The sequence below is a fragment of the Oxyura jamaicensis genome, chromosome 19 (assembly GCF_011077185.1).
Source record: "Oxyura jamaicensis isolate SHBP4307 breed ruddy duck chromosome 19, BPBGC_Ojam_1.0, whole genome shotgun sequence".
NCBI lineage: Eukaryota > Metazoa > Chordata > Aves > Anseriformes > Anatidae > Oxyura > Oxyura jamaicensis.
Window position 1 is genome coordinate 8,261,508 of NC_048911.1, and position 138,792 is coordinate 8,400,299.

General features: G+C 46.1%; 7 protein-coding genes and 1 long non-coding RNA gene across 14 annotated transcripts in view; 7 read left to right on the forward strand and 1 right to left on the reverse strand.

The window, feature by feature from the left end:
- Positions 1–4,106, forward strand: part of SMG8 (SMG8 nonsense mediated mRNA decay factor) — a 7,463-nt gene extending 3,357 nt beyond the window's left edge. Inside the window, exons 4-5 of the mRNA XM_035343263.1 lie at positions 309–1,184; positions 2,873–4,106. Coding sequence (XP_035199154.1) covers positions 309–1,184; positions 2,873–3,070 — 1,074 coding nt within the window. The 3' untranslated portion in view covers positions 3,071–4,106. The remainder of the gene's footprint in view (positions 1–308; positions 1,185–2,872) is intronic.
- A 441-nt stretch (positions 4,107–4,547) lies between these two features.
- Positions 4,548–22,469, forward strand: GDPD1 (glycerophosphodiester phosphodiesterase domain containing 1). The gene is made up of 10 exons (XM_035342842.1): positions 4,548–4,774; positions 8,850–8,892; positions 13,025–13,160; positions 13,817–13,862; positions 15,053–15,171; positions 15,798–15,887; positions 16,946–17,079; positions 18,210–18,269; positions 18,886–18,937; positions 19,538–22,469. The coding sequence occupies exons 1-10, from the start codon at positions 4,639–4,641 to the stop codon at positions 19,658–19,660; spliced, it is 939 nt and encodes a 312-aa protein (XP_035198733.1). The 5' UTR covers positions 4,548–4,638; the 3' UTR covers positions 19,661–22,469.
- Positions 22,470–27,590: 5,121 nt separating this feature from the next.
- On the forward strand, positions 27,591–57,322 carry YPEL2 (yippee like 2). Its single transcript, XM_035342843.1, has 5 exons — positions 27,591–27,711; positions 38,331–38,643; positions 51,820–51,863; positions 52,633–52,741; positions 53,968–57,322. Exons 2-5 carry the CDS (start codon positions 38,527–38,529, stop codon positions 54,055–54,057), a joined length of 360 nt encoding a protein of 119 aa, XP_035198734.1. The 5' UTR covers positions 27,591–27,711; positions 38,331–38,526; the 3' UTR covers positions 54,058–57,322.
- Positions 57,323–65,676: 8,354 nt separating this feature from the next.
- On the forward strand, positions 65,677–73,352 carry LOC118176423. Its single transcript, XR_004755410.1, has 4 exons — positions 65,677–65,965; positions 66,039–66,235; positions 66,645–68,911; positions 70,326–73,352. It is a non-coding gene; the product is annotated as an uncharacterized LOC118176423 (long non-coding RNA).
- A 1,357-nt stretch (positions 73,353–74,709) lies between these two features.
- On the forward strand, positions 74,710–89,153 carry DHX40 (DEAH-box helicase 40). Of its 2 annotated transcripts, none has more exons than XM_035343256.1 (17): positions 74,710–74,903; positions 75,088–75,233; positions 75,711–75,830; positions 77,268–77,498; positions 77,692–77,758; positions 78,267–78,398; positions 79,820–79,919; positions 80,374–80,460; positions 80,996–81,178; positions 81,714–81,794; positions 82,484–82,641; positions 84,455–84,569; positions 84,859–84,967; positions 85,287–85,381; positions 85,917–85,986; positions 86,293–86,521; positions 88,192–89,153. In XM_035343256.1, the coding sequence occupies exons 1-17, from the start codon at positions 74,765–74,767 to the stop codon at positions 88,326–88,328; spliced, it is 2,199 nt and encodes a 732-aa protein (XP_035199147.1). In that variant the 5' UTR covers positions 74,710–74,764; the 3' UTR covers positions 88,329–89,153. The 2 variants fall into 2 exon arrangements, with proteins under 2 accessions (XP_035199147.1, XP_035199146.1); XM_035343255.1 differs by having other exon boundaries at positions 74,711–74,903; positions 88,189–89,153.
- Positions 89,154–90,208: 1,055 nt separating this feature from the next.
- Positions 90,209–121,196, forward strand: CLTC (clathrin heavy chain). Of its 2 annotated transcripts, XM_035342900.1 has the most exons (33): positions 90,209–90,475; positions 97,394–97,601; positions 99,472–99,740; positions 100,081–100,242; positions 101,024–101,137; positions 101,534–101,707; positions 102,476–102,673; positions 103,357–103,557; positions 103,834–103,986; positions 104,262–104,384; positions 104,636–104,773; positions 105,126–105,290; positions 105,407–105,587; positions 106,241–106,404; positions 107,762–107,887; positions 108,467–108,609; positions 109,001–109,235; positions 109,582–109,704; positions 109,790–109,935; positions 110,103–110,286; positions 110,531–110,723; positions 111,175–111,332; positions 111,535–111,699; positions 111,790–111,897; positions 112,022–112,189; positions 112,340–112,489; positions 112,751–112,882; positions 113,048–113,158; positions 113,860–114,030; positions 114,325–114,546; positions 115,644–115,664; positions 118,617–118,692; positions 119,792–121,196. In XM_035342900.1, the coding sequence occupies exons 1-33, from the start codon at positions 90,434–90,436 to the stop codon at positions 119,914–119,916; spliced, it is 5,049 nt and encodes a 1,682-aa protein (XP_035198791.1). In that variant the 5' UTR covers positions 90,209–90,433; the 3' UTR covers positions 119,917–121,196. The 2 variants fall into 2 exon arrangements, with proteins under 2 accessions (XP_035198791.1, XP_035198792.1); XM_035342901.1 differs by lacking the exon at positions 115,644–115,664 and having other exon boundaries at positions 90,210–90,475.
- A 1,293-nt stretch (positions 121,197–122,489) lies between these two features.
- On the reverse strand, positions 122,490–123,446 carry PTRH2 (peptidyl-tRNA hydrolase 2). The gene is made up of 2 exons (XM_035343158.1): positions 123,314–123,446; positions 122,490–123,227 (listed from the first exon to the last, which is right to left on the reverse strand). Exon 2 carries the CDS (start codon positions 123,154–123,156, stop codon positions 122,638–122,640), a length of 519 nt encoding a protein of 172 aa, XP_035199049.1. The 5' UTR covers positions 123,157–123,227; positions 123,314–123,446; the 3' UTR covers positions 122,490–122,637.
- VMP1 (vacuole membrane protein 1) overlaps positions 123,410–138,792 on the forward strand; it is a 64,315-nt gene continuing 48,932 nt past the window's right edge. The window contains exons 1-5 of one of the 5 annotated variants that reach the window (XM_035343150.1): positions 123,410–123,544; positions 130,377–130,479; positions 132,503–132,638; positions 134,958–135,048; positions 137,217–137,327. In XM_035343150.1, the coding sequence (XP_035199041.1) occupies positions 130,404–130,479; positions 132,503–132,638; positions 134,958–135,048; positions 137,217–137,327 (414 nt within the window). In that variant the 5' untranslated portion in view covers positions 123,410–123,544; positions 130,377–130,403. Of the gene's footprint in view, positions 123,545–126,650; positions 126,764–130,376; positions 130,480–132,495; positions 132,698–134,957; positions 135,049–137,216; positions 137,328–138,792 lie in introns of those variants that run through there. The other 4 variants (XM_035343152.1, XM_035343154.1, XM_035343151.1 and 1 more) reach the window with 4 other exon arrangements.

Sequence of the window (138,792 nt, forward strand, 5' to 3'; positions counted from 1 at the left end):
TCTTCACTTTATCAAGTTGTAAAAGTTGCCTGGGGAAGAGATTCTTGGGAGCAGGAATTCTTTGCGTGATGGGCTGCGTGGGCAATTTCAGTCTGCACCACTCTGTGCTGACAGGAGCATCTTCATGTGTTCACATGAATTTGAAGCCCATTGTGCATGGGCTGTACTCCCACTGCCCCTTTGATTCTCACATAGCACACGCCTCTTGAACCCTAATTGTACTTGCTGAATACAGTGACTCTGAACTTGCTTGTGCCAGGGACAAATTAGAAAGTTAATTTTCTTTTTCTGCATTTTCTTTTTCATAGCTTCTGGAAGAAAAATGCTGTGGGAAACTGGAGCACATCAATTTTCCTGTGTTTCAGCCAAGCACACCTGACCCGGCACCTGCAAGGGACGAGTCCTCGCCTGCCCCTCCGGAAGGCGAGATTGAGAAACTAAAAGAAAAAGAACCTCAGACTCAGGGAGAAAGCACAGGTCTGAGCTTGGCCCTCAGCCTGGGTCAGTCAACGGGCAGCTTGGGCACTTACCCACCTGACGCCCAGGGTGGAGGGGACAATGCCGAAAGTCACGGGCAGAGTGGGGACTCCAAAAGTGAGAAAAGGCCGAGCCTGGTAGATCGTCAGGCGTCCACTGTCGAGTACCTCCCTGGGATGCTCCATTCTAATTGCCCCAAGGGCCTCTTGCCCAAATTTTCCAGTTGGTCACTGGTGAAGCTGGGGCCTGCTAAGGCTTATAACTTCCACACGGGCCTGGACCAACAAGGCTTTATCCCGGGAACAAACTATTTAATGCCTTGGGACATTGTCATCAGGACAAGAACTGAAGATGAAGGAGATCTAGATACCAATTCTTGGCCTGCACCTAACAAGGCCATTCCTGCAAAGAGAAGCGCAGTTGTGATGGGAAGAGGGAGAAGGAGAGATGACATCGCTCGAGCGTTCGTAGGATTTGAATATGAAGATGCACGTGGTAGGAGGTTCATGTGTTCAGGGCCCGATAAGGTCATGAAAGTGATGGGCGGGGGGCCAAAGGAATCCGCCATCAAAGCCCTCAATTCTGACATGCCGCTCTACATCCTGTCGTCGACTCAGGGACGAGGGCTCAAGCCACATTACGCTCAGTTCATGAGACTCTTTGTGGTGGTTCCGGATGCTCCACTGCAAATAACATTGACGCCTCAGGTAAGAACTGACATTGACTGCAGGACTGGAAGGCACAAAGGTGATAGGCAAAGGGTGTCAGCGGGGTGCTACAAGGAACTCTTTCCAACCCAGAACAACTGCAGTCAAGTTCTCCAAAGCGGTAGTTGCAAAAAGCACCCAAAGTATCTGTTTTGTAAACAGGTATTTTTTAAACTTCAAGATTGGCTCATGCCAGCTTTACCCTTCATATAAAGTTAGGTTTTTTTTTTAATGTTTTATCAAGAGTGAACTAATCACATTTTCTTAGATTGGAAAAAAAGGTAACCCCAGAATATGCACTGTAATAATTTCTTTCTTAAAAAAGATGACCAGTGAACAAGGACTGTGGAAGAATTAAATTAATAATTTTAAAAGTCAGTGACTCATTGCTGAGATTTGTTATTATTATTTGTTACATTTGAATTTAGGAGGTGAAAATGTGTTGCTTTTTTTTTTTTCTTCACTAAGTTGGAGGCTTTTTTCCTGATTTCAAATGTGTGTTAAAGAAATGGAGAAAAACCTCTATTTACACTTTTTTTTAAGGCTGTAACATATGGGCAGGTGTATCATCCTTCAGTTACTGCTGTATGAAATAGCGTGTGCATAGGTGGTCATGATTTGTTAGAATATGGCAAGAAATCATACCGGTGCTCATTGCATGGCATTGTCACTGAGTAAGAGCCAGTACCAAATGCGTTCCATATGAACGGTGGGAGGGGAAGCGAATTTGGAACATCTTGTAGCCCTTCTAGCTGTTCGAGAAGTGCTACAAGATCCTTAATACTGAATCACAAAGCAATGGAATTGGCTTCTTTTATGGGAAACCTTCAACTACTCAGATATGAACCTGTTTCAGAAGTCAAAGGAAGAATACTGACTGAAATGTGACTCCCAACACCCAAATTCCACCAGTATTATAAAAGCATGCAATTTAGTTCAGCAGTTAGGTAATTTTGTTCTTGTCCTCCTGCCTCACTCATCTCTGAGGTTTTTTGTGTGAAAACTGTCAGCCATCTGACTCTGCGGGGAGCATTTCAATTTATCTTTTTAGAGGAGAGTGGGATGAAGTGGAAGAAAATTAATGCCATTAGCAATCTATCATGTTATTGTTTGGAACTGAGGCAAGAAGGTTTTGTTTATGCTGATACTTCTTTTCCCGTTCCCAGGTTACATCTATATCACACCTTATGACTCCTAAGGGTGCGTTTACTTGGAAAATCTGTTAGGCTATGCATTGTAGGTTCCACGCGTCAGTTGCTCATGTGCATAAGGCTTTCTCAATCTTCTAATATGAATTATGCATGACCTATATAAGATGTTGCTGAAATCCTTCAGCACATGGGTTTAGTTAACAGTTCAGGCACATCTGTGCTACAGTACTGGCAATCCCCTGATAGCGCGGTGTTTAGTGCATCGGAGGGGCATGGCTTGTGTTTGTGTTGAGGTCTTACCAATGACAGCCACATCTGCAGCCTTAAATTCAGCATCTTGTCAATGGTAGAAGTGGAATCTTGTGGATTGCTCATGGTAGTGGCATAGCAGTGTCCTGGGATGTGCTCAAGTGGGTAAGATCTTGACTATAGATAGGCAAGATGTAAAGACTTAACAGACTTCCTTGGATTCATTTGGCTCTTAAGTTTTTATTCTGATGATGTTTGATTATCTACCCATTTCCTTTTTGTTTTCAGGTTCAGCCAGGGCCACCACCTTGCCCTGTATTTTACCCTGAGAAACAGGAAATAACCCTTCCAGCTGATGGACTCTGGGTACTTAGATTTCCTTATGCGTACGTGACAGAACGTGGACCCTGCTTCCCTCCAAAAGAAAGCCAGCAATTAATGAGTTACAAAGTCCTTCGAGGAATACTGAAAGCAATTACACAGTAAGAATTGTTCTGGTAGATTGATTTTAGTTTAAAAAGACTGGCTTCAACCCCAATTATGGTTTTTGATTCGTGTTTGTTACCTAACAGTTATCACTGTGATCTAGTGAAGCCCACTGTATTTCACTGGAACACATTTTGGAAATAGTCAGATATCAAAGTGGAAAAGTGAATCCAAGAAAAAAATGTAAGTCCTCTGTTGATTCAATTTTTGTATGTAAAAAATAAAAGCTGGTTATCATACTGAGCCTATATTATTACATGTTCTGATGATAATGCTTTTCCCCATCGTGTCGTTCTACACAGTTATTTAGGAATACTTAAAAATGACCATTGCCTGAAATCAAGACTTTCCTGTATTATATTGAGACGATGGGCAAAATCTCTTTTTCTAAGCAAGCTATTTCTCTGTAAAGAATTGATGCTCTTAATGTGTTGATGTGAGAAATTGTTCACCTTTGGTCTTGTTTAAAAAAAATATTACAGTTCTGAATTTGTATTACTAGCATAGCCAGAAACTGCTTGTTTCTGTACCAAGTTAAAATATTTTACTGAATTTGTATTCATAGATCAGATTTTGTTAAAAAGCTGACCTAAATTCCTACTTTGGAAGGACATATCTCTTTGGAAACTAAACCTGCTGGTAAATTTGTGAAAACTAAAGCACTGAAGTTTGTTCAATATAAGCACCTGCAGCTTAAGTTGTCAGTAGAGCTTGACTTGTGATTAAACTGACTTTGGGTTGCTGAAAGGAAGCTTTTGGCCTAGCGTGAATCTCAAATTATGGGAGTTCTGGTAATTACGTGACTATCCTAAAAATGCGTGACATGATGCTTAACTTGGCAGAGCTTTGCAAATGTCTGTGATGAGAAATTAGTCGTGGAAAGTCAACTCCTAACTTTTTGTCGAGGTAACATGTATTATTGCTAGGCGACCATATCCTGAGACCTAATTTAATTTCCAGAATATTTGTCTTTAATTAGAGTGCACGCAAAACTTAATTTGCCAGCTTGTAATAATAATTGTACCACCTGACCGGACTCAAGACCTGGTTTCTGCTTGCTGTAAGTCATCGCTGGTGCATGGAAAACACTTCCCTCTGCCTGCCAAGAAGACAGTACCCCCTCTAACCATCCTTAACGAGTTAAATTTGCCACTTTGCCAAGAGCTCGGTGCTCCAGCACGGTCAATAAAATAAAAAGCACTACAGAAAACGAGAGTGTGAGGAGGGAGCGAAGTGGGCGACGTCTGTCAGCCGTTACAAACCGCTCGTGAGGGCGCCGGGGGGGGTGGGGGCAAAATCACCTCAGGGACCAGACTGAGCCCCTCGGGGCGGCAGCCGCGGGCCGAGCCCCTCAGGGCCGGCCGGGGAAGGGCGGGCACGGCCGGGGACCCCCGCGCCTGCGCACGGGGCCCGCTGCCGGCCCGGGGGCGGAGGGCGGGCGGTGCGGCTGCGCGGCCGCAGCGGCAGCCGTTCCCCAGCCGTTCCTTCACCTCAGCACCGCCGCCTCTGCCTCGTCAGTTGCCGGCTCCGGGCAGCGAAGCGGGTTCTCTGCCGGCGAACAGCGCAGGATGTCGGCCACGCTGTACCTGCTGTCCACGCTGGGGGGTTACGTCCTCACCTCAGCGCTTCTCCTCAAGTGCCCGGGGCTGCTTCACCGGCCCAAGCGGCAGCGGTTCCGCTGCCGGCACATCTCCCACCGCGGCGGTGAGTGAGGGAAGGGGAGCGGGGCCCTGCCGGGGGGAGGCTGCGGCCGCTGAGGGGCTCCCCTCGGCCCCCTCACGCCCGCCTCGGGCTCCCTTTCAACCTCCCTGCGGTAGCCTAATTTTAGGTGCCACCTGCTGACCGGTGCTCGATTTCAAAGCCGAATTCATCACCCAACTCAAAACGCGTCGGCCGAAATCAGCTCGTTTGGCGTCGGTCTTGATGGTTTTCGTCTCAGAAGGGGGTATTCTTTCCTCCTAGTAATTCTGCATTAACGGTATCTTTGTTCCTAGCGAGATACTGCCCGCTGCTTAGCTCAGGTACGAAACGTCTGCCGTCCTGCCTCTGCCTGCCCAGCTGCTTTGCTCTCTGGTTTCAGAAGAAATGCTGCCCTTGCTCTGCTTGCTGTTGGAGACAGCTCCTGGTTCAGTGCTGTGGTAAATCTGAGCCCATTTTGTGAATCTTGGCCCCTCCGTGTGCCTTCCTCCAAGGCCTGGTGGGCAGGCTGGTCGCTTCTCTATAAAATAGCTAAAAGGTGCTTCTGAAGTTTCTTCTACCTCCTTTAAGTATTGGGAAGAAAAAATGGAGCAAATGGCATCTTCCTGTTCTGTGCTGGTGAGGATCAGCTCTGAGCTGTTCCCTGCTGCCCCTTTCAGCTCATGGAAATACTGTCAATCGATTTTCTAGATTTTCTAGTAAGCGTTTTGCTCTGAACTGTGTGGAAGATGTGACGGGTGCTGAGCTTAAATGTTTCTAGTGCCAGTTAATGCAGTGTTTGATCACAGGTCTAGTCAATTGTCCTTATGCCTTGAATTATTCAAACACAAAAATTAGAGCTGATCTTTGAGCTTTTACTACTCGGATTTCTTTCAGTTGGTTTATGAGACGGATTAACCTTTGTTATAGCTCACAGTCTTATGTATAGCATAAATGCACCTTTTGGTTTGGAATATGCGTATTAGCTGTTACTTACCAGGGCTTTTCATTCCATAAAGGTTCTTAACTTTGATTGTTACCTGCTTGTTAATTTGCAAGCCGTTTCAAAGTTGTGGATGACTTTGTAGGAACTTGGTGTGACCTTAATCTTCTTTTGTGCTCACTTCTTTGCAATGACCTTAGTTAAGATATACAGCCCTAAGCCTCAAATGCAAGCGTTTAGGCCAGTTGCACTAAGCACCATTAGAACAGTAGAAAAGCCTTACTTAAAGGGAGGATTATTATTCATTAGGCATTCAGAGACAAAGTCCGAGGTCTTCAAATTGCTTCTGTCTGCAGGTATAGGGAGAAGTACGCCCAGGGTAGAAGTGCATTCCTTAAACAACTCAGCAGCCTTTTGCTCACTGGGTACTATGAGGCTGAAGATCACTTACGTTTCACCCTCTGTAGTGTTTATCTTGTAACTTAAATTCCTGTGGGACTTAGGTGCTCATCAGGCTTTAGTCATGCTGTAGCTTCAGATGCAGTGTCAGGTTTCCTATTGCATTACTCCAGTGAAGTTAGGAGCTCGAGGTAACACTTAATTTGTTTGTCATGGTCCTCCCTGAGATAAAGCTTTGCACGTGAAGCTTTGTAAGTCTGTGGGGCTTGGTTTTCCTTCTCTTTTCATGCAGGAATTTTCTTATCTCAGGTTATAGCTGTTCTGTGGAAGTATCCCTGAATTATTTCTTTACTTCTGCATAGTTTTAGAATTGCTCATGTCTGAGAATTATAACGATATATTGATACTCTGCTAGAGTCCTCTGTCAACGCCAGCTGCGTGGATTGCCGAGCCTTTGACCTGGGGTAGCATTCTCAGACATAAGTGTGTATATCCAGCCCGTCTGAGCTTTTTACAGAATCAAAAAATAGTTGAGATTGGAAGGGATCTCTGGAGATCGTCGTGTCTTGATATCCTTGTTGAAAGCAAGGCCACCTACAGCAGGCCTATCAGGACCCTGTTTTGGGGACATCCAAGGATGGAGACTCTATAGCCTCTCTGGGCATCCTGCTCCAGTGTTTGATCACTCTTATAATTAAAAAAAAGGTGTGTTTTTGGTGTGTTTTTTTCTTATGTTTAAACTGAATTTCCAGGATTTCAACTTGTTCCCACTGCCTCTCGTCCTTTCAGCATGCAACACTGAGTAGTCTGGCTCAGCTCAGGCGTCTTTACTCCCTCCCATCAGGTATTTATTTATACATGGTGATAAGATCTCCCCTGAGCTCCTCCAGGCTAAATAATCCAGTGCTCTCAGCCAAGAATCTCTCTGATTCTTGTATGCAAGAATCTCTCATCCCTTAGTTTTTGCAGCCTTTCTCTGGACTCGCTCCAGTAGATCCATGCCTTTCTTGTACTGGGGAGCCCAGAGCTGGACGCAGTGCTCCAGCCATGGTCTCATTCTTCCTAGTGGTGGTCACTGCTTGCGCTGCGGGGGGACACACCAGAAACTTTAAGGGTCATTTTTTTGAGCCAGTGGTTGCCTGATTCCTACGTGTCTCACAGTGGTGCTTTCAAAGCTTGCTTGTTGTAGTTCCCTTTCCTGAATGTGGCTTGTGAAACCCATGTTGCTGATTTGCAGCTCCCATTTCAGCTCATCTCTAAACTTTTTTCCTCTTTTCCCCAGAACTCAAGTCAGGCTTTTTGTTACCAGCAGCTTTGACTCACCACATCTACCTCCCTAACACGCAACTTGTTACAGCAGTCATTTAAAGTTTTAATTTTGTAAATTTCTGCCCAGAAATGTTAGGGTAATGCCTTGATCACTTTTTTCTCCCCCTTTCTTTGCAGTTCAGGATGTATGGCCTGTATTGTCACAACCAACAAGTTACCTAAAACTTTAGTTATAAGTTAGCTGCAATAAAAAATAATCATTCAGGTCTTACACAGGTTTTTCCTGTCTGTTAGGCAATCATCGGAAGTATTTGATGAGATTCTCGTGCTCTTTTATTCGTAGGTTGCTTCTGCCACTCAGCCATTTCCTAATTCTGCAATCAAACTTCATAAAGCATTGGTGAATGTCTGATCACAGAAGTTGCTGTGGATTTACCGTCTTGGTTAAGGTTAAACCATGGAGGTTTTGTCATTTTGATTCGAAGTCAGTTAATCCTTTGTAAGCTTACCAGTGCAAGCTAACCTGATAAAAACAATATTAAATTGCCAGTTGTGTGTGCACAGAATTGCGTTACTTTAAATAGCTAAACACAGCGTTAGATAAGTGTGTAATGGTGAAGCCTTGTTAATAGGCAAGGCCTTATTGGAGTTTCTGTAATTGTTGTTTACAAAGCCTGGCATTCGTCACTGCAAAGGGTAGTTGGATATCCTCATCGTTCCGTGTATCTTCCTGAAGTTGTTTTGCGTTTCGGTTTAGAGTATTGCATGTTTTCCAAGGCGGGAAGAAGACACAACCTTTTCCAGTCCCTCACCAGGCTGATTTTTCAAAAATGTTTATGTAGAGAATGATGGCTTCTGGGTTGCAGAGTTTATTCCTGCCTGAGAGAAGAAATAATTTGCTTGTCTTTTATTTTCTTCGCCGGAGTTGATGTGTTTCATTCCTGGTGTATGAGACCTCTCTTTGCCAGCAGCATCAATCTCTACTGACACAACTGTACCATTTCAGGAGGCCTCTTTGTCACCTCTCTGACTGTCAACTGGGTTACGTGTTTAGGGAACAGCAGCTTCAGAGCCTTCTCCCCCCAGCCCTTGTCACCTTCCCTCTTACTCCTCTCAGTAGCTCTGAAGTAGCCCTTATGCATAGTGCCCTTACTGTGCCCACGGAGCATGTTGTCTTAGCCAAATTACAGTGCCTCTAAGGAAAAACAGGACACCCAAATGCTGGGAAAATAAACACTTTGATTTGCATATTCAAAGTGTTACACAAAGCAAAGATAACTACTTATTGTTTTACCTTGACAAAGTCCTTTCTCTTGGGTCTCTCCAGTGGGTCAGCAGCAGCTGGGTTTTCTGACTCTAGCTTCATACTCGTTCCCCCAAATATTTCTTCAAAATATGGACATCTTTAATCCACTAATTTTGTATTTATTTCCTCTGGGATTGAGGGAAGGCAAAGGATTTAGTTCATATTCTATTTTTTGTTATTTTTAGGTGCTGGAGAGAATCTGGAGAACACGATGGCAGCCTTTCACCAGTGAGTACAAATGAAACCAACAATGTCTGCTCCTTGGTGTCATCGTGTCATTAATGAGTGAAGTAATCACAAAAAGACAGGGCTTCCATCAGTTGTTTGGGTTACAGTGTCCTATTTCTAAAAGTCGTCTCTCCTTCGAATGACTTATATGGATTGCTAAACATTACTCCAATTTAAACACGAAGACATTGGGAAACCAGAGACTGTGATTTATACGTGGTAATGTGGCAGACTGGGGTTTGCAAATAAAACTCTTGAGGCCACCTCCTCCTCTTGCTAATCAAACACGGAACAATATTGCTTCCGTGTTTAATGGAGATTGCATCTGTTAATTTGTCATTATAAAGCTATTTTTCTAACTAATGTCGTACGCTTTTTTTCCCCTAGATAAATTGCTGTTTCTCAAAAGGTCTTTCAGATCACGGTCTATTCCAGTGTGCTAATTAGCATACGAGGCTGGATTTCAGGTGGTCTGATGACCTTGCTGACTGCTGTTATGGCTGCAAGCACATCTCTTAGATTCCCCACAGATTCATGGTATTCAGCTCCCTCCTCTGTAAAGAAGGTTAATCACTTGTCTTCTGGGAGTATTGTGACTGCAGTCTTAATGTTAACAAACTTTTAATACACCATCCGTAAAGTTATTAAAATTGTTTATGTTTTTTCACCTCATACACATACTTCATTTGCACAGTGTGTGAAAGCCTCTTATCTAGGGCTTTAAAATTGAGTTGGTACTGGAAAGCCTTTTAAGCCTCCAGCATTTAAGAAGCAATAAATTCTATCAGTGTTCTCAAAAAACATTTGAAAGAGCAGCATATCTAAAATTCCGGCTGCCAAAGAGTAGTGACCGAATTGTGTGCTACTCTTTGTTCTTTTTTTTGTTGTTTTGTTTGTGTGTTTGTTTTTTTTTTTTTAATTTTCTTTTGTGCTAAGTAGCCTCATCAGTTTGCACACTTCCTCGCAGGCTGAGTAATGCCAGCTTTCCCGACCAAACAGGGCTATTGAAAGTGCTGCGGTATTTTCTATCTCCATGGAAGCTTAGCACAGCTTTCTGTTCTATGCCTGCTGGCCTGCCTCTTTTCAGCTCTCCTACTACACTTTCCAGAAAGTGTTTATTTTTTAACCATCTCTTAATTTTGATTTAGTATCGTACTGGCTTTATACGCAGAGGGCTCTTAAGAAGAAAAGTTGTAGCACAACTTATTTTTATTTCATTCTCAGAGGTAGGCTGTAGTACTGACAGTAAGGACTGCACTAGGAGTCAGGCTTTGCGATAATTACAGGTGTTTGTTTCTCTTCTGATCATTTTAATTATTTTACAGCCATGGTGTAACAAATGCATTGAGGTCCACTTTTTAAACGGATCACAACTGCCAGTAGCAAAGTCCAGTTACTTGTTTTGAGATTGTTGTGGCTGAATGATAAAGGCATATTCCGCAGAAAGCAGAGTCAGCAATTACCTTGCATTAGACAATTGAGAGAGTTCTGGCTTCCCTGCGAAGGGCTGAAGGCTTTGTCATCTCACCGTCTCACTGCCATCTCCGCTAGTGAGCTAGCAAAAGGAATTGGGTAGAAAACTGGTGATCCACGTGATGAAAAATCATCTGGATTGGCTCAGATGGCTGGTATAAACCAACTCATAACCCATCACATTTTGTGTGAAGCCAAGTAGGGTGTGCCTGCACGAGTTGTTTCTGCAGGTTCGGGCAGGCAGGCATATTTGACCATTGATGTAGTGGAATCCAAGAGAGAATGCTTGTCTGGAATATATGACCTGCCCCCCTGGGTCTGTAGTAACCGAACTATTAGCAAGTAGGTAGCTTTATGTATGCTATTTGCACTGAAGGGATTGTAGAATATTTAATATTGCTGCATGATGACAAAGAAATGATTCTAGTAGGTAAACAAAGTGTTTGGGGGGGGGATGTAGGGGAGAAAATCTTTTTTGGTAACTTCCAGTTTTATGTCAGCATAACTTAACAAATATTCTGAAAATATTGTTAGCTCTTTGTACCCAAATCAGTATTTTTTGTTTGCCTGGTAGATAAAACATCTGTAGATTTCTTGGGTTGTAATCATTTTATGCTGTACTTAAATGCTTCTGCAGTGGTTTTAGGTTGTAGAATAATTCTTTGTAAACTAAAGGAGCCATCTGTAGAGTCTTAAAGGATTTGGAGATGTAGCATAAAAGATGTTTTAATATTTTGTTTACAAGTTTAATTGTCCCTAGTGCAAATGTAGTTTAGCATTGTCTTGACAGGAAGCTGCTAAGTAAACTCTCCAGATATTTTTCTTATCTTACTGTATTTACATTTATGATCATACTGGGCTTAGAGAGAGAGTTTTAAACACTCCAGTTACAGCAATAAATGTATGTCGTTAACTTCGTATTTATAAACTCAGTACATTGTGCTACTTTGGGCCTTGCCTAAGGCATTATTTTCGGAGGTAAGGCGTTTCTTAAGTATTTCCTGGTATTTCCATTGTCTGAAGACAGTTGGAGTTAAACGAGCAAAGACCTCTACCATCTGAATTTGCAGCTATGAGTCTGCTTTACAACTGGAGTTCTGGTGCGGTTGGATCAGAACACATTTCACTCCAGATGTTCTCCAGACTGAACCTTCTCTGCAGCACTGTGGGTCTTTTAGGTTAGTACAGAACTGCAGAACAAACTGATCTGTAGCTGGAAAAACTCAGCACTTTAAGGAAGCTTCTTAGCAGCAGGCTACTGGTAAGAGCCTGGCAAATTCTCAAATTCATTAACAAGGCAAGTAGTTTTTCTCCCTTATCCGTTCCGCATCAGTCCTGAACTTTTTAAGCATTAATATTTCTAATAAACGTTGATGGTTAAATGGTAATACATGGTGCTGCATGGGGGTGTCTTCTACAAACTTGGCACATCTCCTGCAGCATAGTTGGAGATGCTTTTCATCAGGAGGAAGGGTTGCACAGAAGGGGCTGCCTAATAGGATTTTTATTTTCCTCCTAATTAGTGGCACCGGAAAGCAGTTAACAAAGTGCTTTAATTTGACAATCCCCCTCCTGAACATTATCCCAGCTGGACCAGAAATTGTGTTAAACAATTGTGGGGGGGATGTTCTTCTTTTTTTTTTTTTTCTTCCTGCATTTGTAAATGTTTATGGCACGCTTGTACTTCTGCAGTCAATAAAGACTTTTTCTTAAGGAAAAGGCTGCTGCTGCAGTCACCTGGTACTCACAGATACTAAGGATTTGTTCAGAAAGAGCAGCCCTGTGTTTTGAAGTGTTCAAAATTCGGGCAGAGACGTTCAGCCCTCTGCTAGAATGATACCTTCTGAGAGTACCTTTCTAATGAAATGAGCGATTTGCTTCTCATTAGAGGAAAGCTTATTTTTTTTTCCTCTTGGGAGGTTTATTGTACTTTTTTCTTCGGTATTACTATCGCTTTCTGCTTGCTCTGCCCCTTCTCCTATTAGTTAAGCTTCTATAGGGTGAAGTTGGGATTGGATTAGGACTTTAGAAAGTGGATTTGAACATGACTAGCTAATTCAGCAGCATTTATTTGAAAAATATAAGTGGCTGTTTAAAAAAAAAAATCATTAAACATCAAATTATTTTTAAAATACATAGTTTTGCTAGCTGAAAAAGCCCAAAACCTGAACATCCTATTGGTAATTTACTGAGCCTTCCATTCCTGACTAAGAGGAAGTAAAAAAGGCGTTCCTATCCTTGTCATGTTGTTTATGCTTACTACAGAATTGCTTTTTTAACAAGCCCTTGTGTCTTCTAGTGATAAATGTGCTGATACTGATGAGCATCACGCTCAAAATTCTGTAACAATGCTGTAGAAGTAGGTGTCTCAGTATTGAGGTGGTAGGCTGCAACAGACAGAAATGTCGTTCCATTTCTGTGGAAGGCAGAGCCAAGGCTCCCAAGCCCAAATCCTGTCTCTGATTCATAGTACTTTGTTTATTCTTGCATCAGCTTTCTGCTGCAACAGAATTATTTGTTTCTTGCTTGGCAGTAAGGCTGTGAGGATGCGTTGCATCATAAAGCATCTAAAGCACTTTGTGTTGAATAACACGTATCTGTTACGCTTGGACCTGTATGAAATGCACGTGTGGTTCAAGGCAGACTTCTCTGCTTCCAGTGCAGTTAATATAGGAACAGACATGTTGGAGCTGGATTGTCACCTGACAAAGGATGAGCAAGTGGTTGTGTCCCATGATGAGAACCTGAAGAGATCAACAGGAGTCGATGTCAATATATCCGACCTCAAATACTCCGTAAGTTGAAGAAAAAGTGTTTAGAACTGTGTTTGTAGAATGGCTGGGGCAGGCAGGAAGGGGGTGTGTGCTTAGTATCCAAAACCTAAGGAAAAGATTCATCTTGTCTGCCTAAAAAACATGAACCTGGCTCCCCATGTAGTCAGGGGATAAAAAACAGGCACACTTCTAGAGGCTGATTAACTCCATCCAAATGCAGTGTGGATGAATGGATTTCTGGAGGCGGGCCTGTTTTGCCATACTGGTGACAAAGGAAGCTTAGTCAATGAGCTCCTTCTCCTGTGACTGGCTTTTTAATGGGCAAAGCTGGCAGAGGAATCCTACCTGCACCGAGAGTTTTAAAAGCCTGTTTTGCAGAGCTGTCTTTCCATCTGATATGTAAGTGGAGTTCTCAGAACTTTCAGATGGGTATCTGGAAACATTTTGCCTTATTCAGCTGCAGGGAACACTAGTCCAAGAATGCCAAATAATTCAACTATGAATGAACATTACACTTGCAAAAACACTTTTTAGGCGAGAGATAAAAAGAATTAGTTTTGTCTTTACAGGTAAATTACATCCCTTATGAATGACATTTTCTTGGTCTTTTTCAAGAAAAGTCATGATTATATCCTTGCATTTAAATTAGTCTTCTTTTTTTCCTCTTTATTTTTCAGGAGCTTCCACCATATCTCTGCAAGTTGGATGTCACATTTCAGAAAGGTAAGGTTTTTTTTTTACTGTTTGAGTTCACAATTACAGTAACTAAATATACATATGACAATTCCTTATTTTGGCAAAGGGAGTAGAAAAGTGTGTATTTATATCTATCAGTATCTGGATAAGAGAAATGTTAAGTATCTAGATAAGAGAAGTGTCAAAATATAATGGTAGCTTTAGAAATTAAAATACGTACTTTTTTATACCAGTTGACAGTGACTAAATCTAAGATGTAAGATATCTTTTTCCAAGTAAACATCTCAGTTGTTTGCTTGTCTGCGTCTTGCAGCTGCCTTCTAGTTCCCCTGTGACCTCTTCAGAGGGTGGTGATTAAAAATCTGTTGTTCCAAAAACAGAGAAGGCAAAGGCAATTTCTTTACAATTCAAATGCCGTTGTGCTGGTTCACTCTGAGCTTGAATAAGAGATGTCAGATGAAACAGATATTTTCAGGAGGGTGAATTAAGAGTATAGTAGTTACTGGACGTATGACTTAAAGATCAGTATAAATATTGCTAAAAGGGAGGAAAACCTTGAAAAAGATCAACCTGTTTTCTTATGAAAACTGTGGTTCTTGGGACTGTAATGTGAATAAAGTGTGCAAAAAAAGTTTTAAAATTGTAAAATATTTAAAATGTACCAAGTTGAGCTCCACAATATGTTATTTTCACACCTGTACATCTTTTGTTTATCTACAGCAATACATAGAGCCACAAGTAGTTTTAAGCACTAACGTTTTGGTATTTTGCCATCTGTTCCCTTCACATAGTGTGCTTCTCCAGTGAGTTTTCCTAGAAGGAAAAATTATTCTAATTTGTTCTCATTTCATATTAATCTCATTGCATTTGGTGTGTGGTAACTGAGCCCGTGTTGGCTAGATCAGGATTTTAATAATGCCTGCACTTCTGCTGTTGCAAAATAACAACTGAATTTCATATAGTTCGACCCTAAATGTGAAAATAGCTCAGTGCATTTCTCGTACGGAAGTGAGCTTGTCATAACTAACTACAGCTATCCAAGTGAAGTTGGTGGATTTTTTTTGGCTATTTTTTTATTATTATTATTTCCAAAATGTGCTAATTCTAGGAACCATGTTATTTTTAACTTTTAAGACGACAAGTGCTTTGACATCTCAGCTTTTATCTACAGTATATTATAAAAGGTCACAGCTGTGACAACTGTCTTGTTTCCCCAGAATGTCACTGTGAGGGAAAAGATAACCGTATTCCTCTCCTGAAAGAGGTGTTTGAGGCATTTCCACAAACTCCTGTCAACATTGACATCAAAGTGAACAACAATGTGTTGATCAAAAAGGTACATGAAAAGATGCACTTAAATGGGACAATGTCATGTGATGTTGAAATGCCAAAAGAAAAGAGTTTTTTGGAGTTGATAGCAGTCTGAGCCACTCAGGTCTGTGTTCTTGGGGAGCTTCCTCCTTCACGTGTTAGATTTTGCACCCCATCTGAAGTAATGCAGAAGACAGAGATCTAGTGCAGGATGTCTAGTGAACAGCTCTTTCTTTGCTGACCTTTTATCTCAACATAAAACTACTGAAGAGATGCCAAACTGCTAGAAACACCTTTGCTGTGTACTTCATATGAAGGGTCTTCTTGTGGACCGTTGCCTATAAATGCAGCATAAAATCGTGGTGCAATTGTAAAGGCCAGCGTTTCTGATGCAAGAGGAAATCTGCTTTCCGTGAGATACTATTTTGGCATCCAGTTTTTCTTGTAGGTGTAGTGATACTTCCTTTTATCTCTTGTCCTGAACGCAAAGTAGAATAATTATTTTAAAATGGGAGATTGTGTAGAAGAATTATCTTTTCTAAAATGACTCAAATACTTGAAAATTAGCAAGTAGAGATGCAGTTAAGTTATTCCGCACATAATATTCAATGAATACGTCAGGTTTCTTTTTGTTGTTGTTCTGTGTTGCAGGTTTCAGAGCTGGTGAGTCAGTATAAACGAGAGCATTTGACGGTATGGGGGAATGTCAATTACGAGGTTGTATCAAAGTGTCTTAAGGAGGTAAGAATGGATCCAGCTAAGCTTTGTTCTTGCCTGCTTGTTACAGTGTGATGTGTACAGAAAAGCACCCTGTAAATCAGGATTGAGTGGGTTACGCCAGACTTTTAGTTATGATCAGTTTTGCACTTAATTTATTGTAACAGTGTAATAAGCAGAATAGGGTAAAGCACAATTAAGTCATATACTCTGCAATAAAACATTTAAGGAATAAAGCTTAATCACATTTTATATTTGTTCTGTAATATATGGGATCTTAACATTTTTATGCCAGGACCTCCTAGTGCCAGTATTGCACATTGTTCATCTGCTATCAAAGGAATTTTAGAAGGATTGCTTATTATGTAGTTCTTTTTATGAAAGTAGTGGATGTGGACATCAGTTGCCACACATATATATATAGGTTTGAAGCTGTTTTACAGCTATACATTCTATTCCTTTTTGTGCTATGAAACTGTACAATTTAGAATTAAATTAAAATTATGCTTAGTCCATAGGAGTTATGCAGGTGATTAAAATCAATGTAGTTAAGACTACAGATACTGTACTGATTTATCTGTGCTCTGAAGCAGGACAACGCTTTGCTACCTGAACAACAATTGTATTTGTTCGTTAGCGCTCAAATGTTTTGATTCATAAACCAGCTTACTTTAAAATTTGTTGTGGAGCAAGCTGATGTAATACCAAACTGTAGCAAGTTCTGTATCAAAGCACAGCTTGGTCTTTTTGGTAATATGAGTCAGAGCTAAAATGCTGCGTGGTATTGTGCAGTCTGAATGTCAGGTAACAGAAGCAGTGCTGGAACTACTGAGACTTCACCTTTTCAGGTTATGGTTGCCCCTTCAAATTGTGTAAAATTTGGGTTACAAGTTACCAGAAGGAGCAATTTAATATCAGTGGCATGTATATCGTAGGCAATTGGGTGTTTTTTAAGTGCAAATTTAGGCAATTTTTAGGTGCAAGCACTAAAATTTAAAGAAGCATAGATGAATAAATTCAATTGCAACAAATTCAACAGTCTGCCAAGATAAGTTAAAAACTTTCTCTCCTGGTTCCTGCAGAATGCTGATATTCCCATCATCTTCTGTTTGCAACGTGTCCTCCTGCTTCTTGGCCTGTTCTACACTGGTCTGCTGCCATTCATTCCTTTCAAGGAAGAATTCTTGGAAATTCCTATGCCTTCCATCATCCTCAAGTGAGTTTGAGTTGGTTGGTGGGTGCCGCACTGAAATGATAGAGAATCTAGTGCATGATAGTGCCAGCCTGAGCACTGATTGAGTCACTGGCCTCAGGCTGAATAAAGAGTGAAATAAAATGTTTCTAAGGGAAATGCACTGCACAAATAGGTAGGTAGATAGTGATCTAGTACGTTCTGAAGGAGCTGTGTCAGAATTTGTGATAAGGGATTAAAGTTCTCTTCAAAATATTGATTTTTTTAATGGAATCTGGAGAAATATGAGTCCTAGCCATGAGTTTTCATTTCATGAAAAAATAAAGGGGTATTAAGGCCTATTTGAGTAACTGGCTTAAGTTATGATTCCACTCTTCTCAGTGATAGTTTGACCACATCACATTAAAAGTTTTTCAGTGATGCCTCTCTTTCAGAGGTAGAATTCGGTCAGTCCACTTTTGTCCTTTAGGTGGAAGGGGAGACTATAAAGTGTATGCTTGTCATCTTGACAGTGTCTGTCTCAAAAGATTAGTGTATTGTTTTGTTAGTTTAGGTACTTTTGTGTATTCATAAGTGAAAGTTATGCAAATTTTCTGCTCCTCTATGTTTAACTTGTTTCTAGCCAGCTCGCGGTTACTCTATGGATAGATAGTGTGGGATGTCTGTGTATATCTGTTTCCTATTGACAGCATTTTCTGTAAATACCACTTTCAGGTGGGACAGCAGTTCCCTTCACAGCACAGCTTGTGCTGATGCCATCTAAACAGTAATTTGTTGCAGTGCTGTACAAATAACTAATTTTTGCACCTTTCTTCCTCTTTCTTAGATGTGGAAACTGAGAACAAATTAGTGTGATTAAGGCCAAGAGGCAAGTCAGTAATAGGGTGGATATGAGACTTCACGTGCTTTTTGTTTCTTGTACCTTACTGAACGTGCTGCTCAATATCTGTCTCTGCTGCTGCTTTTAAATGTAGCACATTTCTCTGGTGTAACCCAATTCCAAGTTACTGTCCTGGAGTCATAGGGCAATTACTGCTCTAGCTTGAGAAACTACAAGACTAATTCTTTATTTATTTATTTAATTATTTATTTTGCAGAAACATCCAAACATTTTAATCTGTGCTCTGGTAATTTTTTTTCTTCTTCCTCAACAGGCTGAAAGAACCACAGAAGATGTCAAGAAGCCAGAAATTTATTATCTGGCTAGCTGACACGTAAGATTTTAATCTTACTAAATTTTTAATCATGTTTTGTTTATACATCGACAGTTGGCTTAAGCAACTAAGAGTAATTTATTGCTCCAACTACTTGATAGGTTGTGATATTTTTTTTTCAGTTTCTTCTAACATTTTTGTCAGTGCAGCATAAATCATATTCAAATCTTTCATTGATGTTCCTGTATGCTTATTTATTCATACATTGAAACATACTGAGGTACAGTTACAGTGGGGAATATTCCAGTTTGACCTAAAATAGTTCTTGATTGCTCTGTTTAGTTTCTGTTGTTTAGTAGTTCTTCTTCTGGTGTGAAGGATAAATTCTTCTGAAAGCAAAGGGATTGATTCATTGGCCATCCTACGAGGGTATCTGTACAAGGGAGGAGGTGCCCGCTGAATTTGTTTTTCAGGACAGTTGATACAAATATCTGTAGCTAATGCAAATTTCTGGATATGCTCGTTAGGCAGCCTTGAGTTGTTTAAACTACGTTTCTATAGTTTAAATCCCTTTGTTGTAGAAACCATTAAATCGAAGTGCTCTGTGGAAAAAAGTGTTACAGAACGTCAACGGATGTTGAAAACTTTCTTGAACAAATTTTTCTCCTTTTTGCAGACTGCTAATGAGGAAAGCTCTTTTTGACCACCTCACTGCTCGGGGCATTCAGGTATAGTGTGGCAAAACTAAAGGAAATCTGCTTTTGATCTAATGAGAATTTGAACCAGCCAGATATGGCCTTGAGATGGGTTCATGTTGTCTGCCAGAATTAATTTGCCTATGTAGTTCATTTAAAATAAATGTATTTCTCAGTTTTCTGTTACCAAAACACTTAGTAGCATCCAATTGGAAGAATATTTTACAAAAACCTACCTAGATTTTCAAAACTGGAACTTGCCAATTTTTAGATTTGTTTATGAGGTGTAGGCAGTATGTGTTCCAAAATACAAGTCTGTTCTGTTACTAGCATTGCAAGTTTCTTTTTGGTTCCTAAACAATAGCTTCTGCTGTTACATTTGCAGTTCTGTAGTTTCGAAGGAAGAATTATAGGTTTGGAAGAAGTTTTAAAAAATTTAAATCCCTTTAAGACTTTTTTAGTCTTAAAAAATTGCACTCTAATCATTTGCACTCTAATTTGCATTGCACTCTAATCATTTTATATATACGTGGCATCATCTCTATCATACATAAAACAATTTAGGTCAACTGTCACCTTTTTTTTTCTTGAGTATTTTCTGTAATTTTTTTTCTATTCTCTTCCGTATTGCAGGTGTATATTTGGGTACTGAATGAAGAACAAGAATACAAGAGGGCGTTTGATCTTGGAGCAACTGGAGTCATGACAGACTATCCAACAAAGCTCAAGGAGTTTTTACACAATTATCCAGCGTAAGGAAAGAAAAACAAGGAAGACCTTGCAGAATAGATTCAGCCAAGGAATGTCATCAGAATAATTGAGCAACGTACGCAAATCATTTTGTCTGAAAGATATAACTGGGTGATCCTTGACCTTGTTGTCAGGTTGCTACATAATGTAAAGGTTGTCTATTTATTTTAAAACTTTAATTGCATAGTTTACGTTTGTAAATAGATCATTTAGCAAAGGTGCACTTCACTAATAGTTACGGTTAAGAAGAAAGTTGCTGGATAGGATACCTGTAGATAATAAGTGTTATTTTACCTGTCACACTGTCACGAGTGTTCCTAAGCAGATGTAAAGACTTGTCAATTACTCCAGTTACATTCTAGTGTGCAGAAACTAAAGAACTCTTGAAAGTGTACCCTTGTGTATATATTGCTTGTGTTGCTTTTAATTTTCAGATAACTTGTAGGGAAAAAAAATGCACAGGAGAAATAGACGGCAGGATCTGTGGATGGCCAGTTAGTTTAACCTGTCAAGTGTAGTCAGTAAAGACAGTCACTTGCTCAGTGTAGATTTACTTAGCTGTTCTTACTGATAAGAACATTGAGCTCGAGTTGTGGCTGTATTTAGACCACTTTTTGATGTGATGGTAATACTGTGACTTACCGGTCAAGGTCTAGGTACAGAATTTAAGCCAGCTTCTGGGTTTAACGCTGAGTTCCAGTGCAAGGCTCTAGGATGGCCCCTGGTTCTGACCTGCCTGTCAGGCTGCCATGGCATGGTAGCAGCTCGCTTCTCAGAAAGGAGAATTACACTAAATATAGATTACACGTACTTTGAAATAGTCTTTTCACAGAGGAAGCCAATGTTTTAGAAGTCTTTTGCACTTTAATAGTTTTAACATCTGTTGGCTTGATGAATGGGAAGTTGTTTTCAGGGTGAGGGACCAAAGACGACTTTGTTTGGTCAGGAGTTTTAGGAACAACGTAAGGTTTGTTTTAAATGAATTCACCCAAATCAGATTCATGTATGTACTGCTACAGGAGCAGGTGTCAGTCTAGGATGTGTGTAAATTTTAGTCCTTTCTCTCCACAAAAGTACATTCAATGTTCCTGAAGTTTATGGGCATGGATGCAGGAGTAACTTTAGCAGCAGAAGCCAGGAATCCCCAGGTATTATGGAATGGGGATGGATAGGAATGTATTTCTGGAAGCTGAACGCTGTTCTGTCACTGTGAACAGATGCTATGTGTGTGTCAAACAGATTTGAGCCTGCAATGCCTGTGTGTTTTGGTGTTATGTTAGTGTTAGGGTTTTTCGGAAAGAATTTACCTATTTTAGCTTAATTAATCACAATGATGTATTCACAAAGCTCAGTCATTTAATCATCAGATACTGCTGGAACAAAACTATTGTTTAGTGATATCATATACTTCTTAGACAAACTTCACTTTAAAAGGATCTAATTTAATAATAAATATGATAGCCAGAAACAAGAGTATATTTACTGCAAGATATACTCCTTATTATAAATTTTTTTAAGTAATTATTATTTTTTCCCATGCTAGTTCAGATTTGGAAGGGCTCTTGTCTCACTTCAGGGAGACAAGACTCCAACCTATACCTGTAATCGTGGAGCATCTTTGCTATTTCATTATGCCTGTCTGTGCTGGAATGTCAAGTCCATCTGGATGGATAATCACATTTGTGTGATGTCCGTTTAAGGAAAGGGAAATTCCTTCCTATATTTTTTTTCTACTCATTTTTTTTGCTATCAAATTTCCAATGCACACACCTTCATAAAGATGCAAATATAACTCTGGTTTCAGAGAACGCTACCAAATAGCGCTTAGATGTTAAAACTTCTTTTAGGATAGGAAAAGCTGAATCTTAAAGTGCCACTCTTGAGTTCTGGACTTGATGTCTCAAGGGACGCATGATGATTTAGTTTCTCTCTCAAGTTTTCCTCATCACTGCCTAAGTAAACTATTTTGCTTTATCCTATATTGAATGACAGAACAGTTATTAAAATATGGATTTAATTTTATTATTTCATTATAATCTTCTGCCTATTTCACTCTAGCAGTGGTGTTGGAAATTTCTGCCGTCAAAGATGCTCAACACGTTCTTCAACCACTAGTCTTCCTACGTCCGATGTAGCTTTTGACTACACGTGACCTCTCTGATAAATCTACTACTTAATATCTGAAATTTGAGTAAGTTCCAGCTATGTGGGAGGGAGGGGCACAGTGCTGGAAAACTGCCAAATTTATTCAGTCACCCGTTTGAATTCCAGTACAAGAGCTAAAATCTGATCTTTTGAGACAAATAATGTAAGGATGAAGCCATGAATCTGAGCACCCGTTCACAGGGTTTGGGCCATGGTAACTGTCCATAACAAAACAATACGGAATTGAGGGAACCGTAGAATGTTTATTCTATCAAATCATTGTTTTGAATGTTCTAGAACATGCTGTGTGATTTTTTTTTTTTTTTTATTAAACCCTTTGTACAGAAAAGCACTTGTTGATCTTGCACAGCTGTCCAGGAGGATGTTCAGTTAATCCCTCTCTCCAAGGAGAGAGTTTTTTTTTTCTTCAGGTAATTTTATCTCTAAGTATTGTTTAACACTTACTGTGTTCTCAATCCTGTTGCAGAATACTGTATGTACGAAGGATGATGCATGTATTCCATGCACTTTTAATTTGCAGAAAATGCTGTGGACCTCTCTAGCTCAAAATCTATGAAGTGATTTTTTTTCTTTTCTTGTAAAGAAAGATTGATGCTCTTGAAATGTGACACGTTCAAACATCTTTGCTCATAAAAGATCTAAAACTAAATACTACTTTCTTGTGACTTCTTTGCCTGAAATGATCATTTCTGAGGTTACTGTTTATGGTGTTGTAAATTTCAAAGTTTTGATGGTGGTCTCTTATGTGGATATGGTTGCTCAAAAGATGGGGACATCTTAAATGTGCTAAAATTTCTAGAATTTTTTGGCAATTATGTTGGTTTCCTCAAAGTAATTATAGCATCTGCAGCTAAATGAAACCTGCAGGGGATTTAAACATGCCTTTGCCATGAGCAAATGAGCTCTTAGGTAAAATTTTTGAAGTCGATTCCTATTTGATTTATCTTTGGTTCATTTTAAAACAGAAAGTAGTAGATAAGCTTGATCAGAAGTAGTCTGTATGTGGTGCTAGAGAACATCGTAGAGAATTTGCTTGTTCAATACTGCAGTGTGTGCTGTTGCTTCCAAACAAAGGTGTGCCTGCAGAAGAGGCATGGCATGCTTCAAAGAGCACAGCCTGTCTGTGCATTTGCAAATTCATATAGTCAAAATGGAAGATCAGAGAAGAGCAGGGAAGTGTACACATTATATACTAAACTCTTGAAGCTGTACTATATGTTTTTCATTTTGAAGTAGACAGGTCTTGTGTAATACTGGTAGAGGAAGATAAAAAGGTGTTCTCTAGTACCTTAACTGTAACTGAATGCCAAAGCTGGCACAGCAGGAGAGCTGACACTCTGCATATGTTTTTGCCATCAGCATTTCTACATTTAAAGATTCTGCCCGCTTGTCTAGGACTGTAGCAGCTTAACTTAAAAATAGGGTCTGTGTTTCTGCGTGGACGAGAACAGCAAGTTAAAATGAGCCAATAAATGCTTATTTTAAGAATGCTTTGAGAATTATTATATATGCTAGTGGTTCGGGTAGCCATGCTGAATAGTAGCTGTGTAAGTGTGAGAGCGTTGGCCTGTGCTTTGCACTGCAGTGTGAAAGTGGTTGTCTGCAGCAGAGCTGCTTTTTAGAAGTCATGGTCCTTAATTCCTGAGCATAGCATTGCATGCCTAAATAAATACCGGCTTTTATGGTTGGGAGACAGGTCGTTTCCTTTTTTTAGGTATATTGTTTGGTGTTCAGCTGACTTAATGATTGGTGGCCCAGTTCTGGCTGTACTGCAAGATTGTACATGTGCGTTTATAACTCCATATTTTAAATGAATGGGGAAATGCAAAGGTTGTTTCCTGTGCGTGTAAAATCCAGTACCAGAGCAACTGGACTGAGGCTGAACTGAGAGCCTTTATTGTAGAAGGGCTTGACCTGCATTTTTCAGTTGGTTAAACATCACTGTTTTCTCTTTGGTCTCTGTTGAAATGGTAAATATCTGGTAATTCAGACTTAATTTTTAAAATGACCTTGCTGTGGCCCTTAAAGTGTTCTGAAATCCCCTTTTGTAATGCTTTGGGATGCTTTTGTTCTAGTGAACTGTGTCCCTCACAGTGAGTCATCTCCATGCTCCCTTCTACAGAAGTCTTATGCAAAAAATTGTGATCAACAGATTATGGAGTATAAAAGGCCTTTGACAGATGACAGGTACCTGCTTCTGAACTGGCAGCAGCAAACCAGGAGCGTTTTGAATAAGCTCATGCTACCAGATAACCATTTGTGGCAAGTCTCTGTGTATTGTCCTTTGTTAGGTGATGGTCTGCCATAAATACAGCACTTGGATACCAACGGGCTTTTTCTCATGATAAGCAGGTTAATGTTTCCGCCTGTTCTAGAGGTAAAACTCCAGCCTTCCTACTGGATTGCCATTAAATTACATTTAATACTAGGTTTTAAGGTCAAGTGTAATTTTAAAGCCTTGAGGCTTCGTATTAGCTAAAAGAGGTGAAGTAGGGTTTTTGTGTGCACCAGTATTTAGTAACTTTTTGAAGATTTTGGTAGCTGGTGACATTTCCCCAATTGATCTGGGCAGTAGTTTATTTCTAGGCAAACTGCCTAAATGCTTAGGAAACCAGAACTGGAAAACGTGAATGAGTCTTCACATCCATCCAGCTGTATGTATGTCTTTCAGCATGAAAACATCAGTCAGTGATCCCTCCAGACAGTGCAGCCTGTGAGAAGTCTGCAGTACAGGCACTTGGGCCTCCAACAGTGTATCTACCAGATCTCAACCCTGTTTATCTAAAATGAGAAGGCTCGAGGTGCGGCTGCTTTTTGGTATTTTTCAGGTTATACTTCATCCGTGAGCAAGACCATTGTGGTGTCAGCAGAAATCTGGGATCTGCGTTTGCCCCGCAGTTTCCTGCCTGTGTGGGTAACGGTTGTGAGAAATGCGCTACCAAAAGCGTTTAGAAAGCAGGAAAAATAAATAATTGAAACCCCCACAGAAGCCGCAGGTCCCTGTCGGGCCGCTGGAGGCCGCCGCAGCCCAGCTCTGGGGCCGGCCGGGCTGCACGCTGCGTTGCAGTGGTCTTGCTGCAAGGTGCAGGGGGGGGTTTTGTGGGCAGCAGGACGAGCCGTCAGCAGGCTGGGGGTACTGAGGGCTCTGCAGCTCCGCTGTCAGGTGTCTTGGCGATTTTGGAGGGCAAGAAGAGCTTGAAATACCTGCGGTTTGGTTGTGGGACTGAAAATAGTAATGCTGCAAGCAAGGGAGGAAAATACCGCTGTTGATAAAGAAAGCATCTTTCATTTAAAGTACCTGAAGACGTTGTTTTGTGATATCATTAAAAAGTTTGACATATCCCCATTTTATAAATAAAGCAAAGGCAATATCAGGTGAAGTATCTTTATTACAAGGCCAGTAACATCAGTAAATAAAACTGGTAAGCACTGAGCAGCTGAGATTGTTAATGGATTTTAAGTACTACTAATTCTATTACAGCACTAAAAATATTGAGATACCATGAGTGATTTGATACTTTCTCCCCTCACAATATTGCAGCGATAGTCAAATAGCAAAAGTTAACCCCAGTCGGTGATGCTTTGGCTCAGCCCCAGGCAGCTCCTAGTCTAAATTACATTAAAAGCTGAAACTGATGTCAGACCCAGAGCGGGGAAACGCTAGCTGTCTTGTTCAAGTTTCAAAAACAGGATGTTTGCAAATAGATAAATGAAAAATCCTGCTCAGCTGTTCAGCTGAAACACGAGCTGTCAAATAGGTTAGATCCAAAATTCAGAGTTTTAAAATGAATAAATTTTCCAAAAGCTTAGCCCAGTGGAAGTATTCATGATGTTTATCAAGCTGTGCTTGCAGAGCTTGCAACCAAATTCTGTAATGCAGAATCAATTGTGAAAATGTGACTTGCAGGTTCAATGAAAAAGTAATTAGCACCTAACTAGCATTTTATTTTTTCAAGCAGAAGAAAACGCTGCTAATGAAGTAGTCACTCCTAAAAAGATTCCAGTTTTCTAAAGGATTTTCATAAAGAATAGCACATTTTTAAAAAAACAATTTTGGCTTTCATATATAGCTTTTTTCCCATGATTTCAAAGCTGTGTGATTCCCCAGATTTCCATAGTGGTACTCAACTTATATCAATGTAATTCCAATTAACCACCATCCTAAAGCAAGTTTGTTTTTTATATATACAAAACTTTCTATTGTAATCATCTCAATATTCTTGTGAATAACATGCATTTTTATTAACAAACAAAACTCTTCTGTGCAACTCACCTCCAGGTTAAAGAACAAAACAAAGAACCTTACACAGCAGCCTCACGTTCATGTTGTGTAAACTTATTTTGCCGATAGTTTTGACTTCAGATATCTGAGGTTACTTTTGAGGAGTCTTGGTGATGTAAAGCTCAAGCAAACTTTTCACCACTTCCTGCACATGAACTTGTCTAGATCTTGTAAATATGGCTTCATCTAGTTCTGCGGGTCTGAAAATCTGGTGTGTTGGCTCTGGTTGCTGGCCTGAAGAGGAAGGAGGTTATCTAAGAAAAGAAGAAGCTTAAAGTAAGCCTACAAAGTAGGCTCTTGTTGCTCTGGTAGCAGACTAAAGATAACATGACAATTTCCTTCTTCATTTGAGTCTATTTCGATGCTAGCAACCACCATGGTGCTCAAGTCTTCATTAAGAGGATATTTAAATGGTGCTTGGCAGTGCCACCAGCTTACAGGAACAAATGCCATGTTGTGTTTAAAATCGGGTTTATACAGTCTGGCACGCAGTTTAGTAATGTGATCTGAGAGGTGTGTTTTGCTTGTGTGAAAGGAAACTATGCTGATATTGCAAGGTAGAAAGTTATCTTTCTACACATGGCATGCTTTATTTTATTACAAATAATAGAAATATTGTGTTGTATTATGCGGTAATGTTCTTAGTGTACGTTGGTGTCCATGCATTTATTGTACAGAACAGACTACCTCTTGCAGTTACCAGTTTCCAAATACAGTAGAATTTGCTTGAGATATTCATATGAATATTTTAAAAGGCAGTAGAATACTAGAGCAAGAATAATCCCAAATGTGTTTGAGCTAGGATGTGTAACTTCTATCCCTTTCACTGACAAAAGGACAGATATAAGGCATAATTAAAACTGTATTTTATACGATGACAAATTGTTGTCACCAACACTTAGGAAAGCAGCTGTATGGCACGCCATTTATGAACCAAAACTCCAGGAAAAAAAAAAAGAAAAAAAAGCAAGAAGCCTTCAACTCATTTTGTGTGCTCCTCATCTCTCAGTTAACGTGCTCTGAGGTAATCACACCTAATTTCGCCCTTGCCCTTTCTCGTTTGGCTGCGTGCAGGTGCGTACGGACCAAATCTACATCTAAATTCGGAAACATGGGGCCTGAAGGTGACAAAATTCTCGGTAACGTCAGGGGGGGCGCTAATGGCGGCGACCTCTCCCCTCAGGGCCGCCCTCCCTCACAGGCGGGAGCGGCCCCTTTAAGAGGCAGCGGCCTCTGTTTGTTGTCCCCCCCGCCGCGCTCCACGCCGGCAGCGCCAGGGCCGCTCCCATTGGCTGCCGCCGCCCCAGCTGCTGCCTGCGCGAGGCCGACGGCGGGCGGGGCGGGGGGACCAGCGGTGAGCTCAGGGAGGGAGGAGGAGGCGGGTTCTCCCCTCCGCTTCCGCCTTGTGATTGGCGGCGGGAAAATGGGCTGCGGCCGGCGGCGCCCAACCGCCGGCTTGTTGCTATGTGCCAGCGGGCGGCGATTGGCCGGCGGCGGTGCCAATCGGCGGGGAGGAGCGCTTATAAAGCGGCGGTGGGAGGGCGCTGCGGGGCTGCCTGGGGCGCGTCGGCGGCCGCGCTGGGGCTGCGCTGGGGCCGCGCTGCGGCGAGTGAGTGCGGCGGGGCCGGGGGCGCGCGGCGGGGCCGGGCTGCGCCACGGCTGCTTCACCTCACGCACACGTCCGGGGGCTGCTACCCCAGGGGGGGCCGAACCGGGCTGGGAGGGCGGCAGCGGCCTTTGTGTGAGGCGGGGGGGGGGGGGGAAAAGGTCCGGGGGGGGGGGGGGGGGGGGCCCCCGCGCAGGGGGGGGGGGGGAGGAGGAGGAGGAGGGGAAGAGGAAGGCAAGAGGACGGCCGGCGCTTGGTAGCCCGGCAGCCCCTGAGCTCCGTGCGTGAGGCTCGGGGCTGCGGGTCCGGGTCCCCCCCCAACACAGACCGGGCCTTGGGTCCCCTCCGAGGCGCCCTCAGGTGCGGGGACCCCGGGTCTCGTCCTCCCCTACAGGCGCTTGGTTTGTGACAGAAAAACCCGGCGAGCTCGGCGTGAGTGAAGCAGCCAGCCTTCTGGTTACGGCTTTAATGCTGATTTTTGCTGCTGAGGGAACTGGGATGGTTCCAAAATCGCAGCTCGAACCACGCAGGGAAAGCAGCTGGACCCCCCCCACCCGCTGCGATTTGCTGAGGTGAATCTGCCCCGGGCCGTGGCTTCTGTCTTCAGGCACAGAAAGGGGAAGGCCGCCGAGCTGGGGCTGGCAGCGGGTGGGACACAGCACCTGCCCGCCTGGCGCTGCCGTCCTCGGGGCCTGCTCCGTGCTCCAGATAAGGATTTTCTGCTAATGCCTTCGCTGTTATTTAAGGCTCGTGCTGGGCAGCGCAGGGAGGCCTCTGCCGAGCCAGGCGGTCGGAAACGGGCAGGTACCGAGGGCTGCGGGAGAGGATCCTGCCTGGAGACAATGTGTTCTGTGACTTCATGCTTCCAGAGCGCTCCCGTTTGTTTTGTTTAAGACCTCATCGTACCGAGCTCCACGCCTCTGGTTTCTTTTAAATGTTTGCTGTGTAATGGTCACGGTTGAATGGAGAACTAAGACGTTTTCCTTTTCTCACTGGATCCCTATTTCTTGTCTCTTGCTGAAAAGAAAAATGAGCTTTTGGTGCTTTGAAGGTAAAATCGGGAATGCTGTAGGAGGGACAAAGATAGTTCTTTTATCTGCTGCTTCTTCATTCTATTATTATTATTTTTTTAATTTTAACCTTTTCCTGCAGGTCTCTTTCATGGTGCCAGGGTCTGGAAGTAGGTGGCAAAGCTGTGTCGGTCATTGGGCTGCCTTGTGTCCTCTGGATCCACAGGCTTTGAATAAGTGATTTCCTTTCTTCACTGTTTGGTGTGGGTAGTTGAGTCAGGGTTGCACTGAGGAAGGCAGCATCACTACCTGTAAATCCACATTCCCTCAAAGGCTCCTTGACTCATGGCTGAATACCTGTTGCTGAGAGAGAATTTAATTAAGGAACTGGTCACTCTGGTGCCGATCCTGGCTAGCAGTTCAGAAGGTGGGAGCTCCTTGATCTGGTGTGGTACTACCGTACGAGCGTTGCAGGGATTGCAGAGGAGTAAAAAAACATTTACTTGTTGGTCTTGCATCACGGTCTTGCCTTTGACTGTGTGCTTAGAAACCTCTTTAAGGTCAGTAAAGCTAGGCTTTCACTGGGCTTTGATGGTTAGCTGGGAAATCGTCATCTGTTTGAACTGAAGAGGTCAGCTCTGAAGTGCTAGAGCAGTGGGATTTGGGAGAGATCACCAAGTGGCGTTTGGAGAACGGGGGAGTTCGGTTCCCTTAGCTGCTTTGAAGCTAATCAGTGAGGCTCAAGGCAGGATTGTGAAGCAGAATGTATTTATTGCTTTGAAACCATTGCAAAATATATAGCTTCCTTTCTTTTCTGTGAGTTGGTCCTTTGGTTTGTTCCCTCTTTTCTGAGCTTGTTAAAGCTGAGGCCTTTTCTCCTAGATCTAATCACAGTAACGAAAGCCTAAGGATAGATTTCCTTTTCCTTCCAGAAACCAAGACAAATCCATAGACGAGATCGACCTCTATGAGTCATGCGAGGATTTTTCATTTCCTTAGAGCACATCTTCCTCTGGTAAATCAGCACGTCTGCTGCTGCTGCGATGCCAGTTGAGCAGCCGGACCTCTTTTTCCCCAAACAAAGACTTTTTGTAGGTCGGCCTCTTTGGGAAGGGGGCGAAATGCAGGTCTCTGTGTGGGCTGCGGGGCCTGAGTCTCGCTCCCTGTTGCCCCCATCACTCCCAGCTCTAATTCTCACTGGACGAAGCTCAGCATCCCTCCTCTGCTGTGCCTTCCTTGCCCTTTGGATCCGTGCTTGTCCGGGCACGGCCCGCATGGTGGCCTTACGGTTCAGGAGCCAAATGCTTCTGCCTTCTGGTTTTTGCCACCCTCTGCTCGCCCACCACATGTGCCAGACCTGCCCGAGAGCGCTGCCGCTCGCTGGGGCGGGATGTGTCGTGCCCAGAAGCGTCGCCAGACTGGCCAAGCCACTTAAGGCTGCAGGAAATAACGTAATTAATAAGACTTAGTTCCCCCACATCTCGTACCCGACAATCTCCAGTCACTTGACAGTGCTAATTAAAGCTAATCACGCTCCTCTGTTTTCAGTAAATAGCTATTATCCTCACTTCACTCTTGCTTGAACAAATGATAGTGCCGTGCAGCGTGAGTCAGTGGAAGTTGTGGGAATGCAACCCCTAAGAGCCGCCTTCCGGTGCCTCCACGCAGGCTTACACCAGCCAGAGATCACCGCTTCTGCACCTGTTCCAGCCTTGTTCCGGTGTGTTACGAGGTGGGATGTTCTGCCGAGGCCCAAAAATATACAGCTTTTCGCCTCTTACCACAGCTGTGACTTGTACAGAACCGAGAACTGAGCTCCCCAGGTCAAGCAAAGGCTATTAACAGTTGTAAAAGCAGAGGATGCTTTGAATTTGCCCTTCAGAGAAGGTTTTGATCCACGGAGGGGGAAGGCAGAGCGGTGTCAGAGCTGCACTCTCGCTTCTCCTGTTTCACGTTGGCAGCCACTTTGTTATGAGGAGAAAAATGTAGCGTGGTATGACCTAGGGATTGCACAGCTCAGCCACAGAGCTCTGGAAGATTTGAATTTCACTGATGAAGTATTACTAAAGGATGGCTCAAGCAATATATTATTAAAAAGAGATTGTCCAGCCTCGCCAAAAAAAAAAGAGTTAATTATTAACTATAAAAAAAAAATTAATGAGAATCCCAGGAACTCCCAGCTCAAGCATTCATCAGTAGGCACGGAGCTGCGAGAGGCGAGTCAGCTCGCATACCTTGGCAGTAACGTGCAGGCTAGTGAGGATATCCAGGAGGAACTAACGACAAAAACTGGTAGGCTAACAGCTGACTTGACCATCTTAAACTCGATTCGGTTACGAAGCATCTGTCATGTGAGCGCTGGAGCTGTAAATCTTCACCTGACTTTTCTCCCGTGGCGCTAGGGCTCCTATGCCTTCAATGGAAATGCGAGCTAGAAGGACGGTGGCTGAACTGCCACGGAAAGTATGCACCTCGTTAATAAAGTAGCTGCTGTGTGAAAAGTGGTTCTGAAGGAGGGTGGTCAGAATTTGTGTTATCCTTTGCGTTAGTCAGAAGAAGAGATGCAGATATTAGAGTCGAAAATGGTCCTTGTCTCGCCCCTACCACTCTGGGCAGCGTGAGGTTCTGTAGCAGATGCTCTGGGAAGGACCCTCCGCGCAGGTGGGTTTTGTGAGCAGGTGAACACGTGCAGGATTGGACACGGGGAGCTGGCAGACAGTAAGCTGTGACGGGCAGCTGTGGCAGATCTTCGTCTCCACGGCATGACTTTGAATTTGGAGAGGTTCTCGTTCAGCGGTCGCACAGGGTTCCCTTGGTAGCGAGGCTTTACCAGGGAAACAGACGGCTCGCCCAACGCAGCGAGTTACCTGAATCCTGGTTGTACCTACACGCGCCAAAAAGGAAGGTAACGGAGCAACGTAAGGAGCACGAAAGAAAAGTATTCGTGTAAGAGGGTTTGATAGCCAGACTGCTCTGAATAAAACAACTGAGGAAGAGAAGTTGGGAAGCTAAGTGCTCCCATTTTGGTCAGTTGGGTGGGCAGAGCTTTTCCTCGATGTCTTCAGTAGAGGCTGGTCCTAGAATGAGGCTGGGAGGGGTCTTCCGTTTTGTAGAATGCTGGATGTGCATCGGTTTGGTGTCGTTTAATATCCTGAGCACGTAACGTGTTGGCAGGAAGGTGGGTACTGACCAGAGAGCTGCATCTTGCTGCGTGTGAGCCCTTCTCTCATCTCCCTCTGGTGCATCGTGTGTTTCGCCAGTGCAAATGGACTGTTAGCCCTCCATGTGGGACGCTGGCATCAGCCCTCTTGAAACGGAAGAAATGGAGCCGTTGGTGTTTTAAATTAGTTCAGCTTGCAGTTTCTGTTTATTTGTGGCACGAGTGGGATTTGCTGGTAGGAGCACAAGGGCGTGCTGGCTTGTCTCAATCCTGTTCGGGCCAATCGTGCTGCTCGCCTGCACGATTCCTCCTGCCCTCCGGCGCATCCCCCGGTCACCTGCCGGAGCCGGTGCTGGAGCCAGCCGTGCTGGAGCGTGGCCGCAAAGCAAAGGTGGGCAGCTTGCAGCCATGGAGCCTCCAGCACCGCCTGTTCTCGGCAGCACAGCCTCTTCTGCATTGCAAGGATGCTGCTGCCAGGCAACTCGCGGGCGAGTGGGACGAGGATTTGAGCAGAGGTGGCAGTCGTCCTTCTGGCACAGGCAGAGCTCCCGGTGCCTTCGGAGGCAGGCCCGGAATCGGTAACGGATTCTGAAAGCTGAAAGGTGATGTCTGTGCTAGCAGCCCTGCGTCTTTTGAGATGAGATTGTAAAGGGAAGCATTTTCTGGAAGCTTTCCAGAATGATTTCCCTCCCTTGCCTCCCGTTGTGGTGTCGGTAGCGCGTTGGACTGGGTTGTTTTGAGCAGCATGCTTTGTTCTGTGCTGCAGGGAGAGATGAGTTAGCATTTCTGACGCTCGATGGGCCTGAATGGCTGAGTTTAGCCCTAGGTATGTAAATAAATTCAGAAAGTTCTTGTGGTCCTCAGGTCTCTGCAGCCCACAGCTGGGAAAGAAACATCTCTGCAGGGTCTTCAGTGATGTACCCAGCCTGTTCCTGTGATTTCCAGTCAGTTGTGAGCTGTGGCTCAATACGGGGAAGCTTTTGCTCTGACTGCAGGCATCCTCTGCGCTTGCTTGTGATGCCACAGTTGCACCTGGGAGCCTGAAAATGCACTGGTGTGGATGTTGCCTATATAAAAAAAAAAATCTGTTTAATTTTATTTAATCTCCAAACTGACAGAAGGTAAATCAACTGCATAAAGAACAATTAAAATATATTTTTTCAGAAATTTGTTCATCCATAACTTCTTAAACCCAGCGTTAGCGTGTACAGTGACAAAGCTAGACCGAGTGGGGGGATTAACCTGAGGTGAGCCTTGAAGCTCTGCTGTTTGTTCCTCCGATTAACACAGCGGCAGTGACATTTTTAGTATCGATAGCTACCCAGCAGAATAATAACCGATGTTTTTCCTGACAAGCTGCCTATGGTATGTGGAAGCCCGGCAGGTGCAGCGTGGCTGGCGCCGTGCCTGGCCCTGATTCACTATGGCCAGATAGGCTTTAATTGCTGTTTTCTGACTCTTTTTGATGCCCTCTAGTGGTTACCTGGCTCTTGTCTGCATTATGTTCTGGTGTCTCTTTGCAGCCACCCATCCAGCTCCTTTTTCCCAGAACCACAAAGTGCCTCCTGGAGGTGGCAGCCGCTGTCTCCAGGGTGCGGATGGGAGAGCGAAGGTCTGCGGAAACGAAGTGGCTTGCTAGGAGGTTCTCAGCTGAAGGTGGTTTAAGTGAGAACCTCGCTCCATGCAGTATTTTTAGTGCAGTTCTGCACATGAATCTGTTGAAAGTAAAAGTAAATGCAGGCCATCATTTCTCTCTTTTCCTTTCTCCATGGGCTTGCAAGGTTTGGAGAATGAGCTGAAGGAACGCAGGCATTAGGGCAGGACACTCAAGGCTCTTGTAGCAGTAATGACTTCTCTTGATCATGCTGATACCTCTCACCAAGAGCATTTCAGATACTGAAGAGGTAGAGGTATGTGGCTTACACCCATCTGCTCCTTAGACTTCTTTCTTGGCTTTCCCTCGTGTCCTGTGGTTAAATTCACAACGATCATCCTTTCTTTCAGGGATACGACCTTTCACAAATACCCTACCCTGCCGCCTTCAGATTTGGCTTTGTCTTTCCAAAGCTGTTGCAGCCCTGTGCCGAGGTGAGACCCTCCCAAAGCACCCCACGCCAGGATCCTCGCTGCAGCCCCGCATCACCCACGTGCGGAGGCTCCCGGCTGTGCCAGGTGTCCCCCAGGGTCAGCATCTGGCCTTGTGCCACCAGCTCTCATTTCCCAGGGAAGATCAGCAGAACTGGGTGTTAAACCCAAGCTCCTCTTTTAGTGCATTGTTTTAGAGATGTCTTCCACTTCCAAACTGCAGCGCGTTATGTTAAGGTGGCTCCCATGTCAAGAAAACCCCGATCAGTGTGCTTACCTCAAACGTTTCGTTTAAACCGTGCTAAGACCCTGGAGCAGCGCTGGCTGCCGAAGTTTGTGACCTTGTGGAAACAAAGAACTCTCCCAGCTTGATTCCCGTTGCGGTGTAATTACACCGAGCATAACTACACCTCTGGTTCTTCCCACGTTAAATAGGAGGCACACCGAAGGAGGAAGGTTGGGCTTCCAGATGGTTTGCTACAGAACTACTCCAGGCAGCTCTCCCTAGCATTTGCTGCTAAGCATTTAACAAACTAAAGGCTCTTATCTTAAAAAGCAAATAATCCATAAAACTAACCCTCAAACCCAACAAACCTGCTGTTTGTCCTCCCTGAACGAGCAGGAGCGTTTACCTCTGAGCTGCATTGCGCATGGGTTGGTTGCAGAATTGGACTTCACGTGGAAGAGTCCTTGTTCTCCGCTCCTGCGGCGTGTGGGCCTGTACAAACAGCAGCCTTCCGTAGCCGGTGTTCAGCACAGGCTTTGCCTTTCTCCTCTGGTGTTTTATGAATTACTAAAGAACTTAATGTGAAAAGCGGCTGCTGGACAGGTGAAGGGGGAAAACTGAACTAAAAAGCTGTCTGAACAGCAAAATGTCATGTTTTTTTCTTCCTCGAGGTGTATCTGACTTGGCAGGACTCGGCAGGGCAGCAGCGTGTGCAGGCAGTGCGTTCAGCTGATCTTCTCACCGATTGCCGCAGCAGAGGAAGCTGATAAGCTTTTCCCTAGAATCCACTCCTTTTGTCTAAACCAGTTTTCTGATTTCTTGCAAATTAATTAATCTGTACACATTTCCGTTGCATTGACTCGATTGCGTCCATTCCAGAGATAAACTTCTCCTGAACTGTAAAAGAAAAACACTGGATTCTGTTGCGATGGCAGATACTCATCTCTCTTAGGCTGTTAGGCACAATCATTAAGTAATGGAAACAGTTTTTTTATTTATTGTTTTTAAAAAAAATTAATGGAATGACTTCACAGCTGCCTGCTGTCACAGAGGCTGAGGAACATGAGCTCACTTGGCCGTGCAGAGCCAGAGGCACGGCCTAAAATCAGCCTTGTGCTTTGGTTCTGCAGCAGAGTGAACGTCTGTGAGCTGTTACATGTGTTATAATTCATGCGTGTTTGCCACCAGGACAGGAAAAAAAACAGTTCTATTTTTTTTTTTTGCATTGCTGAGAGCCACGGATGTTATTTGATGCATTTTGAGATGATAAAGGAGGTGGGTATGGGTCCCTCCAGCCTCGTGGCTGTGCTCAGGGTGGAAGAATGCCCTTCCTACTGTTTTTCCTTCCTCTCCACCGCTCTGATGAGGGCAGAGCTCTTGGTGTAGACGTGCACATGAGCAATTGGGCTGTTGGCTGGATGCTGAGCACTGGCAGTCTCTTCATAAAGTATGGCTTCCTTACTGGAGTTTATCTGAAGGTGTTTTTTTTTTAAGGCAGTTTCTTGCCTATCATCGTAGCTAGGTTTCCCAGCAAGGTCTTAGCTCCCAGATCTTTATGCTCTCCTCTGCCTCGAGTGAAGTCAGCTTGCCTTCTCAGCACGGTGCTGAGAACAGGAATTGCACTTCATCTTAATCTGTGCTCAGATAACGTCTGACTTGAATTTCTGTGTCCTGTTCCGAAAGGTCAGATGTTTTTATTGATGTCGAATGTGTTGCGAGGTCAAATGAAGGAATGCTCACAAAATGCTTCTGTATAAAGTTGTACGCAGCTGATAATTTGTGTGCGCACGTCTTCATGTCTCTGAGCCAGCCCAGTTGCAGTATTTCCTCTTTCACTCACTGTTCCAGGACACGGATGCCTAGGAAGCCTGGTCAGAGGGTCAGCAAACAACAAATAGGTGTTGCTCCTGTCTTACTCTGCCTGGGCATCATTTACGTCTCTGTTTGGCCTTGGGGCTGCCTGTGGACTGCTTGCTGAGGCTGCCCTTCTGCCTGAAGAGGAGCAGGTTTAGTTCCGAGCGAGCCCTTCTGGGTCAGGATGGACCTTGCGAAGCTCTCCCTGTAACTTTAATCGGAGAAGGTTAATCAGATTAGTGAGTGTTTGCAAAGAGCTTTAAGGGTGGGAAGTGCCGTGTAAGCGCTGACTGCTACGATCACGATAGATAAGCTTTATCAGCACTTTGCAGGATGAGTAAGAATCTTTTTCCCATTTGACTATGAGATGTTTCTGGAGAGGAGAAGAAAAATATTTCGGGGGGGAAAAACCCAACCAAAGCAACCAGCTTTCCTGCTGGCTTAGCAGCCTCTGCCTCCTGGCGAGCGCTGCGCTGGGCTCTGGACCGTGCTGAGCCCACGACAGCTCTCCAGTGTGTGCTGCTCTGCTGGAAAGCCTGCAGGCGCTGCTGGCTCTCGAGGGATGGCCAGCTGGCAGGAGGCTTGGCAGGTAACGTGGAGCCCCTCAATCTTCTTACTCGGCAGTGACGAACAGGCTTGGGAGAGGCGTCAGAAAGGGGGCTCTGTACAAGGTGCTCTGGTACCAAGGTGATGAGTTGGTTTTGTTGTGGTTTATTTGCACATCTGTCTGACAGTGATCACACGTGGGGCTTTCCAGCAGACAGTGATGGACTCCCAGCCTGATCTGTATTGTTCTTTCAGTCTGTCTTGGACTGTCTTGTCTCGGTGAGGTACTTCTGGCTGATGCTGGGCAGAAAAGAAGCTCTGCGTACCGCAGGACTGCCTCCTAGCACAGCTTAGGTCCTGCCTTCAGCTCCCCAATAGATTTCCTGATTTCCACCCTGCTGTTTGACGTCTTTCCCTTGAGCAAGCCAGAGACGTGTTTGCTTAGACAAGTCCAAGCCCAGCAGTGCTCTGCTGTGTCCCTGCAGCTCGGCGCATCGCTGGCGCCTTGTCGGGGACGGCCCAGCTCAGTGTGCGAGCTGTAAGGAGCTGGGCTCGCAGCACGGTGACCTGGGCTGGCGTTAGTCTCACCTGGAAGACAGATACACTGCAGGCAAGTTTCTCGTACCAGCTAGAGCCCAGCTATCAGCTCCTGTGCCTTTGTGACCTCACTTGAGACATTCCTGCTGCAGGTCAGCTGCGGGTGGGTTTTCTTATTTTTATTTTAGGCTGGGGGTTGTTGTTGCAGTATTTGATACGCAAAATGCAGACTCAGGAGCTGACCAGAATCCCATCTTCTATGGGAAGGGAAATCCTCCTGGGAGGAGCAGCCAGAGCCCGAGATTCATTTCTAGAGCTTGCGTGCACGCCGGGTGTCGGGAGGGAGCGGAGCTGCTTCCCTCATCCTGCCGCTGCCTCCATCCTTGGAGGGAACATCGGTACCTGGTGAGGTGAGGGCTGGGATCTGAAACCTGATTTCTGACAGAAAAGAGACAACCTTGAGCTACCTCGCAGGCTCTGTCAGGTAATGCTGGATAGCAAAGAGTTTTTCCAACCTGAAGAGAATTTTTAGCCGTCTGCTGCTCTCAGGGGTGGACCCGGAGGCTGCTCCTGGCTGTGAGTGCCCTCAGACGGTCTGATGGGGAAAAAAAAATACTGGAGTGCTGTTTGTAGAGCAGCTGCTGCCCTCGGAGCTTGCAGCAGGTTAAAACAGGTGAGCGTGATAAAGTAATCCTCCGTTTCCCATGTGGAAACTGGGGTGGCGTGGAGAGAACTGGGCTCCCAGCTGGCTCCCAGCTTTCCCCCAGGCTCCGGTCGCGGCTGCTTCCAGCTGACAGTCTGGCTCCTCCAAGGGCTGCTGCAGGGCTGGACCTGGACGTGTGCTGCTCCCCAGAGGGAACTGGGAAGCCAGGCACGATGTAAATGATCTTTTGTAGCATCGTTGTGCCTCTGTAGTCCTTTCCAAATCCACTAAGTGTTGGGAGAATGAATGGAGGTGGTGAGGGTTTGAGCGGCAGGAAGATGGGAGCAGGGGGATGAGGGCAGCCAGCCCGTCAGCAGCTGAGCTGTGGGTGCAGCCCTGTCCTCCTCAGCCCTCCCACAGGCTGTGTCCCTGTCCCATGGCTGCTCGTGTCCCCTCCGCTTCCCCTCAAGCACTCGGTCACCCCACTGACCAGGAGGCGGCCGCAGCTCACCATGTGGCGGCCGCGCTGAGCGCTCTGTCTCTGCTCTGTCCTGAACGCAGGTTTGTGTCAGCTCCTCCGTCCCCTCCGGCTGAATCTCTTCCTCTGAAGCTGTCCCCAGCGTGTGGAGCCTGCCCCACACCCGCCACCTGCCAAACCACGGCCTTTACCTGTGTCTTCCGGTGTTTCCCGTGCGACCCATCCTGCGGCAGCGCCTCCTGGGCCACCCCAGAGTTCACGCAGCGCTCGGTGGCTCCAATGGTGAAGATGACAAGGTCCAAGACTTTCCAGGCGTATCTGCCTTCGTGCCACAGGACCTACAGCTGCATTCACTGCAGGGCTCATCTGGCTAACCACGATGAACTCATTTCCAAGGTACGTGCCTGACCTCATCCTGCGCACCGGCGCGCTCGCACTGCGGGTCAGTCGCTGTGCCAGCGGCCGGCCTTCGCTGCTGCTGCTGCGGTTTTTGCTTGGAAAATGGGCTCTTAGCCTAGAGGACCTAAGGGCAAGCTACTGCTTTTGTTAGAAGTCATCTCCAAAATAGCCACAGGGGACAGGTTTCCTCACGGGTGGTCTGTCTCCTCCTGTGATGCCAGCTGTAAATGCTCACGGACTGATGGCCAGGACTGAGAGTTGCCTTCCTGGGGCTCTTTGGGTGCTTGCTGGCCAGCACAGCCAGAGGGCTGTTGTGTGACCGTGCACTGGAGAAGTGTCTGGAAACTCTCTCTCTGCTAAACTATGAACCTGTACCAAGAGACTTGGGGCCTTCTTTGCTGGTGCCTCCACTGAAATGTAAGATAGCCTTACAAAGACTTGTTGTTGCTCAAACCTACATCATTTTGCCAGCTTCCTAACAAGGAACTTGGCAGCAGGCTGTGCTGTGAGCCAGCAGGGTTGGGAGGATGCTGTCCTGTCCCGGTGATCACAAGGGGAAGGGTCTTGAGGCTAAGCTGAATGAAAAGCTTTCAGAGCCAATACATAGGGGTCTTTGCAGAGGGAGCAGCCCAGTTAAAGACGCTCTTTCTGAAGCGCAAAAACTGCTGCTCTGCTTCCTGAGGGCAGCTCCCTGAGTCTGCTGTGCCTGGCTGTGGTCAGGCATTAAGTTTCCCGGTTTGGGCTGCCTTGGCAATCAAGCCTCCATAAAGTTTATTCAGCTCGTAAAACCTGTGTTCAGAAAAAGCAGGCACACCGTAAGATTTATTAGCTGAGATGAGAGGAAATTGCACTGTGAGCTCTGTGCGTGTGTGCACCTTGAATGAGTTCAGCTTCTGGAGCAGCCTCGAGAGAGAGGCCAGGATGGCACGAGACAGAGGTGCTCTGCCTGTTAGGGTGCAGTGCTTCCCCCTTCCTGTTGCACAGAAGAGATAAGCGTGTGTCACCTTGCGTCAAGGGCATCGGTTGTGCAGCTGTGAAGGTCCTTCTGGATTCTTCCTGTTGCTGCTCTGACCTGCCTTCTGCTCCTGGAGACTCTCCTTCCCTTTCCTCGTGGTTATTGCCTGGCTGGGTTGATCCACACCTCCGTGATGGAGTCTCCATGCCAAACAATTGAATTTAAGCATTCTGTTATGAACAGTGCTGATTGCAGACTGCCACAGTTCGGGGTTTTGCAGCTTCTCTGTAGACAGGCTTCCTCTTAGGCTATTGCTTCTGAGTCATTCTGGGCCTCTTGGGGGCTCCTCGCTCCGGTACAGCGGCCACTGTTCTCAGCAGAGCTGGCCTTGAGGGCTATAAAGCCTCCAGCTTTTAAAGAAGTTGTACATTTCCTCAGCAGAAGGAGGTTTTGAAATGTAAATGTCCACAGCAGAGCTGACCAGTCTGTGCCCCGGGTCTGGGCACGGAACCCATTCAGCCTCTCAGAGCGGCTGCGTGCCTTTAGGTGCCTGTTCCTGTGCTCAGGTCTGTTACCTGTAAGAGGGGGTAGCCGCTGCCCTGGGAGAGATGTTGCAAGCTGGATTTAGTGTTGGGACCCAGCAGGTGCTTTACTGGCTAAGGAAGGAGATGTTTCACGTTGTGCTCATCGTAGATCAGAATCCGTGCTCTGCTCTTTTAACCATGGCTGGTCCCAAACCAGAGAAAACACGTGGCTGCACGTGCCTGCTGGCTGCACCTTTGTCACTTGTTTCCCCTCCTTGTGCCACGTCTGTGCCTCCTCTGGTCCTTTGGGTAACCTCTGGTCCTTTGTGCGACGCAGCTTTGCAGGTAAGAAGCTTCTAGCCGGGCAGTGCCAGCGCGCCGTGCTGCTTGGAACTGGAGTTCCTGGCCATCGAGGCGTGCAGTAACTGCCCAGGAATGCTGACTGCTAAAATCTGAACGCAGGAGGGAAGATCCAAAAGCGCAGGCTAAAGCTGTGTGTCTTGAATTATGGAAGTCTGAACTAGAGTGTGCTGGGCTGCTCGTGGTGCTCCTTCAAAGGGTTTCTTGTGGGCTGCGGTGTAAATTTTTGATGGCGCTGGGACCGCTTTGCCGACTGAGCATTAGTGGGTCACACAGTTTGAGTCCAAAGGGTTTGGGGTTTTAGGTTTTATTTCTCACAGTTATAAACCTTAATAAAATACATGCTTTGTATAATTGAAAACTTTAATAAGAATAATTGTGCAATCACAATTTGTACAACAGGCTATTAAACTGAGAACAGAAGGGCAGTCCCTGCCTCGAGGGGTTTCCAATGTGTGCAGAAACTTTCCCAGGCAAACCGAAATAGTCATCTTTTTATCTGTTTGAGTTAGGATTTAAACATCTCCCCGAGGCCTTCTGCAGCTCTTTCATCGCAGGCTTCTATTAGCAGCTGAGAACCGAGCGGTGGAATTGCCGTGCTTGTTTTCCATATGGAAATGTTACAGACTGAAGGAAGGAACAAGCACCGTGAGGACTGAGAAGGGAACGGGAGACTATTTCAAACCAGAGCGTTTCTCAGTCTGCAGCGCATCCCGTCTTGAACCTGACTGTGTCACTGGATTCAAAACAGCCCAAATGACACCATCTTTGGAAACCCTCCCCAGAAAACAGGCTTTTATGTAACAGCAGGGTGTTGGTGTTTTGGCTTGAAGAAATTAATTCCTATATTCATTTTGCCCCGAGTTGTACAGAGACCATATGAGAACTGTGCTGCTTGGCGTGCCACGAGCTTTTAGCTCCTCTGGACACACACACATTGCAGCACTGGCTCACGCCGTTGGCTGATGCGCTCTCTGGAGCTGAATCCCATTGTTCCATGTCAGCCTATACTGCCCTATATTTCCTCTTCTCTGCATTTCCCCTCTTAGCCCTTCAGCACCAGCGTTAACTCACCCTGACTTCAGAGTTTTGCCGTGACTGGGTATCAGAAGCCCTTTGACAAATACGCCCTGGCAGGACTGTTTTTGCTTTCTGCTCTTCTTCAGGAAAACCTCGTGCATTAAAGTGGGTGGGAGGGTTCTCAATAAGCCATCGCTATTTAAAGAAAATAATCGATGCCGAGGCTTTTAAGAAAAGCTGAAGCTGTTACATGAAGCCGCTTACCAAAATGTTGCCTGCTTTCTTGGCCTTTTATCTTCTGCAGCCGAAGGGAGAGAGTGGTTTAGTGTGTCTGATTTGTAATGAGATCCAAATTGTGGGTTGTGTCGTCTGGCCAAGAAAGGCCTGGCTGACTTAGGAAACAGAAGGTGATCAGATAGATGGGTGGGGTGAGTAACTACTTTTCATTTATATGTTCCTTCGGTGTCTGGGCTAGCGGGAGCGGAGGTTCTTGTTCCCTCATAGCAAAGTATCACATAAATGCGTGCCAAATTTAGTACATGCTCTTGTTTCATTGCTTTTTCCAACGCCTAAGTGGACTGAGACTCTTGGAACTCAACCCAGCGCTGTTACAGATTCCTCCTTTGTTCCTCCTTTCCCCACCTGTACGGCTGAACTGCTGCTGTTTGGTCCCGTCTGCTTGGGAGATGCAGCTTTGGAGCAGGTACTGTCTGCCTTTGTTAATAAGCACGGGGTGTCCTAATCCCCTCTGGCTGTGCCCTGAAAACAAAAGTTTTGTGCCAGGCAACTGTGGTTAAAAAGTATATTTCAATGCCTTCCCATTGCCAGAAAATAAATGAAAGATACTTGTTACGTTTCTCTTTCCCAGGCGCAGCATCCCATGGTTCTTAGAACCTTTAAGAAAAATACACTTCCACCATCAATGGTGGCAAAACCTCCCTGGGAAGGAGGTGGGGGCGCTTCTCTTGAGAAGTGTGCCTGCGTTGCTTTCTAGTCCTGGGCCTGGGGGCTTTCTAGTGCAGTTTCTCTCCTTCTCAAAGTAGACGCGATGCTGTTTTTTACCTGCTCTGTGCTTTTCACACTCTTTGTCAGTCTTAGAACGTGTGAGTTCGTATGTACCTCGTGTTGAGTGGGAAAGGATGGGAAAGAGCAGAAAGATGCAGGCCAGATGCAGCCACGTTGGTGTCGTGGCTGCTGGCTTTTTTGCCATGTGAACAGTAATTCAGCAGAAATGTCCCTGATTATGGAAGTATGTAGGGAATGTCTTGTGGGCGTCCTGCAGTTTCTTTTTCCATGAATTACTGTGATCCAAGTGCTAAGCATTATGCAGCGATACATCCTCTGAAGTTAGCCTAAGGCTTGCATTAAAAGTTGAATGTTTTCCTTTGATGTCTGCCCAGGACCCTTACTGAACACGAATGTAAAATCTTTCAACACAAAAGGCTGCAGTTCCTCCAGCCCCGAGAATTTAGAAAAGAAAGAACTTGTGTGTGCCTGACTTTCTGGACTGGGGCTGGATTGTTAGCGAGGGATCACTTACAAGCTCTTTCTGCCTTTTGAGGCAGGAGTTGCGAGGCTTCTAAGCAAACCTCGCTCCTAGCCATTGGGATTCCTGCACCTTTTGCATCCCTGGCCAGCAGGCTGCTGGAGCCTGAGCTCCTTGGTACAGCAGCCTCCTGGTGATCCTTAAGGCGTGCTGAAACTTCGCTCTGTCTTCCAGCTGGAGCATCTTAGAAGGATTTGAAACTTTGGTGCCAGCTTTCAGATAAGTTGTGGATGAATTCTGCTGCTTGAGAGCATCACCATGCACTTCGCGTAGATGGGCTGTGTGGCAGGCGCTGTGGTAAGCAGCAGTTGTTGGGCTTTTCTTTTTTCTTTCCTGCTCTTGAGTACTCGAAGAAGTCGGTGCGTGTTCCCACTACCTTGCTTCTCAAGAACCTGTCAGCAGCACTGCCAAGCCCATATTTTACGTCAGTTCACCTTGAAGACATGAAGTTACTTGCTGGGGAGGGAAGGGGAGTGTGCACACAAGCCAAAGGACTAACCTAAAATTGGGATGTGGCTGTTTCAAAGCTGCTTTAATGGAAAAAGAGGTACTTGGAATGTGGCCAAGACGAGTCTTGTCATAGGGAAAAACTGAACGGGGAGGTGAGGTGAGTATTCACTTCTCGGGGTGAAGTTCTTACTATTTTTCATTGCGTTGGGTTTCTTCTTGCTTTGAAAGTAGGTCTGGTTTCCTCCCAAATGTGAATTTAAGCTCCCCGCTTCGCACTAATGAACCCTAAGTCCAGGAGGAGCCATCATGTCTGACCTCTTCTAGAGCATGGGCCAGTGAATTTCGTCAGGATTGCAGCACGTCTTGCAGAAAAAGCAGTTAGTCTTGGTTTGAAGGCTTCAGGAAGGAAAATTCACTGCTCCCCTTGGTCACTTTTTCCAGAGGTTAGTCATCCTTACTGCCAGAAATTGGAGACACCGGGTTTAGATTTGTCTGGCTTGTGCTTCTAGTTGGTGGCCATTCCTTTTTATTTTTGTTTGCTAATAAATCTGTGGTCCCTACTATTTCTTGCTGGAGAAGTTAATGGTATGCAGTAACCAAGGTCACTCTTGATCACTTTTCTGATAAGCTGAACGGATTCAGTTCGGTCTGTCATGGTAAGATGTTATTTTTTCCAGTTCTGTATCATTCTTGTGGTTCTTTTTGACGTTTCTAGCATTTCAACATCCTTTTAGGAATGGAAACAGGGCTGGTCTCATTGTTCCAGCCTCAGCAGTATACAGCAGTAATATCTTCGCAGCGTATGCATTTCATAATTGCATTAGTCCTACTGGCTCAGCACCGCACACTAAGCTTCTGCTCATGCTATTAGCTCCTTAGGCACCGGCTTTATCAATTTTACGCACATCTCCAGCAGCTGTCCAGTGGCTTTTGCATCCTGTTTTTCAGTTCTTGTTCCATAATGAATCATCTTTCAGGTATTATTTGGAGCTTTGTTCTTAGCTGCAAGTATCGCTAGGGGTCAAGTTGTTCTGTTGTCTTACTGTTTTTTTTAGCTTCCCAATTTTGCTGCTGTGATGAACTTTTAGTAAGGTACCTCATAGTTCTTGATTTCCATGAAGCTTAAAATTAAACTCTAGTTCTCAGTAGAACAATGTGATATCAGAGATGTTAAATGGGAGCCTTTTCCTTCAGTGTCTTGATCAGGACACTGGCACCGACAGGGCAGAGGTGAGCTCTGGCACCCAAGTTCGTCCCCAGGAGGCTGTCACGGACAGGTCGGGGGCTGCTGGCCTGAGCAGGAGCAGGGCACTGGGGCTCAGCAGTGCTGGGAAGCCTTTAAAGACAGAGGACGTGCCCTTTGCTGGAAAAAGTCGGAACATGAAATCTGAGCTGCCTGATGAGTATGTGTAGTACCTGTTCCGTAGTGCAGCCACCTGAATGAGATCTTCCTGTCCTGTGTAATTGCCTCCTCTGGGGCTTATCCTGCAAGGTACCGTGCTCGCTCAGTTCCTGCTGGCCTTCGTGGGATCTGAGGACAGCCAGGACTGGGCCTCCTACTTAGTCAGGATGTGGCTGTTTAGCAAAAAGAGCCCAAGGAAATTTGTACCTCCTTGTATAATTGTGCTTATGCAGCAATTAATTGCTGTGTGATTTCTAAAATATTTTATTCTGTTCCGAGAAAAAGTGAAAAAGGTAATAATTCACAATGGTTTAGAATTCCCCGTCAGGGAGGATAAAAATGGATTTTCAAATCCATCACTTTATGGAAATAACCCTCCCTCTTCCTCTCCCTTAAAATTGATGACCTGAGCGCAAATAAAACGTTGTTCCCATTTGTTACCCAGGGAGCTGCCAGGGCCGAAGGACAGTGAATCATCGGGGGTTTTGCTGCATCTGCTGCAAATCCTGAACGCCTGGAGCACGGAATCGATCAGGTCTGAGCCTTCCTGGCTTGGGTGAGCTGCCCACACAGGTCACAGCTGAGGTGTCCAGGAAGGGCTGACAGGTCTGAGCTGGGACCAAACCGCACGTGAGTGCTGGGGGCAGATTGACGGAAAGGTGGTGAGCCTTCGCAGCACTAAGGTGTGCGTCTGGTGCTCATCTGCACGGCAGCAGCTCTGTCCTGGGGGAACGAGGAGCTGCTGCCCTGCATGTCCTCCTGCGGACGGGGCTTCCACTGAAAAGCCTGCGCTCGTCGTCAGCGTTGGAGCCAGCGGAGCTTAGCGGCCGCATTAACGGAGCGCAGGGATCCGCTGATACGGGGCAGTCGCTGTTACGCTCCTAATTAACTGTTGCATTAGCAGTTTCCATCTTCCATCCCGGTTCTGTCTTGTGTTTAGCTCTAAAACCCACGTAGTAGCAATAATTAATGTGGGGAGAAAAAGGGCATTGCTTCCTCCCTGCCGCTCCCCTCCAAATGACTTGATGGTTGGATGATGGAGCCAGCGTCAACCTGCCCGCGGAACGGCAGCACTTAGAAATGGCTGGGGGAGACGCAGCTCCTGCTCTAGCAATTGTAGATGCGCCAGAATAAAACCATTTTTCACCTTTCTGTATCCAGAAAGAAAAAGCTGGGCTTTGTTTTCATCTTCTGTAGTTTTTTCCCCGGTGAATAAGAAAGTTCTGCTCTCCACGTTGCGCTTCCTATGTACCAAAACACAAAAGGTTGCGTTCGATGGCTGTCACTGGTGGCTTAAGTGCCAGAGAGTTCCCTTTGCAGAGGGGAGCTCAAGAGCAGAGAAGGAGCAGTTGCTCCCCGCCCTCCTGGGGCTGTGTGCGCTGCTTTTCCCACATCTATAACCCCTGCTCGGGTTGCAGAGGAGAGGGACATCTCTCTCCTGAAGCCGCTCTGGTTTTGTGCTCCCCTAAATATAAAAGCAAATACTGTGGGAAAGGAAGCAGAAAGTATTTCCATCGCTTTTCATTCTGAAGTCAAGTTTTGAAGTGCAGCAGCTACCAGAGGCCACCAAACATCGCATGAGAACACACAAAATGTTAAGTTTTATAGAAGTAATAAATTCAGTGTACTTTTTATTTGCCTTCTGTTGTTTGTGCCTTTAGCACTCCCATTCTGAAATTGCACTTTGAAGTCTGTGGGCTAGGAACACATTTAAAAATAAATAAAAGCGGAATCCAGGAGCCCAGGGCTTGTTACAGGAGGCACAGAGAGGGCTCACGATACCTCTGGGTTGTAGCAGCTTGTGTCGGAGCTGAGTCAGGGGCTGCAGGGGAGCCTGCCAGGCCTGTTGGAGGCAGGGAGGGGACAGCGGAGCTTGCAGATACTTCCCTGAATCTTGAAATGCCTTACAAAACTTTGTTCAGGCTTTAGCTTAGCAGACTGATGGCTTAAATTGGTGTTGTACTTGAGGAAAAAGCTAAAACCCGGCCATTTGTCTTTCCCTAAATCTTGGTTTTCATTACTGCAAAGCCTCGGAGGGGATCTCTCCTTTCCTCTGCAACTGCAATGCAAAATTTCCCTTTGAAAGTCTCTTGCTCTCCCCCCGCTAATAGTGGACAGTCGGACTGATGGATGAATGAATAACTGGGGATGTGCTCCCGAATCTTGACCCACTTCAATCACTTTGCACAGCCCGGCTGCCTGGGAGCAGCGCAGCCCCGCTGGAGCACCGGTGTCACCTCCGTGGCGCGCTGATGGGTGTTGGAGAGCTCTTCCCAAAAGCAGCACGGTGACGTTTCGTGGCAGCGGGTGTCTGCAGGGTGCTGGGGGGTTTCCATCTTCCTGAGCTGGGGCCGTGGCCGTAGCGCGGCAGAGCGCTCTCCAAACGTTCTCCTGCAGTTCTTGGCGCTGCTGGGAGTCTTGTGAGCAGCGCTGGCTTTTCTTAGCTCCATCTCCTAGAAACACGGAGAGAATCGCTCCAAAAAAAAAAAAAAAGGAGGAGGGGAGCAGTTGTAAGGACAGCTCCTGTCAGCATGAAAGAGATGGCAGCAACATCTTCCCTCTGCCCAGGCTGTGCAGCAGCTTCCTTCTCCCAGACTGCGCAACCCAGGACACAAAGAGCATGGAGCTGCTAGGACCTGGCTGCTCCTAGGATACTCCACGGTGGCCTCGCAGTTACTCTTCCGTCACACAGCAGCGCAGAGTGACAGTGAAAAAGGCCATGCTGAATTAATTGAATTACTGCAGAGACGAGCTGGGGCTGCTAACTCCATATCGACGTTGGGCTTTACAGAGCATTAAGGACCCGTGTTAGAGCTCCGTGAAAGCTCTGAAACGCAGCTAGAGCAGGGGAAGGGCAATGGAAGCGGTTCCCTTGACGCAGGTTGTAGCCAGCATAATCAGAGCAAGGCGGTCTCACTTAAATCTGATCAGTGACTGCCCCTTCCCTGAGGACAGCAGGAGTTACCGAAACCCTGAGGAGGCCTCTGGAGCCTGGGTGGATTCAGGGACCAACAAATTGAGCTCGTGCTCCCCTGGGAAATACTGTAGGGTGTGCTGCTGCTAGGCGTGGTGGTAGCTATAAACACGCTGCAAGACGTTTTTTTTTAATCAGAATAATTTCAGTTGGGATGGCAGCTGACAGGAATTGGGATTAAGTGCCGGAGACAGTGGGAGGAATGTCATCTGTCGGTGGTTCGGGGCGTGACATCGCCTCGTGCCCGCTCTGCGGCCGAGCGCTGCAGCAGCCGGTGCCTGCACCGTGTTCTGCAGCACCAAACCTGGTTTAAGACACAGCTGTGCTTTGTTTTTTTAAATCCTGACAATGTAAACAGGAATTGCCAGGTTTAAAGACCGCAGTTTCCTTGGCGTTGGAGCTTTGCTGAGTTTTCCACCCTTATTTCCTTGGGCTCAGAGAGCCTGTGGTTTGGAGCACGTCTTCACAGCAGACTCGCATGCGTTCCAGTTGAACTGCCCTCGTGCTTTGGGTGTACCTACAGGTCTCCTCCCCGTGTTCTCCCCGTGTTTTACGAGAACAGAAATCTTGTGCTAAGAAGTTCAAGGTCTAAATCAGCAGGACCAAGTCGTACACCGAGGTGGGAAGGAAGCAGTAACAGCTCTGGAGGGATCCTTGCACGAATTTGTCTCCCAGACTTCAGCGACTCTGAAGCCCAGGAGCTGGTGACATCGCTCAGGGGTTGCTCTGCCCCGATGGGGACATCCTGAGCACAGGCATGGCCCTCAGCTGAGGGGCTCGGGTGGCTGTGCCTCTCCTGACACCGATGGCATCACCTGCGACGTGCTGGCTGCCGCGGAGCTCGGGCAGAGCCTCGGGGCTCTCGGTCCCTGTTCTCGCAGTGAGGATTATTTGTAGCTCTCACCAGAGCAGCTCGGAGGGGCACGCTCTGTTCCTTCGTCCCTCTCTGGGACCAGTTGCCATTTCATTTTTGTTTTACTGCCCTGGGAAGAGGCTGCCAGCTGGATGTAGGTAAGCGGCAGCGCTCTGCAGAGAAACATCAGTACGGAGCCATTTCGTCCTGGCAGCGGCTTCCTGCTTTTCCAGATGATTCCAGCCAGCTCTTTTTGTGTTCGGCCTATTGTTGAATGCCATCACAAAGACTTGGGGTACTAATCCTGTCATCTGCTCGCTGGGTGGAACTGCTGAGTGGGCTCTGAGCTGAATGGGGAGCTGCAGGTACTGGGGGAATGGGGACGGCGTGTGGGATCCACGCCTCTCCCCGGCTGAAGGCTCAAACCCCGCTCTGTGCCTCCAGAAGCAGGAACACAAGGCTCGGAGGTGTGCTGGTGCTGGCAGGGCTGCTCCCCTCCCCAAAGAGGCTGGGAAGGAGCCGTGCAGCCTGCCCAGGAAGCACGGCCGGGGCCAGCAGAGCGGTGTGCTCAGCACCGGGCGCTGAGGTCAGCCTGGAATGTGTGCTGAGCCAAAATGACCCTTCCCAAGGTCACGGGAGTTGGATTTCCATGGGTTCAGCTCGAATCCTGCAGGATGAGCCCATCTCCAGCGAGCAGACTGTTGTGAGCGACTCGGGATTATTGAGCAGCTCGTGGGGTCCTTTGTCCTTCAGGCTGGATCCGCGATAACAAAATCGTGCAACAAAACAAGCTATTTACCTCCACGCACACACACACAGTGTTTGTTTTTAAAAACAGAGCTTTCACAGATCCTCTATGCGATCAGCACGGCTGAGGGGCCGTGAGCGTCTATAAATTGGGTGGTAGGAACTTGTTCAGCCACAGCAGCTGCCGAAGGCTCCTTAACACGGAGCTTCTGCCGCAAGGAAACGTGGCAGGGGAGCACCCGCAGCCAAACGGCTGCCTCCAGGCTCGTGGTTCCCGCCTGGGTGCTCAGGTCAGCGCTCCTCCGGCCCCACAGCTCCTAGCAGAGGAGCAGAAAAGGGTTTTGAACGTGAGCAGCCGGGAGGAGTAAGCTGCTGCGTGTGGCACTTCTCAGAAGCTTGCATTGTGTTTGAGAGGGCTCAGGGAGGATGGGGAGGGAGTCTTGTTGCTGGCGTGGACAGCTGTGTTTGCAGCCAGACATTCAGCACTAGCAGCGCGGGGAAAAATGTGTGCTTGGGCTTTCAGCGGGAAACAACAAAAAAATGCTTTCTGTTTCTTTCGGCTGGAAAGCGATGCCAGGAGCTGTTGCTTTAGAGTCTGAAGTCGGTATTTGAACGCAGGCGTGCACCTTTGGGCAGCAAAAAAAACAGCCCAGAGAAAGCGCACGGCACACAGCACAGGTCTGCTGGCTGTGGCTGCTCAGGGAACATGGGGGTGCTGTGGAAACCTTTCTGTGTGCGTCTTTGAAACAAAACCAAAAAGCCAACAGCATAAAAGAACATCTGCTTGTGTAAAAACGGATCTGTTTCTCCTGGTTTCCAAGTGCCCATTGCAGCATGTGCCATTTTTTCTGGAATCCCAGCAGAGAAGGGACATCTCCAGAAAACGCTGCGGTTAAAACATCGAGGCACAAGCCGCCTGTGCTGTGTTGACAAAGATGCTGTCAGCTTGGTCCTGCGGACAGCAAAGGCGTTAGCGAGGCTGAGGTGGCTGCCAGAGCTTCCTCGCTTCTTTTTCGTGATTTGCCAAACCCTCAGCTGGCTGGAGGGCGAGTATTGAGACAGGCAGCAGCTCTGAAAGCTGAGCGGTGGCGCGTTGAGAAGTCCTGCTGGGGCAGGAGATGATTTATGTGATTTTTTTTTGGTGCGGTGACCGCCCTTAGGTGCCCGAAAGCCCTGGCTTGAGCTGGAAGGAATGGGCATCTGCGAGAGGATGCTGCTGTCCCCAGGGAGCATCCAGGGAGCCCCAGACACAAAGCTGCTGGGTTTGGTTTTGTTGTTTATTGAAGACAGGCCTTTGTGCAGCAGTAATGGAAAATCCTATTTCTGTACCAATAAAAGCTTTGCTCCCATGGTTGTTGTTACTGGCAGACGCAGGCTCTTTGGTGTTTATGGAAAAGTATTTACTGGGGAGGCCTGGATGGCGAGCAGGCTCCATCTGCTTTCGTTCTGCTCTGATGGCACGCGTGCTCCCGTGGGACCCCCGGCACCTCCCCCCGTACCCCCCACGACCCCTCCTTCCAGGCTCAGCCCCTCCTGCAGCGGGCGCTGCCGCTGCCCCTGCTGTTGCTCTGTTTCCTCTGAGCAGGGCACGGAGGAATTGCTCAAGCTCAGAGCCTTTTGCTGCCCTGCTCGTGGTCGGTGATCTCCCGGGAGGGCTTCACCACTTCCTGGGGTCCCTTGGTACCGGGTGAACACCGCGGCAGCTTCGCAGGGGTGGCTTTGCCGTGCTCCACGCGAGGCCGTGGGCACGCAGGCGTGCGGTGCGTCCCTAGGGCTGGAGGCAGGGGAGGGACGGGGCACGGTGCAGTGTGCGCTCTGTGACCTGCGGGAGGGTGCTGAGCTGTGCTGTGCTGCCCCGGGTCGGGCATTTAACTGCCCCTGCCATGGCTGGGGGTTGGAGTTGGATGGTTTTTTAAGTCCCTTCCAAGCCAAACCATGCTGCGATCCCCTGAGGTAACCTGAGCGTGAGCGTGCAGTTGTTTAGAAAAGGGTGAAATTGATATTCGGCAGCGAGGCCGCGCTGGGTAAGGATGAGGCAGGTGTGTGAAATTCGTAAATGGAACTGGAAGAGGGAACGTAGGCATCGCTGGAATAAAAGAGGGAAAAAAGCTTGACTCTTTAACTTGAAAAGCACTGTAAGTGCTGCCGCCGTTCCCTTTCCATGTGCAGGACAAGACCTCTGCTAGCCGGCTCTCGTTTGGCTCTCGGGGTTCCCATCCCGAAGCCCGTACCGATGAGGGTTTCAGGCCCTGACTGTCTGAGGTCGTTAATGTAGCTGAGAGCAGTTCCTGCTGAAGCCTTGCTCCTGCCAACCAGCTGAATTGTGTTTTCTTGCCTTTCAGTCCTTCCAAGGAAGCCAAGGACGAGCGTACCTCTTCAATTCAGTGTGAGTACCGCTCCGTGGTGTCACCTCTGCGTCTCTTGGGGGAGACTGAAGAAAACCCTCATGAAGACGTACAGCAAAGCTGTATTTTAGGAAACCTCTAAGGCTTGGGAGCTTGCTGGAAATGGTTGGAGAAGGAGGCAAGAAATAGCACTGATTGGTGTTGGATTTTATGCTCAAGTCTCAGATAAGCAGCTAGGAAGAGGTGGTTTTTCATCGTTGCATTGAGGAATTAGAGTTAACGTGACTCATTCTCTTCTCAGAGAACGTAGTTGAGCCAAAGAGCCCAGGTTTTATAAATGCAGAGCCGATGTAATATCTGAATGTCAATTTTAAGAGCCAGCATAAAAACTAACTGTAATTTTCCCAGTAACTGAAAATAGTTTGGGTACGATCACTGCTGGGATGTCTTTCAGAAGAACTGCTGATTTCAGTTCCATTCTCCAAGTTCCATTTGGGAAAGTCAAAGTACAATTTTAGCAATTTGAAAATGAAAATCTTGCTCAAATGCATCATCAGTGCAATTTCCTACTGCGTTATTAATCTTCCTTTCAAAACGTGGTAGATTTTTCAGTTGAACAAAAGCTCCGTTTTACCTTTTCATTCTGTTCTGGAGCTGCAAGAGGTCTTTGTTTCAGAGCAGCTGCGGGACTCGCTATTCTCAATTTCCTGCTTACTTTCTCAAATACCGCAGTAAAATTGCCGTCGGCTTCGTTGTAGTGCCGTGCGGCGGCAAGGCGCACTAATAGCGAGCTTCTCTCCTTTCTTCCAGAGTTAACGTGGGCTGTGGCCCCGCAGAGGAGCGCGTGTTATTAACAGGATTACATGCGGTTGCGGACATTTACTGTGAAAACTGCAAAACCACACTGGGTTGGAAATATGTGAGTATCAGTCTGGGTTGGTTTTCCCGGGACTGTCTTCCTTCCAGCCCTTCGTGAAGGTGTGCATGTGCTCTAACGTGGTCCTGGGGAACCAACGTTGACTTGGGATGCAGAAACGTGGGTTCTGCTCTGTAGCCACATCTCATCTTGCTTCCCACATTTCCATTTTCGCTCCTGTCCTTTGTTTGTTTTCTCTATTTACAGCATGAGCTCTCTGCAGCTAATGTGTTGCCTCACTAAGAGTTCGTACTGCGGGCTTGGTTCTGGTGGGTGTCCCTTGGTGATACACGACATAAAAACCAGTCGGTTTCGTGGTTCGTGTTGTCTGTTTTCCCAGACCCTCTCAGAATAATGGAGTGATCCAGGCAGTGTTGGTCCTGTGTCCTTCCCACTGGAAATGCTACTGAACACGACCTGATCTGTTTGCTGTCTCTTGCTCTCTATAAATTCAGTTACCTTCAAATAAAGGCTTGTGCTACGTTCTCGTTTCTGCTTCAGGAGGCACGCAGCGTACTTGTTTGTCAAAACATTTTGAGCAGTATCTAAACAAAACATCTCTTGTGTCTGCGGTCTCTGGACAGAAATCCTCTTTAAAGCCAGTTAAAAGGCTATAAAAAGTAAAGCATCAAAAATTGATGCAGTAGGAATCCGTGCAGAAGCACGGCATGGATCTCACAAATGGGGAAGGACACTAAGTACATCAATGGAGTTTATTGTGGAACGAAACCCAGAATTTCATAAACGGAGCAGTAAGCTCGGGGCTCTCCAGCAACAGAATCACATCCTCGCAGATGCGTGCCAGGCACGCAAGCAGCACACCTGAGCAGAGCTGAGCTGCCTTGGAGGGTGCAACCGAAATCCGTCAGTGGAGTCCCATTGGCTTGTTCCCAGTGGCGGAGCCTTTACAGCAGCTCTCATCAGCGTTCCTAACAAGCACTAATAAATCCTCAGACCACCCTAGAGGGAGGCGGATTTTAATAGTTGGAGGAGCGGCTGCTGTTAGCCTGCAGAAAGCTACACCTTTACATGGTGCCACTTCCTTTCTTCAGACTCTGAAGATAGCCAGAGTGCAGGTTTAAAATTCTTCAAAAGTAATTTTTGTGAACGCCCCCAGGAGGTCCCGCAGACTTTCACCCGGTGGACGAGGCTCCCTCCCTCCCAGCATTCCGGGGTCTGTATTGATCTGTATGGATCCATATTGATCTCTTTCTTTCTGCTTTTTTTAGGAACACGCTTTTGAAAGCAGCCAGAAGTATAAAGAAGGCAAATACATCATTGAACTAGCTCACATGATCAAGGATAACGGCTGGGATTGAATGGGGAGAGCCCAGCCCTACCAGCGTGTAAGAGAATGCCATCCAACCGAACATTATATCCAAGAGTGAGAGAGTGACTGAACGCTTGGTTCCATGCATTTAGAGGCTCTGCAATCTGGGAGCATCTTCACACCCTTCTCCATCTTTATTGGTGACTGGCCTCTAAATTTCTGTCTCTCTGTCTCTTTGCTTTGTATCTGTTTGTGAGTTGACCCTGGCTGCTTCTCTCTCTGTTCTGGCGTTGGCTAAGAGAATGCACCGAATGCCCGACAGCCATTCCATGCTGACGAATGCTTACGTCCAAACTGAAGTTGGTTCTGTGGTGGCAAGCTAGCAGCAGGTCTCGGTGCGGGAGGAAGACCCGAGTTTTGGGCAGGAGAAGGTGATAGGGGGTGGGGAGCGGGCCCGCAGGGAAGTCCTCGGAAGGGAAGCTGTAACTTCTCCGTTAAGTCCTGGTTAACCAAGGCTTGAAACTATCTACTGGTCTAAATGGACAGAAAAATACCTCACGGCTGCGTTCTCTCCGAATCGTAAAACCGCTGCTCCGCCGGGGGAGCTTTGGTCTTAGCTGGCTGAGCACAAGTCCTGAGCAGTTCCCCTCTGCAGGCTAGTTGTGGATCTGTGTTCTGTTTGCCGTTCATGAACTTGGTGTTCGGGGGAGGAAGGCTGAAGAGACCCCCCCCGCCTCTCCTTTTCCTCTCTGGTGCAGAGGAGGTAGGCCAAACATCCCAACAGAGCACGGCTGTGGGAGCACCCTCACAGCTGGAGAAACCAAATCCTGACTCCTGAGCCCTTCAGAGAGGAGGAGAAAACCACTTCAGGCGTAGGGAGGCTGGAACTGCAGCTTAGAAGATACAACAGGAAAAAGAAGGCGCATGCTAGGCAGGAAAGAAGAAATTAGGGGAGCATGGGGACAAAGGTAGTAACGCAGGGTACCCCTTGACTTCTGAGCCTCTGCTGAACATCCTCGGAGGTCTTTTACCAGTGGTTCACAAATGCAAGCAGGAAAATGCTGCTACGAGTATCTTCTTAAATCCCAGGCCCCAGCCATCGGCTCTGCTCTTGGAGCCTGTCAGAGAAATGATGTGAGTGGAGAGAGGAGGGAGCAGAGGACCCTGACAGTTGTAGCAGTACTGCACAGGTGGATATTTCAAGCCATGAGGTATCCCCCCCAAAATCTTCCCCCCTTTTCCCACTCCCAGAAGCCTGTTGGAGGTACAGGGGAGATGGGAAAGAAAAAAGGAGTTAAATATCTGCCCCCTGCCCCTGGAGTTGTCTGTGCTTGGAGTTTAAATAGGAGGGGTGGATGTGGACGTGGTAACTGCAAGGGACGAGCCCTTCCTGTTTTAATTTTTTCCTATTAATTAGTGTGAACCTTCCCGAGGTGGCCGGTGGGGAAGGAGCATCGTGTGTGTGAGAGGGGAGCTGCATTAGGCATAAAAGACAATGTGAAGTTTGCTCTGCAACAGTCCAGCCAGTACCTGGTGCATTACTCAAGACTATTGAAGTGAATTAGTTTGATCTCTCTGAGTGAATTTCCTTTTGTTTGTGGAATTTTTTTAGTAGGTTAATCCACTGGGGGGAAATCTTGCTTAATCCAGAAGGAAAGAGTATTGTGCAGGGGTTTGTAACTCCTTACGAAACCGAAGCTTTGGCGTTGTAATCTCCTGTCGCTTGCCCCCACCCCCAGGATCTCTGAGCCTGGGATCAGGGCGGAGGGGCTGGCCACAAAATAATTTGCTGTTAAACCAAGGGGATGCGAGCAGAGATGCTGCTTAGGATCGGGAGAGGCTTCACACGTTGGATCCTTGTGCTGAAGCCCAAACCCATCGAAGCAAAGGCTGCTTTTTCTCTTGAACCATTCCCATGGCAGCCCCTCGTTACACCTCGCAGATGGAAGGGAGCAGAGGCTGGCCGTGGCTCCTGCAGGGGGTGGAAGCAGCTCGCTTTGTGGGCCTTTGCCCTTCCTGTTGTGGCTGTGTAGCTTCAGCTTTCATTTCAGGTTGTCTGCTTCCATCATCCACATTCCCATAAGTGACAAAAATATTGGAAAAACCAAAAACTGCAATGCCCACTTGTTGACGCTGGCACTGGCCTGGTCCCATTTTGCTGTCCTTTGGTGATTGATCCAGGACGAGTTACTGGGTTTTGGCTAGTGCAAAGTAATCTGTGTTCTTTGGAGAGCTCTTAGTTCCCCCAGACACACAGCACTTCAAGGGGTCTGTGTGTACCTGGGAGAAGTAAGGGATAACCCCAAATCATTAATACTAGGTTGAAAAAAAAAAAAAAAAAAAACCCATCCCCGGCTCTTTATTTTATGTTGATAAAAACATAAAAACAAAAATAAAACCATGTAGGCGATAGCGATCACCTACAGAAAGGATACCAGATACAAGTGGTTTTGTCCTTACATTTGGGACAAGCAAGGATGATGTTAAATCAGATCAGGCTGTTTTTACCTGTTCACGGGGGTTACACTTTTAATGGCAGCCAGTCTAAGCTTGAATATGGCAAGATCTTAATCTGCTTTTAATTGGCTTTGGCTCATCAGCATCCACAGGTTTACAGTTGCTGAGAATCTGGCCTCAAGTCCTGATGTGACAAAACGTGTGTGCCTGTGGGCACACACCACGCAGAGGTATCTCTAGACTGACTTTTCAGGGAGATAAGAAAAAACTGGCCCGCGAGGCTCGACTGAGGCTTGTTCCGTGCTGTGCGTCCATACGAAGTCCTTCCTAGGCTGCCTGTCCCCTGCGACGTGCTGTGGAAGACACCAGACGATGCAGGGCGCTGGTGACCGGCGGGACGATGGGGTCTGTGTGCTGGTGGGTGTCACGGCACAGCCTGAATCGATGAGTTGTTGAGCAGCATGTTCAGAGCATAACCAAAGACCCTCGCTGTCTGCATCCCCCCCGCGTGTGAGCCAGCTGTAGCCAGGTCGTTCCCATCTGGGGACATCAAGGTGGCACTTTTTGTCTCCGAGCCGGAGATGTGGCCCGCAGAAATCGCCTCCTCGGGCACCGAGCGCTGGCGGCGCTGCTCCCTGGGGTCAGAAAACCTCCGGAGCAGCCACTGCCGCCCCTCTCCACGTGGCAGCCTCGTCTCTGGCAAGCTGCGAGCGCCCTCGAGTTTACAGCACCCCAGGCTACCCCAAAGCTCAGACTTCAGGCAGTTTGAAATTTCTTGTGCTCTGGTGGATTATCTGGCGTGAGGTCCTGGTCCCTGTAATAAGTATTCAGATGATAATATATACAAGGCAGAAAAAGTAATTAAAAAAAAACACATTATCTTGTGAAATATACTTTTGTAAATAATATTTAATTTTTTAAAAAAATAATATATTTGGTGCTGTTTTCTCAGAGCCCCTCCCTGAGAGCACTTTCTTTGTTGTTTATAGATGATACTGTTTCCTTCTGTATTGTTGGAAAACATGTCGAAAGGGAAACAAAAATCACAGTAGATGTCCTCTCGAGTCCATCCCGTTTCCCTCTGGACGTGGCAGGAGAGCTGAGTCCCTCCGGCCTCCGGCCGGCCCGGGCTCAGCTCTTGCACAGGCGGCACCATCCGTGCCGGCGCTGACACGGGCAGGATGGGGCCTGGCTCCTGGCACCAGAGTCCGTTCACGTGCCGAAATACCTTCCTGTCGATGTCACAGATCTCCCCTTGCACCAGTATTGGCTGGAGTGAAGTAGGTCCCGAGGCTTTAGAAAACAGGAGTGAATATAAGCGGCAGCCTTCGAACCGCTGCTTCCACTCGCTTGGAGGCGGCAGGGACGGAGGGTGGAGATTTCTGATGAGTCGTTGTTTTTAAACTAAAACATCAAGTCTCTGGACCTGGATCCTGGTTTTCTTTTTTATTATTATTTGTGTGTTTGTTTGTTTTTAAACCAGGCTGCTACAAAACAAATTAGAGTAAAAAGTTTACCTCTCTGGCAGTGAAGTTCTTTTTTTTTGTTGTTTCCCTTTCTGTCTTTAACCTCCCCCCTGCTCCCCACTCTTCGTTTTTAATTCATTGGGTCTCTTGTTTATCCTGAAGTGGACCAACAGCACAACCACTGGACTGTGTTTTGCTGAGCAAGGAGCTGTTTTCAGTGCTGAGTAACTGTTGCACGCTCTCTGATTCTCTGGTTTTGGTGCACACGATTTAAAAATACACAGAAAAAAAACCGACCTACAACTGAATTTTCTTGTTCTTGTGATGATCACGTGAGAATTCTCTGTGTGCATTTTTCTAACTGGTATGTGAGTGTATTAATCATGCATTTCGCTGCACTTCCTTGTTCCGGGAGGAGCATCATGCTTCAGTGTGAACCAGTTCTTGGGTGACCAGGTGACACCAGGCACCGGGGGGTAAGCGGATGTGCAAGAACCGGAGCTCGGCTCAGTGGGAAGGAGCTCTTCTCACCAGGTGAGAGGCCTCAGAGGTTCAATGCTCAGAAACAATAACGTTAGGCGCAGGTTTGGAAGAATCATGTTCAAAAAGAATGAGCGGAAGAGGGGAAGAAATCATACTGAACTCAAAAAAGAAATCAACGTATTTAAATGCAAGCAGAATGGCATTGTGTGTGGTAAAATCACAAATAAGCTATTCTCATAGTTACGAACTGTATGTATCCTTTGTTTTGTTTCTCGTAAGGAAATGGGAATGCTTTCCCCACTGACAAAACTGAAGGAGAATATTTCCAATACCAGCCTGTCTGTTGATGCTCTTGTGTTTACAAGTTGTGTATACTTTTATTTCTTTGATCTTATTTTAATTTTATTTTTGGCATATTTCTTCAGGTCATTTGCTTCAGTAATAAATGCAATTGTTTTCAAATAATTGGTTTTCACCTTTTCATGTGTTTGTACATTGTACATAGTTCTTCAGTATTAGAGGGAGGCGTATTGTTTGTCATATTTACAATATGTGTTGGTGCTCATTTGAGAAAATAAAATTTTCAAGTACTAAAACGTTTCCTCCATGTTGCTATCGTGTTCTCCTCTGCCATGTGCAAATTCTTAAATGACTGGAGGCAGCAAAATTTGGGTAGGAAACGGTACCTTCAGCTTGCAAACAGCTTACACTCCAGCATTGGTAAAACGTTGGTAACGCCGGTGTGTTCGGGCATTTGCAGGCACGTTTTGCTTTAGCAGGAGAGAGCACAGGGGGAGGGTGATCCCTGAGTATTAAACACAGCGCAATTCCTCTCACTAATGGAGGGAGCTTGTCCATCGTGCGCGTAACTCCGGCACTTCCATGAGCCATCTTCCTTGCCAGCTGCACCCTGCTGGGAGCTCATCTCGCGCAGTGGCACTCATAACGCCAGGATCACCTCTCTGCGACGGGAGGTGGAAACGTACCTGCCTGAGGTGCCCTCGCCTCTAAAATCGGTGTTAAGCTCCGCTCAGATTGAGAGCAGTGCTTCACTTCAGGCGGTTCTGAACGGCCGCAAACAGCTCTGCTGGGCTGCTTGGGAAGCCAAAAGCTTCTCCCTGGTTCTAACTCCGCTTCCATCCTGTTCCAAACAAGCTCCATTAAAAGAGCAGCTCAGCAGGTTTCCCTGTCCGGTGCTACACATGGGTGCCCACAAACAGGCAGATGGCGGCAGAAATCCCATGGGCAGCACCTGCGGGTGGCGCGGGGCCACCTCCGTTCCCTGGGGCCGCCGTGACCTTTCCGGAGGGGCTATAAAGAGAAACACGGCTCAGCGCGGGCAGCCCCGGTCAGAGCCCGAAGTCACAATGATTTTTTCAGAAGACAATCACGGAGCTATAAATACCACGGTGCCAGTGGCCTTTAATCCTGGTGCAGGAGCAGTCGGATGCGAGGGGTGGCTGCTGTCCTGGAGCCGGGCTGTCGGGTAACCGCGGCGGGGACACCGCGCGTGGCTCCTGCCCTCCCGCTGGGACGCGGGTGCTGGAGGGGATGCTGCGGGTGGCTGCCCCGCTATCAGTGCACCCAGCCCCCTTTCCTCCTCCTCTCCGACACCAAAGCACGTTATGACCCTTAATGACAACCCCTCCTCAGGGTGCGCGTCTCCCCATCCCCAGCCCCTTTCACAAAATGTAACTTCCCACCATGGGCAGTGCCCTTGGCTGCTGCTCCCACGGGGGCTGGCTGCTCCTGCCCCAGCCGGGGCATTTTTGTGCTGACAGGAAGGATTTACAGGAGCGCTTCCAGGCTGCCAAATGCGGGGGATATTTTTACCCAGCTCCAGCCTGGGGAATAAATAGCGGCGAGGCCAAGAGACGTGCCATGGATGCAGCCTGGCTGCGATGGAGATGTCACCCGGAGGGCGGCCGCCCCCAGAAAGGTTTCCTCGGCCTCTTGGTGCAGGTTTTGGGGCAGGGCAGTGCCGGTGCCCAGCAAAGCCAGGTGGCACCAGCAGCCTTTGCTGGGGACATCAGGGCAACACCACCCCCTTGCACCCGCGGTGCTTCGGAGCCGCTCTGAGGAGGCTCCAAAAAATGTTGGCGCTGGTGTTGAGAAAGGGAAGATGTCAAGAGCAGAATGGTGCTGTGAGAAACCGCTAAAAGCTGAAATTTTCTTTTTTCCCTTCTCTCACAGGAAACGCTTTGCTTCCTCTGAAATGTTGGGTTCAGCTGAAAATTCCAGTGTTTTCGGTACAAAACAAACCACGAGGAGATGTGCCAGTGTGCCCCACTGCGTGGCTCAGGCCCCAGGCAGCCACGGCGGGAGCTGCCCCTCGATTTGTTCTCCTTGTATGGAAACTTCTGCGAAGGTGAAGTAAAAGGCTGGGGAAAAAAAAAAAAATAAAAAAAGGCTTCCCCAGGGGCCAGCCTCGCCCTGTGGAAACGTGTGCCCTCGGTAACGAAATTCTGTGCGAGTTTTTGGATGCCTTACAGAAATAACAGAAAACTACAGGAGCGTGCTTTTATATAGCTCTGCTTCCTCATCGGGCTCGGGCTGGTGTTTTCTTTTCCACTCGGACAAGGCTTTTCCCATAATTGTGCTATTTTTGTGAAGGTTTCAGGGCAGAAATCGAGGGCCCCTCCTCGGCGGGCCTGAGGAAGCCCTGAGGAAACGCAGCTGTGCCCGTCGCGGCCTCCCCAGCCCCACATTCTGGAGGTTCACAGAGGAATCGGGGCCTACTTGTGCCGGGCGCTGCCGGGCTCTGCACCTTGGCCCCATCCCAGGATGGGTTTTGTGGCCATGGCCCAGGCCAGCTCCCCTGCCCAGGGCCGTGTTGTCACGGGGATGAGCCTCTGTTGCTTGTTGTTGCTCATTTGAGCTTGGATTTCTTCTTCAAACCAGCTCCCGAGCACCTTCCAAGTGCAGGGCTTTGGGTCTGCCTGCTAGCTGGGCCTTGGTGCTGTTTTGGGGATTTTCGAGGTGTTTTCCTGTGGGTTTGGTGGGTGCAATGCGGGCGGGCCTGCACTCAAGGCATCGCTCGTGTCACCCAGATGCGTGGGGCGGTGCCGTGCGGCCTGTGCTGCTTCTGGCAGAGCTACAGCGCCCGCGTCTTGCTGGCCTTACTAAATTACCTCATGAAGGGGGAGAGATTGTGCCCGGCCTCACAGTGCCCGTTTCTTCTGCTTTTCTCCAACCTCTCTCGCGGAGCAGAAACAACTTTTCAAATCAGAAAGCCAGGGGCTGTGACAGGGCCAATCGCTCACTTGGATCCCATGGGCAGGGCTGTGAGGGTGAATTCCCCCTCTCGAACACTGGTGCCTGCTAGGGACGAGCTCCCACGCCCATGGAGCTGCTGCAGGCGCCCGAGCCATTAGCAGGGCAGCAAAGTCATTTATTTAATGCCACTCGTTTAGTTGCAGCTATGTCACGCCTGGCGTTCCCAGCCGTGACAGCTCACACATCCCTGCCCACCCACGGGGTGTCCCTGAGAGCCCAGGGCTGGCGGTTTGCTCCGGGGGCTTGGGGGAGCTCTCTGCTCCGGGGGCTCCTGCCCTGCAGATGGGGCCCGGGTTCCCCTCCTCGCTTCCTCTCCTATTCCCGGCAGCCTCAGCCAGCCATGGGAATAGTCCAGCTTCCTTCGTCCTTCTCCCACAGGAGTCAAGCAGGAATGATCTCCTGCTGACAGACAGACGGACAAGCCACAACTTGCACAAGTGCTGGCTTCATGGTGTAGCCCAGATTTTTCACAGGTTGGGGACAGACTATGTGAAAGCATAGGGTCCAATAACACTTTTAAAGCCAGAATAATAATAATTTTGATTTCTTTTCTTAACAAACAGTGGGTCTAGGGCAACTCCTTTGGCTGAGAGAACAGCCCAATGTAGTGGTTGTCTCTGGCTGTACCCCAGAGCTGCCAGCTCGGCTCGCTTTGTGACACCCCGATGGGCTGTCCCTGCTCCAGAGGGATGGGAGGGAGCCTGGCCCCTGCTCCGTGAGCTCCTGAGCTCCTGAGCTCCAGCCCTTCTGCCAAACCTGGCTTCCCCGGCCCGCAGTGCTCAGCTTGAAGGGGGCTGGCCGTGCTCTTTGTACCTGTGGTCCCCACTGCAGCCCAGCTCTCAAGGTCCACTTCTGAATCCAGTGTCCCAGCTTCTCAGTCTGAAAAATCTGTAAACCAGGCAAAATTCAAGCCTCAGGACAAAATCACTGCTGGAGATCTTGGCTGATGGAGGGGAGCATTTACTTCAGATTAGCTGCCCAAGCGAGAAAACCTATTTTGAACCAGAGACTGGAAACATTTGGGCTAATCCCAGGTGGAAGCTGATTAAAGGCTCAGTGGCACAGATCTGGAGCGTGTCCTGTCAGCCCGCAGAGCCCCCAGCCGCACCGCAAGGAAACGGGGCTCAGCACCGGGGCACTGGGGCAGCGTCCCCTGGCCACACTGATGGGGCCAGGACCTCGTTGTGCTGCAAGCCCAGCTCCGTCCCCAGGTGTTCCCATTGCACCCGTTCGAAGCAGCGTGAGCGGCTTTGTGCTGCGGGCAGGAACTGGCCCCGGGTGAGGAACCCACTGGTGTCCAGCACCTTTACATCCTCCATCTCTTGCTTTTCCTTTCTGTTCATGCATTATTAAATTCCCCTCCAGGGTGATCAAAAAGGAACAAAAAGGAATTGGCTGCTTAAGCAAGGAGCGAGTATTTAAACTGTGGGGTTTGACATGCTCTGGGTTACAGCTGAAATTGCCAAAACAGGCAAAAACACTGCTCTGGTCAATGATAAACAGAAGGCACGGCACAGCTCTGCAATTCCCAGGGTGCTGTAGGGGCTTTTGTTGCACAAAGTGCATGGAGCTGAACGCTGACCCTTGCTGGGAGGAGGGCAGAGCTTTGTGCTCCTTCCCAGGCTAGCAAGCGCAGGCATTGCTGGCACTTCAGCGAGGGGTCGCCCAGATTGGTGACGTGGCAGTGAGTGTTTGCCCTGTCCATCTCCAAGCCAAATATTTAGACTTTGGCCACTGCTTTCAGGGTCCTGTAAATTAGTTGCAGTCATGGCAGTGAGCCCCTGGGGGGTTTATGAGCTGCATGGGCAGCTCTGCAGACGGGTGCTGGCCTGTGGTGGGCTGCAGGGCTGGGCCCTCCTGGTTTAAACCTTTGCTTTTATCCATCTTGTCCTTGAATTGCTGCAGAAACACAGCACAACAGCAGCCCTTTGTCCGAGGCTCGCAGCTTCCCAAGCACACGACCCTGCAAACAGATGCCGGGGTCTTGTGCATTGCAGCTGGCGAAACCACAGTGCTTGCTATAGGTATAAATGCTGAATTCTTCAGCTGCAGCACGCCTGGCACTGCCAAACGCTGCAGTGCCGCTGCTCCAGCTGGGTAAATATTAGGCAGGCTGGAGCTCAGCTCCGGGCAGTGCTCCGGCAAACAGCATTCAGTGTACACACAATGTAAGTTCCTTTCCAGAAAAATATTTACTTACCTCTCTGGTCACTCTCGAACTGAAAGCACATTTAAAGCAGGCTTCTGTGGAATTGCTTAGATTGGATTTTTTCTTTTTCTCTAAACTAAAAAGGGGCGAAGCAAGCGGGCTGTGCGAGGAGCGGCTGTGCCCCGCAGCTTTCTAAAGCCCTTGCTGCAGGTGTTTATGTGCTGTCGCATATAAATCACACCTCGGGCCAGGAGCTCTTGTATCTAATCAGGGGCTCTCAGTTTGTAAAATACTGCAGAGCCCTGGCTGTGCAAACAGCCCCGAGCACGTCCTCCTGCCCCCCGTGCCCACCCACACCAAGCAAAGTCCTGGGCGAGCTCTGCATGCAAATCCTTGTGTGCATACATTTGCATACATCTGAACGCAGACGGTGAGGGGGGAGCGGTGTTTCTCCTTACTGATGCTCAGCCACCTCCCTTGTCCACACGCGGGGAGCGATTCGGGCACCGGCGGGGCGGGCTGCCGCTTCCCCCGGTATTTATGCCCTGCACCAGAGCAGAGTTCCCCGTGCCAGGAAGCGCCGCAGCTTTGTGTGCGGTGGTTCAGGGAGCACCGAAGGCAAATCCAGCTCCGCCTGCAGTCAGCAGTGCTCCCTGCAGCAAGGGAGATGTCAATGACTTAAATATGGTTTTAGGAACGACTAGTTCTTATGTCTCTTTGGAAAACTAGCTCCGACCCGTCATTTTCTTCCCAATAAATGCTGCAGGTGCCAGTAAATCTCATTTTTAAAAAGCGCTGCCCATAACCTGAGACACCTGGCCACTTCCCCTCGCCCAGCCTGGACTCGCAGCATGAAACGAGCTCAGAGCACCCAGGCCGGGGCCGCGGGCAGAGGCAGCGTTGGTCTGGATGCACCCGGAGCCCAGCGCTGGGGACGTGCAGGGCAGCGCGAGCCCTCCTCCGGGCTGAGCTGTGCCCCCCGACGCCGCTATTTTTGCCCGGATTAGAGGGAAATTAAAATTAATCCTCGGAGTTCAGGGAGATCTCTGGGGTTTAGCGATTTTTTTTTCCTGATCGTTCGTTATTTTTAGCAGCCGCTTTTTTATTTTTAGCACCTCGCAAGCGCTGCAGGTACTTGAGCTCCCGCCCCACGTCCTCATCACTGCGTGGGCACCGGCGAGCTCAGCAGTCGGCCCCATCTCCCTCCCTCCCGCTGCCCCACTTCGTTAGCTTGAGTCCTTGAACCCTTCTGCGGCATCACGTCTTTGCTTCCCGTATTCGTGTTTTAGAGAGAAAAAACCTTCCTGGGAGCAGCGAAGGGCAACTTCGCCTCTCCCACCCCCTTGCTCTGCCCGGAGACGCAGCCTGCATGGGAAGCAACCCACAAATTTCACACTTGGAGATCAAAGGACTGAAAACGTTTGATCTCCCCACCTTTTTAATTGCTACGCCCCCAGCAGCCCGCCCAGGGCACAGGGTTGCGCCCCGCAGGCACCCAGCCCGGGCTTCGTGTGCGGCCACGGTGCTCGGCGTCCTTTAAGATCAGCCCGTGCGGGTGTCGTTGTTGAACGCAGAGGTTAATATTTAATTAGACGCTATTTCTGTCAGACAACAGACACCGTGCACGGTGCCCGATCCTAGAGCCGATCGCAGCAGCCCAGTGATCTCTATTTCTGTTCAGGACGTTCACACAAGCAGGCGATGCTGCCTCCATCTCGGGGGACAGGGTTTGCATCTGTCAAAGCACCAAACGTGCTCATTCCTTGCCCCGATTTTGCTGCTGCACACCCGTAAGCCCGGGGTCTCCTTGGCGGCTGCTGCTGCTGCCCGACTGCCAAGCAGGGGCCGAATCTCTCCTGGCCTGGGTCTGCCCCCTCGCCTCTCCCCGCATGCCGCGGGCTGCACGTGAGCGGCCCCGCTTCGGGCGGCGGCGAGGATTGATTTCTTGATTACAGTCTAATGCGTCGTATAATTAAGGAAATCCTCACGCTTCTGAAAGTCATTAGGAGACGGTTAATTGGGATGGGGCTGGGAGCTGCCTGCTGCGGGGGGGCGCATGGTGGCTCCCGGGGCTTGGAGATGTTGCGAGCTGCAGCTGCCGCTCCTGGTCCTGGCCAACCCCTCGGGTCTGGTTTTATTTTTTGCATCTTTTTTTCACTTTATTACATATTTGAAGACTGTTTCCATGTCTGTCTCCAGCCTTTCCTCCTCCAGTCTTGGCACGGATCGTGTTTGCCATATTTCTGCTCATCGCTGTGCTTTTTCTCCTGATGCTTCCCAGCCCGACATGCAGTGCCCCGAGCTGTGCACCGCGATCCAGCCTCTGGATGCAGGGTGCAGGATGCTCCTTTCCCAGCTGTGCTGTGCCCTGCTCCTGGCTGTAACATTTTACGAAGGTGAAATTCTACCTGCAGCCCACCAGCTCCCAGTGGTTTCTTTTCCTTTATAGTTTCTCCCTGGTTTTGCACTTGTTTTCTTGTTTGGGTCATCAGAAGAGGTGCCAGACTGCCCCGGGGGGTTGCAGAGCGGTGCCAGGATAATGCACAAATCCGTAGTTCACGCTGGGACTGGGTGGCTGCATCACAAACCGGTTTCATTCGTGAAACGTTAATCGAATAGTAAATTGTAGATTTGCTAACTAGATGGGATGAAAAGATCAATTCACGGCAGGCAGAGGAAACCATATTTCGAGGCAGAAAAAATAATTAGGGAAAAATCAGTATTTCTGTCAGTGTGCACTAGCATGAGTTATTAATGCGTGTACTAGACGTGTCTGATGAGCTTTTCATGTGGAAATTATTACAGATGGATGGATTTTCAGTCCCACAGATGCCTAAGTGCGTCGTGCTTGCAGAGTTTGGTTTTGCTCACCCTGCGGTGCTGTGTAAAACTGCTGCAGTGTCATAAGCATGTGGGTGGCCACTGAAGAACAGGGGGAACTCTGACAATAATTTTTTTTGGTCGTGCCTTGGAACGGAAGGCAAACGGGAATCTGACCACATCTCCCGGCACTCGGCAGTGATTTGAAATCCACAGCACGCGGTGTGCTGAGGCAGTGTCCTGCACTGCAAGGAGAGGGACCAGCAAGCAGTAATTCTGATTTTTTTAACGCATCATGAACCAGCTTACTGGAGTCTATCCGGTACTGCATCTCAGTTAAACATCTCAAAATGCAGGGGAACAGGGAAAAAAAAAGAACAGATTTAAAATTACCATCAGCAACGCAGTTTACACAGGGTTGGAATGTGATGGAGAAGTTCTAAATCTCAGAGTGAGTGACAGATTCAGGTGGCAAATACTCTGGAAAGAAGCCCAGTGCCGGTGGTCCCGGTGGTGCCAGAGGGGCAGGGTGCAGCCCTGCAGGGCCTGCGGGAGGCTGAACTGGAATCCCACATGCTGCAAAAAGATCTGATCCCCGACACAGGCTGCGCTTTCAAGGTCATTTCGTTCTGCTCCAGGGTGCAGGGAATTGTATTTCTGAGCTTTTCCAGATTAAGGGACATATGAGCAGCAGGCCTGAATTTCTCCTTGGCTTTTTGTGGTTTTTGCTTAGGATTGGAATGTCAGTCAAGATGCTCGTGTTTAAGTCAGGAAACCTGGACTGTGCACAAACGCCAAGAGAGACCCCCTTTACAGGGCAGCTTGCTGCAGAGCATTTCATGCACAGTGCAAGGCCTGCTGGACTTAGGTACCTGCCTCATCCCGCCCACGATGGATCCAGCACTGCACCACCGAGGTCTCAGGAGCATCAGGCTTTACCTGGGCTATGTAACGGGGAGCCCAGGTAAAGCACAAAGGTTCCTTGTACAAAGCTAATGTTCCCCTCGCCCTGGCAGTGAGACAAGGAAGTACGAACCTTTGAGTGCCTTGGACACCTGAAAGTACAGCTCAGCTGTACCAAGTACTAGAGTTCTTACCCAAAATAATCTGTAGTCTATCCAGTTAAAGAACTCCTTCATCTCCTCAGCTCCACATGCGTGGGAAGCACAGTGCTCAGCATTGGTCATCATTGAGTAAGTCTAGATCAAATAGAGCGAAACAGACAGTTCTGATGCTGGAGTCATTAAATCTTTGGCTAAGCTAAAAAGGCAGAGTGAATAATGTTTTTAATATGCTCAGGAAATCCTCCATATCGGATGAGATCAGAAGAAGCCATTAGCAAGGACGGATGGGGATTCTTCTCCAAACAAAGGCAGATACTGGGTAATTGCAGCTCTATAAACACAGCATCACTTAAAATATTCAATAATTCACCCTGCATCTGGGAAAACATCAGAACTTTGTATTTAATATAAAGGTGGATGGGTGAAAAATAATTAGGACCCTTACAGTTCCACACTTACTTTTCTAATCTGTATTGTGCTCAGGCCATTATATATTTAAAGGGTTTATTCTGTGCTAATGGGAATGGTATTGCCAAATTCATCTCATGCTCAGAGAAGAGCCTTCACCATCTTTGTTTTTCTGAATTAAAGGACAAAGACAAGGATTTTTCTGAATACCCTCTCTTTTATTTTTTTCATAAAAGCCTAAAGAAACGCTTGCTTTTCAGATTATATCTTCTTTCTGACAACAAATTCCACTTTGTCTAGAGAGAAAAGATGAGAAAACAGCAAAACCTGTAACTTAATATAACACTACATGCTGAGATAGCACAGGTTTTCATTAGCTCCTAACAGCAGAGGAGCATTTGAGTGGTTCTCAAGCATCCGTTAACCCTGAAAACATCACAAAAGCACAAGAGCAGTGTGATAACAATTTTATGGGGAGCAAATATGCGGTCAACTTATCCAGCAGCCCATGGCTCTGCCTCCAAGCACCTTTCAGATTAGCTGTTAGCCAACTTGCTGTACGTCTCCTTCGCTTAATGTCGTGCTATAAATCACAGTGTACAATTTAAGAAGGAAGTCTGTGCTGGGCTAGCAGTCGTCATTGCTAGTAATGGACTCAAGCTGCAAAATTTGGATTCAAAGCTCAGAGCTGTTTGGATTTAGGGTTTTAGGTTGCCCATTATAGAAATAAGAAACAGATGGGATTTGCAGGCCTGGTTCGGACTCCACGCTTCTCATAAGGTCAGTGTTGTTTAAATCAAATCAGATTTTAACTCAGATTCATTTCTGCCTGTGCCCGCTTGTTGTGTGAATGGCGCAAAGTATCCCCAGGGACAGAATCATTAAAATACTGAGTATGTTCTGTGTATCTCAAAAAAGGAATATTACTGCTGGTTCTGCAAGAAAAGTGAAATTAGTGGCAATTGGGAACGTTTGTAGGTAGCGCCAAAAAGGTCCTTAGCATGCATTTATACATCAAAGATCCTGTATTTTTAGAGATTTATAGTTGAGGAACTTAAAATACCCCTTTTTCCTCTCACAAGGCTCTGTGAGACGCATGGAAGGGCTTGCTATATCCTTACCAATTTGCAGAAGAGCACACCTTGCCTTGGCCTGCTGCAGACTGTCTCTCCTGGGGCAGGACTGGCAGAGCACTTCACCACATGAAGCTGCGGCTTCCTTGTCTTTTCAAACCGAGCCTCAGCATCTTCCCTCTGGAAGAATCACTTCAGCTGAACAAATTACTAAATTTAGTAGCGAAATAACAGGCTCAGATTGCATTTTGCTGAAGGTCAGATTAGAGTATCTAATGGTTCTGTCTGGCTTTCACATCTAAATGCCATCTGAAATAAGGCTGCTGAGCACCTTTTGGTCTGTGTCGGTGTGCAACTGACTGTGCTTTGCCCTTGTGTGCCACTACCAGTAACAACCCAGTAATTCTGCGATTCCTGTGAAAGGGGAACTTCCTGGGGCACTTCCAGTGGTTCCCAGTGGAGATTATCTAGAAGAAGAGATTCACAGAAGTGCAGAGTTAAAGATCCACAAGCAGGTGTTATCTCAAATGCTGCGCAGCTCATATCCATGCCAACAGATCATGGACAAAATACATAAGCTGCTCTTCCCAGGGTGTCTGTTCAACAGGCCAGCTGCTTTTGTCACGGGTGCACGAAACGGGAGTATCTAATAAGGAAGCACTTTGATGTCGCTCAGCCTAGCTGCCAGACCAGCTGCGACAAGGGCAATGCCTTGGGACACCGCGCTGCGGTGCTGCAGGGAATAAAGAGCTAAGGAGGGAAAATGTTCAGTCTTTAAAGGCTTCCAGCCTAATGTAGGATTAGTGGAGAGAAAATGGACTGCACATTAAAATTCATGAAGGAGTACAACTTAAGATCTATGAATAACAGGGCCACAATTACACAGGGCTAGGGATTTGGTTTTGTTTTAGCTTTTTTTTTTCCAGTGCTGGTGGAAGAACGAAGCCATTAGCGGGACGTGTGTGGCTGTCGCGGGTTCTGCCTTTGTTGCTGGGTGCTGTGGACATGCACAGCTGATGATACTGAAGGGTTAAACATGGGGACAAGAGGAAATTGGGTAATGCAACTCTGCTCCATAGATTCACAGATGGAATACAAGTTTTTTGTGGTCTGTTTGGTAGGCCCATTTCCTTGTTCCTGGATCTGAAGGCCGCATCTGAGGCAAGGAGACACCTCAACAAGTGGCTGGGCCTAGCAGGCCTGTGAGCTGCTCATGGTGGCCCAGAGTAACGTATCATGAGGGAGACCACAGGAGAAATGAGGGGAATTTTGACTAAAAAGATTTCCCAAGGGTTCTGGGGAGACCCTGTATCACTGGAAGAAGAAACTCCAAAGCAAGGCTATGGAAGGAAGCAGAGGATGGACCTGTATTCACAGCTGACCCTGTGGGTCATGGGAAGGGGAGGAAAGCAGTGGGTGCATGCAGCTCATCACCATCTGATTTTGGGAGAGTATGGAGGAGATCTGGCTTTTCTTAATGACTCGCTGTGAGACAAGCTCAGGCCAGGGGTTAACTCTTCCCCCACAGTCCCCTCCGTGAGCACCGAGGCTGTGAAAACAGCTGCCTTTGTGCTGCAGTCCTAATATAGAACAAAAGTGTAGTATTTTGTCCTAGATTGAACAGCTGGGGAAATAAAACTACTTTGGGTGGTAGGAGGTGCTGCCACATACACAAGAGGACAATTCCAAGACAGTTTAGGATGGATATCTGCTTATTTTCCACTCATAGAAATACATATAATTCATAGCTGTGGTGCACTCTAATGGGAACGTGGAGTAAATTATTGATTTATCACATCTGATAAGGAAGTCAGGAGAACAATAATCCTGTCTAGCACACAGAAATAGATTAGAAGCCTCCCACGGGCTGTAACCGAAGTGTAGGTGTGAGGCGTTCCTAAAATCGCCATGAGCTTTCAGTGCTGCACGTACCACAGGCCTAGAGTCAGGGTGCTTCGGGTGGATGCCCGTGGCTTGTACGATCACCACGGGATCATTCCCAATATGCAGCCCCTCACCTGCCTGCCATGTGTGAGCAGGCAGACGGACAGATGGACAGACTGAGCCCTGTGTGAGAATGAGGACAGCTGAGCCATGCCGAGTCCTCCGGCCCGTGACCTTTTTGTGCGTGCTGGCACCTGGCAGTGGCAGCAGCAATCACTTGTGTGCGGCCTCGGAAACAGCTGCGGGTCTGACACGTCTGACACTGTGGTTAAATTTAAAAAGGGTGATGCAGGAGTATGTGTGAGGGTGGTAAATTAACAAAATTAATTGCTGGCATGTCATAGACCAACTTGAAAGAAAACAGGGTTTTAAGATAAACAGTTGGGGCTTGTAGTGGGCAAGCCATGTCTCTTCTACTGAGCACAGCAAGGTTTGTGCAGAAACGTTGCCGAAGCTGGGGTGCTGAGACCTGATCCTGCACCTGTGGCTCGCTGTGGGCCAGATCCTGGCTGTGGCCATGAGCAGACGAACCTCAGGTGCCCTCAGGCAGGCACAGGCCTCGGTGCATACTGCACAGTTCTGCCTCCCTGTTCTTCCCTGCAGTATTTCTTAGCAGAAACCTGTGAAGGTGTCTCTGAGTAACCTGGCTGTTCTGGCAGACCATGGGCTCTTGTTTTCTGTGGAGCTAAGCACAAGGCTATTAGGTGTGCAGGAGAAAGGCTAAGGCATCTGGTCCTGTCTTCAGAAAGAAGCAATCTGTAACAAGTGGAGGAAAAATTGAAAGAAAACTTGTCAATTCATAAATGTTTTGTGGCAAGGCATTCTAAGATAGCAGATGGCAGTGTAAAGGGGCATTTGCTTTTTGCTGTGTCTAACACCTTCTTTCTCTGTTTTAAGAATAATGCTTTTCCAATAACAGCTCAGAGCCAGTGCCACAGAAATCCTGGCTGACAGAAGAACTGCTGGTCGGCTGACAGGAGCACGGCTTGTGGGAACTTCAGGCTATTTTCTTTGTCAGTAGTGAAATTAAAGCTCGGGGATCTGTCTTCTAAAATGTGGCCCTACTTTCCACAGGCACAAAGCAATTATGTCTTCACTTGCTCAATGTAATTAATAGATGTGGTTTCCTTCACAAGCATCAAGGGATGCCATGTTCATCATGGAACGGACTGCTCTGTCCAGAGCAAGGACAAGAAAATTCCTCAGGAACCTGGGACTCTCCTCTGGGAAGAGCAATAAATCTGTTGTGCACCTCAAGGGATTGGAATATTCACCATATCCTATTACCTCTCTGCTCATCAGAAGGGAAAAGATATCCTCTGCGCAGAAACAAAAAAAGACATCCTCAGGGGTAATTCAGTACAGGAAGCTGGCAAAGCTGCAGCCCTCTATCACCTTTACATGTAATTTGCAATTATGTGTAAAGCTAGACCTTAGGAAAAGAGCAATTTCAGTCTTCCTGGCTAGCCTGAAAGTCACCATGCTACCCTGTGTAGCACAGTTACTGACAGAGCAGCTGTGCGGGTAGAGATGTATTTTTACAGAGTTATTAGAGCAGGGAATTGTGCGGGGATTACTGGGTTCTTCTCCCAGCTCTGCCTTTGATTTGTGGTGTGCGCAGACCCCTTAATTTGTTTCTGTTTTCCCCATCTGTGAAACTGAGATAACATCACAAGGGAATTGTAGAGTGTGATTCATTAATGTTTATTAGACAGAGGGAAATCCTTAAATGAATGGCACTGTATTCCAGGAGGACAAAGTTCAGGACTGCAAAGAGGCTGATTAAACCCAAATCTGCGATTCCCAGGCTAGGAGGACAAAAAAGAAAATTGAAAAACCTTACCTACCCCTGTGCGTGCCAAAAGCAGTATGTGATTTAAATAGAATCAAGTAGAATGTGCATGTCTGCATGCATTCATACATACACATGTATCTATGAAAACCATATAATAATGTAATAAAAATTATCAGTAAAAGACTACCAAAAAGTGTGTTTGAAGTTTCCAGTAGGAAATAGTAAAGCAGTGTATATGATAACTGAGCAAGCTACTAGCAGCAATACAGCATTAGTACATCGTGAGGAAATAAATATGATACGCTTTCATAAAGGGATGCAACAGCATACAGCACATTGACGTGTTCCATTATGTACCTAAGTGAACAGAGCTGTAGAATGATTATAGCAATCTTACTGCCAGGCTGATGTGCTTCTCACGCTTATAGAACAGCATCTACGTTATTTTAGGTAATTGCTACAGGTCAGCCTCAGACTGAAATGGACGATCTATGCCAGCAGAATGCCTAAACACCTTAATGCTGTCCAAAGTACGAATCTTCATGTTAGTACATGCCAATTGTTTGTCAGCAACTGGTGGGCAGTTTTTGTTGCTTTGGAGAAGGGATTTGTCTTTCTGTTATTTATTTATTTATTTATTTACTGGGGGGGCAAAGGTTGTTGCAAACACCTCAAAGTAATAAACCCAGGGACACAATGCCAGGTATCTTTTGTAGCTGTAGTACTGTAATGAAATGCTTCCTGCACTGACCTCTTCTCTCTGGCTGTATTAATACGGCAGGGCAGAAAACATCTTAGCTGCCATGACTTTACCATGCCGGTTTCTAGACAGACTAAACAAATATTTATAGGGTTTAGAAATATCTGAATCTGGCAACTGTGGAGACTGAGGTAATATTTTCCTAGGTCCAGAGTGCTTCGCAAGCATTTCCTGGTCAGCCTTCACGCTGAGGCCTGAGCCAGCAGGTGAATATTTCTCCCATTGTGTCAGAGGCACAAACGGAGGCAGCTGCCAGTAAATGGAGTCGGTAGGTGGCCTAGTTCGGGCTGACACGACGAGAAACGCACGGTGCGGCTCTCACCCCAGCGGAGGGTGGAACGCTAACATCGTCAGGGCCCATATGGGAACGGACGTCACGGCGGGGACAAAGCGCGGTGCAGAAACTGCGCGTTGGCAGGAACGGGGATTTTGTCGCAGCAGCCACGCTCGGCCTGGGGATTGGGATTGCAGCCTGGCTTCATGTGTTAAGCGTTCATCGCTTGCCACCTTCAGGCCATGTCTGAGTTCGGTTGTTATGGGGGAATGCCAGGCCTGGTGTGGCCGAATGGTGCTTTTGAGAGACATCTGGGGGTTTTGAGCCATTTTCCCTCGCATCTCCTCCTCCTGGAGATGGGTATTTCAGGCACTGCGAGGGAACCGCTGCGGTCCCTCTGATTTCACACTATAATTCACCCCTGCCAGGCCCCCAGGAGATTTGGGGTAAAAAACAACAATTTCGGTTACATGGGGGGGAGGCGCAGGCCCTGTGTGGGGCTGAGGGCGGCGGCCTGAGGGACGGAGGTGGGGCGTGGGGGCGGGGCCTGTACACGAGGGGCGGGGCCTACGCGGGGAGAGGCGGGGCCTGCACTGGAGGGGCGGAGCTAGCAGTGGGCGTGGTTTGTGTGGGTGGGCGGGGCGGTAAACTGCGCTGCGTCACCTTTGTGCGCGCGGCAGCGCCGCTTCCGCATGGGGTGACGTCATCTGGGGGGGCGGGGCTCGCGTGAGGGGAGGTGGGGGGGGGGCAGGGGGCGGGCGGGGGTCCCCGGGGTCCCCCCGCCGCCATGGAGGGCGGCCGCCTGCCCATCCGCCGCTACCGCCGGGCGCTGGTGGAGGCGGTGAGCCGGCAGCCCTTCCTCATCGTCACCGGCGAGACGGGCAGCGGCAAGAGCACGCAGCTGCCCCGGTACCTCTTCGAGGCAGGTAACGGCCGGGGGAGACCCCCCCCCCCCGAGGCCACTCGGGAGCGTGTGGGGCGGTGGGGTCGGGGTCCCCCCCTCAGCCCCCTCAGCGCCCCCTCAGCCCCCTCAGCGCCCCCTCAGCCCCTCCTTCAGTCCCCTCAGGCCCCCCCTTCAGTCCCCCTCGCCCCCCGTTTCTCTCCCCACAGGCCTGGCCGAGCACGGGGCCATCGGTGTCACCCAGCCCCGGCGCGTCGCCACCGTGTCGGTGGCGCAGCGGGTGGCCGAGGAGCTGGGCTGCGCGCTGGGCACCGTCGTGGGCTACCAGGTGCGCTTCGACGACTGCTCCTCACAGGTAGGGCTGCGGGCAGGGAGCGGGGGCGCTTCGGGGATGCGGGGCAGAAAGCCTCAGAAGAGGTTTTGGTCTCACGTGAGCCAGGGAAGCTGTCGCAGCGGGGTGGAGCTGCGGTTGGGTTGTCACAGAACTCACTTATCGTGGAATTGTAGAATGGCTCGGGTTGGATGGGACCTCAAGGATCACCCAGTTCCAACCCCCTGCCATAGGCAGGGACGCCGCTCATGAGATCAGGTTGGCCAAGGCCCCATCCAGCCTGGCCTTGAGCACCTCCACGTATGGGGCACCCACAGCCTCTCTGGGCAGCCTGTTCCTGTGCCCCACCACTGTGTAATGTTGCCAAACACTTGTGATTGCTGTGTGTAAAGTCGTGTGATACAATCCCAGTGTGTGTGTGTGTCTGTGCTTTGTGAATATCTGACCTGTATTGTTGTAAATAACCAGGACCACAGCTGAAAATCTAATTGAACCTTTCAGGACACTGCCATCAAGTACATGACGGATGGCTGCTTGTTGAGGCATATATTGGCCGACCCCCTTCTCAGCAAGTACAGTGTCATCATTCTGGACGAAGCCCACGAGCGGAGCCTTAGCACTGTGAGTGTCTCCTTCTGGAACGCAGGTGTTGCTTGGTATTGGTAAAGGGGGAATTGGAACTTGTTGGTAAAAATAATACAAATGTGGTACTCTTTCCTTCAAGTCTGCTTTCAACTGAAGATTCTGTAAGAGGTTTACATATTGAAATTACATCTGTACTTAATGACAGAAGAGTTTTACCAAAGCAAAGAACAGGCTAAGTGACTACCTAAAATCTTTCACAGTGAGTCAGTTCCTGCAGTAAGACAAGATCTCAGGATTCCTGACACTGTGTCTGTATGGACCTCTAGACATGTCTCTTTTACTGCTCAAAAAGGTAATCAGCATGGTTCTCAAGGTTTTTGGATGACTTTCTACAGACGTGCTTTATCCTCTTGCTGTTCTAAGACCATAGGGTCACTGCTTGATTCATGGCATGCTGTGTATCCTGAAAATAAGATGCTACCTGTGACCAGTTGAAACTGTTGTAGCCCCTACCATTCATCCCCTCAAAAAAAAGCAACAAGGAAACAAAACAAAAAAAAAAAAACAACACACACAAACAGAAACCAGCATGAAACATCTCTCTCACTGTAAGGCCTAACGTTTTGTAGGGTGTGTATGTGGCTGTGCAAAGAGATTATGGTTTGGGGGTCATGGAGGTATCCAGACTGACCTAAGTGCTGAAAGCTGTCAAATGTCAGTCTGACCCTTCTGCGGTGAGCAGTGTGAGACTCAAGTGACTCAGTCCCTAAGAGACTGTTTTGTGTCACAGGCATTAGGTGGGAGAGAGAGAGTGTGGGGAAGCCAAAGAATTGGCAAAAACAAGGAGTCTATGTCCAGACTGTCCTAAGTAGTGAGCCGTGGGAACAGGGAAAACAACCTACTAGTCAGCCTGGGGAAAAGACACAATGCTTTCTGCATCCCACTTCTGTCCTCAAGCATCTGAGGGTATCACAAGTAAACGAGCTAGAGTGATGTGAGAAGTTACGGCTCCATCACCTGTAACTAATTAAAGGGAGCAGATTTTTAATCCACTGCAATGCAGAGTAAAATACATGTTCTGAAGTGATAACAATAAGTAGTACGACAAAGGAGGGTGTCCACTCAGTCAGGTAACGTATGCTGGATGAAGATAACTTTTTAAAATTGATCTGAGGAAATTGACCTTTCTTGCAGTTGACTTGACCATGAGAGTATAAAAATGAAAAGCAAAGAATTCCATTTATAGGCTGTGAAAAGAGCTGATGAAACATTAATTAAATTACAGAAATCAGTGTTCTTATGAGATGACCAGGCTAAGTGTATGTGTTCTTCTGAGTGTGTAGGCACTGAAGACGTCATTTTCTGTCTTCTGTATATGCATGGCATAAACTCAGTCCCTTCTTAGTTCATCAGACACTTCTAGGATGACTGGGGAACTAACATAAATTGCTTCTTTTTTTTTTTTTCTGCTAGGATATTTTATTTGGTTTGCTGAAGAAACTATTTCTACAGAAGAAACCATCAGGCAGGAAGACGGACATGAAAGTGGTGGTGATGTCTGCCACCCTGGAGGTAGACAAGCTCTCAGAATTCTTTGGACACTGCTCAGTGCTGCACATTCCAGGAAGAAGTTACCCAGTAAAGGAGATATTCTGCAACCTGCTCAGCCCACGGGACACAGGAAGCTCTGCATATGTTACGGAGGTCTGATCTGTTTTACTTTGTGTTACACTCTGTTAGTATGATTGTCGTCTGTTAAAGGCCCCAAGACTCAGCGGCTGGATTGCTGTGTTCTTAGTATCTCAGCAAGGTGTAGGAAATAATTAGTACTATGAGGTCTTTGAAAGTGTGAGGTTCTGTTACCAGCTGATATTGGCTTGTTTGTTGCTTGTTTCAGGCTGTGAAGGTGACATTGGATATCCACTTAAATGAACCAGAAGGTGACATCTTGGTTTTCCTGACAGGTGAGAATCTTTATTTCAACAGCTAGTGGTCATTCCAGGCAAAGTATTTCATTGTCAGCAAAACCAGTACAGCCCTCCAATGGCTTTACAGGTTGTTCCAGAGCGGTAATAGAGAAAGGAAAGTTGCAGACTGACAATCTTGTGAAGTGGTTGTTTCCACAGCATGTTAAGGTATATCCAGGCCTATGAGCCTATCGCTCTGTTTAGTTGTTAATTCGGAAGGAAGAATTTATTTAACTCCCCAAATCTACATCAGGGTATGTGCCAGGCACCGAAAGTGACATACGAAGCTCTTACACAGTCATCTTTTAGGGAAAAGCCATGGTGAGAGGCACTGTGGGAAGATGGGATTGTCACTACCGAGGCTGACTCTCATAAATACCACTTCCTTCTCGCAGCGGGATGGGTGACCACAACGTTGGCAGAAGCCTTGTGCAGAGATGTTGCAAGTGAGGAAGGCAGAGTTGTGGCTAAACAGGTCATTTAAACGCTCTTGTATGTTTTTCAGGTCAAAACGAGATAGAAAAAGCTTGCGACCTCCTTTTCAAGAAAGCAGAGTCTATTGATTACCGGTATGAAGTGCACGATCGATCCATTGAAGGCCTGCTTATCCTACCATTGTATGGGTCAATGTCAACAGGTAAGAGCAAATAATGTCATATGGAACTTAATTCATGTAAACGTTAACTCTAAGACTTGTTACAAACAACATCCTGCACAAGTATTTTTATTGTGACTGCAGAGATGAGATTCATTAACCCTTTTGTTACAAAGTTGTAGCACTATTGTGTGTGTAGGTTTTTTGTTTGTTTTTTTTGTGGTGTTCATAAACTAATGACACTTCATCTTTCTCTGCACTCACGCAATAGCTTCCAGCTAAAATTCATATCCGCTGGAAATGGAAATAGCGGGAATTGCTTCACGTAGTATCAATGTCTCCAGCTTAGGAAGGGGATATTGCAACACTAAAAGTTCAGTTATTGTTTTTAGGGCCTTCACATCTTACTTTCGTTTTATTTTATATGGAAAAGATCCTGCCAGTATATTTTCAAAGTTGAAAGTAGACCTGTAAAAGAAGATTGAAAGAATACAGTGTTACGCAATATAGAAAGTATAGGTTATCAGAGTGAGTCACTGTTTTATTTGGCAGCAATATCACATTTAATTTTGAAGAGTTTAAAAAAAACAAAGGCACTTTGACCTTTGAACACAGGCGCTGTATTTTCAGATGATCTCGAGTGTGATGTTTAAATGTGTGGGTGTGGTATGTAGAATGCCAAGAGGCTGAATAAGCGTTCAGAAGAGCAGGACAGCAATAATTTCCATCTAGAAGTGCTGCTGAGAGAAATGATCTGGGAAAGATCTGCAGAAAGTTCTCATCTTCTTGGAAGAGCAAAATGAAAAGTTGCATAAAAGAAAGCTGTAGCTTCTTCCCTTCTCCATCCTTGCTAGGTGTTAGATTCTGACAGATTTTGTTTTTAATTCCTTTTTTGGTGGTTTCTCAGAGGCCATTGTATTTCAACCTTTTAAATAGAAAGAATTTTAAGGATTTTGATACTTTGAAATTTCATGTCTTAAAAAATCAAATTTCAGGAGAGGGCTGAATTTCTACCTCCTTCTGTTGTTTTTTGGAAATGTAAGTGAATGAAAGGAAATTGCATTTGTTACTTTTTTACATGTTAGAAGAAAACTTGCTGGAAGCATGAGGGGTTTATCTCAATCTTTTCATGTTCATCTTCACTTGCTCTGATATGTTAAAACCCTTCAAATCCTTCTTGAAGATTCCATTAAGACCAGGTGACATTTGTTTTTCCTAGTTCTGTGTTAGGAAATATCCAGGAGAGTTGGTCTTTCCTGATCTCAAAATCTTCTTGAATAGGCAAACAATAAAGGGTATATTCTCTGTTTCCTGACATATGCTAAAATAAGACCTAATCTATATTTTGAAATGTTTTGTGATGCCTTTTCTAATTTCATTCAAATAAATTTCACTAAACGTTAGAGTTTGTCTAGTGTTAGATGATTTGATATCACTGTTTTACTGACTGCCTGCCATTTCAGATCAACAGAAAAGAATATTTTTGCCAGCTCCCACAGGCATTAGAAAATGTGTGGTATCCACAAACATCGCTGCAACATCTCTGACAATTGAAGGAGTCAGGTATTGTTTCCTATCCTTTATAAAAGCTGTAATAGAGAGAATAATTCAGAAAGTTGTCCTAGATCTGGAAAAACTCATCTGACTTCCTTCTGCTTCCCTACCCATCTGGTAAATTGCCTGTTGCCTTCTTTGTCCGTGTAGTGGGTAAATGAAATACCTCAGCTGCTATTGTGTAGTCTTACAAATGACTAATGTTGCTGGAACCTAATTTGAAATCAGATCAGCTCCCGTAAATCAGCATAATCTTGCTGGGTGTGGGGAGGTGTTATTTGTAACATCCTGTAGACCAAATTGTTGCGGGGCTACAGCTGGCCAGCAAAGTGCAACTACCTCTTTGCAGCAAATGTAGGGCAACTGTGTTACTGCTCTGATCTTATACACGTGTGGCATTTGCCTGTCTGTCTTTTGAGGCCTCTGTTATTGTCTTCTCTGACAGAGTATGAATCTTTTTCAGGTACGTAGTAGACAGTGGATTTGTGAAGCAGTTGAATCATAACCCGCGAGTTGGCTTGGACATACTGGAGGTGGTTCCCATTTCAAAGTAAGTTTGAAAAAGGTGATTTGCTTGGTGTTTCTGGGAGGTGCTCTGACAAAATTGTGTTTCAGGTGCTCTTACAAAAGAGCATAAAAAAAAAGAGGGAGCACAAGAGGAAAGTGGGGTCTTTTGAGGCTTCGTAATTCAAAGGTATTTTGTTTGCTGCACAAAAAGTTGTTCAGAACATGTAATTTCTTATCAGAAATTACAGGCATTAAGGAGGAGCTGACAATGTATTGTCTGTAGTCTGGACAGCGGCTCACATGTTTGCTCAATACAACAATCTGATTCAGAGAGGTTTAAATTAAAAAAAATCGTCCTTTGAATAGAAATGCTTCTTCATTCTGCTGTTCCTTGTATAGCTGGATTTCTCAGCTGCTGCCCAATATATTAAATCTTCCATCTACAAGCATAGAAATAGATACTTGTTTTTATTACAGTGTGATGCTTCGGTTAAAAATGGAATGAATTAAGTTTGTGCTTTTTCTTTTTTTGTTGTTGTTTTGCTTTTTTTTTTCCCCTTGCCTTTGTGTGTTGGCAGAAGTGAAGCAATGCAGCGAGCTGGCCGAGCTGGCAGGACATCATCTGGAAAAAGCTACCGGCTATACAGCAAAGAGTTCTGGGAGCAGTGTATGCCTGATCACACGGTCCCAGAGATCAAGAGAACCAGTCTGACATCTGTGATCCTGACCTTGAAGTGCCTTTCTGTGCATGATGTCATAAGGTAACCTCCGTGGAGCAGGGGGATTATCACTTTCTTCCTGAGGTCTCAGAGGCAAAGCAGCACGGGCGCCAAGAGCCTATTGGCAGGAGGCAGGATTAGGTCTCTGGCCAACTGTGACGGGACGATACAATCAGCTTGTCAGCTTTTCTGCTGTTCTTCTCAGAATCTTTAATGCCAGATGGGATCTTGAGCCCAAGTTCAGTGCGAGGTTCTGCCAAAACTACCTCCTTATCTCTGAAATGAATAGTGCTCCTTTGAAATACTGATAGCACAAAAGCTAGCTCTCCGTGGAACTGTTTAAATTTAGGGTGAATCACGCAGAAAATATAGCTAATCTTTTCATAGGCCGTGCTGGGTCTGCTGTCGTAATTCTACATCACGAAGCTGTGTATTTAGTAATATGCCCATATACGGAAGATGTTTGTGCACTCTTTGGTCAATAACTTGTACTGGAAGCTTACAAAAGTATTTTATTAAATATGAACATTTTTTAAATATATGAATATTGTTTAAATATAAACATTTTTTACTATAGATTTCCTTATTTGGACCGTCCTGAAGAGAGGCATATTTTGGAAGCTCTCAAGCAACTTTACCAGTGTGATGCTATTGACAGGTAAAAAATAAAGGGGTGTAGCCACTGCAAGAATTTAAATTTAATGGTTCAATTGTTGTTAATGAGTTGTTCACTTGGGCTAAAGGACTTTCCCCAGCAATAAATTGTTTCCTCATTTGACCAGGAAGTTAACTACTGGGTTTTAATATACTCATTGTAAAAATAGAATTAGAGCATAGCTTAGGACTTGAGAGAGAGATTAATTTCTTCAAGTTGTCCTAGAGTTCCTCAATAACAACTTACAAATTCAACTCTCTGTGCTGTAGTTCCTGATAGGAGATCCTAGATTGATGTGACGAAGGAGCTTATGCACTGGCTGTGAGACCCATTGGAGAACTCAAGACAGGAAGGGAGATCTTATCCAAAGCTTCCAGGAATTCTTCTTGGGGAAAAAAATAAAAAATAAAAAAAATCTTAAGCATCTGAAACACTTAAATAGCCTTGCCTGCCATGAAGTAGGCACAGGCAAACCGGAGAAAGGTGAAAGGTTCTTCTGCTAGTGACACTCGCTTTATGCCTCCAGCACCTGTCTGGGCGCACGCAGATTGCGGTATTAGAACAGTTCAGAGGGCAGCATTTATTTCCTGCTCTTTATCCATATGGTGGCTAACACTGTGTGCTTGTTCCCATTTACATCTAAATGTAGTATTGTTGAATCTGTTTTTTGTTGTTGTTTTTCCTGCAATAAGGAGAGGCCACGTGACAAGACTGGGTGAATTCCTGGTGCAGTTTCCCCTCCCTCCTAACCTGACCTGTGCTGTCATAAAAGCCGCTTCTCTTGGCTGTGAAGATATGCTGCTTCCCATAGCAGCCATGTTGTCTGTGGAAAATGTTTTCATTCGTCCAGGTAGGAAGCCCCTTACCTCAAAGCAGCCTTGGGAAGGTGGGGAATTCAGCCTGGACAGGGACACCTCAGACAATGTCTGGGCAGCACACACAGCTTCACCTTTAACGCTTTAAACAGCATTTATATTGCAGTGTGAGGAAGATTCCTCACGTGCAGTGCCTTGTCTCCCAGAGAAAGATCTGTAGTGAAGAATGTTAAGATTTGGGCAAATATACATGTGCCCGTATGCTTTTAGAGCTTTCTGTGGTCTTGGAGTCAGGACATTTTGCACACTAGGAATCAGACAACAGCTATTCCAAAGGCTTCAAGATAGCGTTGAACTGGTTTGTGTTTGTCCCAGGGCTGTGAGCTGTAAAGTAACATCTGGGTGAGCTAATGGAGCGCTGAGAGGTCATAGGAGGGGGGCTGTGCTTTGGGGTGAGGGGGGAAGGAACACACCACAGCAGATGTTTTGGTGGTGGTGTCTGCTGTTGGTCTAATTATAAACCAGAGGAGCGGATTAATTAAATTTTAAGGAATGGGGTCACCTCTGGATGGGTTTCTGTCTTCAGTAACACTGAATAGGTAAAGCTTTTAAGTTAGTGTGAGAAGTTCAACTTGTCACTGCCTCCATTTCCAGTGTTTTTTTCTGGCTTTATGGAAATGTAATTTTGCTGGCATTCCAAGGTAGCACCTCTTGATAGTAGTAAACCCAGTTTCCCATGTCCTCCTTCCCATCTCCTTTTCCTTTCTGCCTGATTCCCCAGCACGCCTGCCCACCCCCAGCTGAGAAAAGACTGTATGTAGCACGATCTTTGTGGGAGACCTTTGTCCATTCAAGTCACTCATTGGCTTTTGTCCAGTTATCTCTGTAGTCTATTAACTGCGCCTGTTAGTGCAACAGCTAAAGGCACTGCTGATAGTGCTGATAGCCTGGATTCTGCTCTTGGGTCTTTCCCACTGCCACAAATGTGCTTTTGTTTTCCCATCCTCCATCTGGCAATATGCACTTGTTATCTGTTCAGCTAGCTAGAGCACACGTTTGTTATTCTCCAGCACACAAACACATTAAAATTATGACACAAACACAGAGACTTGCCATTTTGAAGACACTTGTTTGTGTGTGATACGTGTATGAACGGGCCCCCTTCCTTCATCAGTGTTACTTGTAGTACCCACAAACTTCTGATACCTGCAGTGCAGCAGAAATGCAATACACTGACCTCTGCAGCGTTATCCCTCTCTACCAAGGGAGTACTCAGAACTTAAAATAACACTTTGGAAATGTGTTTGCCTTTATTAGTACATTCCTAGCATTTAATGAAGGCAAAGTCCCACTAAATTCATGGATGACATTTTCTTCTAGACTTTTTTTTTTAAGTCCTCCATCACTATTGTACCTCAGTAGTAGGACATACGCTGAGTTAAACAGCTTAGGTGCTGTGATGATTCCAGCAGTCTTGCTTTTTTCCCTCAGGCAGAACTTTCACTTGATCTCTGTGAGCTGTTTAGGGTTGCTGTTCCTTTATCATTCCACGTTGGCATCTGAATTGGTTGTGAGAGTAACTTTTCTTAGAGACTAGAAATCTCCATCCCTACGGCTGACTGATGGGATTAATTACAGATTTAATAGCATCTACATACTCTTGTTCAGCAGTAGCGGAAAGGGGGGAAGAACTGTAACTGCAGCTGTGGAGGAGAGACAAATCTAAAAATAACATGAATAAAGATACAAGACTGTCAAACACACTTTGGAGATGTGCTAATAAAAGATAAAGTAGGAGTGGTAAATAAAAATGACTTTGTTAAAGTGAGGTATAACTTATTTCCTCAGGTGATCCTCAGAAGCAAAAGGAGGCAGAACTTCAACACCAGGAACTTTCCTCACAAGTGGGAGGTTGCAACGACTTTGCAACCCTCTTAAATATTTTTGAACAGTGCAAAACAAGGTATAAACTGATTTCTGTACAGTAAGTGGTTTTGCGTTGCTCATTAACTCCCACCTGCAGATGGTTTTTGAATATATTCCATATACGTACATGTCTGTACTTACTCCTAACTGCAGATTGATTCCTTATTGTGATCTGTAATTTCTATCAAGACAACTATTATTTAAACTAACAAAGTATCTGGCTGTGTAGGTTGCCTTCTTTGTACGACTATAACAAAAAGTAGAGGCAACTTTCTGCCTTCAGTTTACAAAGGGCTTCTTCATAATGCAAGTATTTGTGTTCTCAGCAAGTCTCCTTCAGCTTGGTGCCAGAAATACTGGATCCATTGGAGAGCTGTAAAATCTGCTTTTAGTGTGGAAAAACAACTTCGGGAAATAATCAGTAAACTGAAACAGGTGAAAAATACTTCTTGTATATCATCAAGTTATGCTAGTTTGTGTTTAAGACGTGTCCTGGAGTACTGACCCTTTGCCAGATGGCTGCTGCCTTTCTCCAGCAGAAGCTAATACACTTAGATATTTATTAGAGCATCCTTCCTGTAGCTTGTGTAACTAACAGGTATGGTGGTGGTAACAAGCAGGAAGGAGGGTTTAATTCCTTTCCTTATGGTTTCTGCAGGGTGAGAAATCTGGAGTTTAAAAGCCATGGGATGGAGGGGGGTATGTACAGTTTTTTTTCTTTAGCAAATACCCTGGTTATTTTTTTTTAATCCAGCTGCCAGACTTCCCTAAAGAGACATTTGAAGGCTCTAGAACTGAAATACTAAGGAGATGTCTGTGTGCAGGATACTTCATCAATGTAGCTAGGAGGTAAGTAATAAAGTTTCCATAAACTGAATGGAAAATATATAATGCAGATTTTAAAGGATGTAGTTGTATGTTGAAACAGAATAGCAATATTGTGCTGTTACAAAAGTGGCAGTTACAGCTATAGGTGGTGGTTCTGGGCAGGGCTAGTAGTCTGCCTCCTGGCTCCCATGATGTTCCTGAGCAAGTTGCTTACATCCTTGGAACAGTACTTTTTCTGTCTATTAAATGAACTTGCAAGCTGCTGAGTACTGCCAGGTACTAAGCTAAAGCACTTCGAAGATGTCGAATTATCACGGCAGTCAAAAACTACAGTCCCAAACCCTGTTTATCATCGTGCTACGTCTGCAGTACTACTGTGGTAAATCAGACAGATGTACTTTATTCATCACCTGTTTTTTGCTCTTAATTCTGGAAACATTTTCCCTTGCTTATATATCTGAATATTTTCTGCTATGCTGCAGAATTGCTTAGTTTGTGTTGCTGTCTAATCACAGCAAAGCATGTTTCAGTATAGTTTTTTTCACCAAACTTTTAGATCTGCAGCCAGGACCTTCTGCACGATGGATGGACACGGCAGCATAGTCTATATCCATCCTTCATCTACAGTAAGTTGCCAACTTCTATTAGTAAAGTAGCAAAGGGTCTGTAAAAGGAATAAGAGTCCTTGTAAACTCTTCCTTTTGGTTTGACTTACGCTAACTTATGGCCAGGAAGAAAACTGATGTAGTGTCACCTAGAGCATAGAGCATATTACTCATTTTGAGGCTGGGAAGGAGCCTTATATCTTCAAAACTGGTAAATTTAGGGTAATGTCAGCTTTACCTCACTCTTGCATATGAAGCTTTGGAAGATGCAAGTGGAGGGTGCTCTGGATTTTTTAACGGTTCTGAACTAATCTTTGTATTTCTAAGCTATATAACCAGGAGACTCGACTTGAGTGGATCATCTTCCATGATGTCACAGTGACATCCAAAATCTACGTCCGGACAGTGTGTCCTGTTCGCTATGAGTGGGTCAAAGACTTGTTGCCTAGATTGCATCAAATTGATGCATATGAACTGAGCAGCGTGGCACGGGAAGAAGTAACTGAAGAGGAAATAACCAAGTGGAAACATAAGGAGGACCTTAAAAGGCAGTGTGGTAAGCATAATACTTGTATTTCTGTCACGTGTTATTTTCTTCGGTATGTTGAATATGTGTGTGTGTATTGTATCATGGAACACATTCTGGATGAGTAGGTGTTAATCTGGATGTGCTTGGCATGTTTGATATGTGTTGGTCTAGCCGTTTTCTTGTCTTATTGCAGCTCTTTAATCCTTTTTGTACCTTGGCACTGCGTGCAGTGCTGTTTTCCTACTGGTTCTTGCAGTGCTTTCTCTTCTGGTTTATTACACCTGACAGAACTTCACCAAGAGTGGAATAGAAGCATTTTGGGTCTGTTCTTTAAGTTTGCAAAGGGTAGCAAGCCATAGAAATTATGAGCTGATAATAGTGACCTGAGAGAGAGAGTGCCTAAGGGCTATTAAAAAAAGTAACTCACACTTCAGTGAATGTCTTTCTGACAATTAATTTAATGCCATAGGTTTAAATAAATTGTCTTTTAATTAAAACTGGGGTATGCTAACTGATCTGGCTGCTTGACATTCTTTGGATTCTTCTGTCAGCAGGTTTTGTAAAGCAGCCAAGTATTCAAAGGGCCTCTTTACTACAGAACTCACCCTTCCAAAATTTTAATGTAGTATACAGCCCGGCACTGGTAATAGAGTTTTCTTCAATTTCCTTAATGATGGAAAAACTGTAGACTCTTGTTCTCAGAACGGCATCTGTTTCTCTCCTTTGTAATTGTATGAAACAGCCATTTTAAATCATAAAAGTACGAATTGGATTTGATTATAAATTTGCTGGAAAGGATATTTGAATTACTGGAAAACAGAAGGGACCCTCATCTATTTGTCTGAAGTCTGGGGATCTGAGTTTGTTTTTCTTTGTCCCCCTCAACTTTTTGACTTTACCAGGCAATTGTAAGTGAGCTTGAGGTTGTCCTTGCAAATGTTGTGTTTCTCCTTATAAAAACAGGTATTCAACTAGCTGACAAACGCTTAGTTTAGTGCTCTGTGGAAGGGAGGGTTGCAGCATGAGCTGAACTCCTAACCTGACTCCAAGACAGAACAATCCTAGCTGCTTCATTCACGCAATATGTAGACTCTTAGAGTCTTCTAATTATTTTATTATTTATTTTGGTAAAGCGGGAAATACTTGCACAGTTTTTCTTTGCTTCTGGGAGAAACAATTCCAAGGTCTCAGCTCAGTGGGTGCAAGAGAAAACATGCATTTCTAAGGGTGTGTGAGACGGTGTATTGACTTTTCCCACTGCTTTATCTGTGTGTTCTTTTCCCTCTTCCTCCTATCTCCAGAAATTTCTGAAGATATTCTAAACTTTTTTTTCTGTTCCCACTGCTGTCTTCTTCCTGCCTAAACCTGAGTATGAGACATGAAATTTAGGGAAGAAATGGGTGCATGGAACAGAAGATGCATCTGTTGCAATAAAAAGCAAGATATACGTTTGGGGGTGGGGTGAGCCCAACTGCAAATATTGACATGGGATTTAAAGTATGATTTATTTACTTTTTCCCTCCTCTTTGGTACAGCCTGTCCTCTCTGAAACTCATTTGAATGGCTGACTGGTAGTTGAAAAACATTTGGAATTCTGTCTGGACGTTTTACAGACTGGGGGAATTGTAATGATGTTGGCTTTTTTTGTTTTTGACACGGAAGAGTATATGTCTCTCTTTCCTTTCCCCCTCCAGAAGGAGTCAAAGACAACCCTGCAAAGAAGCTGGAGAAAAGGAATGATGATAAATCAATACAGGATGCCCGAGCTCGCTATCTTGAGAGAAAGCAGCAAAGAGCACAGGGTTTAAGTAGCCCGTCGAACGAAATGGGCTGATGCTCATGGCTGGTCTGCTCCCAGGAATAGGAAAGGCAGCGTGGTACAGTTGTTCTGGGTGTGTTTGCGTAATGCAGGATGACTGACTAGAATGAGGGAGAACTTCTGCTTTGTGGTACGTTTGGCTGCCGAGGCGTACAGACGTGATCCTCATTGCTGCATTCTGCAAGGAAAAGTTACCAAAATGAATTTTGTTGCCACGTGTCACAGGCAATAATTTCGTGGCTTCAGCTGTGGGTGAAGACATGATACCTACCGTGGTGCCAATTCTGTGGCATTCAGTTGACTTAGAAAGGGCTCAGTGCCTTCATTAATAAGATTTTCTTAAAGCTTTTTTTTAAAGGAGCAGAACTGTCCCTTTTTATTCATTTTACTTTGTATGGCTATGGCTATACAATCCTTATGCTTATCTGATGTTCAGGAAAAATGTGTAAGGAGTGCTCTTTTAACAATGGAGCCATCTTGATCTAAATTCAAAGGAACGTTTGCCACGTGCATTCTCTCTTACAGATGTTCCTACTGTGTACTGTGCTGTACCATGTACGGTGATGGTTCTGAGCGAAGATGTCTTTGTATGCAAAGTATTTTGTAAATGTTTTCACGTTTTTGCCAGCAATGCATAATTTTTGTCAGGGATGACTTAGCACTGTGCGGAGTTCTCCAGTTGGCAGAAAACAGCCAGGTGCCATCCTGCAGTCTGTCAGCAGGCCTGCTACCCAGGGGGATGCTCTTCTGATTTTGGTGGCTGATATTTTTAAACTGTGTGGATTTTGCTCTGAAGAAGTCTGTTTCTAAGGTATATAAAGAACGTATAAAGAAATGCTACCTTGTTATATATTTGTGTGGAGGGGGAAAAAAAAGCTAAAGCCTTGTGATGCTTAGTCATCATAAAGCTTCAGGGGCAAGCTTGCCTCTCTTGCTCTCCATTTGCAGTAAGTCACCTTTTGTATAAGAGTTTCCCCACACCAGGAACCCCTCGTGTCATTTCTCAAGCCTCAGTTGGGTGCAGCTGCATCTCCTCCCTTTGCTTTTCAGGTGACTAGCGGGCTGCTGAGGTGATGTTAGAAGTAAGTGCTAGCCCCGCGTGTAAGATATGGAGTATTTTATCTCTGTGCAGGCTGTGGCCCCATCGTTAGGGCTCAAAAGCCTCGGGCTTCCCTGAGGGGCAGCGTGGAGGCGTGATTCCTCACAAGAGGAAGCAGCTGCGCTGTGGGGCCTCGCTTCTGGGCCTGTACCTGCAAAATGTGCCTCTTAAAATAAATGGAAAGGGTGAGGGCTCAGCTCCTAAAGGGCACCTGGCAGCCAGGGGCCTTTGGAGAAGCTAGCGGCTGTTCCTTTGCTGAACCTGGAGCCTTTTTATTAAAAATAATAATAATAAAATTTAAAAAAAAACGCAAATAATGGCAGCTTTCCCTCAGGGTGTATTTATATCCCGTCACCTGCACCCCCCCTAGCCTCTTGCTGGTCACAGAGCACCTCCTGTCCCCCCGTGATGCTTTTTTATCGTTTATTTCTGCTTATTTTTCACTCGGAGCACTGGGGGGGGGGGGGGGGGGGGGGGCGGGGGGCGGGCGGCGGGGCCCCCCCCCCCCCCCCCCCCACCGCCCCCCCCCCCCCCCACCCCCCGCGGAGGGCCACGGCGGCACCTCACGGAGTCACCTTGCCCCCGGCACGTGACCCGCCGGGGCGGCGAGCGCGGACCGGAAGTGACGCAGCCGGCCCTCGGTCGCATGATGTGGCAAAAAAAAAAAAAAAGCCGTGGGGGGCGGGGGGGAGTGCTCAAATAGTCCCTTCCGGCGGCGGATCCTTCCGCCGCTCCCATTGGCCCCGCGGAGGACGCGTGACGCAGCCGGGGGAGGTATCCGTCCGCCGGGCCGGCGCTGTTTAAGGTCGGTGCCGGGCAGGTGAGGGCCGGCCCCTTCCTGCCGCCGCGGGATCCTTCCGCCGGCGGGGGCAGCTTCCGCCCGGCCGCGGCTCGCCGCTCGCGCTGCCCCGCTGCGCTCCGCCATTGCCAGGCTCCCTCCTCCCCCCCCTTCAGCTGAGGAGGCGCCGCCGCCGCCGCCAAAGCCGGGCAGGCCTCGGAGCGCAGCCGCAGCCCCGCCGCCATGGCTCAGATCCTGCCCATCCGCTTCCAGGAGCACCTCCAGGTGAGCGAGGGCCGCTGCCCTCGGGCGGGCGGAGGCCGCGGGGCCTGAGGCGGGGAGGGGAGAGGAGGCCGCTCCCTCACGGGCCCCGCCGCTCCCTCACGGGCCGGCCCCGAAGGGCACCTTCCGTGGGGGGAGGGCGGGCTCGCGGCCCGCTGGGCCCTGAGGAGGCCTCGGGGCGGGCATCCAGCCCTGGGGGAGGGAGGTCGCGGCCTCTCCGGTGCGGCGGGAGGGGGGCAGCGGGAGACCGCCGGGCCTCCCCTGTGTGGGGGCGAACCTCCCCCCCCGCCCCGGCCTGCGGTCTCCGGGTTTTTGTCGCCGTCGCCGCTCCTGGCGCCGCTTTCCGGAGAGGCGGAGCGCGGCGGCAGCGCTGCCGCAGGCTGGCCCCGCAGTACGGCTGGGGCAGTGCGGGGCCGAGCCGCCTCCGGTGCCTGCCGGCTTCCAGGGCTGGGTGCGGGCAGGGTGGCGGCGGGCCCGAGCCGGATGCTGGGAGATCGCAGCCGAGCGAGCCTTCGGGTTCGTCAAGGCGGCTTTGGGCAGGCGCCGGGGACAAATCCCGAATTTGAATAACAAATCCTGGGTTTGGTTGAATTTGAGAGGTCCTCTCGGCGCGCAGCCGGTGGCTGTGGGTGAAGCTGGAGCACAGGGAGGGGTCTGGAAGCGGTGACACGGTTGTGCAATGTGCGCTTGGCATCTGACGGGTGCAGGGAGAAGCGCTGTGAGCCGGGCTTCTCCTCCTGGCTTCCTGCACCTCTGGTGGTGCTCAGCTTGTCCTCGCTGCTGAGGAGAAATTTTTGCGGAGAACTCACATAATAAAGGTTACATTGATGTGTCTAAGTTGGGTCTTCTGATGTCCAGCTTCTGGCAATCCCCCTGTAGCCCCAGTTCCCTGGGATGTCAGCTCACGTGTGTGGCTTGTGGCTGGCTGGGGCAGGCACTAACGTGCTTACACGAAGTGCAGTGACTTCTTTCCAACCCCCCTTGAAAGAGCTTAATTTCTAGGCACCTTGATAAAAGAACCCTTGCAAAATACTCATTTTGTTGTGTGAATTGCCACAGCCGTGATGTTATTTTACAGTGAAAAAACATTATCTGCTGGCAGCAGCAGAGCCTAGAGCTGGGTGTTGGGAAGGTTCTGCTGTTCTGGGGTGAAACTGAGCTGGGGGTAGCCCAGCTCCTAATAAAGCATTGTGCAGCATGTCTACGATGCATTATTAAAGATACAAACCCTGCATGTGCCAGGGTGCCAGGTCTCCAATGCCATGAGCACAATTACATAATGAAACTCATCTGCTGCACGCCAGGAGTGCTGATAGGTTTCGGGCCAGCGTGGTCATGGGACGTGCCTGCTTGGCCTGAGGAAGTTATCTACTCCTGTCCCATCTAACAAAGAGTATTGATTTAAGCAGTTTTTTCTACAACTGCCTTTGTGAGCTGCTCGTTATAAGGCTTGGTGTCCTGCCTTCTGAGCCTGCGTGCACATGGCTCTTGCCCATCATGCTCCAGTTTGGTGCAACTCCAGAGCTTCCTCTTTTTGTTTCATTGAAAAAACTCGGAGGAACTTGCCTTTTTGGGGGTGCCTTTTTCATGCTGAAACATCTGACTTGCTGTTGGAGTCGACTCTGAGAGCAGAAGTGTTGATATCGCAATGTTTTTGCTGTCCGGAACAGCTTTAGCGTGTTTCCGTCTGCTCACTGGAGTCCTGATGGATCGAGTAATGCAATGTCTTGAGCTGTGCCTGCCCTCCATCACCTAGGAAAACTGCCACAGGGGCGTTGCGCAATGCTTGTGAGTTTGTAGCTAATGTTTAATGGCATGGCGAGGTACCCAAGTGGGGCCTGGCTCAGAAAAAGGCAGGTGGTGGATGTGAATGGGGAGGTTCTTGGAAGGCTATCGTTGGAAGATGCTCGTAATTAGTCCAGAAGACCATCATGCTACGTGCAATGTTAATTGGCAGCAGTTTTCCATGGATCCGCTGCAGGTCAGAGAACGGTCAGGTAATTGTACAAAGCTTCTGATCTTCAGCCCTGAAGGTCTACGGTGGCCAAGTGAGATGTGGCTTGTGGGCTTTCCCTAGGTTTAAGTAACCTTTCATGGTAGTTACTTAGTGTAAAACCCAGGTGTGTAGTCAGGTTTCAGGCTGTTTGTCAGGCCCGAGTGCCATTACATGGCTTTGAAATCTCAGGAGCTGCAGATACGCGGGGTGTTATCTGTGTATTGTCTACTGTGGATGCCTGCCCTGCCACAGAACAGCAACAACACGCGGTGGAGAAACTTTTCCTTGAGAATTTCCAAGGAGAAACCTTGATTCCTCGCTATCACAACTACCGGGCTCTCGCCATAAAGTTTTATAGTGGAGCTTTATTCCAAGTAGCCATGAGGAAGCAGTCCAGGGGGCGTGTGGCGTGTTGAATGGCTGCAAATCTGGCTGCTCGTATCCAAGTCTAGTGATTCTGTGGGTTGATGCCTCTGAACTGGAGGGGTGAAATTAAAAAAAATAAAATACAAACAACTGCTTATTTAGGAGCATGGAGATTTTCCAAGAGTACAGGTTCCTGATGAGTGAGACAAGTTAGCAGGGGATGAGCTGTGTTTGCCGCCTAGTTCAGCCACGCTATCCTGAAAACTGAACTTGGAGTAGGCGTGCTGCTGTGACTGAAGACATTCATAAATACTCTTCTGTAGCCACTAAATCTCTGCTACAGCAGCACTGCTTTGATGCATCGAAGCCTCCTGTTGGTATTTCAAGTCGGGCTGAAGGCTGTGCCCTACACTGCTTTGGGGTGTTTCTCCCACCCGGCTTCGTGGACGTGGCTTCCTAAAGCCCCTGAGCTTGGAGTGTTCTTGCAGAGGTGTAGGACAAAGTCTGTAAGGAAGAATCCAGACAACACAAAGAGTGTATCGACTAATTGGATGGGAGTAATCAGCCAAGCGGTTCATGAGCATGTCCCCACAGCCCGTCCCTCGCAGCAGGTGCTGGTGATCGCAGGCAGTGGCGCCGTGCCTGGGTTTCGGCAGGTGGGGTCTGGGGCTGCGGCCTGTAACCCACATGGCCCCACGGCGCTGGGACCGGATGAGTACCTCAGCCTGCTGGGGTGAGGCAGGGCATAGGAAGGATGTAGAAGGGTTCTTCAACATTACAGAGGTCTCTTATCTGCTGCAAGCATAACTTCCTAGCCTGCCTCACGCTGTGACTCCTACCTTGCACTGATACACATCAAGTGCTTCAGAGCTTAACTCACTGGGGTTCTGTCTTACAGGGCTGCAGTCAGCAGCTCTGAGGAGTCAGCCTGGGAATAACAGAAATCTGGGTATAAATCTGTGAGAAGGTAGCTGAGTATCACGGCTGGAACAAAACGAGCAGCACAAGTGTAGCCTGGAGCCTGCCCGGCTCTATCAGAGCCCAGGAAAACACGGCCTTGTGCTAGGAGTAACGTGACTGGCTGCACAGCGAGGTGCTTTATTTAAACAAAACAAACCCCTCCGTGCTCCTCAGAGGCTGGGAACGCGGCTGTTGGCTGGCACTTCCCAGCTGCACACAGATAAGGAGGCTCTGGGCAGAGGCTCAGCAGCTGCTCGTGGCTCCGAGAGCAGTGCTTACATCCTGTTGTGTGAGAGCCGAGGTGAAACGCAAGCTCAGCGGTTCTGTGCCCTTCCTCGTAGGCAAGGAGAAATTATTTGACAGCTAAGCAAAGTGTCAGAAAGAGAGCAAATGTTCCAGGAAAGGGTCGACGCAGCGGCTCCTGTCAGCAGTTCTGCCATTCAGGTTGGTGTCAGACGTGTGTAGCCCAGCAGCTTCCCTGGGTAAGTCACCAGGAACATGCGTGAGGAATGTGAAAAACTCATCGTAGCCACCACGCTTCCATTCACCATCTGACCTGGAGCTGAGGACCCCTCAGGGCTGCAGCAGCCTGTTCTGTGGTTCTGCTCTAGCGGAGCAGCTCCTGGGCCAGATGCTTTCTTCTCCGCGTGCTTCCAGGACACCAGCACAACTGAACTCCAGCACACGTTCCTGTAAAATAACGTGTGCTGTAAATTGGTTGCCCAAGCACAGCCAGCAAGTTCTGCTTTTTCATTTCCATGAAAGCCACGGAAGTGATTTTCATAGCGTAAAGTAAGAGTGTTGAACGGTTCCTTCTTTTTCCCCATCTTTTAGGGAAAAAAACCTGCTGTAGAACCCCATGCCCTTCTAACTCCAGAGTCTGTACTATAGCTAGTACACGGAGTAGTAGTGAAGTCTTCATAATAAAAGCCTCCAAAGAAACACGCCTGTCATGTTTCCTAATAATAATCTCAGTCTCTGTTTGCTTAACTTCACAAACGCTTCAGCCTCAGCCACCTGAACTTTAGCCTGGTTGGGGAAGGGAGTGACTGATACTACAGGGATGTCCGGCCTCTGTGGAGCCAGGAGAAGTTACCGCGAGCCTTACCACGAGGCAGGTGGCACTCCTGGCTGCTCAGGCTCTTGTGTGAGCCACTTCGGAGATTGTCACCATCGGGGTAACCTGCCTGGCTCGGGGCTTGAAGCAAACTTGATTCACAGGATCTGTTGAGGTTAAAAGATTAGATCTTAGCAGGAGGAACTTGTGTACTTAAAGACCTCGTGAAAGGTCACAGCTCCATCAGAAGGCTTCTGCAGGCTTGCTTCAGAACTCCACTGCCAAGTGACTTTTTTTCAAAGAAATACCTAGCCTCAGAAAATGTGATTAAGTTCATCAAGGACCACATCTCCCACTGCTAACCGGGGCTGGCTACCTCAGGTGTGACACCTAGCAGATGGCACTTTGAGCACAATTAAGATAAATCCGTCCTGCAATATCCAAGCAACTTTGAGCCAGTGGTTAAGTCTGGACCTCCCGAAGAGGTCTGCCAGGACGTGCTTGGGTTTGTTCTGTTCACAACCTCCATTTGGGCAGGCTGAGTTACTGCCGGGCGGAGTCCTCGGCCCTCCTCTAAGGAGGAAGCTGTGCTTGCCAGCTGAAATAGCGCTTGTTAAGCTTGCAGCCGAGTAGAAGGAAATGCCCTGTCCTAGGAGGTCTCTTCCAGATGAAGCTGGTAGGACTTCAAACCTTCAAACCTCTGCCCGCAGGGATGCGACCAGTTGTGATTAGCAGTGCTGCACTGGTATGCAGACACCAGTCTCAGGCCTGGAGAACACCTGAATGAAGGTGTGAAATGGAGACCTGAACTTAAATCTGAGACCTTCCAAGTGAATCCCTGCTGCTGGAGGACCTGTGGTCAGGTTCGGGGGTGTTCCTCTCAATCTGAGCAGCAGAGCTCTGCCCCGTCCAGGAGGCAGGGTTCGGTTTCTGGCGTTAAGACAGTTCTCCCCTGGGAGAGCCAGCTAAAACTCCTGTCCTACACCTGCAACTTTCCTGGCTTTATTGTCAGGTGGATGGGAGTGAGGGCAGCTCAGATGGAACTGAACTGCTCACTGTGTGGAGCGGCAGGGAACGTAGGGGTCCTGCCTTGGGAAAACGGCTTCAGCTGGTTAGTCATGGTAACTTGCTTAAATCTGTTCTGCTTCCAGTCCTACCATCTGGCAAGATAATTGTAATACAGTGGTGTCCTTTAGGACAAGGGACTTATGTGCAGGGTGCCTGTAGAACCAAAGGCTGAACCGTTTTCAAGAAACACTCTTCTTCATTGAACGCAGGGTGCTAAAACCGCCTTGCTTTTGAGCCTGTGCTTCAAGACACACCGAGATCTGGCTGCCCAGATGCCCTGGGTGCCCCTTGTGAAGTTAGTTCTGCTAACCAGCGCAGCGAGATGGTGTTTGCTCCTTGTGTGTGCTGCCTGCGAGCCGGGGCAAAGGGGAAGTGCAGTAAAACCCCCTCTCTATCAGGAGCCGCTGGGACAGAGCGGCCGAGGCGTGGTCACCTCCAAGCCTTCAGAGCACAGCTGATAAGAGCTCGGTGTGCTGCTGCAGATTAGCACAGTACTGCTGAAACGGCTCTGAGGAGCTAGCAACCAGCCCCTCTGGGCAGCCGCAGGGGGCCTGGAGCCCCCAGAAAGACTGAGGTGTTAGAGGGGCTGACTCCTCTAGTGGTAGAAAACCGAGCCTGTGGCTTTTAAGGGATGCCTACCAGAGGCTGGATGTGTGTGTGATGTAAAGTAACCAAATTTATCCCTTTTTAACAGCAGAAATAGAGCTTTGTTTCAGTGCTGCCGTCCTGATACATCAGTCTGCAAGCACAGTGCAATGGCGTTGCCTGAGCTGTGTTTTGCTGCAAGCTGTATTAGAATTGCCATTTAAAAGTAGGCATTTAAAGCTTTCCAGAAGCAGGCTGGCTCAGCAGAAAAGGAGGTGCTTTGTAGATGCCTGGTGTACCAAGTAAGGCTGCAGGTGAGCCTGCTTTCAGCAGGGTCTGTTCCATAGCTGTTAGCTCTGCCTTCTCGGTGGCATACAGCCTTGCTGCCAGACAGGGCTAGGCTAAATGAGACAGGTAGCTTTTTTTAACTCTGCAAGGATAAAGATAAAGCTCAGGCCCTTCATGTGTGGCATTAAGCTTGAAGTAGTGATAGCTGCCAAGTTCAAGTGGAGTGGAAGAGGGCTCTGGAAGCAAAGCTGATGTGAGTGGGTACTGAGGCTGTGACTCTAGCCACTGCTAGCAGGAGCAGGCAACTGCCATGTGCCTTAAACCATCCCAGGGGTTCAAAGGCTGGGCTCTTGGAAAAATAAGTTGTAACGGACCTTGGAGGTAAGGTACCAAGTGCCCAAACATTGTGGGGCTTCAAAAAGCCTGCTGGGCATAACTGAAGGTGGGCAAGAATCCTGGTGTCATGGCACTCGTGGGTAATGTGCTTTCGGTTTGTGTTGTGGTGGAAAGATGCAGGAGGCCTGGCATCTCCTACAGCTTCTCCAAAAGCTGTTGATGGCTGTGCTGAGGCAGTAACCTAATGCTAAACCTTCTTTTCCAGCTCCAAAACCTGGGCATCAACCCAGCAAACATTGGGTTCAGCACTCTGACGATGGAGTCTGACAAATTCATCTGTATCAGAGAGAAGGTGGGAGAACAGGCGCAAGTGGTGATCATTGACATGAACGACCCCAGCAACCCCATTCGAAGGCCGATTTCAGCCGACAGTGCTATCATGAATCCTGCCAGTAAAGTCATTGCATTAAAAGGTACGGAAATCTTGGGAAAGAAATGCGTGAAGTATCTGGAGAGCTTTCTGGAGTACTGGTTTGTACTTAAATCTGTCAGGCAACTTAGGTGGGAGGATCCCGTAGCAATTTTCCACAGCTTAATGGGAGCTTAAGTTCAGTGATTTTTTCGGTTACTCTGAAGGTAGCTGGGTAATAAGCTTCAGTTAAGGCTTGCCCCTAGTTTGTTGGTTGTTCGGATGAGTTTTTTGCTTCCCAGTAAGATTATTTATGGCTTCAGAGCAAGGAGAGCTGGAAAGAAAGTTCAAGCTTTGGGCTACTTCTGGAGTCGCTAGTCTGGAATCCTCTTAGGGGAAGTGAGACCTGATCTCCTGAGTGCATAGGATCCGTCAGCTGAACCTCTCTGTACGGAGTAGAAAACTAAGGTTGGGGAGGAGGGGAAATATTTGCAAAGGCTGGAGTCTTTGCCACGCTGGACAGGGCTGGTGCACTGATTGGTGCATATTTATTATATCAGCCCCGATAGGGAAAGTAAAACTATCCATGAAGACTTGTGTAGTGCATAAAGCACAAGGTCAGGTCGCTCCTTATCTCTGCCAATACAGAGAACAATCGTTCCTCTGGAGGCTCCAGAAGTGTCAGCCTCTTCCTCCCAGGAAGCCTCAAATATTCTGCCGCTCTAGAAATTAATATATTGCCAATGGAACTATTTAAATGTGTTTAATATTATCTAAGTTTGATTTTAATGCTGTCCTACTGTTTTGTCACAACTTTAATGCTCTCTTGTGTGTGCAGATGGTGAGTTACCTCATTTGGCTGTACCGGTTACTGTCCTGTTTTATGAAAAGAGAAAGCAGAATCAAATGACTCAGGTTTACAGTGGATGTGGCTGAACGGTGGTGTTAAATAACTGAAAGCCTAAATTCAGAGTTTTTTTTTTCATGCTCTCTCAAACAAGGGAATCCTTAAGATTCAGAAACTTAATCCACTCAAACTCAGGGCTCTTTTAGACTATCACGCTTTTGATGTTAAGCTTTTTATAAACAGGACTGACCCTTTAGACTCAAGTCTCATTTTTGACTGTTAATACCCCTGGCATAGCACGTAGGGTAGATGCTACCTGAATCTAATACCCCTTCACTCTAAAGCTCTAGCTGCACTAGACATGGAAATAAATGGCTAGCTTGTAGCTTGACTAACACTACTGGACACCCTTCTCCAAGCTCTGGAGAAACTCCTGGCTCCACATCGTATTTCAGTGGGCTGAACTAATGGCGGCTTTCACCTGAGCTAGTCCTTGCTGAGTGAAGGCACTTGTCCGTATGGCTTTGGCTTTATCGAGCTGAGATACAGCTAGCAACCTTAACAGAGACCCTGACCTGGACCTAGTTTTATGTCTTTAATGTTCCTTTTGGGCTACAGTAGCATGTGCTTAAGTAGTTACCTCCTAAAACTAGCAGAGCTTGGTCAGAACCCTCCTTGCCTTGCCAACAGGAAGAAATAATATCTTTTACACCACTGCGCTGTAAAAAGTCTGGTAGAAATGATTGCAGGTGGCTGTTCACGATGTATGTATTCAGCATTGTGTGTAATTAAAATGACTTGTCCTCCTACCTCTTAGAGCTTGTGTTGGTCACTAGAGTCCTTCCCTTGCACAGTGTGTGTTTGGTTTGCAGCCAGTAGCTGTGTGTATCCCGATGGTGCGACTTATGGCTTTTGGTTAACGAACCAAACATAATAGCTGACCACTGAGTGACGTTGCCAATATATCATAGCATTTTCTAAAAACTTGACGAGTGTTTAGCATCATAATGCAGCTCTTCTGCTTTTAACCATTGCTTGAAGTAACAGGTGAAAACTGCCACCTGGCTGACAACGTCGTGTTTTTCAGCTGGGAAAACACTTCAAATATTCAACATTGAAATGAAGAGCAAGATGAAGGCTCATACAATGACAGATGATGTCACCTTCTGGAAGTGGATCTCTCTGAATACTGTTGCCCTTGTAACGGATAACGCAGTCTACCACTGGAGCATGGAGGGGGAGTCCCAGCCTGTGAAAATGTTCGATCGCCATTCCAGTCTTGCTGGCTGCCAGATCATCAACTACCGTACTGATGCTAAGCAGAAGTGGCTGCTGCTGACTGGCATATCTGCACAGGTACTTTCCCGTGAAGGCAGCCTACTGTGGCAGGCCTATAGCTTGGCTCTTTTCTCTCTTCTGTAGGAGTAGATGTGAGGTATGAGGATGTTTTAGTTTTTTATTAACTTACTGTTTGGAACGTAAGTGCTTCTCTTGAGCTTTGCATCTTAGGTGTAACTGAAAATCTTACAGTAATGGTATAAACACACACAAAAAGTTAATCTGATGCGATACCTTTATAAGAGAAAGCATGGCATGGTACTTCAGCTTAATACTACAACGTGTTTGCTAACACTAACTTAGAGAACGTTGCTGCCCATGTGCTTGCTACTTCTGACTCTTGTTCTGTCTTATCTAGCAAAACCGTGTTGTGGGAGCGATGCAGCTCTATTCTGTAGATAGAAAAGTGTCACAACCGATTGAGGGGCATGCAGCTAGCTTTGCGCAGTTCAAGATGGAAGGAAATGCTGAAGAATCCACTCTCTTCTGTTTTGCAGTAAGAGGGCAAGCTGGGGGTAAGGTAAGACTTGGTTTTAAACATGCTTTAATCTTTAATAACTCATCCTGGTTATCTGCCTCCAGGAAAACAAGTGGATTAATGCACAAAGTTGCCTCTAGGAAAAAAGTGTTACTCTGGATGCTGCTACTCTAGTGTATATGGAAACTGGGGCGTACACAGCTTCACAGCAGGGGCTACCTGAAGTAGAGAAGTCTGTTCCAGTCATGAAGTGAGGTGATGTGTTATGACTGGCAAGCTAAATTAGCTGCTTGAAAGATGTGCCTCTTGGCTTCACAAGCAAAGCTTAAGGGAAAAGCTGTTGTAATATCTTTGCTGATCCCCAGTACCAAGCTTAACTTCCAAGTTATTGGATGAAAAAATGAAATACTAGTGTTCCCAAGCTAGTTAGCAATCAATATCAATGTCAGAAATATGTGAACTACTCTAAGTGAAAGCTGAAACAAAGTAGAGCTAGAGCTAGTTCAAAGAAACATCTTCTGAACTGTCTCAGTATGTTAAGCAAGTCAAAAGAGTGCATAAAAAATGATCTAAAGGAATCATTAAAGTTCTAAGTATCTAGAGATAACTAAAGATCACCTTCCATAGATGAGGAAGGCAATTGAGGATGAATACAATATGTTACACCTTATGCCTGTGCTCAGGAAGGCTGGTTTAGCTCCTCTGCTTGCATAAGCTTGGGATTAAGGATCAGCAGCAAAAGAACTGCCATATCTTTATTGTTAAAGTCCGTTGTTCTGTGTATTCTTTGGGAACTGACAGACTAATCTTATCTATTGCACAGCTGCATATCATTGAAGTTGGTACGCCACCGACTGGGAATCAGCCGTTTCCAAAGAAAGCAGTGGATGTCTTCTTTCCTCCAGAAGCACAAAATGACTTTCCTGTTGCAATGCAGGTACGATAACTGCACATAAAAACAAATCTGTAGCTTCCCTCAGTGGATGTGATTGTAAAGCAGGGTGTTGGGAGCTAGGTGATCAAGGTAAACCTGAGGTTTGGCGCTAAACTAACTGGTGTGGTTTCTGCTCCTGCTTTAGTAGAGTTCAGGTCAAGTTGGGGACTTAAGCAGATTCAAAAACAACTTGTTCTTATATATGGAACAAATACTCATGTATATTTAACTGCTTTCCAAGCTCTTAAAACTTGATTCTACTATGAGAGTACTCAAGTATTCAGCTGGAAAAAAAAAAGTACTTCTAGTCCTCCTGAAATGGCACAGCTGTCCAATTCTAAAAATTACTTACTCGTTTTATCCAATACCAAATCTGATTAATCTATTCCTGTCTTGCAGATCAGTGACAAGCATGATGTGGTGTTTCTGATAACAAAGTACGGCTATATCCACTTGTATGACCTGGAAACCGGCACCTGTATCTACATGAACAGAATCAGTGGAGAGACCATATTTGTTACTGCACAGCATGAAGCAACAGCTGGAATTATAGGAGTGAACAGAAAGGGACAAGTAAGGAAGCTTGGCTCGGAAACTACTTGTTTAACCAATCCAACTGGCCTTTAATGATATGCTACAGTGTTCTTACTGATGTCTAAACGTCTCCATAAATGAACGAGACAGAGTAACAGAGTGAGGAGTATGGTAGTATCAGATACCTGAACAGGAGTGCAGCTTGTCTGTCATCTTGTTTCTTCTACAGCTCAGGTTCTGGGTGCATAATCTTGCCTTTTTTTTTTGTAGTGGCAGTCAGTGGATCTAAGCACCCTCCTACTGTTGAGGATAGAACTAGAATATACTTCTATTTTTGCAGATGTTACCTTCTAACAGAGCAACTGCTAACAAAGTCTTAAATATACTAATTTGAAATTCCGCGTTCAGAACATGTCAAGTCTGCCTGTTCTGAGCCCCAAAGAAATCTTGCTGTTGTATCTCTGTATACATCTCACTTGATTAAACCAGGCTACTAACATCGTATAGCCAGGATTGGTTACTTAAGATGCTGAGTACAGGTTACAGAAAGACAGTACTTGTATCCCTGTTATTTCTTGCTTCTACTTTAGTTCGAACAGACTTATTTGTCAGCCTTGATGCAGTAACTGGATGGTAGAGATTCTTTTCAGCTAGAGGCCTTTTTTAAGTACAGTGGCAAGGCTCTGTGGTTATCAAGGGATGGAAAAACTTTCAATGTATGCTATAGCTTTTCTTTTACAGGTTAACTTAGCACTTGCCTCTCTTATATTTGGACTAACTGAAAGTTTTCCTCAATAATTTATTCAGGTACTGTCAGTATGTGTGGAAGAAGAGAATATTATTCCCTATATCACAAATGTCCTCCAGAATCCTGACTTAGCTTTACGAATGGCTGTCCGCAACAACCTGGCAGGAGCTGAGGAACTCTTTGCTAGAAAATTCAATGCACTGTTTGCACAAGGGAACTATTCAGAGGCGGCAAAAGTGGCAGCTAATGCCCCAAAGGTAACGGATGAACAATTTGAATAGTACTGAACTCTACTAGCTTAAGCTTCATGCTTCAAGAAAGCTCAATGGATTCTTCTGAGTGGCAAGACCAGAGACCTGTCCTAATGTAGTACTTTTTAACATTCCCATGAGGATCCAGGATGTTGTGTGCTGAGAGTAATCATATTCTGGAAGGTTCTAAAGCTTGTGTGAAACCTACAGGGGGGAGAGAGAACTAAACGAAGCAGTCCTGTGAGACTTAATGTTTCTGATACATATTTTAATTCCTCCAGTGACAGGAAAGGTCTCTGAAATGACAACCTCCAGCTGGGGCTGCACCTGTAAACAGGATAAAAAGGAGAGATGCTAAGACTGAAGATTCACTAAGGCTGAAGATTGTTTAGCATAGTAATTCAGATGAGAGGAACTTGCTTGCAAGAGCAAGGGTGACTTAATTCTGTAGGACAGTCCTCTGAACTTAGATTAGTTCCAGTAGCAATGCAGATTTAATAGGCTACTATTGCACACCTTCTATTAAAACATCTCAAATGCAATGCTCAACTGTACTGCTGACTGTTTTTCTGGGTTGGCAAAACATAATGTTGCTGCAGTAAGCATTTCCAACTTCAGCTTTCTGGAGGAAATCTTGCCAAGCCACAATAGCAGAACAGGAAACTGAAGTGCATCTCTATTTCTGGCAGGGAATCCTGCGTACTCCAGACACCATCCGTCGGTTCCAGAGTGTTCCAGCTCAGCCAGGACAGACTTCTCCTTTACTCCAGTATTTTGGTATTCTGCTTGACCAAGGGCAGCTGAATAAGTATGAGTCGCTGGAACTCTGCAGACCAGTGCTTCAGCAGGGACGCAAACAGCTCCTGGAGAAATGGTTAAAAGAAGACAAGGTAAATTTGGAATTGATACCTTTTAGGTACTTGAAGAAACAGGCTGTTATCAGATAACCTAGTTCTTCTTAGCCCTACAAATGCATTTCTGACTCTTGTCAGACCAACCTAAGAAACATCCCTGCAGATGAAAGAGCTGGATAATGCTATCAAGCTCAGCCTTAGATATTTTATTTTTAAGAAAATCCTATAAGGAAGACAAATGAGATGCAAATGAAACACACTTCATCGTGACACTGTTGGGGTGGGCTTACTGTATTTATCTCTTTTAAACAGCTGGAGTGTTCAGAGGAGCTGGGAGATCTTGTGAAATCTGTAGATCCTACACTAGCACTTAGTGTCTACCTGAGAGCCAACGTTCCAAACAAAGTGATCCAGTGTTTTGCTGAAACAGGACAAGTCCAGAAGATTGTTTTGTATGCGAAGAAGGTGAGAGGAAACTATGCCTTTTCTGTGTTTAGGAATAATTTATGTATGCTCTAAAATGGCTAAAAGTAACCTTGGGGGAGTCTGAGAGTTTGTATTGCCTATCTTGGTCCAAAGTGTCATTGTTAATTATTCCTAGACTTCATACATGTATCCTTTCATGCTTCCCTATGTAGCATCCTCCAAATGAGGAAATTGTGACTGCTTTGTGTAAGTTACTGACAGTAGCTTTTACGGAGCTCTGTTCTTGCTGAGTTACTACTTTTTGCTCTCTTCAGGTTGGGTATACTCCAGACTGGATTTTCTTGCTGAGGAATGTAATGAGAATCAGCCCTGATCAAGGACAGCAGTTTGCACAAATGCTTGTTCAAGATGAAGAGCCTCTTGCAGACATAACACAAGTAAATAATTGTATTGCTGTGGAATGTTAACTCCTGAGGTGATAAAGTGGTTAAGAGGAGCCATACTCCCCTTCCATGCATCAGGAAAAATACTTTGAACTGTTTGGGTTTACCCTGCTGGGACAATACTGTTTCTTGCTTAGTTTTAAGAACACTATGTGGCAGCTTGGTGCATTGAAAGCTGCACTTGATATTACTTTGTCTAAATGTGCTTTCAGTTCCAAGTCAAAAGCCTAATCTTTTTTTTGCAGATTGTGGATGTCTTTATGGAGTATAACTTAATTCAGCAATGTACAGCCTTCTTGCTGGATGCACTGAAGAATAATCGTCCCTCAGAAGGTCCCCTGCAAACACGTTTACTTGAGATGAACCTCATGCATGCGCCTCAGGTATACTTTGGGAATTACACTGGATTAGACAAGGCACTAGTTTGTGGTCCATATCAAACGCCAGTGATAAATATTTAAAATCTTGAAAGCATCTCTGCTTCAACTGTGAAGCTAGAACTCTGTTCTTTTTAAAGCGCTTCAAAGCCCTGAGGTAGTTTCTCTTCTCTTCACATCACTTCTGAATTGCTCAATTGCACAGAATTGCTGTGGGTGTTACTGTTAATTCTTGGCTTCTTTGCTACAGTTGAAACACAGTTTCTCTCAAGCTAGAAAGTTTTGTTTATGGGGAGCTACACATTGAATTGTGGCAGTGCTGTAGGAACTAAATAAAACTTTTTGTTATTACTTCTAGGTTGCAGATGCTATCCTGGGAAACCAAATGTTTACTCATTATGACCGGGCTCACATAGCTCAGCTGTGTGAGAAAGCTGGCTTGCTGCAGAGAGCACTTGAACACTTCACAGACTTGTATGACATCAAGCGTGCAGTAGTTCACACTCATCTTCTCAATCCTGAGGTATAAAATCAAATATCCTGAATCTATTGAAAGCCAGGAAATTAACGATTTCTTTCAACATTGACTCAGAGTGTAGTGTTTTACTTGGGTCTAAAACAGCTTATGTATTTCTGCAGTGGTTAGTGAACTACTTTGGCTCCTTATCGGTAGAAGACTCGCTGGAGTGTCTGCGTGCTATGTTATCTGCTAACATTCGTCAGAACCTGCAGATCTGTGTCCAGGTAGCTTCAAAATACCACGAACAACTTTCAACACAGTCGCTTATTGAGCTCTTTGAGTCCTTCAAGAGCTTTGAAGGTAAGTTCATGCTTCTGTCTTTAGCAAAAGGAACTAGTGCTCACTCATTCCTGTATGTATACATGAAGGATTTGGAGGATGGTTAATGGAATATGGTGCTATTATGGACGGGTTTTTTGCATAGTGTGCTTTTTCTGGAAAACACAACGTTGATTACTTGAGGCAAGTGACTTCCAAGTCACTTAAAGCTGATGGCATATAGTACTTGATTGAGATTTAGCTGCGAGTTGTGGTAAGCAGCTTTTTCACTGTGTGCCTGTTTTGGTGAAAGGTTGTGAGTGTGACTTGGACCCAACTACTTCTGATTTTTGGAACCCTTCCTTGCTCTTGTGTAGGGGTGTAAGGAAGGCACGTGGTAGATATTATTTCAACAAAGTTGATCTATCCCAATTGATGGGAATGCATTACTATTTACCAAAGTTGCATTATGACATGCTAGTCTATGTAATATATGGAGAGAGCAGGTACAGTTTGGCTAGAACTTCTGGTCTTTGTAAAATAATTGCAATACTTGAATTACAAGCTCTTTATATGCTTCTGCAATAGTCCAATTTCAGATGTCCACGTAATCAAAACTAGGCAGGCTTTCTCAAAAGCTAATACTCATCCAACTTAAGTACTTGCAAAATAACATGTTGACCATTTCCTTCAAGGTTTGTTTTATTTCCTGGGCTCTATTGTTAACTTCAGCCAGGATCCAGATGTGCACTTCAAGTATATTCAAGCTGCATGCAAGACAGGGCAAATTAAAGAAGTAGAAAGAATCTGCAGGGAAAGCAACTGCTATGATCCAGAACGTGTTAAAAACTTCCTCAAGGTAATATTTGGATGGTGTGGATTGTCTTGGAGTGTTGGTGTCAGTTAATTGCATGAATGCTTTCAGAGTTCAAGGTTGATCTATCAATTCATTTTACTTTTACACATTTTCTGAAACTTCAGCCAGGTGAACTGCAGTTTATCTCTGCTGGGATAATACCAGTCTGTGTAAATACACACTAACAGACTGTTCCTGCTGGGATTCAGAGTGTCTCTGTAACATAGTTCTGAAGAAGTTCACGTTCTGTAGCCTGTTATTAGTGCTGAGCTTATTGACAAATGTAAAGAAATACAAATGAATGTAAATGTAAAGAAAGAATACAAATGAATGTGAATGTAAAAAGTAAAGAAAGACAAATGCTAGAAATATCTTGGAAGCGGTGTGGGAGGGGGAATCTTTATCTGGGAACATTTCCTGCCTTCATATTTGTCAGTTACAGAGCATAGTCCTAGATTTTGCTGATCACATCTGAAGATGGCAAAACACTTCAAATGAGAATTCTATAAAGTAAACTGGTGTCACTGAGGTGTAATGTAAATGTATGTAAAATGCCCAAACCACCTAAGATAAGTTATCAAGCTGTCAAATTCCTGATGAAAGCTATTGTTTTTTGTGCTGTTCCATGTCTGGAATGTGCAGGACATGTACCAGGTAAATCTCCCAGTACAGGTCTCCCTGTGTAAACTCCTTAACTACAATTTGTATATGTAGGATTATATTCTGGGATGTGCATGTTCGAATAAGCACTCTGAAATGCATGTCTGGACTAGTGTCCACCATGTAGACGAGCTTCTGTATTGTAACTACTGTAATCTTATGCTCAAAGTGGAATAGTTCTAGATAACTTAATCTGGTTAACAATTTTAGTACAACTACTAGCTTGATTCTCACTGTTCCCTAAATCCATTGCTACAAGGTATCACAGGACACCTGGTGCTTGGAGTCAGTTCTGTGTGGAAGCTTTCCATTATGGTCCACAACTTAATTTAGTCTTGGATGAATTTGTTTCTGAAATCCCAGAGTGCTAATCCTGCACACCAATAACCAGTGGCAACTGAAAACGCTGCCTTAGACTCACAATAGTTGTACTGTGTTGTAACATTTTGTAGACCCTGCCATGCAAAGCAGCACAGTTAAACTTCAGAAAGCTTCTTGCTGTAGGCCCTGATGTGGGTGTATTCCTACTTGCTGCATATTGTTTTAAAAGAAAAAAAAAAAGTCAAAAAATAAGCTGCCCTTATTTAATTGACCATTGAATTTGGGGCTTTCCAAGTTCAGCTTGCTTTAACAATTTGATTATATCTTTCTGCTTGACTCTGAGAACAAAACCAAATTACGCAAGTTCTTCTCCTTATAGGAAGCTAAACTCACCGACCAGCTACCGCTCATCATTGTGTGTGATCGCTTTGACTTTGTCCATGATTTGGTGCTGTACCTGTACAGAAACAATCTCCAAAAATATATTGAGATTTACGTACAGAAGGTAAATTACATTTTTTCACTTAGCTTTAATGGGTCAAACTGTTCAACCTTTCTAGTATTGTATGCAACTATAAGCACAATGTTTTTATAAGTATTCAGCAAAAAGCCTCGTACTTGAGACTGACATCTAAGTATCTATTAGTGGCCTTTGGCAAGTTAGCCCTTATGTGAGTCAGTGTTCTTATTTATTCTTCAATCAGTCAGAGTGTTACCCCCCTGTAATGTTCCTCATGAAGGAGGAAGACTTGGTAGAGTAACCATAAGTTTCTTAGGGTAATTTTAACTTCCAGCTTTGGGGCAGGGAGGGTGGGAGATTCTCCTCTACCCTTTATTGCAGGGACAAATTGCCTTGCTTAGGAGCTCTTCCTTTGGGGGCTGAGCACTAGCGAGCCACTGAACTGTGCTATGAACCCCTGTTGACTGGAGAATTGATTTTTTTTTCAAGCCTGTCCAGATCCTCAGGAGATAGGGCAGGAAGATGAGGTCACTCTGAGCAAGCAGCCTTCATGTGTATTTGGAGGGATAAGTACTGACTCTGCTGCATGACAACACGCTGACTTCTTAAAATGATCTTGTTTAGGTGAATCCAAGTCGCCTGCCTGTTGTTATTGGGGGACTGCTTGATGTGGATTGCTCTGAAGATGTGATCAAGAACCTTATCCTTGTCGTGAGAGGCCAATTTTCAACTGATGAACTTGTTGCAGAGGTTGAGAAAAGAAACAGGTATTGAACTTCTGCAAGTCTTTTAATACTGATAGACCAGTAATTGTAAACCTCATCCATCCATGCATGTCCTCAGTATGTAACTAACCCTGGTACTGACAAATAACCAGAAGTTGCCTTTGGGTGAGAAAGCAGCAGAAGTCTGCTGTAATTCTTGGCTGATGTGAGGACCCCCATTAAGTAGTCTTGAGATAATGAGCTTCTTTAGCATGTGATTCTTAAATGTCAAAAAGTTATTGCGTTGTAATAGTGAACCAGAATGCAGGCCAAAATAGAGTACTGTAACTCTGGTTTATTTACTCTTTCCTACACTAGAGCTGACTTCCATAGGGAAGAAAATGTGCAAGGAGATACTTACTCAACCTCTAATGCAAAACCACCTTCTTCCTAGGCTGAAATTGCTTCTGCCCTGGCTGGAAGCAAGAATTCATGAGGGTTGTGAGGAGCCTGCAACTCACAACGCGTTGGCCAAAATATACATTGATAGCAACAACAACCCGGAGAGATTTCTGCGTGAGAATCCTTACTATGATAGCCGTGTTGTTGGCAAGTACTGTGAGAAGAGGGACCCTCACCTGGCCTGTGTGGCATATGAGCGTGGACAGTGCGATTTGGAACTCATCAACGTATGTATGCCAAGGCAGCTGACGCATGGTTTTAAGTTCTAACCTGAAAATTGTGGGATAGGTACTTCAGGACAGTTGCTGACAACATTTACTTCCTGAAAAATACTAAGCTAGGAACGGCTCTCTTGCAGTTAAGTAGCTATTTGAATGTCCCTCTGTAGATGAATGAGAAATGGGAGATTGCTCTGGAAATCCTAGAATGGGAGGCTAATGGAAGTATCAAAGCCCTAGATTTCTAGCCCCCATTTCAGGGGGCTTATTTGATGTTGCATTACAATTAGTTTGTCCACTGGTAGACTCCAGTAGCTGTGACTTCAATCTGAAAAGACTTTTGCTTTTTCACTAGGTGTGCAATGAGAACTCCCTCTTCAAAAGCCTTTCTCGTTACTTGGTTCGCCGTAAAGACCCTGAACTGTGGGCCAGTGTGCTACTGGAAAGCAACCCTTACAGAAGACCACTGATTGACCAGGTATAGCTGATAAAACATTAACAGCCTTTGCTGTCTTGACTTGACTTGCTTGCACCTGACTTACCTGGCTTGACTCTGCCTACAGGTTGTACAGACTGCATTGTCAGAGACCCAGGATCCTGAGGAAGTGTCTGTCACTGTGAAGGCCTTCATGACTGCAGATCTTCCCAATGAGCTCATTGAACTGTTGGAGAAAATAGTTCTTGATAACTCTGTGTTCAGTGAGCACAGGCAAGTAATGTCAACATTGAGTCACAAGAAACTTGAATTTATACCTGATGTAGGTGTTGAGCTGCCCTAAGGTGGAACAGCAAATTAACTAGTAACTTCTCCAGAGGGGAGGGTGAATCTCTTGATTATTACTTGATTACATACTAGTATTTTCTTTCTTTATTTAGGAATCTGCAGAACCTTCTGATTCTTACAGCTATTAAGGCTGATCGCACCCGTGTCATGGAATACATCAATCGCCTGGATAACTATGATGCTCCAGACATAGCCAATATAGCTATCAGTAACGAGCTCTTTGAGGAGGCATTTGCCATCTTCAGGAAGTTTGATGTCAACACATCAGCTGTACAGGTATCTTAAAATTTGTCTGCAGTAAATTTGTGATGTGCATCCTCATGCAAGGACTGTGCTGTTAACTTGTGACTTCAGTACTTAACACCAGTTAGCACCAAAAGCTGCTCGGTGTTTTTGTCCTATGAAGTAGAACCAACATTCAGTGTGGACTCACTGAGAAACTGTAAAGTGAAACACAGCTTAGTGTATTGTCAAATTGACCTTCATCGGTAGTGACTGATCGTGGTAACCCTTTCTGTAGGTATTAATAGAGCACATTGGAAACCTGGATCGTGCGTATGAATTTGCTGAACGCTGCAATGAGCCTGCTGTGTGGAGTCAGCTGGCTAAAGCACAGCTTCAGAAAGGAATGGTAAAAGAAGCAATTGACTCGTATATTAAAGCAGATGATCCTTCCTCGTACATGGAAGTTGTTCAAGCTGCCAATGCCAGTGGTATGATTAAGCTTTTATTTAAATCTTTGCTGTTGATGTTGCTGAGCTCTGTTATGTGATCTGTTGCTCCAAATGCAGTTCTGCCAAACCTGTATCTTGATTCAAGCAGAGGAATCTGACCCTTAAAGACTGCCCTAAAGAGGACTGGGAAAAGTTATTGTATTCCATTTGCAAATAATCAGTTGTCTTATGACTACCTTCTTTACCCAGCTGGAGACTTCTGTCAGAGCAGTTGCTTATAAGGAGGTCTTTGCATGAAGTTAAATAGCAGAGTTGAGTTATCTAAGGTCGCTATGATGGGCTTCATGAATGTAGCGCACACAGAATAAAAGCTAGCCATGATTATTGGCAATCATATTTCGAAATACATCAAGGCTGGGTTGGTAGTGTAACCTAAGCATAAATGACCTCAGTGGTGGGGATTAAGCATTCTGAACTCCATTTCATTCAGGAAACTGGGAAGAACTGGTGAAATATCTTCAGATGGCACGCAAGAAGGCCCGGGAGTCATACGTGGAAACAGAATTAATCTTTGCTCTTGCTAAAACAAACCGTCTAGCAGAGCTGGAAGAGTTTATCAATGGACCCAACAACGCACATATTCAGCAAGTGAGTGATTTTTTTTTTTTTCCCCCCACTGTTAATAGCAAGCTCTGTAGGCCTCACTGACAAAGCGGTGTTGGGACTTCTATCTCTTTAGATATGTAGGTTTTGAACCTTATAGGCATTTCCATTTTGATAATGGCTTAAATGCTACACGTTTTATTTGTCTGAAAAGCTGCAAGAATAACCTGGTTATGTTCTCCTGTAGGTTGGCGATCGCTGTTACGATGAAAAGATGTATGAAGCAGCTAAGCTGTTGTATAACAACGTGTCCAACTTTGGCCGTTTAGCCTCAACTTTAGTTCACCTAGGTGAATACCAGGCGGCTGTGGATGGTGCTCGGAAAGCAAACAGTACTCGCACGTGGAAAGAGGTAAGCTTACTGCCCGAATAACTTAAAGAACTACGGAGATGTAGTCTCTTCAGAAGCTTTTTTTTAATAATTTATAATTGTCAATTCCAGGTCTGCTTTGCTTGTGTGGATGGAAAAGAGTTCCGCCTGGCCCAGATGTGTGGACTTCATATTGTAGTGCATGCGGATGAGTTGGAAGAACTGATCAATTATTACCAGGTAACTAAGTTGACTGCTATTTTACAGTCAAGGACAGAGTTGCCAGTAGAAAATGTAGCTTAAGACTGGAAATCTAGCCTGCTTGGTTCCTAATGCTGAAACATCTCTTAACTGTATCTCTTAGGATCGCGGCTACTTTGAAGAGCTGATAACTATGTTGGAAGCAGCTCTTGGGCTTGAGCGAGCACACATGGGAATGTTTACGGAGCTAGCAATTCTTTACTCCAAGTTCAAACCACAGAAGATGAGGGAGCACTTGGAACTGTTCTGGTCCAGAGTCAACATCCCCAAGGTGAAAGACTTCTTAAATGTGAAACTTAAATCACATCTGTCAGGATTGTGTGTACCCTAGCTTTTGCAGTAGCAGCTCATTGCTGTTTTGAGAAGCACTGATAGCGATATATATATAACAGTTGGAATTTCTAATGTGCCTTTTGCTTAGGTTCTGAGAGCTGCAGAACAGGCCCACCTCTGGGCTGAACTGGTGTTCTTGTATGATAAGTATGAAGAATATGATAATGCCATAATCACAATGATGAATCACCCAACAGATGCTTGGAAAGAAGGACAGTTCAAAGATATCATTACTAAGGTATAACCTTACTAGTGAAAGGAAGTAAAATTCATGTGTGTACTTCCATTCTTTTCATTCACTAGTAGTCTGTTTAAAATTTAGAGTTCTTGATATTGCTGTGTAATTTTAAAACAAATCAACTACAGTAACTAAAAGAACCCCTAGAAATGAAGGGAGGGAGGGGGGCTTGGTTGTGCTGGAATGTTTATGTCCATCTTTCATTTGGATTCCTTTGCAATCAAGTTTCTGTTCTGAACATGTGTCCTTGCTTGTTTTTAGGTGGCTAACGTGGAGCTGTATTACAAGGCAGTTCAATTCTATTTGGAATTTAAACCTCTGTTGCTTAATGATCTGCTGATGGTGTTGTCCCCTCGGCTTGACCATACTCGCGCTGTTACTTTCTTCACCAAGGTAATTTCCCTACTATTCAGATCAAAGGAAAAGTTAAAATTGCAAAAGCATCTAGCTGTAGAAGCATTCTAAAACGCTAAAGTACTTCGCTGCCTCACAGGGAGGATGCAGAAATCTCTACAAAAAGTTGCCTTGACTTAAATTTATCTGTTTGCTTCCTTGAAGGTTAAACAATTACCACTGGTTAAGCCTTACTTGCGTTCTGTTCAAAATCACAACAACAAATCGGTGAATGAGTCCCTGAACAACCTTTTCATTATTGAGGAAGACTACCAGGTATGTCTTGTCTTGCAACAGCAGTATCTGGAACAGATGGGGACTCGCATGTTGTATGTGCTTCATAAAAGAAAGTTCTACTCCTGAACTTTGGACAAGTTCTGTTCAAGCTGGCTTCTGTGGCGGTATTAACCTAATGCTCTAGGTCTGCTTTTTACATCTAGAAACAGGTTTCTCTCGTTTTCAATAGATTCTGCCAGCTTACTGCTAACTTAAACTCCTGAAGCATATGTTCTTTGCTGCTTCAAACTGAACTAGTAGTGACTAGGGAAGGATTAAATCAAGAAATGTCAGTGGCTTTCTGGGAGCTTTTTTGGATTTTTAGATATTCCTACTGGAAATAGACTAACCACTTAGAGTTTGACAGATACAGTTTTAATTTAAAATCAGTGGGATGCTAAGGAAAGAACTCGCAGAAAGGGCAAACATCTAACTATTCTGCTGTTTGCATAGCCTGTACAGAAGGTGTTCAGTCTCTTGACCTCAGCAATTGCTACTGAAAAACATGAGCTGGAATACTCTGAACTCCATGTGAGTCAAATACCAGCTTCTCCAAAAAAAAGCAGCTCTCACTGCAGGTCTGACTGGTATACTTTATTTTACTAGAAGTAGGAATACAGAAGGTGCATGGGAAGTGTTGACATCTTTGAGGATGCAATTGTATGTGTGAAATGTGAGTAACTTGTTTGTTCTTGCCTCAGGCCCTTAGGACTTCTATAGATGCATATGACAACTTTGACAATATTTCTCTTGCTCAACGTTTGGAGAAACATGAGCTGATAGAGTTCCGAAGAATTGCTGCGTATCTCTTCAAAGGAAACAATCGCTGGAAACAGAGTGTAGAACTCTGTAAGAAAGACAGGCTGTATAAGGTAAGACCTGTACACAGCTCTGGTTTAGCATACTTATTTCTGGTCTTTTAACTGACTCGAAATTTGGAATCTTGACTTTCCAGTCAAGCTGCATCTCTTTGGAGGCCACTAGGTGGTGCCTGTTGCTAATCTGGCACATCTTGCTGCAGAGTAGCAGTAAGAAATCTTGGAAACAAGTTGTAGAATGCCTCCTCTCTGCTAATGTCAGTAATAAATTGTAGCTTAGTTATGTACCTCATCCATGTCAGTGAATATACTATGGCACATGAAGCTAACCAGACTCTCCTGTTGTAGGATGCAATGCAATATGCTTCAGAATCCAAAGATACTGAGCTGGCAGAAGAATTGTTGCAGTGGTTCTTGCAGGAGAACAAGAAAGAATGCTTTGGTGCTTGTCTGTTCACCTGCTATGACCTTTTAAGGCCGGATGTTGTCTTAGAAACAGCATGGAGGCACAACATCATGGACTTTGCCATGCCATACTTCATTCAGGTCATGAAGGAATACTTGACCAAGGTAAGAGCAGCTGCTTCTCCAACAGTGAAAGCTTGTTAGTCACTGTGGTGTGTATGCCTTGAGACTGTCTGCTTGCTACTAACATTGATATGGGCTTCGTCAAATGTCTGTCTGTCCATGTCCACACTTGTTTTTCAGTCCATCTGGGGAGAGACTTCGCCCTCTAAGAGACTGAAACACTTACAGACTCCACTTTATCTACCAGTTGCAGAACCTGCATTAGTAGTATTTGTCTGACCGTGGGCAGTGTCTTAAGTAGTTCCAGGATTCAGGCTTCTTATTTGCCATGTCAGTCAGGAATCCCAGCAGAGAACAAGCTCTAACTAGATTCAAGAAGTTTACTAAAAAATCCTTATAGCCAAAACTTGATTTAATTTTGTCTGCTGTGCACTTAACTTTAAACCATGGCTCTGATGCTAATGACACTAACTATTTGTTTGACTCAACTCTTGTTTGAGGTTGCTTTAGGATGGGGAAAATACTTGGTAATGCTCTGCCAGAGTTGAGCTAGATTTGTCACAGCTAAATACCAGTTGTCACTAGCAAGATTTGCCCTGCTGAAGCTGTTAGAGCATCATAAAATTAAATGGTGTAAATTCCTTAATGATCAAAACTCCTTGTCTGAGAAGTAAAAGCTGAATCCAGTGCTTGAGTCAATGAAGGCCATAGTGCCTGTTTATCTAGGAGAGTTGCCTGGCTGTTGCTTCCTTCAGGAAGCTGCTATCCTTTAAATGCTGTACTTTGTGGGAGGTGGGGAGCTATCTAAGCAATAGCATTGCTCGCCAGACATGCCTGATGTACCAAGCTAATGCTAGGCCTCTCCTGGGACTAGTAGTCCTGGAGTAGGGTTCTTAAAGATTAAAACATCATGATTTGCTGAAGGGTTAGGATATAACTGTAGAGTAGCTAACGAAATCAACGCAGTACAACCTAGCAATGAGCGGAGCTGCCTTTCTAAAGCAGATACTTCTGGTGTATCTTTGTTTTCGCTCTCCTGTACCTTAATTATTTCTTCCCTGACACTTTTGTTTCTACCTCTTATATGCTAAATATGGAATTTGATTTTTCTAAGCTGCACCTTCTGAATTCCTTTGCAGGTTGATGCAATAAAGGAAAAGGTGAAAGTTGATTCTTGTTTTCCATCTTTAAGTCTGGAGGACTAAGTCTAAGGATTCTGCATGAGTTTTTTTCTTTCCTACGTTTATTACACTGCTGCTACTGCTTTCCCCCCAAACAAAATATCACTAAAGCATATGCAAATTGTTTAACTCTACAAGTAGCTAGTGCAGTAGGACAACAGTAGATTCATTTGCTACTAATATGCTAGTAGATCCTCAGGAAGGGCATACAGGTGATCAGTTGGATCACAGTCAACCTGGTGTCAAAGGGGTAAAGTGCTACTATTGGACTGCCAAACGGACTGGAGGAATGACCTAGAGTAACGAGTAATTAAGTCTTGGACTGCTGTGTCTCTGAACTATAAACCAATATGGCGTTTGCTAATATATTAGCGAATATACAACTATAGGACTGTGATCCAGTTTCTGATCTCTTGACCGTTACTAATGTGTGCTGATAGTAGGCAGAATAGATACTAGCTGCTTCAGAAGAGACTCTTCCTCACTCAGGTGTCCAGTTCTTATGGTGCTAGTCTAATCCACATGGTGTTCTAGTTCACACGATAACTTAAGACCTCAGCTATTAGACCAAGTCTGTGGTTCCCTTCCCTGTAGTAAGTTTGTTGTAGTTGTGCAAAAAAAAAAAAAGACTGCCTTCCAAGCTCCTCAGCTTCATTAAATTTCTCTTGCTACCTCTTAAAAGAAAAAAAAGTTCCTCCAAGGCTACTCTGAGTCTTGCCTTTTGCTATGCAATGTTGCCCTTCCTAAGAGCAATTGTAAGGCTTCTGTCCATTTGTTTCCGTACAAATACCATTCCAATTCTCCTCAGAACAGAAATCAGCCCTAGCGTGAGTCTTCCATTAATGTGGTTGAGCAAAGGGCAAACTGACAAATGGCTTCAGGACGGACTAAGTGCAAACTGCTTCTTGGTGACAAGACGTGTGTAAACACACCACTGGAACTCAAGGCTAACCTGACTAAAATGCGTAGTGTAAGGTCCTTCAGCAGCTAGTAAGTGAGGCAGTAAGAAAGCGTGTGTGTGAAAAAAGGTAATTGAACTGCAGTGTTTGCATAAACTACGCATGTGTAGCAGTCATTGCAATTACATCCCACTACTCCTTAAGCTACAAGGCATTGCTGTGGGCTGCGTGTGGTTTTTTGGGGGGAGCCTGTATGGCAGTCATCTTCAGACCTCACTCCTGCTTCAGTACTCTTGCCTCTTTTTCATGCACACATAACACGATAACATTGAATGCATGTTACTTTTCTTCTACAGCTTATTGCAGTCCCTGTGGAAAAGCCTTTAAAACAATCTTGTACCAAGTGTGTTAGGGTACTGAACCTGATGATGCTTAAGCAAGTGGTGTGACAACCATCCCGCAGGCTGGTTACAGACTTGCTGTTGTTATTGAAAATATTTAATTGTGAGGAGAGGCATCAAAACTGGGTCAAAAACGTATTAAATGTCCTGGGCTGGAGGCTTTCCAAGCGTGTGTAAACCAAATGCCTCTGCTTAGTACCAAACTTGCACATTATTCTTGGATCTGCATCTCTAAACTTGTGCTTTTGTGTTCAGTGTGTTGCTATTTGAGTCAAAAACAGTGTAGTTTTCAGCACGGTGTCTGGAAATGAGTCGTAAAGCATTGGCATACACTCCTGTGCGCTTTGACAACAGCAAGCCAGATACTGGTGTGAGACAACAAAAAGGCTTGCCACGGAAGCCCAATCAATGAATGAACTCGTAAAGCTCAGGACTTATGCCACTTCATGGATTAATGCCTCTAATTGAGGTTACAAATTAAGAGGTTTATGGAAGACACAATATGCAACTAAGAAAGAAGAAAGCTGTTAGTGCTGCTTGCAGGTAACTGCTCACATAGCACAGTTAATCCGAAAACTCTTCAACTCATGGATGTTGATGTAGCTGTTAAGTAATGCTGACCCTGTGTAAGTACAGGAAACCTACCTTCGAGCTCCTTTATTAAGGACATGTGAAATTAAAGACCAATCTGGTTTGTGAGTTGTCTTACTGTTTCACAAAGTAATTGGCATGGTTGTCTCTGACTTTATTCTAAATCTTATCTCCCAGGTCAAATACCAATACCCAAGTTTTGTGGTTCTAGTTTCAGGGCCCGCCTTAGCCCGTAGTAACGCTGAGTTTCCTTGGATCTGTTTTAGTAACAAGGGATGCTTCAATACAGAACAAGTTTATTCTCTTGCCTCTTGTAGGGCTGGGCTAACAGCACATTTCCACTTGCTGTGCAGCAGAGTGAAGCTGGCTAGTCTTGTCCTGTTACTGTGTATTAAGCTTGAACAAGTCGAGTATTTGTGGGTTTAGGCTGACTGCCACACAGTTCTAGAGCGGAAAAAAGCAAGTCTTATACACATGCATTCTCTGCATTTGAACTTAAATTGCATGAGTGAATGGGTTTGGAAAGTGAAATCTTGAGGCTCAAGTGACATGTCGGATGCTATTGCAGTCTGTTCTACAAATACCAACTTGAGATCACTTTGCATCAGTGTTATATTCAGGGAAACTTCTCCAGGTCTGGTCGTTGTCTTTAGTTGCTCCAACACCAAAGGTCGCCAACTGACACTGCTAAAATCTGAGTTTGTGACCTAAGGCTGTTGGTTCAAAGCAGTTGGAGCAACAGTCACTGAGCTTACTGATGCCAAAGTAGCTCTAGTCCAGTATGGGACCTCTCATACAAAGCTTTGGCCTGGAGCGAGCTTTCAATGAAGTTCCACAAATCCCTCAATTAAGGGTTTTTTTCAGGAAATGGACAATCTTGACTGCACCAGTACCAACATTGCTACTTGAATTGATCTTAACTTGTAAATGGTCTCCTTTTCTTGATGGGTGTTAACATACCACTAAGGCTTTTCCACTTCTCTGCCATGAATGAGTACATCTTCTGGAGGAGTTGTTTTAATTGTTGGTTTCAATTCCAGGTGGATAAACTGGATGCATCAGAGTCTTTGAGAAAGGAAGAGGAACAAGCTACGGAAACACAACCTATCGTTTATGGTAATATTTTAGTTCATGTGTTGTCAGTAATGCTTCTATCTTTTAAAATCAGCACCTCTCTAGATGTGTTTTGGTGGTCCTCCCCCACCCTAAAACGTTCTTCATGTGAAATTAATGCTAGAGAAAATAGTGCAGGAGCTGTACTAGAACTGTATTATTTGCATCTTGCTCAATATGCTTTATTTTTATCTTGGGTATTTCCTTCACATTCAGTTATTCCACTGATTTTAGTTAGAAATATAAATTCCATCCAGTGATGAAGGAGCTGACGGTGTATAGCTGGCATCTCTAGTCCCACATCCTGAAGCAGTGCCATGATTGCAGAATATCTGCCATAAAGCTGTAGGGCATGATGTTTCAAGACCTAGCTCTGAGTGCTAATCTGATAAATCACCAGCTCTACACTGTCTCCTAAGGAAGAGGGGAAAAAAAATCCTGCTGTCTTTATGCTTGCTTAGCAATTCGAGCATATTAAAAGTATTGTAAGGTTGGAAGAACTAGCCTGGAGCTAACGTCTTGGCTTAACTGCAAGCTATTGGGCTGTCTTATTAATAAAAGTATTATCTGAAGTAGCTGAAATTTGGACATTTAATACTTATTTCTTTGGAATGAACTATTGCACTGTAGCAAATGTGACTTAAAAACTGCTTATGTGCTTTAGAACGCTGGGGTCCAGCCTCTGCATCAAGCTCGATGCAGTATGGAAGGAACGCTGGCCTAAAGGAAGCTAAGTTGCTAACATAATTGGAGCAGGGAGTGCTGTTCGAAAGCCACACTGATGTTGGAACTGTGTGAGCAAAATGCCGAAGGAGTAGAAAGCTGTTCCCTTTGCTTTCCTTGCTCAATTTCCAATAAATTAACGTGCCTCTGACTTCAAGAATCCGTTAGTGTTCATATATGTTATAGAGCGTTTATTTATTTAGTAATACGTTTCCTCGTTCTGAGGCCTCGTGGGGAAGTAGCCATTCTGGCTGCTGAATACCTTATTCCAGGTCAATGGGGAGTTACTGTTAAACACAAATGTCAACGGGGAAGTTGCAGGAATTCTGACGGAGCTCTTGGCACCTAGGGGTAACGGTGGAACTCTTCTGTCTTCCAGGTCAGCCCCAGCTAATGTTGACAGCAGGACCCAGCGTTGCAGTTCCACCCCAAGCACCTTTTGGCTATGGCTACACTGCACCTCCGTACGGGCAACCGCAGCCTGGCTTTGGGTACAGCATGTAAGGTGCAGCACAAGTCAGTTTGGAGCTAGCATATTTTCTTACTGAAACTCCACCGTCCCTCCCCGCTTTAACTCATACCAGGGAAAAAGCAAGAGTTCTGCCTCGTGTTCTTGTAACCTTTATTTCATGAAGGACTGTTTTTTCTAGCGCAAACTTTGAATCACTTATGTTAAATCTTTTTCACATTCCATGTCATTTAGACTTTACTTTAAAAGGGGAATAGTTTAAACCAGTTTGTTCAAGTGGGCTTTTGCAGGACTGCTTATTACCATTAAGTCTATTGTGAAGATTCTGATTTGCACTCTATAGTGTTAAACTCTAATATTGAATCTTAAGTTCATTGTATGTGAGCAGCTTACAGTATGTACTGTCTATTCTAAATGCATTTAAGTCTCACTGTATATTCGGAGAAAGCTAAAGTGAAGATACTTGTATTTGACCTTGCAAGACCGCTGACAAGAGACAACACTAATCAGCATATCCTACCCTGGTTGGATTGCATAGCTCTAAAAGAATTTAAAATGCGTACAGACAACCTTGCCTGACTTAAAATGAGTAAAAGTTTTTTCCTTAACCTATGCAGGTTTTTCCAGTTATGCATATAGAAAATGCTAGTGTCTTTTTGCTCACTCCATATGTAACAGATGACCTTATGTTGTGCTGTATCCTGTGCTTTTGTGGGACATTCCATTCAGGAACAGAGCACCATGATTCCAATCTGTGTATTTACTAACCCTGCCCTGAGGTTTGTGTATGTTGGATATTGTGGTGTTTTAGATCACTGTTTTGAGTGTACAGAAGAGAGAATTCAAGCATATTGCTGTTCAGTTTTGTTTGTGCAATTTGAAATTACTCAATTTAAAAATAAATTACTGGACTGTGGACATGCTGCATAGTGGTAGCTTCACTTTACTGTCTTCAGAAGGACCTTCAACCTTGAACCAAGTATTACAGTGCTAGTCGCTGGGGGCATACACGTGCATTCACCCCGAGGGTAGAAGGGGCCATTAGCACAGAAGCAATAGAGACCAGCAGAGGTGTCTTGCACCGAGGGGATGATACAAGAAAATATGTAATGCTTTTTCTATAGAAAGATTATGCCAGACAGAAGAAAATAGCACTTTTTTCAAGAGTTGGCTGCACTGTGGTCAACTACAGCATCTTTGCCCAGATGATACGTTAGGATTGTAGTAGGGTGTGTCAGTTAAATCGAGATTATGTTCTAGGTATGTAAGTTGCCTTAAATATATTTAGCTTCAAATAAAATTGACTTAAATGTTTCTCAATGAATACTGTCATATTTGAGTGCAATGAATGGTACAGCCCCGGCCCTACTTGTGATAGCTCCTGGCAAAGAGGCAGAACTTCTCCAGCTGTCTTCAGTTTTGGGTTCCAGCTCTGAGGCTGAATCCCCCTCCTCCTTTCTCAGCTTGAACTGAGTGATTCTGTCAGGTGAGCGTGTTACGCCAGGTCAGTGTGGAACGGTTGGGGGGATGAAGCTAGGGAGCCTGGGCAGCTGCAGGCTAGAGCTGGGACTGGTTATTCCATCATGAACTGTGCTGCCGAGGGCTGGAGGAGGAAGCACAGAGCTCTCCCAGGCTGTGCCTCTCACCTGTCTCAGTGGGCTCAGACCGTCCCTGGGCTGACAAGAAGCTGGCCTAGGTACGATCTCAAGGGGATCATGACTGAGACCTCTGCAGGGAACTCCTGACTCGGTGCTCAATAGCAGAACTCTCTCTCACAAAAAAAAAAAAATCAGCTTTGCTACAAAACTAAAAGTAATAGAAAATCCACTGAATTAGAAGCACAGGTACTTGCCTTTTACAGTATTTGAGTTAAAAGGGAGCTCCATGGGTAGAATCTCTGTCATTTGGGGAGAATATGAGCCATGATCAGGGTGATCTGACCTCTGCCCAGTAACTTCTGTAATTGAGTGCTTTCTTAAACCACTGAGGACCTGTTAATCCTCAGTACACCAGGAATTAAGTTTGTTCCTGTGTGACAAGCTGTTCATATGGGGGTAAATCCCTCTGTTAGTGAGATGGGAAATACTGATGCGCTTAGATTCCTGTACAGGCAGCAGCTACACAGCCCTGGCCAGAAAGGAGAAGGGCCTACGTCTTCCCTTTAGAAGCTTTTTATGGCTCTTAAGCACCAAGCTGAACACCCTGTTTAACTTGTTCTGTCTCATACCAGTTACAAGGTGTTGCATCAGTTACTGGATCAGAAACCGCACACTAAGTTAGCTGCAGCCATCCCCTGCTGTATGGGGCAATCTCTAACTGCTCTAGCAGCCACTCTGTTGTGAATTACAAAATCAATCTGGGAAATCCTCATGCAAGGCAATGGTGGAGAGGCACCTTCTATTTTTGGCACAAAACAACCTTCTCTAATGGTTGTATTCAGTCAGTAAAGCAGACAAAATGTTAAGTCATCAGCTGCACAAGTCTTAGAAATGCTTGGTTCCTCCTACTTAGGATAGGAAAATTCAGCTCTGCTTCTCCTAACTCTACCCAGCTTAGCACTTTCTTTCCAGTTTTAGAATGCAATACAGAAACTAGAGAAACTCATGAACAGCATTAAATTTTGCAAGTTTAAGTTTTTTACAAAAAAAAAAAAATATTTATTTCTACTGAGAGCAGATAGAATAAGTCCAAGTTTTGGATTTTACCCCTCAGTACTGACAGATATCAATGCACTGGCACTTTATTTGGCCCCAAAATCAGAAGAGCTTTAGATGCCCGGACACTTTATCCACTACATCGGCTGGGCCCGGCCCGATGCCGAGCACCGTCTGGGAGCCGGGGGCGATCTGCGTGCGGCCGGCATCCCGCACCAGGCTGACGGTGAGGCCCAGGCTCCTGGCCTCGGCCAGCAGCTGGATCAGCGTCTCTTCGTCGGGAGCCCTGAGGACCACCTTGGGCTGTCCGCAGTACTCCCACTGCTTCAGCACCTCGGGCGTCCTCCTCTGCGCCTGCTTGTAGGCCGACACGGCGGCGTGGCAGCACTGCGCCGCCACCTTCCCCTTGCCCATCTTGAGGTCGTTCCGCACCACCAGCACCAGCTTGAACTCGCCGTCCTCCCCGGGCACCGCCGCCTCGGGTCCCGCTCCTCCGAGGGCCGCCGCCGTCCGGGCCCGGGACTGCCTCAGGAGCCTCCCGCGGAGGCCCCAGCCGAGGCAGACGCCGCACGCCACGCCCGCCACCAGCCCGAGGAGCCCCGCCTTGCTCAGCTGCTCCATGGCGGCACCGGGCGGCTGCTGCCGGGGCGCGGCCGGGGGCTGCTCCGCCGTGCTGCGGCTCCGGGGGGCGCCTGGAACGACAGGAGGGGAGGGGAACGGGGCCGTCAGGGCCGGGCCGGGGCCGTTAAAACCGGGCCCAGTCCCCCCCGGCCCTTACCGCTGTCGCCGCCGCCTCCACGCTGCCACCAGGCCGCGCCGCCGCCGTCGCCAGGAAGTGACGCCAGCACGCCGAGGGGCGGGGCTCCGCCGGCCACGGAGAGCGCACTGGAGAAGGGGGCGCGGGCGGTGCTCTGCCTTGCGCGGGAAGTGACGTCAGCGGAGCGGGCGGGCTCCGCCTCCCACTTCCGGGTTGGCCCGGGCCCAGCGGGAGCAGCCGGGGCGCAGCGCGGTGAGTGCGGGCGGGGCGGGGGGGCTCGGGGCCGCTCGGTTACCCCGGGGCACCTCAGGCCGCTGGGGAGCCGCTCCCGTCGCCCCCAGCTGCTACCGGCCGCCGCTCCCCCCTCAGGCCGGTCCCGGGCCCCGCGGTTTCCATGGCAACAGCCCCCGGGGCCGGCCGCTAAGGGGCTGGGGGCGGCCTGAGGGGGCTGGGGGGGGGGGGGGGGGGGGGGGGGGGGGGGGGCGGGAGGCTGCCTCGGATCGGCCCCGAGGCACCGGGGGTCCCCGCGGCCCCTTCTCCTGAGGGGAGGGAAGCGGCTGCACGGGGCTGGTGCCCGGGGATCTGAGCGGTATCAGAACGCCCCGCGGCAGCGAGGCGCTGCTTTTACAGCCTCGGTGGTTGGAGGCATTTCGGTGACCCGGGGGGAGGGGAGCTGCAGGTGTGGCAGCGGTGCTTCTCCCTGAAGCGTTGCGAAACCGGGTTGTCCCCTTAGATCCCCCGAGAGCCTCCACAGCTTCGGTACCAGTTCGCTCCTGCCCTTGTTCTCTGTGCTGCCAGGGCTGGTGCCCGCCAACAAGCGGGGACCCGGGTTTGGTTATCTCCAAGGATTCGGGCTGAGCGCCCTGGGGTCGGGGGCTGTGAGCTTACGCCTTTATTCCTTGGAGCGTTCCAAAGGGGCTCCATAACATCAGCCTGCTTTAATTCCACATCACGGGGCGGACTCTTTGTTATTATTTGTGGGTAATAGGTGATGGTTGTAACGATTGCTTCACCCCGTGCTTGCAGATGAGAGTTTGAAATAGCACGCTTGCCGTCGTGCAGTGGGAGGTTTGCGCTGCTTGGTAACTTGAGCTTCTTGCCCTGCTCACCAGGTGAAACCAATGGTGCTGGTCATTTCTGGGGGAAGAGGGGGCTTTGAAGTGGGAAGTGGCACTGAGAAAGGGGAGGGTGCTGGAAGCTGGTGTCAGCCTTCAGCTGGGAAGTCTGCGCTGTTTCCACTTCAAAGAGTCTTTTCCTGGGGTTGTCTCTGAATAGCCTTGGAACCTGTCATAACTGACTGCGTCCTGTGAATACCCATTGTTAGAATGTTAATGCATGCTTTGAGATTTCCTCTTATTTCTTAATAAGCTCTGTTTTTAAAACAAACCCAAGCCTACCACACTTCAGGAGCAATAGTTAGAGCAGAGCAGTCTTTTTTCTGGCACAGTTGTGATGAGAAGCCCTCACCTTTGGTTAGACCTTTACCTTCAGCTCGATGTGGAGAAGCGTGAGCTGGCTGGACTTTGCCATCCCACGGGAACGGAGGGTGCAGCCTTGAGGCTGTTGCAACACCAAGTGTGGGACGTGGGGCAGCATCTGGCTGGGTTTGGTGTCACGCTGACCTGACAGACCCAAGGGACAATAAGATGTGAGGCAGGCAGCCTCGTGTACCGCGAATTTGTTGAAGAAATGTTCTCCTCTTTAGCAAGGCTCCGAAGTAGCCCCCGTGCTTCACCTGGTGTGGGCAGGCCGTTCTTGGAGCGTGGCCGAGGCAGCCGTCGTGAAACCGCGTTGGTTCAAGGCAGAGGCAGTGAACGCCTGTAAAAAGCAGAGGAAGCCTTGGGAGAACGCTTCGGCCACTGTTCTCCCTGGGACTTGTTAGGTACCTCTGTGCCTTTCGTCTCTGTTGCACTTGATCTGTGCCGCCTCTCCCAGCAGCAGCTCCGTGGTTTCACGGCTGGGCACGCTCGGGCATCTTGCTGCGGGGACGCTGCCCCCAGCACTTAGAGCAGGGGATAAGGGCAAAGCTCCGACCAAACTGCTCTCTGTGCCGCCGCTGGAGCAGCCAGAGGCAGCGACTCTTAAGGCTGGGTTCATGCTCTTATTTTTCTCACCCTTGGTTCTCTCCTGGTTAAATTTTAGCAGGGCTTTTTTTGTGCAGGCTCTGTTGTTCTGTGACAATTCCTGTGACCTTTCTATCCTCCCTTCTTTTTGGAAGCACGGGGATTCTGACGATGAGAGCTTGACTGCCACCTTCAGAGCGCAGCACGCGGGCTGAGGGCTGCGTCCACCCTCTGCCAACACATTAATGTGCACGGATTTCCCTATAGCCCTCTGAAACCCAGGATGTGAAAGACACCATGGCAGCTTAATCACCTGAATATTAAGTCTTGTTCTGTCCCCGTTAGTGGAGCCACCCCCTTCCCTAAGCTGCCATCTGCCCCCAGCCCTGCTGCTCTGCCCCCAGGCCCGCTGCTGCCCACCTGCACGAGGAGTAAGGAGCTCAGACCCAGCCTGTGCCCTCCCCTGGGGCGCGGCGTGCTGTGCTGACGATGCTCATGTTCCCAGTTTTGTAGTTTCCTTTTTTATTTAAGGAGTTTCTTTGAACTTTCCGCAAGAGCTCGCTGCGAAGACCTGGGCAACCTGAATTTTGTCTTTCCTACCGTCTTCGTGCCTTTCCACCTATGCATTGTGTGATGACTTTATTCTACTCGCTGATTCTCTTGCTGGATCTACACAGGCAGCCGTCAGTGTTCGTGGTTCACTGGAGAAGAGTTTGAAATGCGCAGCCTTAACAGCAGAATCACAACTTCTCTTAACCCCAGAAGAAAAAGCGTGGCATCCCTGAAGCTCGTGTGACAACATTAATCCGTGCTTTCCTAAGAGATGCTCCAAAAGCTTTTTGGAAAAACAGCAATCTTAACTCTAAATTGTAAGCTGACTCCTTTGTTTGAAACTTCATCTGGTTAGGAGTTGGAAAATAGGTCTGGTGCACAGAGGCATAACCCACAAAATGCAGACCTGTAGTCTTCAACTGAATTGGTTGTCCTTGCCTTTGAGGGATTAAACTACTTTAGTTAGAAAAACATTTTTAGGATGGGAATAAATGCACTCAGAGGAAAGGAGCCCGTAATAGCTACGTCTATAGAGATTTTGAACATCTTTCAGATGTGTCCTAATTTATTTTAATTGAATGCTTCCCCTGAGTGTTAAAGGACTGGAAAAATAAAGCAGGTACTTCTTATACTTTCCCTGGCTTTTAGGAAAGTTATTAACCTTCATGTCAGGGACCCTGGCAGTCCTGTATCACATGATGAGCAGCGTTACCTTCCTCTGTAGGGACAGAAGGTTTGGAAGAGCGCTCACTTTGGTCTTGAGAGCCTACAAAGCTAAGGACGTAGTTGTCTGTTCTGCCGGCTTCGAATACAGAAGGCGCGGTGAAGAGTGGGGCAGTTTTACGGAGCTGCAGGGGTACGTAACGTTTCTCTTCAGCACTGGTCTTGTCCTTTATCTGAACGTGTTCTTGCGCAGGCAGTCGTTGAGCTCGGAGGGAGTTGAGTTCTGAAGGAGAGCTTACTGTGTAAAATTGTTGAGCATCCCATCTCCGAAACAGAACCGTGCTGCAGATGTGGAAATCCGCCTGGCTTAGTGCAGTTAGTTACGCCCGTGGAAGTCTACCTTTTGTTCTCTTTGTTGCAACTGAAGAACAGTGACCCAACGCGGGGCGCTCAGCAGCCTCCCCAGGACCTCAGAAAGAAGACACGTTTGTCCTTCTCTCTGGTTACGGAGTGCAGAAGTTGCAGTGTGTAATGTTCCCGTGTTCTAATAGCTCGTTACGCTTTGTTCACTTAGGCTGCGAAGTGCCAGTCACAGATGAGCCCTTTTTGTTGGTCCGTTTACATTTTGACTGGCAATAATTGTCCTTTTGTACTTCATGTTATGGATTGCACTGAAGCTGAATAATGCATTGTGGGCTGTTTGTTCAGCCCTACAAAGAAGTTCTTGTCTGAGCACAGCTCTAGCAGATGATCTCAGCGACTGATATAAAAACTGTTCAAAGTTGTTTTCCTCGCTCTCTTCGTGGTTTATTTGTATGTTTGCTGGTAGCTGCTCAATGGACTTGGGAAATTCGTTTTGGCTGTAGGCTGTGTGTCTGTCCTAGGGTTCATAAGAAGCAGGGGCTGTTTGACAGCTGGGATTGAATTTTCTTTGAGCTCTCATAGATTTGGCGTAGACTTGAGGATGTGGACACGGTGAACAAAAGGTAATTCCGTTTTGGCTCACTTTCCTTCTCCAGTTGATCTCCACGTGGAGACATCAGTGCAGGACTGGTGATTCTGTAGGTGTCAAATGCAGCAGGGAGCTAACTTCCTGGTTGCACACCCTCCTGTTCGTTACGCTAGGATGCTCTAAGTATAACTAGGCTTTGGTAAGCTGAGTTCTTTCTGAAACCAGCGGGCGGCTGGTTTCCGAATCACAGCCCTGCCAGACTTGCCCTGCGATAGGTCCCAGCTCTCCCAGCCAATTCTGCTCTTAAATCTGAGTTCTGACTTCTGCAGGATGGCTGAGCTTTGGGGCCTTCTTAACAAATACACACCCTACACAAGTGTGTGGGGGGTTATTTATCTTTGTAAATACTTGTTTGTGTACTCGAGGTAGTGTTACACAAAGCTACTCCCAGACTGATGCCTTTCCGAGCAGGCAGGGTAAAACTGGGTAAAACAGGGTAAAACCTCTGTTAGCTGAGGTTGCGAAAGCCGTAATACGCGTGTCGATACGTGTGCATCGATACATCGGGAACCCCAGAGAGCGCTGGCTCTGAGCGCCGGTAAGGCGTTTAGTGGGTTGTGGTGGATGCAGCTCATGGGGAAGGAGGTGCTGTGCACTGCTGAGATGTGAGCATCGGACACGGACAGCACTTCGTATCACCCCAAATTAACTTCCTTGAAATTAAGCTAGGTGCAGAGAACAAACCAATTGCCACTTCTGTTCTGAAGGCTAAATCTAGGAAAAAACAAAAAGTAACCGAAGATTCCTAAACTAAAACACTTTTTTTGTGTGGCTTGGTGTAGAATGGCTTCCTAGGAAACTGCGGAACTGCGGGGGTCCAATTGCAGTGGTCCTGTGCCCAAATTCATCTGTGTGTAAATGTGTGTGTACATCTGTGTGCCTGATATACGCGTATCAATTTATAGGGGAAATGAGTATAAACAGTTTTATGCCTATAAAAATAAACCCACCAGTGGCAAGTGCAGTTGCTAGAAACAGTTTTCCACCATTTTCAGGGCCTTACTGGCCGGCAGAAATTAGGAGGTGGCGAAATGTTTGATCCTTGTGTCGCTGTAGTGACGGGCCTGGTGTCCTCGGCTAGGTGCTGGTGGAACTCCTCTGGCTTTCAGCTCAGGCTGCTGCCGTAAGCCTGGTGTGAGGAGAGAGGTTTGTGTTTCTGTGGTGTTTGACTAGCAGTTCGGAGCAAAGCTTCAACCGCAAGCGACTGCGGAAGGATGCTGTGGGGCTCTTACTGCAGCAGGTCAGTCCCTGTTGTCCTTGGCTGAGCCCTTCAGAGTTCTTCAGAAGCAAACCTCTGCAAGGCTGTTCCCTGAATTCCCCTGGTGCTTTGGGTATTCTGGGGCCCAGGTTTCAATGAATAAAAGCTGTAACGTGTCAAGAGGTTAGTTTCTACTAGTTTGCTTAACTAGCCACGTTTATATTTGTGCTCCTTTCGGAAAGAAGCTGGTGGAGGCAGTGCTCCTTGCTAAGGCCTTGATGCTTTTTGACTTTGGGGTTTTAAATAAAACCTCGTTAATGACCACAGTCTAACTAGCAATTTTTATCTGTAATCTGTTTTACTGTATTAAGCCTGAGCGTTGTGCCTGTTTAACAGAACGCCTGTCTAAATCTCATTTGTGAAACCCTGGAAATGTGAAACATACATGGTATCTTAAATCTTCTAACGTTTCATTAAAAAATGACAAAATGATTGCAGCGTGAATCAAAGCGAAGATCTCGCTCCTGTTTACCAAACCTGAATTGTGGCTTGGCTCTTGAGCCTGACATAAATCAAAGAAGAACTATTTTTGCCATAACATCTTAATTTCCTGCAGTAGACAGTTTTATATAACCTGTCATTCTAGTGTTGTACTACTTCCCAGCAGAAGCAGCGTATCAAAAACTGTAAATCAAGTTTGCTTATGGGGAGAAATATAATGCAAACGAGGTGCTTTAGCTTTGCGGGACTCTTCTTTCCAAGATAAAATTCCAGGAACTGTTTTAAGATGCAAGAGCGGAGTTTTAAAGCAAAGGGTCCGACTGGCTACTTCTTGTGTGATTGCATAAGAACTGTCAGCTGCTCAGGTCTTTTCTTTTTTTCTTGGTGGTGGGGAAACTCTTGCAACATTCTGCTTCGTGCTGGCTTCCAGTTGCTGCACTATTTACTCTCCTGGATAAGGAAAACCACAGCAGCTCTTTGGGTCTTTAAGGCTGATCTCAACGAAGAGAGGCTAAACTAGCAGAGAGAACGTACACTTCTCAAAAAGCTTTCCTTTAGACGGTTGCAGAGCTTTCCTTTTCTGTTTTAGAGTTGTTAGACTGTACACCATGAGATGGAATTCTGTTTCTTTCTTATCACATTGAGGGGTACTTTCCTAGAATGGGAAGGCTTTGAGGTCTACGTGCTTACAACGTGGGAGCTTGCTGCCAGGATAGATGCTTTCTAATACGAGAATCAAATCTTAAGCCTCTCTTTAGGGATTGAACTGAAGCTTGTGTGAAGTTCTGCTCCTTGTGGAGCCCAAGCAGTGGGCTGATTAATGGTAGGGATTGTTCAACGAGCTTTTCTTCAGTTAGAGAAGCGAGGGAGTTTTGTCATTGAAGTGAAAAAAATCAGATTTCCGTGGGTGGAAATGTTTTAAACTTTGTCATTGTGGGAATGGAAACACTTTCTCCTTTTTAACAGTGCGATGCAAGATAACTGTCATTTGGAGAACTACTGGAGGGTTGCGTGCATCTTTGGACTACAGAGTAAATGGAATCTTCAGAACCAGAAATAGAGACATTGTGGTTTTTGGTTTTGTTTTGCTCTTAGATCCCCCGTACGTGATTGATCTATGAAATGGCAGAGAATGGAACAGATTGTGACCAGAGACGCACAGGAATGATCAAAGAACAGCACAATGGAAACTTCACAGGTAGGTGGAAAACGACTTAATGTTCTCAGCTGGTCAGCCTGGTGAGTGAAATGGCCAGCACATTCAGAAGGAATTTGTTGGTGCACTTTATGCCCAGATAATGCAAAGGGAGAAGCCTGAATCAATACTGGAAACTTAATCACCTATAAATCTGAAATGAAGAGAACCTGTGTAATGTAAAGGCAGAGACTAGTTTTATGCTGTGTATTTCCATTCAGCTTCTCTCTACAATCTTTTTCCTTCTGCATTCCTATTCTGTAGCTTACACACATGTGAGCCCCGTAAAGCTGACTTGGGTACCGACAGGAGCTGGGAGCTGAAAAGCTGAACTATGTTGGCAAACGTGGCTGTCGAAGGCAGGCTACACAGCCCCACCCTTTGGCTCTGAAGAGTTAGTACTTGATGATAATCTCTGGGAGAGTTTTACACTGGGACAAATCCAGATTTTAGTCTCCTAATTTCCAGTGTTTCTATTGACATTTAGCTTCGCTATAGCTTAGCATTTTTCAATGATAAATTACTGGGAAAACAGTTACCTACTTCATCTCCTGCCTTGTCTTTGTTTTTCCTAACAGCTATGTCCAAAGCAGGCTCATGTTTAGAATTCATGCAAAAAAAAATATATCTGAGAATGTTTCATGAAGATCCTTGTGTCACGGATTTATCTGTGCTGTAGAGTGTAATTATCATCTTAGTTTGCTTCCTGTCAGCCTTGAATGTGCCAGTTCCATATTTAATTAAGTTTTGTAACCAAGTGATTTCTCAAGTTGTACACAGTCTTACGCCATTGTCTTTGATGACCTTTACGAAGAACATACAAAGTAATAAAAAAACAACAAGGTTGAAGCATTTTTATTAGACATATTAAGTGGAAAAGGTGGAGACCAAAAATTCTTGAAGCAAGGAATGTGGCAGGATTTAAAGAAGTGTATGCCTGTATGTATGGAACAGATCTAAGCCAGATACCAACATCTGATAAGGCAGCATGTTTGAGTTACTGGAACAAAACCTCTTGGGTTACAACATGATAGGGATTCAGATTAGATTCATGTTCTATATGTAACAGCTTTATCCTAATTTAAATTTTGAATACTATTTGGATAAAAGTTAGTTTTCTATATTTTCTCACTGTTTCATGGTTTTTCTCTTATCTCATAATTCATTTTCTTAAAAATGTAAAAAATACTGCCGCTCCTTGTCCTTATGACCTTTGAGCAAAGCATCCTCATCCAAAAATAGCTAAGGATTTTTATTAATCCTGAATATACTTTGAGTTCAAAATAACACATTTTTATTAGAAGATCCTTTTTGTTATGCTTGTACCGAAGTGTCTGGTAACTGCTGTTGCAGTCGTCGTGTCGGGCACTGCAATATAACCGAATTACTGTGGTTAAAAGCAACCAAATGTGTAGTGTCAGCCTAGTGAAGGACTGTGGTCTACAGGCAGGCCCTTCTCGTGGGAGCACATCCTGTCTTTTGGGCTCGTTTTGGAGAAGCTGAGCAGCGTGGCACGGCTTCACATGGCCTGAGCCCCCTGACTGGGAGGAGAGATACTGTTATCCAGTTACACGGGGACTGAAGTGTGTGGAAAGCACACGTAATCCAATCTAGTTCGATTGGAGACGTCTGAGAATAGCTTTGGAAGAGAACCAAATTCAGAAGTTCAAAGTGAAATGTGGTCGCTGTAGTGGGCAAGAGAGACACATTTGACCTGTTGGATTAGCTGATTTGTAGCTAATAGTGCAGTGTTTTGCATAAATGCTAATACATTTAACAGACTTTCTACACCCTGAGCCAGTTCTTGAATGGCTGTCAGCTACGTGGAAGAAAAGCCACTGCATTTCCTTTGCTGGAGGTCACCCGATTTCCGATGCCCTTGGAGCAAATGCTTTGTGATAAGTGGAAAAGATGACGGGGAGCTCAAGTTAACTTCCTAACAAGAAATAATCAGTGTATTTTTGGGCGGGATGGAATTTGAACTGCCAGCCTGTGGTTTTATATTTCTGTTGCTTTTCATTTGCAGACTCCTCTTTGTTGGGTGAACGGAAGCGAAGGGACCGAGAAGAAAGGTTGAATATTGTCCTCTGGAGACAACCGCTTGTTACCTTGCAGTATTTTTTCCTGGAAACACTAATAAACTTGAAGGAATGGACCATAAAGTAAAGATACTTTCTTTAACTTCTACTAAGCATTCTGGGGAAACCCATGCTCTGATTCAGTAGGTCATTCTGACATCTCACTTTTCCTGATGATTCACTACTTTAAAATTCTTCTTCTAGAAAACATATTTATTTTTGTCCCTTAAAGGTGGCTACTGGAACATACCACGCTTCCAGCTGTGTACCCAGACCTTCTGCCTAAATTGCATAAGTGTAAATACAGTAAGGTCTCGATGGAAGAGAATTGCAAACTTCCTGAAGAGTTGAATATGCCAATTTGAAAGAATGGGACAGTGTTTAGGGATCCTGAAGGCAAGAGATACTGTGCTTAAGACTGCAGTGTTAAGTACTGATCTTTTAATACGCGTGTTAGTATCACTTAATGATCTTGAAATAACTCAGCTAGGGCAGAGTTCAGGGTTACGTGGAATTTACAGTGATGTTTATGACACCCTGTTAGAGGACTGCTTCTAAGCTACGTGGTCCCTTTCACAGCAGGAAGTTATTTATTGAAGCCTTTTCCCTAAGCATCATTTACACCCTGGATGAAATGGGCTTTTATTCTACTTAGGACTTCTACTTGCAAATTGCCTGACATCTACTACTGCTGAAATGCATAGCTATTTCTTAATGCTCCAGCCTTGGGAGATTTTGGAGCATCAAAAGGCAAACGTGAATAAAATTGGCAACAGAAAAAGCCAGGAGTAGCAACCACCTAGTGCTTGTGTTGGTAACTGGAATCTTTGTTTGGGATTGTTTTTACAATCACTTTCCCAGTCAGAAGGCAGTATCTAATAGCACCTTGGCTGATTCTAGCTATTGGGCTGCTCCTTTGCAGAGTTTTTGATTTTCTAGAATGAAAAGTAGCAGATTTAGATAGTTTAGTCTTAATCCCCCTGTGCTCCTCCCACCCAAAATAATCTAACCCCAAAGCTCAGTTATTTTACTGTGTACATTCCTTCAGCTCTCCTTGGAAATGTTCTTTGAGAACTGCCTTCTCAGCTTTTAACATTGCTTGGAGATTGTCAGAAACAACTATTTACTTAAACACAGCAGAAATAACATCGGAGGTGTTATTTTAAGCTCCTGCCTGGCTTCCTAGATACTAAAGGTTGTTACAGATAGCATTGCCATCCTCAGTTGTGCAGCACATCTATGTTGTGTGTCACTGTACAACATAGAATTAAACAACCACAGCCATGCTGTGTAAAATGACGATGTCTTTACAGAAAATAACAACTAGATTCTAAACTATGAAGGTGACCTCAGGTTGACACTTAATGGTTTCCTGTGTTCCACTTGAGTAAACTGGGATTTAAATGACAATCGCTTGGAAATCCAACTCTTGTACTGATACAAGCAGCACAAACGTTTTTACAATTACAGGAAGATTAAAGGAACTTTTTTCAGCCTCCTTAATATGAAACATTTGTTACTGTTTTGCTGTATTACACTTCCTGTATTTCAATCTTCTGCCTATTTAAATAGTTGAATTACATTTATTTCACTATTTCATGTCAGTGATTTTTAAGTGATGCTAGCACTTCCTTTTCTTTATAGCATTAGATGACAGTGTAATAGTGTTTCCCAGAAAATAAGAAGTATATTCTTTAATCAGCTGTGTGTGGCCACGTATGTGTCAAGCAGTAATATTGCAGCCTCACAGAATTAGGCAGGTGCAAAAGTAACCGGATATCATAAAAATGCTTTTTTCCCTTTACCTGTAGTAGCTTCCCAATGCTTCATAATTAGCAAAAATGTATGTATTAAACTTGGAGCTGTAACAAGAGGTACTAACTTCAGCAGATTAAGAGAACCAAAATAGTGTTGAGGTTTGCTCATTTTACTGTCACTGTGGCTCTACCCATCAGCACAGTTTGAAATCAGCACTTCTGTTACCCACCCACAGATCATCCCCTGCACAGGGCTAGTGCCTGATTTGCACTTGGCTTAACCACGAATGTTTTTGGTGGTCCTGTATTTGAAACTCTCTTGGCTGCAGAAGCTGATTGTTAGCTTTTAGATTGTTTGCTTGCAGCAAGTTACTGCCTTTTACTTGTCTTTTTTTTTTTTTTTTTAAAAAAAAATGATGTCTGAACTTTTTGTTCTCATTTGACAGTGAACTAGAGATTTTTCTGTAAAGAATAAAGGCTCCCCAGCTAGTTCTTGGGAGGTTTACATTTTTATAACAGCAAACTTTTCCGCTGTCATTTTGCCTACTGACTACATCCACACAGACCCACTCTCCAGGGATAACTGAAGTTGCTTTGAAATGCATGCTAAATTATGAAAAACACTAATCACCATTTGTCTTTTAAGATTGTGGCATCGACGAAGTATCCTGGTGGCTTTTTTACTGATGCTTGCAGTGCTTACAGCTACATATTATGTTGAAGGAAGACATCAACAGGTATGAGGCTTTCAGGTTGCTTTCCTGGGGCTAATACTTTCTGTCCATGTGTTAAAACAGACGTTCTGGGAATTGAGTAATGAGATTGTAATGCATTTTTTTAACCCCTACTTGCTAAGGTTATCTGTTTATCATGTCATCACTCCCCTTGTGTCATGTGTGGATGAGTTGCGTTTTAAGGATGGGGGAAGATCAGCTGTATCATTTCATCTATTTTGTTGCATATGTAGGTGTTCCACTTCTCATCTGTTCCTAAACAAGCACACCTCTGATGCTGCAGTATTCTTTCACATCTGTTGCTAACAAGCTTTAAATAGTAGTGTGTGAACTCTTGAGAAAATGTTAAACTGAGTCATGACTTGATTGGTTTCCAAGAAATGTTTCTATTGCTATGGAAGGGTATCCTGACCAACTCAGGCATACATGCAGGCATGAAATGGTTTTGTGGCTCAAACCTGGTTCCATGATGCTTTTTATACTCCCATTGTCTTACAACGGCTGTTTTAAAAACTTACCTTTCTTGGGTTACACAAAGACTGATGCTTTTACATCCCTTGAAGTGTAGGTGCTTGCTTTAAGCGTAAGGTGATGGTGTTGTCTACACCTTTCCCCTCTCCATTTCTCCTTGAGTTTCAGGTTTTCTCTGAGGGCAGCCCTTTTTAACCCAGCAGAGCATTTCCTTGTGCAGCTGAATCACCTTACCACTCTGAAAACCACCAGGTTCCCAATCCCACAGAACTTGTTTCCATCTGTACTGCTGTGCTATGTCACTGCTTGAGGGACACACAGGTCTGGAACAGGAATCCAGGCTTCCCGGGACGGGTCACTTAATGCTGTGAAATGAGATTCTTCAGCTCACTGCATCCTTGCTTGCTCAGTCCCATGCTTGAGACCTAAGCAGTTACACGCAGGGTGGGTTGGCAGATGGTAGATCAGCGGTCCATTCCTGTTCCTGATGGACAAATACCTCCTTCATTTAAAAACTGCCCTGGATGGTGGCTTTGCCGGCAACGAGGCTGGAGCTTGATGCACTCAACATTTGCCACTAGATGGCTCTTACAAACTAGTGTTGAGGCACGTGCCCCCTGAGCTGCCTGGGGCTGTGGTGCAAGGCTTGGCAGAGCAGTGCCTCCAGAGGTTTCCTTGAGCCTGCTGGAAAGAAGCCTGCTCCTCTGGGATGGGCAAGGGGAGCATGCCTGCAGCGTCCAGCGGTGCTTGGAGCTCTCTTCCGTGTTGTCTCAGTTGTGTGCTCCAGCAGCTATCTGTCCACCCCCCTTCCTCCAGAGCTGCTTACCTAACGTCCATGTCCTGCTAAACACTCTCCCTATCTCTGTGTACCATCAACATATAATTGAACATACAAGCTGCTGTCTTCCAAAACCATATTCAGAATAGCCAAGTATACTTGCAGTTTCAGGGGCCATTTTCAGGACTTTTTTTTGTACTCTGGCAGGCTGGAGGCTGGTTAAGGCTGGTAAACTTCACATCACTGCTGTTGATCCATGCATGGTATTGCAGGGCACCTCTTCTTAGGGCTGTGGTATAGACAAGTTAATGACCTTGCTCGTCCTGTTACTGGTACTGCTCTCGTGGCAGCGAGAGTGAGATACAGCCTCCCGTCCCTGCAGTGTACCTGGCTGTAGCCCTCTTATGTCCAGAATTTATTGAGACTTTCTCAAATGTCTTTACTTGCAACATGCAATGAACGTTTCAACTTTTCCTTAGAAGTAACAAACATGGTTATTCAGGAGTCCAAGATAAAAGCATTCAATAGTGCAGCTAACCCTGTTCCTTTATTTATCCGTTGAGGAAATTCCCTGATCTATCTGCTTGCTTGGCTTCCAGTAGATGTTGCCTGGTGCTTATTGCTTACCTGTGCAAACCTAGTATGCCTATTCTGGATTTTCAAGTCCTCACTATTGAACCTGATTTTTTAATCTGTCTCCTTGGAATCTCGCTGGTTATAAGGCATGTGGGCTTTTCTTCTGAAAATGCATTGTTCTCTGTACATATGCCTGTGCTGTAACTGTAGTACGTTGCAAATAGAAGAATCTAGGATGCTGTTTGTTACTGTAATACAAACTAACGCGGATAGTTGTCTGTAGCTTTAACTTTCTCCTCTAAGAAACATCACCATGTTTGTTTGTTTTGTGACTTTTCTCTTTCAGTACGTGCGGTATATGGAGAAAAAGTTCTTCTGGTGTGCCTATTGGGTAGGATTAGGCATTCTGTCCTCTGTCGGACTTGGAACGGGTCTTCACACCTTTCTGCTCTATTTGGTAAGGATATTTCCATTCTGTGTTCTTTCTGAATCATTTATTTTAATTGTTGCATGTTTTTAAGTTCTGTGTAAGTACTTAAGTACTTCTGAAGGAAAAGAAATACTTAGGGTATTGCTGCAAAGCTCTGAATGTTGTTGTTACTCTATATTGTATAGCCTCGTTGTGTAGCTTACGCTATATTTGTGTTGAACTCTAGATATTGGTCTGCTGTTAACCTTCACTTTGAAATGAGTCAAAATCTCCAATGCCCTATGCTCTAATTTACTAATTTAAATAAAACATTTTCTAGTGTGTGCAGCTCAAATGTTTCCATTTTAAAATTTTCTGCATACTTTTAGTAGCTTAAAATGCTCATTCTTCTAGCTGAAACCGCTGAAATAGGCAACTGTTTTGTAGTTCAGTCTGTATTAATTTTGCGTTGAAAATAATAGCAAGAAAAATGTTTGGCTACAAAGAGAAAATAGTCTCTGTTGTTCTGAAAATTGGTATGATGTTGTTTATCTCAACTTAGCTAGGAAAGTTAGGGAAATGTTTGGGTGTGTTTTGCTTTTGGCCATTGGATTAGTTCCTTGTTTATGAAACCACTGTCCTGGATTTAAGAAAAGGATTCATGGCCACAGAATAATTAAAACCAGTTTATGCAACAAATGTCATCTTGTATTTGGGACAATTACAGATGTTTACTTTCAGAACTGCTTTAATCATTAACACAGAAAGCACTACAGGAAACAAGAAACTCGTGTTTTTCCACGCAGCAAAGCAATGCCTATTAGATCTAGTGACATCTGCGTAGGCATCGTTTGCAGTCGTGTCAGTCTGTTAGTGTAGCTTCTCTCCTAAAGATTCTGGAGGAAGAAGGTACGGGAGAAAGAACTGTTGTTAAACAGAAACAAGTTTCTGCATGAACAGCCTTCTAGGCAAAAATACTGCTGTCAACCTAAATGATTGGAAATAGAAACTCAGTAGAGCTGATGAACAGTCTGAACATCTTGCATGCAATGCTGCAGAGTGCTTGAACAGCGGTGACTTGACAGTGTAGGAATCCTTCTGACTGGCAGAGATGATGGTAAGAGCTTAGGGACAGCAAAACACATGGGCTGTGCAGGCGGAGAATCAATCAAATCATCAGTCCTGAACCGAGGTGCCCACCTCACTGGAGAGGCAAACGAGCAACCCAGCACTGAGTGATGCCTGAGGTGGAGTAAAGCTCACAAATTCAGCTCAGTCTAGGTGCTCCACCAGCCTAGCCTAGGGTGGGAGTGAAAATCACGCAGGAAGGATTGCTGGCTGTTCATCAGGCCAGAGAAAGGAAGAGAAACCAAAGTAATTCCAGGTTTGCTGTGAAAATCAGTACATCATGATTTAAACCAACAATAAGAAAGACTTCTAAAAGATAGTTTTGTCTTGTATATTTTTTCGCTTGTTTGTTTTCTTAAGTTGACTCTCACTGGTTGGTGGTCTG

What these genes read in the sequence shown, in the direction of transcription:
- YPEL2 (XM_035342843.1), top strand. Translation starts at nt 38,527, where the DNA reads ATGGTGAAGATGACAAGGTCCAAGACTTTCCAGGCGTATCTGCCTTCG. An exon ending in ACGATGAACTCATTTCCAAG is followed by an intron (nt 38,644 to 51,819) that starts GTACGTGCCTGA and finishes CTTGCCTTTCAG; the next exon opens with TCCTTCCAAGGAAGCCAAGG. An exon ending in GCGTACCTCTTCAATTCAGT is followed by an intron (nt 51,864 to 52,632) that starts GTGAGTACCGCT and finishes CCTTTCTTCCAG; the next exon opens with AGTTAACGTGGGCTGTGGCC.
- GDPD1 (XM_035342842.1), top strand. Translation starts at nt 4,639, where the DNA reads ATGTCGGCCACGCTGTACCTGCTGTCCACGCTGGGGGGTTACGTCCTC. An exon ending in ATTATCTGGCTAGCTGACAC is followed by an intron (nt 18,270 to 18,885) that starts GTAAGATTTTAA and finishes TCCTTTTTGCAG; the next exon opens with ACTGCTAATGAGGAAAGCTC. An exon ending in TCACTGCTCGGGGCATTCAG is followed by an intron (nt 18,938 to 19,537) that starts GTATAGTGTGGC and finishes TCCGTATTGCAG; the next exon opens with GTGTATATTTGGGTACTGAA.
- CLTC (XM_035342900.1), top strand. Translation starts at nt 90,434, where the DNA reads ATGGCTCAGATCCTGCCCATCCGCTTCCAGGAGCACCTCCAG. An exon ending in AATGGTTAAAAGAAGACAAG is followed by an intron (nt 103,558 to 103,833) that starts GTAAATTTGGAA and finishes TCTTTTAAACAG; the next exon opens with CTGGAGTGTTCAGAGGAGCT. An exon ending in GTGTTAAAAACTTCCTCAAG is followed by an intron (nt 106,405 to 107,761) that starts GTAATATTTGGA and finishes TTCTCCTTATAG; the next exon opens with GAAGCTAAACTCACCGACCA.
- PTRH2 (XM_035343158.1), bottom strand. Translation starts at nt 123,156, where the DNA reads ATGGAGCAGCTGAGCAAGGCGGGGCTCCTCGGGCTGGTGGCGGGCGTG.
- DHX40 (XM_035343255.1), top strand. Translation starts at nt 74,765, where the DNA reads ATGGAGGGCGGCCGCCTGCCCATCCGCCGCTACCGCCGGGCGCTGGTG. An exon ending in CATCTTGGTTTTCCTGACAG is followed by an intron (nt 77,759 to 78,266) that starts GTGAGAATCTTT and finishes TATGTTTTTCAG; the next exon opens with GTCAAAACGAGATAGAAAAA. An exon ending in TAATCAGTAAACTGAAACAG is followed by an intron (nt 84,968 to 85,286) that starts GTGAAAAATACT and finishes TTTTTAATCCAG; the next exon opens with CTGCCAGACTTCCCTAAAGA.